Source organism: Ovis aries, chromosome 14 (assembly GCF_016772045.2).
Source record: "Ovis aries strain OAR_USU_Benz2616 breed Rambouillet chromosome 14, ARS-UI_Ramb_v3.0, whole genome shotgun sequence".
Taxonomy (NCBI): Eukaryota; Metazoa; Chordata; class Mammalia; order Artiodactyla; family Bovidae; genus Ovis; species Ovis aries.
The window spans coordinates 13,728,814-13,869,016 of NC_056067.1; the positions used below are offsets into that span (position 1 = coordinate 13,728,814).

The window sequence follows — 140,203 nt, forward strand, 5'->3', positions numbered from 1 at the left end:
CCTAAGGCCCTCCTCAGAATAACCTTTAAATTATTTTTTCAGTTTCTTCTTTGGTTGTGTTTATTGGCTTATTTGGATTTTCTACTTCTTTAGAACTCTTGCCTGGAGAATCCCATGGGCGGAGGAGCCTGGGGGGCTGCAGTTCTTGGGGTTGCTAAGAGTTGGACACGACTGAAGCGACTTCGCAGTAGCAGTAGGTCAGTTTTGATCCCATACATTTCTAGAAAATTATGTATTTCAGTAATACTTAGAATATATTGGTATAGAATTGTGCCTGTTCTCTTGTAACTTTTAAAGTTTTCTCATTGGTTATTATGCCCCCTTTCTTAGGCTTCACTCTGTGTTCCAGTTTCTTGTTTTCTGGATCAGATTAAGTTGAAGTTAAGATACTTTATTGTTTGCTTGCTTAATCAAGAAATATCTCTCAGTAAAAGTAAAAATATAAAAATTAAAAAAAAATCTCTCAGTTGAATCTATCAGTATGCATTTTTCTGTCTCCTAATCTATTTTTTTCTGCCTTATCTTTCTTTTATTGATACTTTCTTTGGGTTTATTTTTCTCTTTTCTAACTTTTGATCTGAATGCCTCATACCCCATGTGTAATAAGGAAAATATTTAATAATAATGAAACTATTTCAAGTGATGTGCCTTTCTTGCCTGGAGAATTCCCATGGGCAGAGGAGCCTCCCGGGCTACAGTTCATGGGGTTGCAAAGAGTCGGACTTGACTGACCAACTCAGCATATATGCCTTTAAGTTCAGCTTGAACTGTATCCCACAGGTTTAAAACTGTAAGAATTTCATTGTCATTTTCTAGATACGCTGTGATTATAGTTTTGCTTTTCTTTTTGTTAAAGTAGTCAATTAGGTTATGTTTTAAATTCTAATAGGGAATTGTAACAAACATTTAATTATCAATTTTAATGTGTTGTGGTCTCTGGATTCTGTCTGAATAGTATCTGGGTGTCCAGCCATACTGGTTTTCTTGGGACTGAGGGGCTTCCTTTGACGCCAAGCCAACCAGGGTGAGCTGGTTTCCCTAGCCACCACGGCTTTCTTTGTTGTCAAAAATGTGACTTGTATTAGTACTTGCTACAAAGGAACTTGTGAAGAACATGTTTCCGGATTGTAGGGTGCAAATTTTAAATTTAGATCTACTTAATTAACTTAATTAATAATATTTCTCAGTTCCTCAATATCTATTTTTTTGCTAATTTGATTAGTCAAAAATTAACAGAAGTGCATTAAAGTATATCACCACTGCTGTTGTATCTGTCAATTTTTTCAAACATACTTCACCTTATAGATTTCACTGCCATTATTTTTCACATAAAAGTTTATTATCACAAAATTGATAAACCCCTAGCAAGACTGATGAAACTAAAATGAAGAAGACTCAAATCACCAGTATCAGGAATGAACCAGGGGACTTCCCTGGTGGTCCAGTGGCTAGGAATCCACCTGCCAGTGCAGGGGACATGGGTTTAATCCCCGCTCCAGGAAGATTCCTCATGCCGCGTGACAACTAAGCTCGTGCACCACAACTGCTAAGTCTGTGCTCTAGAGCCTGCAAGCGGCAGCTGCTGAGGCCCGGGCACCTAGAGCCCATGCTCCGCAACAGGAGAACACCGCAGTGAGAAGCCGCACAGCACAGCTAGAGAACATCCACGCACAGCAACGAAGACACAGCACAGGCAAAAATAAATACACGATATGTTTTAAGAAAAGAAAATGGGAAAAAGACATGAAGAGACATTTCCCCAAAGAGGAGATGGCAAATAAGCACCTGAGAAGATACTCAAATCTTTAGTCTTAGGGAAATGAACCCTAGAATCACCACACGTGTACATATCCCGTATCTGTCAGAGTGATTAAAATAAGTAACGACCACACCAAACGCTGGTGAGGATGCAGAGAACGTGGACCTCTTCAACGCTGCTGCCCTGGGAGCGGGTGATGGTGCAGCCTCTCAGGAGGGCAGTGTGGCAGCCTCCCACGAAACAGTATGAGCAGCTTCCACATGACCTGGCAGCTGCACTCTCCAGCATTTACTGCAGAGAAATGAAGACTTACATTCACACTAAAACCTGTCCATGCGTATTCACAGCAGCTTTATTTGCAACAGCAGAAAACGGAGAACAACCCCGATGTCCACTGACCGGTGAATGGTTAAACCAAGTGAGGTACAGCCGCACCAGGGAACACCCCTCGGCAAAGGAAGGAACAAGCCATGTGTGCATGCAGCACCCCGGGTGGCTGCCAACAGTACCGAGAGGTTGCATACCGTGGGGTCCATTTGTGCCCCATCCCGGAAATGACTTGCCAGGAGTCACAGAGAAAGGGGGCGGGAGGGGGGCTACCAAGGGCAACAGGACGACTCCCCGCCAGGGTGGGGATGTTCTGGGTCCTGAGTGCACTGTGCCAGCACCCCAGTGGTGACGTTTTTATGTAGTCTTGCATGATGGGATAAAGGCCACACAGGGTCTCTGTGTTATCCCTTACAGCTGCATGTGACTCTCTAATTACCTAAAAATAATAATAATTTAGGCAAAAAAAATGACTTTAAGGACTAGAAAACCTTGGGAATAGGCCATCTGTGATGGTTTGAGGACTCTGCCATTAGGACTTAGACACAGGTATGTGGTCCGTACAACTCGTTTGTCCATTTGCTACGTATCAGTTAGCGCCTTTGAAAGGATTACTGCTGTGGTTTATACACTTCATCAATAAGAAGTGGGCTTAGCTGCCCCAGGGCATGTGAGATCTTAGGTCCCTGACCGGGGATCAAACTGAGTTCCCTGCACTGGAAGGCAGATTCTTAACCACTGGACCACCAGGGACATCCCAGCACTGAAACTTTTATCGCCTTTGCTCTGCACTTGCTGGCCCGTCCTGTCTCACGTAAATTTAACCTTTCTGATTTCCTTTCTTTCAGATATTGTCTTATAGAATTCAACCGTATATAATTTTTTAAAACCAAATCTAAGCTCCTTTGTTTCCCTGGTGTCTCAGACAGTAAAGAATCTGCCTGCAATGCAGGTTCGGTCGCTGGGTTGGGAAGATTCCCCGGAGGTGGGAATGGCAGCCCACTCCAGTATTCTTGCCAGAGAATTCCAAGGACAGAGGAGCCTGGTGGGCTACAGCCCATGGAGTTGCAAAGAGTCAGACACAACTGACAGACTAAAACACACACACACACACACACACACACACACACACACTCTCTCTCTCTCTCTCTCTCTCTCTCTCCTTTGTCTTTTTTAAGAAGCACCAGGTCTGTTTCTGGTTATTGATACACAAGCCAGTGGCATGTCCGTCACTTCTCCTTCACCCCACCTCGGGGTACTTGTTCTGGTGTTCTTGTCACCATGTGTGTGTGTGAATGCACGTGTTTGCAGATTGACTATATTTAATTTATTTTCAGTAGTTGCTTGGGAGTTATTCCTCCTGTTCTTAATGTTCTTGCAGTTACTGTATTTAAAAAAACACATTTGACCTCCTGTGTTTCTGTTCGCTGCATCGCTTATGAATCCTCTCTGGGTGGTTTGAGGAAATTCGCCCACATCGCTGCCCACTCCTGCCCCCTTGCACTAACCCCACCCTTCCTTGTTTTTACTGGCACATTAGGCAAAGGAGGCCGCGATGGCGGACAATATTTGTTTTACCGTGTTACGTTTTCTTTTTGAGTCATTTCTGGCAATTTTATCCTGTTTTTGTTTTTTAAGCCACATTGTAATGGTGACCTGGATTTGCCTCCAAGTGTAGGTGTCCGTTGCTCAGTCTTCCTTATTCTGATGGGTGTCCCACCTCACCTCTCACTGGACTCTGGTCACCTGGGGCATCATTTTGGAGCTTTTGCATGAGTGGAAATGTCTTTCTGCTGCCACCACAATGGGGAACACCTTGGTTTTACATAAAATCTTGGACTAGAATCATTTTCTCTGTGAGCTCTCACAGTGTACTGCCTATTCTCAGAATTTATTATTTTGAGGAAGTGATGAATTTAACATAATCTTTTTTCTGCCTAGAAGTTAATAGAATTATTCTTTACTCTCAAGACTTAATTTTTTTTTTTCTTTCTGAGAATCACCTAAGGCTTTTCCTTTCATTAGTTTCACCAGCTGCAAGACTTGGGGCTCCGCTTTGATGGGAGGTTACCCCATCACGTGACACACGCTCTTCTGCCCCCACTCTCGGCCCTTCCATGGATGGCAGCCCCCTGCCCACCCCCAGCATCCTCCGCCCCTCCCTCACTGTCCTCCTGGCGCCCCAGCTGCCTCTCCTTGCTGCCCAGGCACTGAAACCACTTTTTAAACAGCTTTATTGGGACATAATTGACCCAGGATGAACTGTACACATTTAAAAGGTACGATTTAAGTTTTGACATTTGCATCCAGTTGAGACCATCACCACAACCGAGATCATCACCCACCAAGCTTCCTGTGCACCTTGGGGACCCGGGAGCCAGGGAAGAGGAGGCTATGGAGGGGATGAGGAGAGGGTCCTGAGAGTCCAGGGCACAGAAAGTCCCAGAGGTGGGCACCACGGGGGTGCCGTGGACACAGCCAGGTGGGACCCTCAGGACAGAGGGTCCCCCTCCCCGTGTGTGGTCACTGGGGCCATGATGGCCAAGCAGCCCCAGAAGGTCCAGGATAGGTAGGTAGAGGAGGGGCCGGGGGGCTTCCTGGCACAAAGGCCGTAAGATGCTTTGCAGGAGTCCGTCTGTCCTTTGGTGTCACAGTGCTCCCGGCCGCTCTGACCTAAGGACAGACCCAGGACCCCTACCATAACGGTTAGCTCCCCACACCTGATGGGCCCCTTCTGGGCCAGCCCCCCTGGGTGGAGGAAGACCACCGGCCTAAGGGCTGGAGATGCTGGAGGCTATTGGGATGCAGGAGTAAAGCCCAGCCCGCCAAGGAGCACAACGCGGAACCCAGAGGCCCAGCCCCTGGCCCGGTGGTACCTTCTCTGTGGGTCACCAGTGCCCGCAATAAGGCCACCCCAGGCCCCACGCTGTTTGAGCTGGGTCATTGTTGGGCCGCTCACTGGCCGTGTGGCTGGAGGCCAGCACTGGGCCGATGAGGAGCACAGGGGTCTCTGAGGGAGCCTCACCTCACACCCCCTCCTTATGGGAGGAGGCTGCTGGCTCTTGGGCCTTGGGGTGCGGGGGCGTCCACAGGAGGAGGCACAGTGGGCAGGGCCGGAGCCCAGGTGTCCGACCAGGCCAGGCCAGAGGAAAGAGGAAGGCAGGCGGGCACGGGGAGTTTCCCAGCCACACAGCCAACCCCTTAGACGCTTCCGGGGACCCAGAAACACGGGCTGGCCTTCAGTCAAGCCGAGCTCGTGATCCACCCCCGCCGACCGGCCCTAGACCATGCGATGGCAGGACAGGCTGGGGCCACGTGTCACCTAGGGAAGGGAGGCCACCCCAAAGCCCTCATGTGGACGTGGGATGCCACAGTCTGCTCACCGAGGGACCTGGGGAAGGAAGGGACCGGGGGGCTCCCCTGAGACTCGGAGTCCAGTTGTTCATATCAGGCCCCAAAGTGGGCCCTGAGCAGGGCAGGGCCCAACTGGACAGGTGATGGTTGGAGTCCAAGACCTGCCGCTCACTGGCTGCACGTGTTCCTCTCTGAACTCCAGTCTCTTCGTCTGCTGGCTGGGAGTAGGGGTCCCTAACACAGCTGGCCCATCTGAGAGGACCCCCGTGCTAGTTCCTGTTCCTTCCCTGACCCGCACAGCCTTCATTTCAGGGCATGAGAAGCTGTCCTTTCTCACCCAAGAGTGAACTCCCTTTGGGGGGCCATGTGGTGATTCTGGAAGACACTTACCGAGTAAGTGTCTCCTGGGCCTGCTACCTGTGACCCTTGGAGCCTTACAAGCATTTGAGTGTCAGGGCTATGCAGTGTCGTGGGTGTTATTCCTAAGACACCCACGCAGAGGCCTTTTAGTGGCCTCCCCTTTGCCAAGACCCCTCTGGCCTCTGCAGGATCAGAGTCCCAAAGCCTGGGCGAGTTGACCGCTGGGTGGACACTCAGTTCTGAGGATCCTTGATCCTGTGGGAACAGCAGAAGCAAAGACTGGCTCCAGGGGGTCAACCGCTGCCCCCTGGGCCTCCAGGACTGATCAAGGCAGCCATCCCACAGGGAGTCAGGCCCCTGCTGCCCTCTGCCATCGTCCTGGCGACCTGGAGAGGTGAGTGTTTGTACTTGTCCCAGCAGGTGTGCGGCCACATCTGACTGGGACCAGGCTTGCCTGTCACATAAGAGTTTCCTTCCATCTGTCCCAGGAGGCCCTTCCAGCGGCCAGGAGGACACAGAGGCTGCAGGAATTACCCTGAAGAGCCCATGATAGCAAAGTCTTGTGGAAGGGCTCAGCTCTGGCCACACTGCTTGGCTGCTGCTTCTGGAAGTTTCCATGAACTGAGGCATGTTAAAATGAACCGTTTTCCTGTCTGATCACATACTGACCCTGCTGCAAGGAGGGTGTGCCAGGCCTAGGGCCTGGTTTGGAGGCCCCAGCCACCCCTCCCCCAGCACGGCCCTTCTGCAGCTGGTCCTGGCCCTGGGGAGTGACCATCTAATGCGGCTGCAGCCGCACAGACCTGTGGCAGTGGAGGGGCAATCCGGCCAGCCCACGTGCTGGCAGCCGTTCCATCAGGCGCCTTGGGCTCCGAGGCCCGCGCCCCAGCTGCACCTGCGCGGATGCGGGCGCTGCGTGGGCGCAGGGATGTTCCGCCCGCTGCGCCCCGCCCACCCGCACTGGGAAGTGAAATTGCTGGGTGGGCGGGCGAGGGGCCGGCGAGCGGCCAGCTAGGGATGGGAAGGTCCACAGGCGAGGCTGCCAAGGCGTCGTGGGAGGCTGGTCTTCTGCCCAGGCACAGGGGTGGACTCCGGTGTCCTCCGCATAGGATCTGCAGGCGATGGACCGCTAGGAGAGTGGGAAAGAGACCCCCGCCCTGCCGACATGCCTCTGACCACCGACCAGCCCAACACAGGGAGAAGAGGTGATTGTGCAGCCAGATCCACAGTGCCCATGCACATGGGTGGCCTGTGGGTCCCACGTCCCACGTGGCCGGTCTGGGGGAGACGGTCCACCTGGCCTCATCACCCATCACAGCGCGGAAGTGGCGTAGTTATCCACGTCCTCCCCTCGTGTAGATAAGTAGTCAGAACCAGACCCAGGGCTGGCTGCCTCCTCCGTGCAGCCCATGGAAAATGAAAATTCAGGCCCTTGTCTAAAAAGTATGAAGCATTTCAAGACGTTAACAGCTGAGTCTTAACCAAGTGCAGGCGCTCCTGACCCTTGCAGAGGGCCACGGGCTCGCTCCTGCACAGCCCCCAGCAGGCCAGTGCCACCTCCAGGAGCTCCCAGGCCAAGCTGGGGGTCTGAAGCAGCCTAGTCCAGGCACTCTCAAACTGGGTTCCCTAGGGAATCAGTTCCCATGGGCCTCCCAGAGGTTGCCCTAGGCGGTGGCCAAGCAAAACCTCTAACTTCCACCACTGGACCCCCAGGAACTCCAATTCTAGCTTAGGTATTTGTGGTCAGTATTGTTTTTTTGGAGGAAAGATGGTTCAAAGAGTTATATGTGTTAAAAATGTAAAACATGCAGAGAAGGCAATAGCACCCCACTCCAGTCCTCTTGTCTGGAAAATCCCATGGACGGAGAAGCCTGGTGGGCCGCAGTCCATGGGGTCACTAAGAGTTGGACACGACTGAGCGACTTCACTTTCCCTTTTCACTTTCATGCATTGGAGAAGGAAATGGTAACCCACTCCAGTGTTCTTGCCTGGAGAATCCCAGGGACAGAGGAGCCTAGTGAGCTGCCGTCTATGAGGTCACACAGAGTTGGACACGACTGAAGCGACTTAGCAGCAGCAGCAGCAGTATGGGCTACCAGGGCCCTGGTGCACTGTGTGTCCCCCAGCTGCAGGTCGAAGAGCCTGTTTTAATTTAAATCCGAGACTTTTTTTTCTTTTTCTGCTAAGCTTCTGCATTCTGTTCGTAGTTGGGTTTTAGTTCTGGGATGTTTTTTTTTCCCCCACAAGGAGTTCATGTTTTACAACTGTTAGGGTTTTCTTTGTTTCGATTTTCTTTTTCTTTGCAGTTAACACTCTGGTTCAAACCTGAGTTAACCCAAATATTTCTGCCGACTTTATAATTGTACAGTTTTGTATAAAACATTTATGAAGTTATTAATTTAAATAAAAATCATTTAGCTTATAGTTTATATTGTAGTTAATAATAAATGCTATTTTCATTAAGAGTTGCTTTTTCAACTATTTTACTCAAATTGCCTATTCAAGTTTCCAGCAATTATTTATTTTCAATAAATTCTGTGTTGTGATTAGAAGGAAATTCTTTCAAAGATGAGTTGGGTGTCAAAAATACAATTTGCTGTAATGTTTGATGTGAATGGTTTCAGTCAACGGGTGTATATTGACGTAATATTTTATTGTTGTAAAAGATTTAAAAGGTTTAAATAAAACATTTTTCAAAAAAAAAAAAGTGTAAAACATGGATTTCATCCAAGCCCTGATTTCAACATGAAGGAAACTGAGGCCCCAAGAGTTAGTGGGAGCTCCTGCAGGGCTGACCCAGGGTCCAGGTCCCCTGCCTAGTCACTCAGAGCTGCTTGGACAGGCTGGGAGCCAGTCCCCTGAGTCAGGTCTGGGGGTCTCCTTGCTGACTGGAGGGCTTCTCTTGTGGCTCAGCAAGTAAAGAATCTGCCTGCAATACAGGAGACCTAGGTTTGATCCCTGGGTTGGGAAGATCCCCTGGAGCAGGGAAAGGCTACCCACTCCAGTACTCTGCCTTGGAGAATTCCATGGACTGTATAGCCCATTCACAAAGAGTCAGACACAACTGAGCGACTTTCACTTTTACTTGCTGGCCGGAGGTGCTTCAGGACTCCCAATGCCATTTGCAGCACGTCTACATCCACACACGAGACTGTTGCTCAAGGTCCCTTCTTGTGGGACTGTGTCACTCTATCTTGAGATGCCTGCCCCCCTGTCGGGGAGCAGGACCCATGTGTGGAATTGCCTCAGTTGTGGAGGGGCAGGTAACAGGAGGCCAGCCCGTCCTCACAGCTGGCTGCGGGCCCCATCCCCACCAGCCCAGGAACAGGGGCAGCGACAGTAAAGGGAGGCCCAGCAGGTGCAGGCCAGAGGAGTCGGGGCAGGGGGAACAGGAGGGCACACCCTACCAAAGAGACCAAACTTTCCAGACGCCACTGTGTCCTGGCCAGGCAGCGAGTGTGGCCAGGTCTGTGGTTCAGGTCCCCGCCCCAAGCCTTGCAGGCCCTCCTTCCACTACGTGGGGATGTGGGCACACCCCACCCGCCTCATCGCTGCCAGCAGCAAGTACCAGCTGTGCAGCTGTGGGCCCCTGCCCTGGGGGTCAGAGCTGGGATCCCACTCTGCAAGGGGCCTGCTGTGTGGCCCTGGCAAGCTGGTGGGCCTCTCTGAGCTTCAGTGTCCCCACCTGTAAAATGGGCAGTATGCTCAGAGCGAATGAGTGGATCACACATGTGAAAGGCTGGCCCAGGGGAGGCTCATTCAAGAGGCATTTTGCTTGGGTTTTTTTTAAGAGTAAGTGTCTCCTGTGAGCCTCGCAGCTAAAGAAAGATAAGGGGTGGGCAGGGGATGGCCTCTGGGGGAAATGCAGGTGCTGACCAGGTCATGTCAATGGTGCCAAAGCAGTGCCCAGCCTCTGGACTCTAGCTGCCATGGAGGCTGGCTGTCATCTGGTGTGCACCTCCAGTGCCGGGGTCTGGTCTTGGGGCTATGGCAAGGGCCCTGTGTGCCCGGGCAGTCAGCCCTGCCCCATCACTGTGGCTCTTGTCTGAAGAGTGTGTTGCCCAGAGTGGCCAGGCCTCCCTGTGGCAGCCCTGCCCTGATCGTGATGCCCAGGGCTGCAGGCCAAGCTTTAGTGGGCAGCTGCAACCCTTACCTGTTCTGTCCTCTACTGGGGCTGCCAGGTCCCCTCCCATGCAGGAACTGCCTGCCACTTATGCAGCTCAGTGTGCTGACCAGTGAGGAGTGATCACCGAGTCCCAGGTGCCATGGGAGACCCGGGGGCAGGGGGTTGGCCCCGTCCCAACACTGAGCTTGTGCAGGGCTCTCACCTGGAGCACTTAAGTCCCACTGCCCAGGCTCAGCCAGACCAACCCATCAGAACCCCCATCAGCCAGTGCCTGGCATCACTGACATGCACTCAGAACTGAGACAGAGCGATGAAAAGACAGTTAGGAAGGGATGTGAACAGAGTCCAGTCCTGGCCAGTCCCAGGGTGGTCTTCCAGGTCCACCACCCACCAGCTCCAAGGCCTTAGCAGATCCCTGCCTTCCCTAGTCCTCAGTTTCCCCCTCTGTAAAACAGACGGGAGTACTTTCACCCTCCTGGGTTCTTGGGACAATCGGACGAGAAGTCAGCCACCTGATATGTACTGTGGTGTCATCTGCAGAGGCCAGAGGCTTTGATCCTCACAGCTACCTAAGAACAGAGGCATTGTTACTGCCACTTACAGGAAAGGGGACAGAGCAGCAGCTCAGCAGTTCACAGTTTATGAAGCCATGCAGCCAGGAGAGAAGGGAGCTAGAGATTCAACCAGGATGATGATGGTGACAGCGGTGACGATGGTAGTGGTCGTGGTCGTGATATGTAACACGTGCGTGTGTGCTAAGTCCTTCAGTCGTGTATGACTCTTTGTAACCCTATGCACTATAGCCCGCCAGGCAGGCTCCGCTGTCCATGGGATTCTCCAGGCAAGAATACTGGAGTGAGTTGCCATGCCATCCTGCAGGGGATCTTCCCGACCCAGGGATGGAACCTGCATCTCTTCTGTCTCCTGCATTGGCAAGCGGGTTCTTTACCACTAGCGCCACCTGGGAAGCCCCTGTAACACTTCCATAGCATTTACTCCACACCCGCCACTGTTCTTAGCAGTTTATACATGTTAACTCCTTTAATTCTCACAGCCAACCAATGATCATCTCCAGTTTACAGGTGAGGACAGGGAGGCATAAAGAGGGGAAGTAAATCACCTGCTTAAAGCTGCACAGCCAGGAAGTGACAGAGCAGGGATTCAGAGCAACAGGATTTGTAGTGTGTCAGGAGCTCCCCCGTGAAGCTCTCCTGCCTCCCACAAAGGCACCCAGTGAGAACAGCACGGGGCTGAGCCTGGAGCTGAGTGAGAACCCCGTGGGTGGGTGGGGGGCCAGGGTTGTGCAGGAGATAAGGTTTGAGCTGGGTTTTGAGGGATGCATATAGGGGCTAGGTGGGAGGGTCTGCTCGGTATGGGCGGGGCTCTCCCATGGACCCTCACAGAGGGAGTCCCTCTCCAGGGAGCCTCAGCCCCCGAGTCACTCACCCCGCTGACCAGGAGACTCCCCCCTGGGCTTGGGGCTTAGGGCCTCTCCGCCTCAACCCTCCCGCCCACCTGGAGTCTTGCCTTCAGACCTGATCCAGGCCACACCTGGTGCCAGATGCCCTGGAAGTTACTGGACTCAGGCAGGGACAGTGGGCTCCTGAGGGGGCACCACCAGCAGGCGCAGGCCTCGGAGCCCCTGCCTCCAGAGCCTTCGCTTCCCACCTCCTCCCCGCGTCTCACTGCTCCCTTGGCCACACCGCAGGACGCAGCCAGAAAACCCCAGACTTGGAAGAAACCTGGACTCCTCGCCCCCCACCTCAGTTCCTTTTCCCGGATATACACCCGCATTCGGCAAACACCACTGGCTGTCTCATTCTCCCTCAGCAACACGGCCCAGATCTGCCCCCTGGAGTGACCACCCTGGCTCAGGTGGCAGTGTGGCCGCCGGCCCACCTGGCTGTTGGCAGGACTGTTTGGCAGCAAGGCCTGGGGTGTCCACTGGGGGTTTCCATCTCTACTTCTGCCAGGGGGCCTTCTGGGGAGGTCAGCTGCTCTGGGTGAGGGGCAGAACAGGTTCCCAACTCTTGGCTCTTAGGCCGGTTAGTCAGGCTTTCGGCTGCTTGCACCCATGGCCACCCCATCACCTTCTTGTCCCAAAGATCAGTGGGATAGGGGTGGGACACCTGTGTTTGCTGGGAGGCGGGGCCCTTGGGCTCCTTCCTGAGTTCCTCTTTTCCAGTGGGACTCTACTCGAGAGACAGAAGGAGACAGAAGCGACGTCTGTCGGCCAAGCCTGCCTCTTCAATGTTCTCACTCAATCCCCCCCACCCCTCTGGAGGTCAGTGCCTCTGCTCAACCCATTTTACAGATGAGCACATTGAGGCTCAGGGAGGCTCGGTGGTAAGTGATGGAACCCGGACCCTCATGCCTGTGTCTCTCCTCTGCTGCCCCTCACAGTTCCTGAGGCTGCTTTCCCTTCTGCTGGGGCCCCAGCTGCAGCTATTTCTGCTCGGCATCCCCTTCCCTCACCCCATGGGGCCTGTCTGTGCTCGAACGCAGTGGTGTGTTTATCCATACCTCCATAAGGAGGACAGTCTCCGCTGCCTGTCACTCGCCACGTGTGGCCCCCCAACCCCTCTCTGCTTCCTGGGCTGATCTGCACTGGGCAGTTTTGTGGCCTATGCTGGCCCTGAGGAGAGCTTGGTGAGTTACTCGTGTCTCCACTTCCACCTCACCATCGAGACCACCCTGCCTTGTTTCTGCAGGGCCTTAAAGGCTCAGTCCATCGTGCTCTGGACCGTCAGATGATGGCCTCCTATGCCAAAAATCAGTCTGATCTGTGGCCTCTCCCGAGCCCAGGTACCCAGGGAGCAGCTCCCATCTGAGGAGACAGGACGGGGTCCTGCACAGGAACCATCTGGTCCAGCATCTGGCCCTCTGGGCGGGGAACAGAGGCATCAAGGGGCGGTGGCACAGCAGGCAAGGGAGTGAGGATAGGATGGCTGTGCTGCAGGCTGGCTCGCCCGGAGCCCACTCTGGGACGGCCTGGGGCGAGGGGCCCAGGGCACTCAGCTGTCATTCTGATTACATCAGACGCCCCTCCCATCGGTGCATGCGTGTCCTGGGAGCATTTAAATGAAAAGCACAAGGATCGAGAAGTGTTTCTAGGAACCGCGTGGGGCTTGGGGAGGGGCGAGCAGGCTGTGGGGTCTCCAATGCTCGCCCCTGGCCAATGGTCCTGGGCAGGGAGGTCCTCCCGCCTCTGCCCACTGCTTCCAGCCACTAGAACAGCCCATACCTGCTTGGCAGGAGCTGGGCAGGTGTTGAGCATGGGCCCGGGGCCACCTGGCTCCCCTAAAGCCGCCCAGGGCGATGCCTGGGTGGAGCATGGCCCACTTGTTCTGAAGCCTCTGCCCTGGGTCTGGAAATGGGGCGTTGAGCCCAAAGTGACCTGAATTCAATTATTCCGACAGAGAAGAGCAGAGGAGACCAGGAGCAGAGGCTAAGTCCAGGCCCCAGGATGGGGAACTTGAGGCCAGGCCCCAGCAGGTGCGGCATGTCGGCAGCCGCTCAGAGCCGGTGCTTGCTGAAGGATGGGGCGGGGCCAGGCCCGGTGGGAGGGGAGGGGCCTCGTGGGGGAGGGTCCTCATTGGAGGGGAGGGGCCTCGTGGGAGGTGTGGGGCCTGCTGGGCTAAGGCTATGGTCTGTACTCAGGGGACCTCCTGCTCCAGGCTCGTCCTGTCATACAATATGGACGTGAGCCGGGCAGGACCCCGGTCCAGAGCCACCTGCTGAGTCCAGACTATGGCAGAGCTGGGCCCTAGACTGGTCTGGAACCTTGTCAGAACGTGGTTTTCCCAACAATAAACTGCTCTAAGGAGCTGGGGTGACCCTAGAGCCCAAGGGACCACTCAGCCTCTCATCCCCATGGCTCTGCCCTGGGAAACCCAACATCTTGCTGGACCTGGGGACACTGTGAACGAATCCCTCAGCTGCTGGCTTCAGGGGTAGCTCTGAGCTTGTGCCTGATGTAGAAAGACCCATGGGGGAATCCAGGTGCATTGTCTGGTTCACTACTGCCCCTCCGCCTCACTCTTCCTCCCCTCTCCATCCTCCACAAACTCCTAGCACCGCTCACCTTGCTGACACCTGACACCTCCGTCCCTGCAGCTGCCCAGACTCCACCTTCTTACTCTTGAGTGAGAAGCTGAAACTCAGATTGACTTACTTGCTATCACTATAACTAGTGGAAGCAGGGTAGTGGCTTTCTGTTACTATGTTCAAATCATCCCACACTTAGCAGCCGCCATGGCACACACTAATCTCACCGTTTCTGTGGGTCCAGAGCCCAGAAGTGGCTTGGCCTTGAGTGAGGCTGTGTCTCACCTGGAGGCTCGATCAGGGCTGGAGGCCCGATTCCTGGGAAGCTCCTCCCTCGGCTGTGGGTGGGGTCTCAGTTCCTCCCACGTGGATTCTCCTCGAGCTGCCTGAGCACCCTCACTACGTGGCTCCTCGGGTAAGCAATCTGAGAGTTAGGAGGAAGTTCAGGGCCTGTTATGACTGTGCCCAGAGCCACTCACAGTCCTGCCCAGGTCAGCCATCTTCAGCTGAGACAGGCGGTACATGGCAGGGACACCAGGAGGTGGGTCCAGTGGGACTGGATCTCCCGTCTTGGAGGCTGGTGGCCACAGACAGGGTGGAAATCCAGGCCTTGCCTGACTCTAACCCCAGCTGCTGACCGGTCTGTCCTCTGTGTGTCCAGGGCCCTCTTGGCGCCCTCGAACCTGTTCCCCACATGACAGCCGTCCCTCTGCAGTGGGAGGCTCCATGCTCAAAATCTGCAAATGTTCCCCTCCCGAGAACGCTGCTGCCAGCACATCTGTGTTTTGCTTTAATCAAGTGAAAAGGTGTGACCCGACGCCCCCAGCAGTTTGGGCTCATTAAGCTGGAGGTGTGAACAGAACCGGTGGAGGAAAAGCCTGCTGCCTGGTCTCCTGGGGCCCGGGGTGCTCCAGCTGGAAGGGTTTCCCCAGGGGAAAGCTGAAGGTCAAGAATGGAGGGGGCCTCAGGGCAAGCTTCAGGTGGGGAGGCTCCAGTCTCAGTTGCCCTCTGTGGAAGCATCCCATTCATTCCACTCCCACTGACTGAGCACCTGCATGGGGTCTCTGTTGAGGGGCGGGCAATAGAGATGCTGGTGACGCCAGTAGTGGAAAGTGTCCACAGTTAGCACTGATGAACAGCTCTAAGTGTCCCGGCTCCTGGATCCTCCCAGCAGGATTGAACCAGGAAGGAAGGTGGGAGCTGCCACGATCTGTATTCATAGACCGTAGAGTGGGGATGCCAGCAGCACCACCACACGTCCTTGGGGCTCTCAGTTGGAGGCAGGTGCAGACTGAATGGCCAGTGCCCCACACCCCTGCTGAGGCTGCCCCCACCAATCCTTTCCCCGGGGCACTTCTCCCAGGGTCAGATCCAAGACCAGCTCAGGTCTGGAACAGCTGGACTCCTGCAGATGCCCCAGGAGCAGGGAGGCGCTCATCTTCTGTGGCCTCCCAGCTCCAAGGGGCTGCCATGCAAGGTGGCCCCCAGCCCTGCACACAAAGGGATGGCCCCCTCCTGACCACATCAGCGACCATGGGGAGATCATAGTGGCCAAGATCCCAGCAGCCTCTCTCTTCCTCTTTCCAGCCACCCCATCCTTCAGGGCGTGTCCACGTACTCAGCGAGACACCTAGTGCACATGGTTTTGTGTTCCAGTTTTTAAGTGTTAGTATCTAGCAGTTATTTTATGCTATTGGTATCCAGCCAGCTATGGCTGTGAGCAAGTCTAGCATTTCTCTGTGGCTTCACTGCTGTAGTTTGCATGGCCCTTCATCTTGCTGTTTTCCTCTCTCCTGACTCAGCATGCCCCAGGCAGTACTTAGCTTGTTTCCTGGTTGTGGAAGCAACACCTTTTGAGGACACAGCTGTGGAGACCACTCATTCTTGATGGAAGGAGCTGTCTTGCGCTGTGTGGGGAAGACTTTGATTTTAAGTACAGCAACACATGCCTGCTCATTCACTCAAGAATCTCACAGCCACTAAGAGACTAGAGGCCCAAGACAGGGGGCAGAGCTCTGTCACTTGGTCAGAGGGAGTGTGGACACTGGAAGCCTCAGTTTCCTCATTTGTAAACTAGGGACGACGCAGTCCTGGTGTCACGTGGCCCTCAGACCCCCCGCCTGGTAGTGTACCCCTCCCAGGGCCCTGGGACCTCTGTGTCTGCAAGCCCCCATGGCCTTGCCTGACTTGATTTTGGTCCAGGTCACTGTCTGTCTTGGCTCGGACGGCCTGTTTCTCACACTTCTGGAGGCTGGACATGTGAGACCCCGTGCCTGATGAGAACTCATTTCATGGCCTCTTCTCACTGTGTCCTCACTGGCTGGACAGCAGAGGAGCAGGCTCTCTCGTGACTAATCCCATCCTGGGGCTCCACCCTCATACCTCAAATAACCCCGTCTCCCAAAGACCCTGCTTCTTAGCACTGTCACACAAGGGATAGGGTTTCAACATGTGCATTGGGTGGAGGAGATTCACTCTATAACATTATCAATGGCGTATGACTTGTCTAACTATTCCCTTTTCTTCTCCCGGTGATCATGTTAAGTGACAGGAGGGCAAGGGCTCTGTTTACATCCTCAGTAGCCAGACCATACCTGGGGACACAGGGTCACCGGCACAACCACCCACTGGCCTGTCGTGAGCTGTGGGAGGCCGTGGGGTCCTGTGTTGCTTAGCTGAGGTGGTGGCGTGATGATAAGAATTTGCGATGGCTGCTGATCAGGCTCCTTTTCCCCTTGCGTGCCTGGTGGAAAGGAAACCCTGGCAATCCTAGAAGTGTTTTGAGAACTGGAGGTGAGAGTGCAGCCATGGAGATTCAATGATGGGCAGGGGCTGCCTGGAGATGGAGAGGGGCCACGTTCTCGTGGGCATTCTTAAAGCGTTTCCCTGTCCCCTCCCCATTTAAAAGTTACTTTTTAGTCTAGTTGAACTTTTATCTTTATCACAGGCATACGCAGCAATCCATCCACACAGTTTAAGAAACCACCCTTCCCTTCTCAGTCACCAGAGGCACGACTTTTGGCTGATTCCTTGATATTTACCACCACGAGTCCAAAGAGCCTCCAAGGTTACCCTGTTACAGTTTGCTTCTGCGATGGAAACCTGGCTTCAATCTGTCCCTCCATCCCACCCCCTTCCTGTGTCCCCATCACTCCAAGGCAGGCTGGGGGGGAACTGCCTAAACGCAGATAGATCAGTGTCAGTGTTTGCATTATTTGTTGTCATTCAGTTGCTCAGTCATGTCTGACTCTTTGCAACCCTGTGGACTGCAGCATGCCAGGCTTCCCTGTCCTTCACCATTTTCCGGAGACTGCTCAAACTCATCCACTGAGTTAATGATGCCATCCAACCATCTCATCCTCCATCGCACCTTCTCCTCCTGCCTTCAATCTTTCCCAGCATCACGGTCTTTTCCAATGAGTCAGCACTTCTCATCAGGTGGCCAAAGTGTTGGAGCTTCAGCTTCAGCATCAGTCCTTCCAGTGAATATTCAGGATTGACTTCCTTTAGGATTGACTGGTTTGATCTCCTTGCTGTCCAAGGGACTCTCAAGAATCTTCTCCAGAACCACAGTTTGAAAGCATCAATTCTTCAGTGCTCAGCCTTTATTGCAGTTCTGCAAATGCTGTCTGAACCAAGCCTCCTAGAGCCACAGGATACTCTGCCTTTACTGCTGTTTTCCCAGTATTTAATTATCACCTATTTCCTCTTGACCAGTTTTCTACGTATTTATCCTTCTTCTACCCCCAAACTCTCCCTCGATGCTTCAGATCTTCTCTCAGTAGAGCAAATGCACCCATTATTGCCCCAGCTTCACCTTCCTGAGGATGACTGGTCCTGTCTGTCTGGTGGGAGACCCAGAGTCCAGGATGCTAGGATCTGACTCAAGTGGTCACTGGACCACTCCAGTTGCTGTGCTGGGAACAGACTGAGGGGGTTGGGTGTGCAAGCAGGGAAGCCAGGAGGAGGCTATTTTAGTAAGTGGGGTATAGGACCAGGCTCCCCCCTCCTCTGTGGTTGCAGTGCTGGTGGTTGGAAGTGGCTGGACTCTGAAAGATGCTGAAGGAGAAACCAGCAGAACTGCATGTGAGGTGGGAAGGAAGGAGAGGAGAGGAGTGTGCCTGACCCCACGAATGATCGATGCAACAGGATCACTGATTAACATCCTCAGGCAGGGGCAAGTTCTAGTCCATCCACACTGTTATAACAGATGGCGCAGGCTGGGGGGTGGGGTGGGGAATGGGGATAGTTATTCCAGTTATGGATGGTAGAAGTCCAAGGTCAAGGTGCCAGCAGACTCTGTGTCTGGTGAGAGCCCCTTCCAGGTTCATGGAACAGGTCCTCTCACTGTGCCCTCACCTGGAGAAGAGGTGAGGGAGCCCTGTGGGGGTCTCTTTTCTAGGAATCCATTCATGGAACCCCTGCCCTAATGACCTAATCACGTCCCTGAAGGGCCCCCTTCCTGACACCATCACATTGAGGGGTCCGAGCTTCAACACACGAATTTGTTCAGGCACAGACATTCAGGTCATAGCAAGGAAGATGCCAAGTTCAGGTGGGGCCACGTCCACGTGGCTGTCAGGTCAAGTGGGCGGTTAGGATCGTCCCCACCCCCAGGCTCGGAAACAGCCCCGTTGTTCGCCCAAAGGCTGTGGGTCTACTGCCACTCACTCCCACCAGGAGGTTCTGCTGATTTTCTTGAATTTCGTCGGTGACTCCTCCCTTGTCTTGTCTGCGGTCCCTTCCTGAAACTATTACACTTTTCTTACTGGACCGCTCGGAGGCCCGGGGATCTTGTCATTTTTCCTCTCCATCGCAGTCGTTCTGCTGCTCCTGGGAGATTCCCAGCCTCTCTTCCCTCAGGCTCCTGTCTTCAGCCCCCCGGGGATTCACGACCCCGAGGGTGCAGCGGCCAGCCCTGGATCGGCCCGACCCGCGCCGCGGGGCCCGGGGAGGAGGGCGGGAATCACGCTGGCTCTAACCGTGTGTCTGCAGCCCCACAGAGTGCGTGTTTATTGATTTGTTACTTAGGAGAAGTCTCACGTTTCGGTCAAGTGGACTTCGTGCCCAGCTCCGCCCCACAGGGAGTTAGCACACCTGCGGCGCCTGATTCCCAGCCCGCTTTGAGTCCGGGAGTGGGCGCCGACCCCCTGAGGGGAACGTTCGCGCCCGGAACCCTCGCCGCCGTGCCCCGTCGCACCGGGGGAATGCGCTTGGGTGCGGGACGCGCGGTGCGCGAGTACCGCGGTTCCTGTTCCGGTTTTGACCCGGCTAGGAGGAGGTGCGCGATCCCGGCCTACGGAGGTAGAGCCCGCCCCCTCACCCCTCACCCTTCACCCCTCTCACCCCGCCCACCGCGTCCCGTCCCGTCCCACCGCTCCCCCTCCCACGCAAGGGCCGCGTCACGTGGGGACCCTGCCTGGCCTTCTCGGCTCTGAGGCGACGTCCAGGCCCTAGGGTGTGGGAGGGAGTCGACTTCAAGTTCAGCCAGGGTTGGAGGGGAATTTGCTCTGTTGTGACGGAAGTAGATCCATTTCCTTCCTCGTTGGCCGCTGGAATCCTCCTCGAAGCATCCCCATACAGTCATTTACACTAAAGAGGAGGTGGTAGTGAGGGGTACTCTGAAGGATGATTAGGAGTTTACCGAAAAGGGGAAGGATGACAACGCAGAGGTGGGAAGAGGAATCACGTGTTGGGAAGTCTAGGTTTCCAGCCCGGGGAGGGACGATGTTTGTCTGGAGGCCTAGGCAGGGACATTTAGGGGTAGGGGCCACCGGTGCTGAGCCCAGGAGCACACAGGTCCACAATGGGCTTCCGAGGGCCCCTGGCGGTTCCGATGTGAAACGTGACAGACCAGCAAGTCTAGCGACCTTTCCTCAGCCCCTGCTGGGGCTGGGCAGCATGCGGAAGATCCACTCTTCAAAGCAGACAAATTAAATCACGGGCTAGGGGTCATAAGCTTCTTCACTCCAGCTGGCATCTTTAAAATGGTATTTTATGTCCAAATATGGATATAGGTTTAAGCATTTGTTTTCTTCCTTTTTTTTTTAATACGGTGTGAATGTCTGTTACTTAAAAATGTAACTTTGAAAACAGCTCCCAAACCGCAGGTGGCGTGCTGAAACAAGTGTTCCACCCCAAAGGGAGAGTGTGGTCCCCTCTCCTGCCCCACACCTCCACCCAGGCCTCAAGACAGCAGGAAGGAGGATGGGGGGGAAGGTGGTGCTGACCCATCAGGTGCCATTTTACTCATTTCGAAACCAGCCGCCTTCATTTGAATGCAAGTATCATTCTTATCGAGTAATTTTTGTCACACGGCTCGGTGGTGAGCAAGGTGCTGAGCATGGCTGGTCCACTAGCCTCCCCCCTCTGTGGGTTCTCACAGGAACTGAAGGCTCAGACAGGTGAGGAAAACTCAGAAGAACCAGTGAATGTTTCAGTCTGGGTCTGTTTTGACTAAAATCTGTGCTGTCAACCAGCACCCTGGTTAGGACACGACAGATGTTATCATCTTCCAGGTGTCGGGCTTGTGTCCTGAGAGGGCCGTGCACCTCAGTGCTCTCACCCGAGCACTCTCTGATGGTTAGAGCACCGGGTGGCCTCTGCCGCGTCTCTGCTGGGCTCCAGCCGCCTGGCAGAATCTGAACACAGGGTGGCCTTCCCAGGAGCAGGTGTCTGGCTCACCACAGTTCAGGTTTCCGTGCTGTTGGCTGGGATCCTTTTCTGTTGCACACCGTGATGGTGGTCTCGTGATGTCGTTGACTGAGACGGAGTATTCCTGGCCATGTTGCACGGCAGCATCACTCCAGCCTGTACCACAGTGGGTAAGGGCAGCCCATGACCAAGCGCACCTGTGGTTAGGGCTCTTCCTGAGGCAGCTGCTCTGTCTGGACCTGGACCTGCTCAGGACACAGTCCTCTGGCCTGACCTGGTGCTTTTTGCTGCTCCCCATGACCTTGGACATGTCTGTGACCATGGATGGAAGAGCCTGGCTTGCTATATAGTCCATGGGGTCGCAAGAGTCGGGCACGGCTTAGCAACTAAACCACCACTATGACCTTGGAGGTTTTAGCTCTATTGAACGACTGGAAGATGAGTGGCTTCAGGAGCACATGAAGCTGTTCTGAAGGGGTGATCCCTGTCCCCACACATTTGGCCGGAGAATAAGTTAGTGCAGCCTCTCTGGAGGCCACTTGGGCCGTATTTACAGTAAAAGTCACTGTTGTTGTGAGGCTCAAGGGTGAGTAGGAGGGGTCCTTCTCAGCCTCTGCTTCACAAACACCCCTGGGTGAGCACAGCTAAATGTCCCCCAGCTTTCTTCCCTGCAGGCTGATGTGACAGGCTCCCTGTCTCCCCAGCTCCAGCCACCTGCCCCACTGTGCCACAGAACACCCATCTCCACACGGAGCCAGCTGATCTCGCCACCTCCGAGCCCTGGGACACTGGGGTCAGGTCACTGCTGCTGGATACTGCCTGGCGGTGCTCTGAGCGCCAGTGTAGCAGGCCTTCCAACTGACTTGATAACTGACTTCTTCATTCTCCATGTGAGACTTCCGTGAACTGCTAGCCTTAATTAAGAGAAGGCCGTGTCTCATTTTTATTTGGTTCTGTCATTTTGAGAAATTAAAGAGTTATTGACAATTACAAACACCCTGTAGATACACCATCCAGAACACATAATTTTAATATTTTCCTGTTTCTTTTATGTATCAAAATGTGCTGGGGTTGAAATAGCTCCATTTTAAAATATAAGCATCATTTACTAAATTTTTATTTTCTTGGGCTCCAAAATCACTGCAGCCATGAAATTAAAAGATGCTTGCTCCTTGGAAGAAAAGCTATGACCAACCTAGACAGTGTATTAAAAAGCAGAGACAGTACTTTGCCACCAAAGGTGTGTACAGTCAAAGCTATGGTTTTTCCAGTAGTCACGTATGAATGTGAGAGTTGGACCATAAAGAAGGCTGAGCGCTGAAGAATTGATGCTTTTGAACTGTGGCATTGGAGAAGACTCTTGAGAGTCCCTTGGACAGCAAGGAGATCCAACCAGTCTATCCTCAGGGAAATCAGTCCTGAATATTCACGGGAAGGACTGAAGCTCCAATACTTTGGCCACCTGGTGCGAAGAGCTGAAGCCCCTGATGCTGGGAAAGATTGAAGGCAGGAGGAGAAGGGGATGACAGAGGACAAGATGGCTGTATGGCATCACCAACTTGATGGACATGAGGTTGAGCAAGCTCCAGGAGATGGTGCAGGACAGAGAAGCCTGGAGTGTTGCAGTTCATGGGGTCACAAAGAGTTGGACACAACTGAGAGACTGAACAACAGGTAGACTTTTAAAATCTGATCACAAAAGTCATACATGCTCATTGCATAAAAACTGCAGAGAGTGGAGAATCACGAAGAAGAAAACAAAAGCCACCTGCCACCTGGAGGCTCACCTTCCCGTCCCTGGGTGGGATGTCCCTCCCCTGGGCCTCACTGAGGGGGCCTGTGTGGTCAGGCTGTGGCCCAGCCCCACACACACGTGTGTGCCCTGCTCCCCTCAGATCTTCCGGATCACCCAGGTCAGCCCTAGTTTTTCAGTATCAGAAATAATGCTGCAGTGAAGACCTATGGTGAACCTTCACATACATCGCTGATTATTTCCTTAGGACGCATTTGAAAAACAGCCGTAGGAACAGAGGGCTTGCATTTCCTATTTTTGTGCTTCATCTTGAAGGGACTATTGAATGTCCACTGGGATGGCTGAGCCGAGGCCCCAGGCCTCACTAGGCTGGGGGCGCCGGCCAGTTAATGTGCGGTATCTCTTGGGGCAGCTCACAGCGTGGTCTTGACCTTCCTCGCCCAAGGCCTTTCTCACCACTCACGGTGTCGCAGAGTGGTCAGGGCCTGCGGGCAGCCGGGCCTGGGTCTGGGAGCTGCTTTTTCTGCACCTCTCTGGCCCTGGGCAGGTGGCTTCACCTCTCTGTCTTCCTTGGAGGCAGTGCTCTGGCTGCTGGCTCACTGCATCCGTTTCCGCCTGCCCCATGTGCAGTCAGAGGTCAGCTAGCCCTCCTGCCCTGGCTGGGGTGGGGGGGTGGGCAGGGAAAGTGGGGTTCAGCCCTCTTTTTTCCAGGTCAAGTCCTAGAAGCCCAGCTTGTCGCTGGGGTGGTGCAGCCCGATTCCCCAGAAGAAGCAGGCAGATGGCTCGCCCCTCGGCCCCTTGTGGTGGTAGAGGAAGGCTGCTCCAGTGGTCTCGCTGGCAGCAGTGTGACACTGCCTGTGCCGCCCTGTGGGGCCTGGTAGGTAGATGGGTGGGAGCAGCAGCCACTCCTGGCCGTCCGTCTGCTCCTCTGCACCCCAGAAAATGCTGCCGCTTCAGTAGGCATCCCTGAATATCTCTCTTGCATTGTCACCAGCAAAAGTCAGGCCTCGGGCCATAACCCAGAAACAGGCGGTACGTTTTCTGTTTACGGTTTCCCTTTGTTTTCGTTTCTCTGCCCTTAAAGCAAATAGAGAAGGATTTGCTAGAAGTGAGAAGGGGAAGCACTGAACCCCTGCTTTGCTTTTCAGTGGCTCACTTTCTCTCTGAATCTGTCACATCCCACATGTTCGTCACATTTCTTGTTTTCTCTGGTCCAGCCGAGCTGTTTTCTTAGAACTTGTCATGTTTCTTTATGGTAACAAAAACCCAGAGGTGTGAACAGCTATGAGCCCACCTCTGAACCCTGCATAGAGGGTAAGCCATAAGACACTCCGGCTTTTGGTCGCTGCCTCTGAAAGGGGCGTGGGCCACGTGCCCTGGAGGGGCCATGGTGACGGAGGCCTGGAGCCTTCCGGAGCAGCTGCCGACTGGGCAGGCGTCTCCCCCGTTCCAGGCTTCTGCCTGCTGGGCCTGGAGGCTGGCAGACCTTGTGTCAGGAGCCCCTGCTGCGGGGAGCAGGTGGCCGGCAGGCTGCACAGGGAGGGGCTCAGGACAGGCCTTTACTGCTGGGGGCTGTGTTTGTTTTGTTAGGTAATTATAAAGTGCTGTGTGTAATCTTGTTTTAAATGAAAAACAGAGGGCAAAACTGTTTGGTACGTATACCAAACACAACACATTCTCTTTCTCCTGGAGCACGTTAGTGACAGAGAAAGTGAGGCTTGTCAGGAACGGGATGCCTGAATCCAGGGCAGGGTGTGGGGGCTGGGGTGGGGGGCAAGCCACCGAGCCGTGGGTGAGGGGCCACCTGCTCATTTTAGCCTCTGACATTCAGAAGAGCCCTCTGGGGTCCCTGCACCTGTCCTCTGTCCCTCAAACACAGAGAGATGCTTCCCCCGACAGTGCAGCCAGGATCAGGCCATTTCATTGTGCTCTCATGGACGAGGAGGACGTGGGGTCTGGCATGGTGGCTGATGGGGAACGATGGCTGGGGGTGAAAGGCTGTGGCTGGCTCTGGGCTCTGATTTAGGAACAGGCCGACTTGGAATTTTCTCATGGGTGAGATAGGGTTACCAAAGGTTGCCGTATTTCTTGAACAAGGCAGTTGAAGATGAAAACACATCATGATATATAAAGTGTAGTATTGCTGTCAAATAACACTTGTTAAAAATCCTCTAAGAGAACTTCCCTCGTGGTCCTGTGGCTAAGACTCCGCTCCCAGTGTAGGAGGCCTGGGTTCAACCCCTGATCAGGGAATTAGATCCTACATGCTACAACTAACACCCACTACAGCCAATTAAATATTTTTTAAAATCCTTTGGGAACAACTCAGAAAGCTGGTCTCCCCATCATCTCCTGGTCAGGGATGCTGCTCTGGCCAAGAGCATCGAGGTGGAAGAGGTGGGCCTTGAGACAGGGCAGGCAGTGGTCTGTGGACCTTGCAGGCCGCCCTATTGCTGGGAGGGAACCATCTTCAGTGGTACTGGGTGGCAGGCGGGTTCCTGACTGCTCCAGTTGTGGGGAGGTGTGGAGAGGGTGTGCCCAGTTCCCTGACCACCCAGGGTGGGTGGGGTCCTAGGGCAGGGCACAGAGTCGGGCTAGCCCTCCCCCAGGCTTTGTCCTCTGAAGCAGTCTGAAGAATTCCAGGTGCGTGTGGCGGGTCACGGTTCTCCTCCTGGCTGTGTTGGTCGTTGTTTTGTCATCAGGTTGTGGGGGAGAAGGAGGGAGTTCTGTTCTAGCTTAGAGAACAGATGCACAGACTGTTGAGTGTGCTGCCTTTGAGGGTCTGCTCTGCTTTAGACAAGTTCCTGGGTGACCTCAGCGGGGTGAGTGTCCGGAGCAGAAGTGAGCCCTGTGTCTGTATCCGGCTCGCTGGAGCCTCCAGGCCCCTGCTGAGGGCGAGGGAGCATAGTTTGGGGGCTGGGGTACGGGTTAAGGCACCAACCCCACACAGCTAGAAATCCAAGTAACCTCACAGTCAGCCCTCCTGTGCATCCTCAGTCTCCATGTTCATGTCGTGGAAGGACGTAAGTAGCTCTGTTTCTCCTTGACTTACCTAGTTTAGTTCATTGTTTTAGAATCTTGTATGTTTTTAAAATCCTTAACATAATGAGATTAAATTAAAAGCCATTTAATTTCCAAAGGCATGCATTGAGAGGGCGTTAGTGTTTCCTGTCTTGGGACGACCCCCGACTGGAGGTGAGGCCGCCTCTCCTGGCCACCATGGGAGTCAGGCCAGGGCAGGCTGTGACCTCAGTGCCCTCTTTTCCCTCCCAGGTACTGCCAGCTGGCGTCTGCTGCCGCGATGCCATCGCCACACGTGGGGATGGCCCTCCGGCGCCTGGCCTGGGCCATGGCTTCCCGCCGGCTGGCCCCCTGGACATGTAGAGCGAGTGGCCTCCTGCACACGGCCCCGGCAGCATGCTCGGACTGCAGTGCCCCGGTCTTCAGCCGCGCCCCAGCCTTCAGGGACAGGCTCGCCCTCGTCGACCAGCACGGCCACCACACGTACAAGGACCTCTATTCGCGCAGCCTCCACCTGTCCCGGGAGATCTGCCAGCTCCGCGCTCGTGCTGATGGGGACCTCCAGGAGGAGCGGGTCTCTCTCCTGTGCTCCAACGATGTCTCCTTCGTGGTGGCGCAGTGGGCCACGTGGATGAGCGGCGGCGTGGCCGTCCCCCTCTACAAGAAGCACCCCCGGGCCCAGCTGGAGTACTTCATCCAGGACTCGCGCAGCTCCGTGGTCCTTGCCAGCCCGGAGCACGTGGAGCTCCTAAGCCCAGTGGCCCAGAAGCTCGGAGTTCCGCTCCTGCCTCTCCCGCCCACAGTCTACCATGGGGTGGCCGAGGACCCTGAAGAGGGCCTGGTGCCGGAGCGGGACTGGAGAGACCGGGGCGCCATGATCATCTACACCAGTGGGACCACAGGGAGGCCCAAGGGCGTCCTGAGTACCCACGACAACATCAGGGCCGTGGTGAGTGACTGGGCCACCACCTTCAAGAGGGGTGAGCTGGGTCCCTGCAGTCAGTCCCTGCAACAGCCATGCCCAGACAAGTGCCTTCCTGGTGGCCTTCTCTTCACAGGCCCGTGACAGCTCTCACCATCACCCCCACCCTGCTGGAAGCACCCAGAGATGTAGGGCCAGGGCCGTGGGACCACCAGCCCCACTGGCCATGTAGGGGCGCTGTGCCAAGGTGCCAGGGTTATGGGCCCCCCAGGCTCCTCCAGCACAAGATGGGCCACTGTACATGGGGGAAGGTTTTCAAAGAAACCAGCTGCCAGTGAGTACCAGGATGGTGCCCTCAGCACCTTGAAGCGCGGCTTCTTTGGGAAGCAAGAGAGCAGGAGGTGCGTGCCACGGCTCAGGTATTACAAATCTGCATACTTAGTTACCGTCTTTGTAAAGCTCCGCAGCTGCTTTATTCATCTGTAGTTTATACTCTTCTTGCTTCCAAAAAGTATATGCGTGTACAGCAGGAGTGGGAAATAGAAGCTCAGATCCACCAGAGGGAGGCCAGAGATCTGGCTAATTCAGTCCGTAAGTCAGCGTGAACCGAGTTGGGCTGGCTGCAGGCCAAGCGAGATTACAGACTGTCCCTGTCTCCCAGAAGAGGCCATCTCTGGGCCAGTATTTCTGGGGGGGTCGCAGTCACCGCAGCATGCACGAGGATGGGCTCGGCAGTGACTTAGGAGTTTTTGGTGGAACTGGGGAGAAAGAGGTGCTGGAATCAGCAGGGTCAGACTGGCAGCTGGATTCAAGCCTGGGCTTGAATCTACAGGAAGCACTTGTAGATTCTCTGACCGCCTTGGGGGAGAGCTGCCCAGAGTCTGCAGAGGTCTTAGGACTCCAAATCTAAGGTCCTTTTAAACTGGCTGAAACCCCTGACTGCATGCAGCCCTGCTCTCCAACAGAAGGGTTGGTGGCTGGACAGACAGCCCCAGGTCAGACGCCAGGTCATTTCGTTATCAGCTCCCCGGGATGTGCCAAGGGCGGGCCAGTGGATCTCCCTCTCCCCACCTTGGCTAGGGAGGCCAGCCCTCCTGCCCTGAGGCTGTGCTGTCGTCCTGCAGGTGACGGGGCTGGTCCACAAGTGGGCCTGGACAAAGGACGACGTGATCCTCCACGTCCTCCCGCTGCACCACGTCCATGGCGTGGTCAACAAGCTGCTGTGCCCACTCTGGGTAGGGGCCACCTGTGTGATGCTGCCCGAGTTCAGTGCTCAGTTGGTAAGTTGGGGATGAGCTCTCAGTGTTGCCGGCTGCTATGGGCCCAGCACCTCCTGGGGGGGTGCAGGCACCCAACGGGGAGTTTCCTGTTGCTGCTGGAGCCAGGGATCCCGAGTCAGAGCTTCAGGCAGCACAAGTTATTCTGTCAGTTCTGGAAGTCCAAGTCCAGAAGGGTCTCACAGAGCTGGGGTCCAGGTGTCTCGGGCCTGATTCTGTCTAGAGGCCCCAGCAGGATCTGCTCCTGCTTCTCCCAGATCGTGGAGGTACCTGCATCACGCTAGCCTCTGCTTCTGTGTCCTCGTGGCCGCCGTCCCTTCTGTGGTCAGACCTCCCACTGCCTCCCTCCCATAAGAACCATGTGATTGTATCGGGCCCACCCAGCGTCTGGTCTGGTGGAGTACGTCCCCGTGGTGTCGTCTAGTGTGTCTCGCTGTCCCTTCTACTTCTAGAGATGTGATGCCAAACTGTTTCCCAGAGTGGCGGTAGTGTTCACGTTCTCACCAACAGTGCGTGAGGACTCCAGCTCCCCCCATTCTCACCAGCATTCGTTATCTCACTGTGGTTTAAGTTTGCATTTCCCTGATGACCGAGGATAGTGAGCATTTTTTTCATGGTCTTATTGGCATCTGTGTTTCTTTGGTGAACTGTCTATTCAGATGTTTTGCCCATTTTAAAGTCAGGTTGTTTGACTTCTTAAGTTTGTTTATTCTGGATGCTGGTTCCTCATCACATAGGTGGTTTTGCAGGTATTTTCTCCCATTTTGGCTTGTCTTCTCATTTTCTTAATGACATCTTTTGCAGCACACATGCTTTTAATTTTTTTGATGAAATCCATTTTATCCATTTTTTTCATTTCTTAGATCATGTTTTTGCTGCCATACCTAAGAAATCTTCGCCTAACCAAAAGTCATGAAGATTTTCTCCTACGTTTTTTCCTTGAAGTTTTATGGTTTTAGCTGATACGTTTAGGTCTCTGACCCACTTTGGGTTAATTCTTAGGTATGGTGAGAAATGGGTCTAGAATTCCTCTTTTTGGATGTGGATATTCAGTTGTCTCTGCACTGTTGGTCGGAAAGATTGTCCTGCTGGAGTGATCTGGTGCCCCTGTCACAGATCAGTTGGCCGTCATCGTATCGATTGTTTCTGGAATCTCGTCTGCTCCAATGGTCTGTGTATCTGACCTTAAACCAGCGTCACATGCTGTTGAATGTAGCGCTCTGGAGTCAGTTTGGGGGCATTCTTCACTTTCCTCCCTCGATTCCACATTTGTTTTGACTCCTCCGAGTCCTCTACCTTTCTCTGTAAATTGTAGGGTCAGCCTGTTGATTTCTGCAAATCAGAGTGCGCTGGGGTTTGGGGAGAACTGCTGTCTTAGCAACACTGGGTCTTCCCATCCGTGGATGTGGATGCATCTCTACTGACCGAGCACACTGTCTCTCCTGACGTGTCATGCTGTGTCATCTCGTCCTACATGTGGTGACACTCTTCTTTTTCCTCTTCTCTCCTGTATGTATTTCTGTTTGGATCGTTTCCATTGACTTGTGCCTGACTTCTGTCTTTTCTCTGCTGCGTCTAGTCTGTTAGTGTTTGCAGTGAATTCCTAGTTTCACATAATGTACTTTCCAGCTTATAATGGTTCTTTTGTATTTCTACTTCTCTGATGAAATCCTTGATCATCCCCCAATTCATTCCTCTTCTCCAAATTTCTTAACCTATTTAATAATTTCTACTCCTTGCCATAATTTCAACATGTGTATTCTGAGGGTCTGCTCCTGTTGACTTTTCTTCTTTTCATACAGGCTTTATAAAGGGACGAGGTTGTCTGTAAAAGAACGATACAGTTCTCTCCCTACAGAGGCACGCCTTTCCTGTGGAGTAGCTCGGGTGAGGAGCTAGCTACTAGCGTCTGATTAGGAGCCGGGCTAGGGGCTGCCTGTGGGAGCGGCTATCTGTGTGGGGTGTGCTGAACCCCTGCCCCACCCTGACCGGGTGCTGGCACAGTGGCTCCATGGGAATGAGGATGAGCACACGCGAGCACTTTGCCAGTGTGAGCTGAAAAACTGGAAGCATCTCTATATTAAAACAAGAAACATCTGTCAAAGAGAGTAAAATACAAAATTGACGTGACTTCTTCGGATACAACAGTACCACCCTCTGCCCCCATCGTGCATGGTCTGTGCTACACTCCAGCCTGCATGGCCCCTTGCCCAGCTGCGTCCACACTCGTCTGCATGGCTGGAAAAGTCTGAGGTGCCACCTCTCGCCTGATGGTAGATCTGAGGCCAGTCCCTGAGCCAGGACCCATCCCCTGCCAAACGCCGCCCCCCCCCCCCAATCCTCTTCCACCTCAGACCAGACGCCAGGGTCCCCTGCACAGTGACTCCACAAGGGCCAGGAGCTTCTGTCACCCTGTGAAAGTGAGACCCTCTGGCACTTGAGAAAAGGGGGTCCTCTGTTAAGAGCACTATTCCTGGAACTGAAGGCCCACACACCTGTCTGTGCAGGTGTGTCTTCTAGTCTTTTTGCTGTCTGCGTCCTTTTCTCTTCTTAGGTTTGGGAGAAGTTCTTAAGTTCTGAAGCTCCCCGGATTAATGTATTTATGGCAGTGCCTACCATCTACAGCAAGTTGATGGATTATTATGAAAAGCATTTTACCCAGCCTCATGTCCAGGATTTCATGCGTGCAGTTTGTGAAGAAAAAATCAGGTCAGTGAATATAGTCCACCTTCCCATCTGGAAAGTCCTAAAGATCAATAAATGTAACTCACTTTTAGTGAGTCAGTTCTACTAAGTTTTAGGAAGCACTGTGTTCTTTGTACTTTAAAATGTGTCTCTACGTCTCTCTCAACACACCTGTATTCCCAGCACAGCTGCCTGGGTTCTGCATCCGTGTCTTTGTTCTGTCTCTGGGTCCCTCTGTCCATCTATCTCTGTCTGCCCACCCGTCTTCCAGTGGAGCCTGAAGGATGAGGGTGAGAATGTCCTATCTGAGCCCACATCTGCAGGCTCTCAGCAGCCTCCCAACCGCCGCCCCCCCCCCCCCTCGCAGATACCCTTCCTAACAGACATGCTAGCTCTTCGGCCCCATCTGTGGCGCGTTTGGTCTCCATGTTGCCACGAGTCTGCAGACCACGGCTCCTCTCCGTTTGTAGTTGCTCGGTTCACCTGGGGGTGCAGGTACGGAAGTGACTAGTTTGGCAGGTCTTTACAGGTCTGATGACATGTGCACCGAGAGCCCGGACAGCCGTGAACTTCACACCCTCTGTGTATCTGATTCCTGGTTCTTACGAGGAGCTCAGGAAGGGTTTCCTGGAGAGAGTTCCCGACTGCCCGAGATGAATATCTGATCTGGGCCTTCTGCTCCCGTTTAACCGGTCTCTGCTCCTCTTCTGTAAGATGCTTGGTGGAACTGGTGCCCTCTGTGAGGGTGCCACCCTCCCACGAGGCACTGCTTTGGGGCCCCCAGGACAAGGATGGCATGCACTGTGCTGAAGCAGCCGTATGCTCCTGAGAGACTGAGATGCCTGTGGTTGTGCTGGGCAGGTTGATGGTCTCGGGCTCTGCTGCGCTGCCCCTGCCAGTGCTGGAGAAATGGAAGGGCATCACCGGCCACACTCTGCTGGAGAGGTACGGGATGACGGAGATTGGCATGGCCCTGTCCAACCCCCTGACCGCCGCTCGCCTGCCAGGTATGAGCAGCACCCGCCATCTGTGTCCTCCCTCTGCTCTGGGTCCTTGGGTGGACCAGTCTACAGGCGATGCTGCCCTGCTGGGTTAGGGGAGCCTTCCCAGGTGACCCTGGATTCCACGTGACCCGGAAGCCATGTGCTTGGTAGAGCACCCCCGGCTGAGTGCTGCATCCTCCAGACCAGGTCACCTGTGGCCCAGAGCCTCCCATCCAGGTTCCCTGAGCCACACAAGGGCAATGGCAACAGAGGAGATGGTGGGTGTGGGGGGCAAGGGAGGAAGGGCCCCCACCTGTGCTTGGTGACCTGCATGCCTCTGGATGGCCTGCTGCTCTGGGAGGCCTCCTGCCCTTTGGTCTTCCTGTCCCTCCTTCTCTAGGGCATTCCACACAAACAGCCTTCAGATCTCGGATCCCTGAGAGGGAACCTTAGGGCAGAGTCCGAAGCCTGAGACGTGAGCCTGTTCTGTTCTGGGCTCTTTTCCAGCCCTCTTGGCCTGTCTCCTCCAATTTGTCCAAAACACAGGAGGAGTCTCAGAAATAAATCTAAGGTGATTCTGTGCCTTTACTTCTGTCTGTCCATTCACTTGTCTTATATGGACAGTAAAAGGCACCCTTCTTGGGGGGTGGTCTGTGAGTTCTCAGTATGTCCACCATCACTGTCAGGTAGACGACTCTGAGTCACCTCAAGAGCCTCCCCACTTTGTGGTCAGCACCTCCCCCCTGGCCAGCGAGCAGGTCCCTGGTTGCACTCCCTGTAGCTGTGCATCTCCTGGACCGTCACACAGACTCAGCCTCTGGACCTGCCTTTGGGGTCTGTCTTCTCTCACGTGGTAGGACGAGTCTGAGACACATCCTGTGCCAAGCATCATCTATGGTGTTCATGGGCTGCCTTTTGCTAACCTGTCCACCACTGATGGATACTGGATTATGTCCAGTCTTGGACAGTTACTAGTCAGGCTGTTGTGAAGGTTTGTGTGCAGGCTGCTGTGTGAACATGTCCTTACATCTTATGGGCAGATGCCTCAGAATGCAACTGCTAGGTCACAAGGTGGGTGTGAACTGTGCACAGAACAGTCCCGAAGCAGAGTTGATCTTACCCCCGACAGATGAGGACCCTGAGGCTTGAGCAGGTGTTCATGCTCTGTTGCCACCAAAGACAGCCGGGTCTGGGGTAAGAGAGGGGCCAAGAGGTGGGCAGGGAATCTCCGGTCAAGACCAAGAGCAAGTTCAGGCTGGGAGCTGGGACCAGGGCCAGGATAGGATTCAGCAGCACAGGGCCACTCGGGCGTCTGCAGGAAGGTGTGGGGCACGCTTGGGGTAGAGGCAAAGACCAGGGACAGAGGGACCTACGCCAGCGCCCTCCTAGGGTGAGGCCCCGGGGGTGACCTGGACACGCACTGACGGGAGGCTGCCAGCACTTACTGGGCCCAGCCAAACAGGCACCCCAGGACCCAGTGCAGCACGGCCTCCAGCCCCAGAAGCCAGGAGGGGACATAAGGCAAAGTTACCCGGACACAGCTAACACCCATTTTAAAGGGAAACAGAAGGATGACGTGACCCTGACCACAGCCAGCATGCTCCTTGGTGGACACGACCATGCAGTGTGGGAGGGGCTACGTCACAAGGCAAAGAACAGGGCTACGCCTCCATGTTGTGGGAGGGGCCGCATCCCCGCTCTGTGGGAGGGGTCATGCCCCTCTCTGTGGGCGGGGCTGTGTCAGGCAGTGCGGGAGAGGTCACGTTCCATGTTGTGGGTGGGGCCGTGTGCAAACAGTGTGGGAGGAGTCACGTCCCATAGGATGAGAGGGGTTGTATCACGCACTGTGGGCGGGGCCACGTCCGTGCAGCGTGGGAGGGCTTTGTCACACGAAAGGGAAGGGGCTGCATCACACGCTGTGGGCAGGCCGGTCATGTTCATGGCATGTGGGAGGGGCTGCATCAACATCATGTGGGACAGCTTTCTTTCTGGGCTGACAGAAAGTTCTGGAACTAGATAGGGGTGCTGCTTGCACAACGTCGTGAATGTGCTAAGTGCCACTAGTTCTATGCCTTATACTAAATAACTGCATCATATATAGATTTTGCTTCCGTTTTAAAACCTTTGGGAGCAAAAGAGGAGGAGGCCCCTAAAACCTTAAAAGACAGGCGGAAATGAACAAGACGTCACCATCTAGCAAACTGAGACCCGGTCACAGACTCTCCCAAGAGTGTGGATCCCAGAATACTGAGCAGCTCGTGGACTTTGCCTACTGGGTTTCCTGGGGGTTTTTCAGTTCAGTTCACTCACTCAATCGTGTCCGACTATTTGCGACCCCATGGACTGCAGCACGCCAGGCCTCCCTGTCCATCACCAACTCCTGGAGTCCACCCAAACCCGTGTCCACTGAGTCAGTAATGCCATCCAACCTCATCCTCTATCGTCCCCTTCTCCTCCCGCCTTCAATCTTTCCCAGGATCAGGTCTTGGCATCAGGTGGCCAAAGTATTGGAGTTTCATCTTCAACATCAGTCCTTCCAATGAACACCCAGGACTGATCTCCTTTAGGATGGACTGGTTGGATCTCCTTGCAGTCCACGGGAGTCTCAAGAGTCTTCTCCAACACCACAGTTCAAAAGCATCAATTGTCCTGCGCTCAGCTTTCTTTATAGTCCAACTCTCACATGACTCCATACATGGTCATGACTCCATACATGACCACTGGAAAAACCATAGCCTTGACTAGATGGACCTTTGTTGACAAAGTAATGTCTCTGCTTTTCAATATGCTGTCTAGGTTGGTCATAACTTTCCTTCCAAGGAGTAAGCATCTTTTAATTTCATGACTGCAGTTACCATCTGCAATGATTTTGGAGCCCAGAAAAATAGTCTGACACTGTTTCCACTGATTCCCCATCTATTTGCCATGAAGTGGGTTTTTATCCTGTGACAAATGTTAAAATAAAGGGCCTGAAACCTTGAAATGAAGGCTCAGACACCAGGCCTCTGGCCCTGGAGGCTCTGTCCCACCTCAGTTGTTCATTACAGTGTCGTCGTGGCCACCACCTGCCCTCGCTTTTGCAAGTTCAAAAGTTGATTGTAACTATGTGGAGGAATGCACTGAGCAAACTACAGGGATCTAATAAGTGAGCCAGGATGCTAGCTGCATCACTCCTGCTGTGAGGATGCCCACTGCCCCCGCCCCACACCTATTCCACTCTTGCCCCTCACCAGAGACAAATTACAGTCACTTAGGCCCTGACTACCCAGACAGGTGCTCAGTGAGGCAGACGTACCCTGCATCCAGCTCTGGGTGCTGGGCGACCACCAAGGTGACCTGAAGACCTTCTGGGGCATTTGGAGCCCCAGCTGCTGCTCTGTGGTTCTACCTAAGGCTCTGCTCTTGGCTGCTGGTGCTTTGCCCCTCGGTATGCACCTGACCCTAGGTGGGATCCTCCTGTCTGTGCACGAGACGGTCCACGGGTCTCCCCCCACCCCACCCCAGTGTGCCCACATGACGTCAGGCAGCTCCCAGCACCTCCGCATGCGGGCACTCTCCAGAATCCTACTGACCACCTCTGTTACTTGTGCCTTCCCGCCCCTTGCAGGCTCTGTGGGGACCCCGCTGCCTGGCGTCGAGGTGCGCATTGTGTCAGAAAACCCACAGAAGGACGGCTCCCCCTACATTATCCATGCAGAGGGAAATGAGGAGGACACCAAGGTGAGTCTATTCGCACTGGTGGCACGTGGGCATTGCACGGCCATTACCACCCAGCAGGCCAGGGGCAGAGGCAAAGTCCCTGCTGCACGGGGCAGCCCCTAGACCACAGCAGTGCTGGTGGGCCTTGACTCCGGGCACTGCTGGTGTTTAGGGCGCTGCCCGCCATGCAGACAGTGCAGAGCAGAGTGAAGCCAGGTTTCTCCCCAGCTCCTTCCTCTGAGCCATGTTGAGGGGGGTCAGGAGGACCTCAGCTAGGACAGCCTGAGCTGATGGTGAGACTGGCCCCCCAGTCTAACAGTCACCCCTTTGGAAAAAATTCACTGGAAACGGAGATTCCTGCTTGGGAAGCCACTGTCTGCTGTCTGTGTTGTTCTAAGATCCGGAGGTGAAGGGAAGCAAGGACTGTGGTCTCGTTTCAGTGAGGACTGTCACAGCTACAGGCCTGCTGGTCACCAGTGATCAGGATCACAGAAGAGGTCGGGATTGATGGGAAGTGGAATTTTTAAGAGATTGTTTTATGTACAGCAGCTCTTTATACTGTGGACTGCTGTTAAAGCTGAAAGTACCAGGGGTTCCTCATTTCAGCATTTTTTTTCTTCCTGCCCATATTCTAGCGTCACTCCCCGTGCCCCCCACCCCACCCCTCACCTGTGCCTGGAGGGGCCCAGGCATCCCTGCCCTTGTGGACCTCAATCTCATCATGGGAGATGGCAGCATCCAGGAGATGGTTGTTGAATGTCTGAGATCGAGCACGTGGGGGGAACTTGGGTGGTTTTTACTGTGATTTTATGAAAAATGACATCAATGCTGTGGCCTGGGCATGGGTTGGAAAAAAATTTTCGGGCAAGAGGCAGAATGAGAGGAGAATGGAGTTTATTAGGATGGGAGACAGTGAGCTGAGACCTTTCGTGGGCTAGTAGCCAGTGTTTACAACCTCAAAACAAAGGTCCTGCTGAAAGAGTGGCATTAGGTGATTGGTTAGGGTGCTATAAGGTGGGTATTTTTAGCTAATGTGAGGTCAGGGAGCTGCTGGTTTAGATCCTGGGGGCTCATGGCAATGGTTGCTATGGGACTCGGTTGTTCTGGAGATGACCTTGGTATAGGACTCCACAGTCAAGAAGTATGTGTTCCTTTAACGCAAGAACCTCTCACCTGGGTTGCTTTTGCTGGGCTTGTGCCCTCTAGGCCTCTCCTCCCAGGCGTAACGGGCCTCTAGACCAGCCTTGTTCACGTCCACAGTGTGTGGGCAGCTTTCAGGGTGGCCTAGAGCTCCCCGGCCCTGGTCATCACTCCCTGACCATGCTCTGCCTGGGCTCTAGCATCAGCCCAGCTGGTTCAGGGCCGACAGCCACACTCACATCCCAGGATCCTTTTCTGGCTCTTGGCCTGTTCCCTGAGGTCCCATCTGCCTCCTCATGGACTCCTGCCCACACCCAAGTCACCTGCCCCAGCATCGAGCCCTCCCTGCAGTATCAGGGCAGCTTCCCCCCGCACCCTTCTCCCCGCACCCCGCCTCGGACGCTCAGCCCACCCCCCATTTTTGGTGTTTTTCCAGGGACCCCGCACTGGAGGAGGTCTCCCCAGCAGAGGAACTGTGTGGGTAGTTGGGCCCATAGGCACCAGCAGCACAGACAGCATGGGGGCCCTTGCACCACCCTCCTCCAGGTGCCTGAACACCTTTCTGCGAGATATCTCGAGACCTGCTGGAGAGAAGGCGGGGTGGGGAGCAGGTCCCTTCTCAGTCACAGCCAAGCCTAATGACTTTGTCCCTGTGGGGCGAGCAGCCCACCCCCTCCGCCAGCTCCTGCTCCAGCCTGTAGGGCCCTCCTCACTGAAACATGCTCAGAATAGGAGGCTCCAAAGTGGCAGCCCGGGCCCTGAGCACCTTGATAGTCAGAGAAGGAAGCGAGTGGTCCACAGAAGTGGGGGCTCCAGGGCCCTGGGGACAGCAGAGGTGAGGAAGCTTGGGACTTGGAGCTCTAAGTGGCGTGCTCTGGAGTGTTTCCAGTTCAGTTGAAGGGCCCGTGGGAATGCAGCTGTCTGGATGGCTCACCAACAGGTCTTTTGCCCCCTCTGCCACGCATCTCCCCCCTCATGCTTGTGCTCACGAGAGGGGTGGCAGCGCCCCCATTCCGAGGCTGGGTGGGACTTGGGGTACTTCTCACTGCCCTGCCCCTGTAGGGACCCTGTAGAGAGAATAAAGTGAGTCTCCACGCAGGGGCAAAACCTGCATGGAGCCTACGCCCAGCTTTCCACGCTTAGTGGGACAAAGCGGCCATGGTGAGGCCCAGAGGCATGGCACCCGGGCTCAGGCCTTGCTGGGGGGAGCTGGACGCAGGTACTGTGCACTGCTGATGGCGGTAGAGGAGGACACGGGCTCCTAGGTGCGCACCTGGTTTGAACACGTTGCTGAAAAGTACTGGTTATGTCCCTGACCCGGGACTCGCAGCAAAACCCTCCAGCTCTCATCTGATGGCTGCCCGCACTCCACACAGTCCAGACAGGAGGGACTGTAATGTTCGGAAGTCAGGGGGCCTACTGGTGTTGTGGTTCAGGGGTTTTGTTAATACCTAATTGAAAATCACTTCAAACTTATAGGAAAGTTGCAAAAATACTTGAGTCAGGAAAGCCCGCTGGCCTGTGCCCAGTGCACCTGTCCTTCCCCATGCATGCGGGCTCACCCTCCTGACGGTGGGCCCAGGCGGGCGTCCACTCCTGCCGGTCCTTGGCTCACTGCCTGCACACCCCACCACCCCACCTCCGTGCAGTGACACCATGTGACAACTTCCTCCCCTGCAGGCTCATCAGGGGTCTTATTTTTTCCATATGGAGATCTAGTTGTTCATATGCTATTTGCTGAGAAGACAACTCTTTCTTGTTTGTAAAGTATATACCTGTGGATCACAATAAACTGTGGAAAATTCTGAAAGAAATGGGAATACCAGACCACCTGCCTGCCTCTTGAGAAACCTATATGCAGGTCAGGAAGCAACAGTTAGAACTGGACATGGAACAACAGACTGGTTCCAAATAGGAAAAGGAGTACGTCAAGGCTGTGTATTGTCACCCTGCTTATTTAACTTATATGCAGAGTACATCATGAGAAACGCTGGGCTGGAAGAAGCACAAGCTGGAATCAAAATTGCCGGGAGAAATATCAATAACCTCAGATATGCAGATGACACCACCCTTATGGCAGAAAGTAAAGAGAAACTAAAAAGCCTCTTGATGAAAGTGAAAGAGGAGAGTGAAAAAGTTGGCTTAAAGCTCAACATTCAGGAAACAGAGATCATGGCATCTGGTCCCATCACTTCATAGGAAATAGATGGGGAAACACTGGAAACAGTGTTTATTTTTGGGGGGTCCAAAATCACTGCAGCCATGAAATTAAAAGATGCTTACTCCTTGGAAGAAAAGTTATGACCAACCTAGATAGAATATTTAAAAGCAGAGACGTTACTTTGCCAACAAAGGTCCATCTAGTCAAGGCTATCGTTTTCCTGTGGTCATGTATGGATGTGAATGTTGGACTGTGAAGAAAGCTGAGCGCAGGAGAATTGATGCTTTTGAACTGTGGTGTTGGAGAAGACTCTTGAAACTCCGTTGGACTGCAAGGAGATCCAACCAGTCCATTCTAAAGGAGATGAGTCCTGGGATTTCTTTGGAGGGAATGATGCTGAAGCTGAAACTCCAGTACTTTGGCTACCTCATGTGAAGAGTTGACTCATTGGAAAAGACCCTGATGCTTGGAGGGATTGGGGGCAGGAGGAGAAGGGGATGACAGAGGATGAGATGGCTGGATGGCATCACTGACTCGATGGACATGAGTCTGAATGAACTCCAGGAGTTGGTGATGGACAGGGAGGCCTGGCATGCTGCGATTCATGGGGTCGCAAAGAGTCAGACACGGCTGAGCGACTGAACTGAACTTATATACCTATTTGAATATATGTGTTGTTGTTTAGTTGCTCAGTCCTGTCTGATTCTTTTGCACCCCAAGGGTAGCCTGCCAGGCTCCTCTGTCCATCTCCTCTGGGATTTCCCAGGCAAGAATACTAGAGTGGGCTGCCATTTCCTTCTCTAGCGGATCTTCAACACCCAGGGACTGAACCCACGACTACTGCATTGCAGACGAATTCTTTACTGCTGAGACTCCAGATACATTTTCTTCCATTGATATGTGTATCTGTTCTTCTGCAGTACCACAGTCTTGACCACTGTGACTTTATAGTAAATCTCAAAATTGTAGTGTTAATCTAGCAACTTTATTCTTATTCAAAGTTTTTTTTTTTTTTTTTTTGCTGTTCTAGTTCTTTTGCTTGCCCATACCATTTTAGAAATAGTTTGCCTATATCTACAAAAAATTCTTTTGGGAGCTTGGTGAAAATTGCATTCAACTATATATCAGTTTGGGGAGAGTTGACATCTCTACTCTAAGGATTCTTTCAATCTGTAAATGTGGTACACCTCCCCATTTACTTAGTTCTGCTTTGGCAGGGGTTGTGTGAGTGAGATCTTCAGCATGCTGCTGCTGTACATGTTCTGTTAGATTCATACCTGAATATTTCCTCCTTTCTCCATCCCTTACTCCTTTTTCTCTCTTTCAGTGATTGTAAGTGCAGAATTTTTTTTGGTTTTTGTTTCTAATTATTTATCCCTAGTATATAGAAATAGGATTGATTCAAGGTATTCACTTTGTATCTTGGTAAATTCATTTTTTAACTTTCAGTTCAGTCGCTCAGTTGTGTCTGACTCTTTGCAACCCCATGGACTGCACCACGCCAGGCCTCCCTGTCCATCACCAACTCCTGGAGTTCATTCAAACTCATGTCCATTGAGTTGGTGATGCCATCCAACCATCTCATCCTCTGTCCTCCCCTTTTCCTCCCACCTTCAATCTTTCTCAGCATCAGGGTCTTTTTCAACTGAGTCAGTTCTTCGCATCAGGTGGCCAAAGTATTGGTGTTTCAGCTTCAGCATCAGTCCTTCCAATGAATATTCAGGACTGGTCTCCTTTAGGATGGACTGGTTGGATCTCCTTGCAGTCCAAGGGAGTCTCAGGAGTCTTCTCCAACACCACAGTTCAAAAGCATCAATTCTTTGGCACTCAGCTTTCTTTACGGTCTAACTCTCACATCCATACATGACCACTGGAAAAACCATAGCTTTGCCTAGACAGTCCTTTGTTGGCAAAGTAATGTCTCTACTTTTTAATATGCTGTCTTGGTTGGTCATAGCTTTTCTTCCAAGGAGCAAGTGTCTTTTAATTTCATGGCTACAGTCACCATCTGCAGTGATTTGGGAGCCCCCCAAAATAAAGTCTGTCACTGTTTCCATTGTTTCCCCATCTATTTGCCACGAAGTGATGGAACCAGATGCCATGATCTTAGTTTTCTGAATGCTGAGCTTTAAGACAACTTTTTCACTCTCTTCTTTCACTTTCATCAAGAGGCTCTTTGGTTCTTCTTCTCTTTCTGCCATAAGGGTGGTGTCATCTGCATATCTGAGGTTATTGATATTTCTCCCGGCAGTCTTGATTCCAGCTTGTGGTTCATCCAATCCAGTATTTCTCAGGATGTACTCTGCATATAAGTTAAATAAGCAGCGTGACAATATACAGCCTTTATGTACTCCTTTCCCGATTAGGAACCAGTCTGTTGTTCCATATCCAGTTCTAACTCTTGCCTCTTGACCTGCATACAGCTTTCTCAGGATACAGGTCAGGTGCTCTGGTATTCCCATCTCTTTAAGAATTTTCCACAATTTGTTGTGATCCACACAAGGCAAAGGCTTTGGCATAGTCAATAAAGCAGAAATAGATGTTTTTCTGGAAATCTCTTGCTTTTTTGATGATCCAACAGATGTTGGCAATTTAATCTCTGGTTCCTCTGCCTTTTCTAAATCCAGCTTGAACATCTGGAAGTTCATGGTTCATGTATTGTTGAAGCCTGGCTTGGAGAATTTTGAGGACTACTTTCCTAGTTGTGAGATGAGTGCAATTTTGCAGTAGTTTGAGCATTCTTTGTCATTGCCTTTCTTTGGGATTGGAATGAAAACAGACCTTTTCCAGTCCTGTGGCCACTGCTGAGTTTTCCAAATTTGCTGGCATATTGCGTGCAGCACTTTCACAGCATCGTCTTTCAGGATTTGAAATAGCTCCACTGGAATTCTATCACCTCCACTAGCTTTGTTCATAGTGATGCTTTCTAAGGCCCACTTGACTTCACATTCCAGGATGTCTGGCTCTAGGTGAGTGATCACACCATTGTGATTATCTGGGTCACAAAGATCTTTTTTGTATAGTTCTATGTATTCTTGCCACCTCTTCTTAATATCTTCTGCTTCTATTAGGTCCATACCATTTCTGTCCTTTATTGAGCCCATCCCTGCGTGAAATATTCCCTTAGTATCTCTAATTTTCTTGAAGAGATCTCTAGTCTTTCCCATTCTATTGTTTTCCTCTATTTCTTTGATTGATCACTTAGGAAGGCTTTCTTATCTCTCCTTGCTAGTCTTTGGAACTCTGCATTCAATTGGGTATATCTTTTCTTTTCTCCTTTGCCTTTTGCTTCTCTCCTCAGACAACCATTTTGCCTTTTTACATTTCTTTTTCTTGGGGATAGTCTTGATCACTGCCTCCTGTACAATGTCATGAACCTCCGTCCGTAGTTCATCAGGTACTCTGTCAGTCAGATCTAACCGCCTGAATCTATTTCTCACTTCCACTATATAATTGTAAGGAATTTGATTTAGGTCATACCTGAATGGTCTAGTGATTTTCCTACTTTCTTCAATTTAAGTCTGAATTTGGCAATAAGGAGTTCATGATCTGAGCCACAGTCAGATTATATTCTTTGGCTGCAAAGAATACAATCAGTCTGATTTTGGTGTTGCGGATCTGGTGATGTCCATGTGAACTCTTCTCTGGTGTTGTTGGAAGAGGGTATTTGCTATGACCACTGCGTTCTCTTGGCAAAACTCTATTAACCTTTGCCCTCCTTCATTCTGTACTCCAAGGCCAAAAATGCTTGTTACTCCAGGTATTTCTTGACTTCCTACTTTTTGGCTTTAGCACTTTTTAAAAATTATTTTTCCTTGAGATTTTCTACATACGCAGTTGCAAATAGAACAAATTTATTTCTTCTTTTCCAATCTGTATCCCTCAATTCTTTTTCTTGACTTATTGCCCTGACTAGGATTTCCTGTATGATGTCAAATAGGAGTAGTGAGAGTGAATGTCCTTTACCTATTTCTGATCTTATAGGGAAGGTATTTGCTCTTTCACTGGTAAGCATGACAGTAGCTAGACTTTTTGTAGATCCCATTCCGTTTTTTATATGCTGAGAGTTTTTTCTCATGAATGGATATTTTCAAATATCTTTTCTGTGTTAATTTCTTCTTCCTTATTTGGCCGCTAATATGATGGGTTATGGCCTACCCTAGTGGTTCAGACAGTAAAGAATCTGCCTGCAATGCAGAAAACCCGAGTTCAATCCCTGGGTTGGGAAGATCCCCTTGAGAAGCGAATGGCAGCCCATGCCAGTATTCTTGCCTGGAGAATCCCTTGGACAGAGGAACCTGGCAGGCTGCAGTCCATGGGGTCGGACACAACTGAGCAACTAACTCACATGGTGATTGCACTGAATGATTTTTCTTTTTTTAACATTTACTTATTCGTTTGGCTGTATTGGGTCTGAGTTGTGGCACTCGGAATCTTGGTTGCCCCATGCGACAGTCTCTCACTGTGCTGCGCGGGCTCTCTGGCTACAGCCCCATGAACTGTAGCCCACATGTGGCACCGTAGTTCCCCAACCAGGGATCAAACCCTTGTCCCTTGCATTGCACAGTGGATTCTTAACCACTGGACTACCAGAGAAGTCCCTGCATGATTTTTCTAATATTGAACCAGCCCTGCATTTCCAGGACACACCCCACTTAGTTATGGTATATCATTCTTTCTATATAGTATTGGATTTGCTTTACTGACATTTGTTGAGGATTTTGGCATCTGTATTCATGAGGGATTTTAGTCTGTAGTTTTCTTGTACTTTTTTCTGTGTTGCATATAAAGGTAATGCTAGCATCATAAAATTATTTGGGAGGTGTTCCCTCTTTTATTTTCTAGGGAGGATTGCATATAATTGGTGTTATGTATTTTATAGAATTTCTACCTATCCGTCAGGCCTAGTGGTTTCTATTTTTTATTTTTGGAAGGTTTTAACTATGAATTTAGCTTCTCTAATAGTTATAGACGACTCAGATCATCTCTTACATTTGGGGTGAGTTTTGGTAGATTGTGGTTTTTGAAAAATTGAATACTTTATGCATGAAGTTTTTCACAGTATTCCTTTATTGACCTTTTAATGTCTGCTTAGTATAAAGTGATATCCTTCTCACAACACATATTGATAATTTGTCTCTTCTATTAATTTTTTTCTTTGTTATTCTTGCTAGAATTTTATCCATTTTTAAAATGTTTTTTAAAAAAAATTCACTTCAGGATTCCTTGATTTTTCTCTATTTCTTTTCTCTTTGCAATTTTAATTGGTTTCAGTTTTTATCTATATTGTTTCTTCTGCTTGCTTTTGACTTACTTTTCTCTTTTTCTATTTTCTTAAGGTAAAACTTTAGGTTATCGATTTGAGACTCCTTTTTTTCTAATATATGCATTTAATGATATGAACTTCCCTCTAAACGTTGCTTTAGCTTTGATGGTCTAGTTGCTAAGTCAGGTTTCCTTCTCCAAGAGATCTTCCCAACCCAGGGATCGAACCCATGACTGCTGCATTGCAGTTGAATACCACTGAGCCACCAGGGAAGCCTTACTTCTGAAATTTTGATACATTGTATTTTAATTTTCATTATATTCAAAATATTTTCTAATTTCCCTTAAAACTTTTTCTTTGACTGATGGATAAGTTAGAAGTATGTTGTTTATTTTCCAAGTTTTAAAATTGTTTCTTTTATTGATTTCTAATTTAATTCCCCTGCAGTCAGAAATGGAGAAGGAAATGGCAACCCACTCCAGTACTCTTGCCTGGAAAATCCCATGGACAGAGGAGCCTGGTAGGCTACAGTCCCTGGAGTCATGAAGAGTCGGACACGACTGAGTGACTTCACTTTCACTTTTCACTTTCATGCATTGGAGAAGGAAGTGGCAACCCATTCCAGTGTTCTTGCCTGGAGAATCCCAGGGATGGAGGGGCCTGGTCGGCTGCCGTCTATGGGGTCGCACAGAGTCGGACACGACTGAAGCGACTTAGTGGCACCCGCAGCAGCAGTCAGAAAACATACTCAGTATTATTTCAGTTTTTATAAATTTGTTGAGATGTGTTTTATGACTCAGAATGTGGTCTTTCTTGGTGACTGTTCTGGTACACTTGAACAGTGTGTATTGTGCTGATTTTGGTTGGCGTGTAAATGTCCCTTAGATGAAAATGGTTGATGATGGTGTTCAGGTCTCTCTGATATCTGTGCTGGTGAAGAGGAACTAAAGAGCCTCTTGATGAGGGTGAAAGAGGGGAGTATAAAGGCTGGCTTAAAACTCAACATTCAAAAACTGAGGTCGTGGCATCTGATCCCATCACTTCATGGCAAGTATAAGGGGGAAAAGTGGAAGCAGTGACAGATTTTCTTTCCTTGGGCTCCAAAATCACTACAGATGGTGATTGCAGCCATGAAATTCAAAGACGCTTGCTCCTTGGAAGGAAAGCTGTGACAAACCTAGACAGGGTATTATAAAGCAGAGACATCACTTTGCTGACAAAGGTCCATTTAGTCAAAGCTATGGTTTTTCCAGCAGTCACGTGTGGATGTGAGAGGTGGGCCATAAAGAAGGCTGAGCACTGAAGAATTGATGCTTTCAAATTGTGGTGCTGGAGAAGACTCTTGAGAGTCCCTTGGACTGTAAGAAGATCAAACCAGTCAATCCTAAGGGAAATCAATCCTGAGGATTCACTGGAAGGACTAATGCTAAAGCTAAAGCTCCAATGCTTTGGCCACATGATGCAAAGAGTCGAATTATTGGAAAAGACCCTGATGCTGGGAAAGATTGAAGGCAAAAGGAGAAGGGGGCAGCAGAAGATGAGATGGTTAGATATTATCACTGACTTAATGGACATGAATTAGAGCAAACTCCAGGAGATAGTGGAGGACAGAGGAGCCTGGCCTTCTACAATCCATGGGGTTGCAAGAGTTGGACACAACTTGGTGACTGAACAACTGTGAAGCTGCTGGTAACATTCTGCTGTTAAATTTATTTTGTTTGTATTAATATAGACGCTTCCTGATCTATGGCTTGGTTTCTTCTGACTGGTGTTTGCATGGCATATATTGTTCTATCCCTTTGCTCCTAACCTGCCATGCAACTGTATTTGAAGTGAGTTTCCAATAGATGGCACATGTGTGTGTTAGTCGCTCAGTCATGTCCGACTCTTTGCGACCCCATAGACTGTAACCCGCCAGGCTCCTTTGTCCATGGAATTCTCTAGGCAAGAATACTGGAGTGGGTTGCCATGCCCTCTTCCAGGAGATCTTCCCGACCCAGGGACTGAACCAGATTCTCCTGCATTGCAGGCAGACTCTTTACCTTCTGAGCCACCAGGGAAGCCGTGTAGATAGCACATAGTTGGATCATGTATGTCTTTTAATCTAATTTGAAGTTTTTCTTCTAATTGTTATATTTAGACCACCATGTACATTTAATGTGACTGTTGATATGTTTGAATTTAAGCCTCTCATTTGTTATTTGCTTACTGTTCTGGCCCTCAGTTTCTCATTGCTTGGCTTTCCTGCAACTGCCCTGTTTGGGGTCAATTTTTTTAGTCTTCCATTTTAATTTGCCTGCTGAGTTTTTGAACATACATCTTACAGTTTTTAGTAATTGGTCTAAGGACTACAAAATACATGGTTCACTGCTTGAGACCTACTTAGACTCAACATTGTGACACTTCCAGCAGGACACAGAACTCCTACTACTGCCAAAGAAAAGGTAATCATTGCTCGTGTGAAGTGCTGAGGCTGACAAGGACCCAAATGATGGGCATAGGGACCCCTCGTGGGATAGGCAGAAGGCAGAGAGACTGGGCTCAGCCCTGAAAAGAGCATCAGCAAGAGGGGGTGACAGCCAAGGAGCCGTGGGGGTCACTGGATGGAAGTTTACCAAGATGAAACCTCATGGGTCAGGGGGATCCTGGCTAAACAGGATCCTAACAGGATTTGTACTGAAGGCCAGCTGGGTGGGTGGTCAGCCATCACCAGCGAGGTGGCAGGGGATGAGGCACTGGACAGATAGGAGGGTAAGCAGATATCCGAGTGGAGGGGCGTCTCACTAAACTGACTTAGCTGAGTTCTTGCTAAAACTGGCTTTCTTAGGAAGTACACTTTAGCTCAGTTGGTAAAGAATCTGCCTGCAATGCAGGAGACTGCGATTTGATTCCTGGGTCGGGAAGATCTACTGGAAAAGGGTGAGGCTACCCACTCCAGTATTCTTGGGCTTCCCTTGTGGTTCAGCTAGTAAAGAATCCACCTGCAATGCAGGAGACCTGGGTTTGATCCCTGGATTGGGAAGATCCCCTGGAGAAGGGAAAGGCTACCCACTCCAGTATTCTGCCCTGGAGAATTCCATGGACTGTATGGGGTCGCAAAGAGTCGGACACGACTGAGCGGCTTTCACTTTCACACTGATGGGCCTAGGAGAGGTTTAGGAGGCTGACCGCTGTTGAATGGAGCAGAGGGTCTTTGTCATTCGCTTGGGTCACTGTGTCTTCTCCCTTTTAGGTTGTCGTTGTCATACATAATGGCGCCGTGTATGGCAAGCTTCCTTAGTGGTGCAATTTTTGCTTTTAGTGGTCAAAAATTCACAAGGAAAAGAGTCAGTTTTGTTCAGCCAAATATTTACCAATTCTGTTGCTTTTCCTTTACTTCTGATCTTCCAGGTTCATTCTGACTGAGGAATTTTGTAGTAACTTTTTTAGGTCAGATCTGCTGATGAAAGATTCTTTTATTTCTTTCTTCATCTAAGACTATCTTTACTTTATCTTCATTCTTGAAAGTTAGTTTCACTGGATTTGGAATTCTGGGTTGTCAATTATTTCAATGCCTAAAACATGTTATTCTGTTTTTGTTTTGTTTTGTTTTTTCTGGTCTCCACTGTTTCCGCAGAGAAGTAATTAGTTGTTTGAATGCCTCAAAGTTATACCCTGATGTCAAGAGTTTTGTCTTTCTTTTTAGTTTTCAGTGACTGGATTATGATATGTCTTGGCTTGTATTTCTCTGGGCTTATTTGGGGCTCATGGAGCTTCTTGAGTCTTGAATCTTGAGCCTCTTGAATACATTTCTATATTTCACCAAACTTAAGGGATTTTAAGCTAAATTTTATCAAATATCTTTGTGTCCCTAGCTTTTCCTCTTCTGGGAATCCGATATCATGACTGTTAGCCATTGTGATACTGGTCTTGGCTTCTCATTACTGGTTTATTTTTTCCAGTAGTTTTTTCTCCTGTTCAGGTTCAGTAATATCTATTGCTGTTTCTTCAGGTTCTACGATTCTTTCAGTTTTGCTACTGAGCCCATTCAGTGTTAGTGTTAGTCACTTCAGTTCAGTCGCTCAGTCGTGTCCAACTCTTTGCGACCCCATGAATCACAGCACCCAGGCCTCCCTGTCCATCACCAACTCCCAGGGTTCACTCAGACTCATGTCCATCGAGTCGGTGATGCCATCCATCCAGCCATCTCATCCTCTGTCATCCCCTCCTCTTCCTGCCCCCAATCCCTCCCAGCATCAGGGTCTTTTCCAGTGAGTCAACTCTTCACATGAGGTGGCCAAAGTACTGGAGTTTCAGCTTTAGCATCAGTCCTTCCAATGGACACCCAGGACTGATCTCCTTTAGGATGGACTGGTTGGATCTCCTTGCAGTCCACGGGAGTCTCAAGAGTCTTCTCCAACACCACAGTTCAAAAGCATCAATTCTTCAGTGCTCAGCTTTCTTCACAGTCCAACTCTCACATCCATACATGACCACTGGAAAAACCATAGCCTTGACTAGATGGACATTTGTTGGCAAAGTAATATCTCTGCTTTTCAATATACTATCTAGGTTGGTCATAACTTTCCTTCTAAGGAGTAAGCATCTTTTAATTTCGTGGCTACAATCACCATCTGCAGTGATTTTGGAGCCCCAAAACAAAGTCTGATGCTGTTTCTGCTGTTTCCCCATCTATTTCCTATGAAGTGATGGGACCAGATGCCATGATCTTCGCTTCCTGAATGTTGAGCTTTAAGCCAACTTTTTCACTCCACTCTTTCACTTTCATCAAGAGGCTTTTTAGTTCCTCTTCACTTTCTGCCATAAGGGTGGTGTCATCTGCATATCTGAGGTTATTGATATTTCTCCCGGCAATCTTGATTCCAGCTTGTGCTTCTTCCAGCCCAGCGTTTCTCATGATGTACTCTGCATATAAGTTAAATAAGCAGGGTGATAATATACAGCCTTGATGTACTCCTTTTCCTACTTGGAACCAGTCTGTTGTTCCATGTCCAGTTCTAACTGTTGCTTCCTGACCTGCATATAGGTTTCTCAAGAGGCAGGTCAGGTGGTCTGATATTCCCATCTCTCTCAGAATTTTCTACAGTTTATTGTGATCCACATAGTCAGAGGCTTTGGCATAGTCCATAAAGCAGAAATAGATGTTTTTCTGGAACTCTCGTGCTTTTTCTATGATCTAGTGGATATTGGCAATTTGATCTCTGGTTCCTCTGCCTTTTGTAAAACGAGCTTGAACATCTGAAAGTTCATGGTTGATGTAGTGCTGAAGCCTGGCTTGGAGAATTTTGAGCATTACTTTGCTAGCGTGTGAGATGGGTGCAATTTTGTGGTAGTTTGAGCATTCTTTGTCATTGCCTTTCTTTGGGATTGGAATGAAAACAGACCTTTTCCAGTCCTGTGGCCACTGCTGAGTTTTCCAAATTTGCTGGCATATTGAGTGCATCACTTTCACAGCATCATCTTTCAGGATTTAAATAGCTCCACTGGAATTCTGTCACCTCCACTAGCTTTGTTTGTAGTAATGCTTTCTAAGGCCCACTTGACTTCACATTCCAGGATGTCTGGCTCTAGGTGAGTGATCACACCATCGTGATTTTCTGTGTCGTGAAGCTCTTTTTTATACAGTTCTTTTCTGTGTATTCTTGCCACCTCTTCTTATATCTTCTACTTCTGTTAGGTCCATACCATTTCTGTCCTTTATCAAGCCCATCTTTGCATGAAATGTTTCCTTAGTATCTCTAATTTTCTTGAAGAGATCTCTAGTCTTTCCCATTCTGTTGTTTGGCTCTATTTCTGTGCATTGATCACTGAGGAAGGCTTTCTTATCTCTCCTTGCTATTCTTTGGAACTCTGCATTCAGATGCTTATATCTTTCCTTTTCTCCTTTGCTTTTTGCTTCTCTTCTTTTCACAGCTATTTGTAAGGCCTCCTCAGACAGCCATTTTGCTTTTTTGCATTTCTCTTCCATGAGGATGGTCTTGATCCCTGTATCCTGTACAGTGTCATCAACCTCTGTCCATAGTTCATCAGGCACTCTGTCTATCAGATCTAGTCCCTTAAATCTGTTTCTCACTTCCACTGTATAATCATAAAGGATTTGATTTAGGTCATACCTGAATGGTCTAATGATTTTCCCCACTTTCTTCAATTTGAGTCTGAATTTGGTAATAAGGAGTTCATGATCTGAGCCACAGTCAGCTCCTGGTCTTGTTTTTGTTGACTGTATAGAGCTTCTCCATCTTTGGCTACAAAGAATATAATCAATCTGATTTCAGTGTTGACCATCTGGTGATGTCCATGTGTAGAGTCTTCTCTTGTGTTGTTGGAAGAGAGTATTTGTTATGACCAGTGCGTTCTCTTGGCAAAACTCTATTAGCCTTTGTCCTGCTTCATTCCGTACTCCAAGACCAAGTTTGCCTGTTACTCCAGGTGTTTCTTTACTTCCTACTTTCGCATTCCGGTCCCCTATAATGAAAAGGACATCTTTTGGTGTGTTAGTTCTAAAAGGTCTTGTAGGTCTTCATAGAACCATTCAACTTCAGCTTCTTCAACGTTACTGGTTGGGGCGTAGGTTTGATTACCGTGATATTGAATGGTTTGCCTTGGAAATGAACAGAGATCATTCTGTCGTTTTTGAGATTGCATCCAAGTACTGCATTTTGGACTCTTTTGTTGACCATGATGGCTACTCCATTTCTTCTATGGGATTCCTGCCCACAGTAGTAGATATAATGGTCATCTGAGTTAAATTCACCCATTCCAGTCCATTTTAGTTCGCTGATTCCTAGAATGTCAACGTTCACTCTTGCCATCTCCTGTTTGACCACTTCCAATTTGCTTTGATTCATGGACCTGACATTCCAGGTTCCTGTGCAATGTTGCTCTTTACAGCATCGGACGTTGCTTCTATCGCCAGTCACATCCGCAACTGGGTATTGTTTTTGCTTTTGCTCCATCCCTTCATTCTTTCTGGATTTATTTCTCCACTGACCTCCAGTAGCATATTGGGCACCTACCGACCCAGGGAGTTTCTCTTTCAGTATCCTGTCATTTTGCTTTTTCATACTGTTCATGGGTTCTCAAGGCAAGAATACTGAAGTGGTTTGCCATTCCCTTTTGCAGTGGACCACATTCTGTCAGACCTCTCCACCATGACCCTCCTGTCTTGGGTGGCCCCATACAGCATGGCTTAGTTTCATTGAGTTAGACAAGGCTGTGGTCCGTGTGATCAGATTGGCTAGTTTTCTGTGAGTGTGGTTTCAGTGTGTCTGCCCTGTGATGCCCTGTCGCAACACCTACCATCTTACTTGGGTTTCTCTTATCTTGGACGTGGGTAACTCTTCATGGCTGCTCCAGCAAAGCGCAGCTGCTGCTCCTTACCTTGGACGAAGGGTACCTCCTCACGGCCACTCCTCCTGACCTTGAACGTGGAATAGCTCCTCTCAGCCCTCCCACCTCTCCTTGGATGTGGGGTTGCTCCTCTCAGCCGCCTCCCCTGACCTCGGGCGTGTGGTAGCTCCTCTCGGCTGCCATTAGTCACTTAGTTGTGTCCAACTCTTTGTGATCCCATGACTGTAGCCCACCAGGCTTCTCTGTCTGTGGGATTTCCCAGGCAAGAATACTAGAGTGGGTTGCCATTTCCTTCTCCAAGGGATCTTCCCAACCCAGGGATTGAACCCCGGTCTCTGACACTGCAGGCAGCTTCTTTGCCATCTGAGCCACCAGGGAGCCCATTCAGTAAGTTTTCCTTGTTTCTGTTGTTGTAGTTTTAGTTCTAAAATTTCCATTTGGTTCTGCCCTGTGTCTTTTATTTCTCTGCTGAAACTGTGTATTCCCACGTATTTGCAGTGTTTGCCCTTACCTGTTGGAGCATGTTGATAACTTGTGCTTTAGTGTCTGTCTTAGGCGCACCCAGCACCTCTGCCATCTGGTGCTGTCCCATACTGATGCCCTTTTCTCATAAGAGTTGGTACTTTCTTGGCATTTCACGTGCTGAGTTAACTTTGTATTGTGTCCTAGACACTCTGAGTGTTGTGTCATGAGACTCTGGATCTTGTTCACGTCCAATGGAGGGGTCGGTATTTTTCTGTTTTTGTTATTTAGTTGGTCTAAGTCTGCAACCTGCCATCTCTAAGGTCAGTTTCCATGTCAGTTTCATTTTCACGGCCTCTGCTTTACTGTGCATACCTGCCCTGCAGACATGGCACCCCATGGTCAGGCTGACGTTAGCAGTGCAGCAGATGAAAGATGGCAGTGGGAAAAATGGTGAAATTCAAATAAAGTCTGTGGTGTAACTGAAAAAACAAACACCTCCTCTGAGCAGACGGGGTGGCAGAAGCCCTGCCGGCCTGGAACATGCAGCCCAGTCCCCCTGGGTGACATCACTCCTGCGTGGGAGCCAGGCGGTGGGGAGGGTCCCCTCGCTGTCCACCCACTGTGTCGGTCCCAGGGGCATTCAGCTTTCCATCCAGGCCTCAGACAACTCAGACTATTTTACAGCACATTTCCAAGGGTGTCTTTTCTTTAAAATAGGGGGATGTTCTCCCCACCGAAAAGTTCATCCCAGGTGGGAGCTGATGAGCTGAGCGGGGTTTTCCTGGGGCACTTGGTCTCATGGGTCATAGTTACATTGTTGTCAGCTGAGCCATGAGCGCAAAGCCAGCGAGGCTTTACTGAACGTGGTTCCACCTTTGCTCTGTCCTTTTCCGGCATCACAGACCCCAACTCCATGTCTTAGAACACTCAGCCCCCTTCCACCCTCACCCTGCCCACAGCAGGAAGACTCTAGGGTCCCTGCTTATGACCACCTGGCTCTCCCAGGCACCCAGCTTCTCCCCCTGTAACCCCCGTGGGCCCCCTTCCCGCCCTGCACAGCTGCCAACCCCAGGCTCTTCCTAGGAGCCATGGCAGATGTGGGCAGCTGCCCACATCTCCCATGTCTGAGGTCGGTCTAAGAGACACCCTGAAGACAGTTTCACAGGAGCATGGCCCTCAGAAGTGGACAGACAGGCCAATCATGCTGGGCTGTGAGCTCTAGGACAGGGTGGGCACAGAGGCCTCAGGCAGCGTTTCTGAGGGGGGCATGAAAGGTAGTCGGTGCTTCCCATCAAAGCATCTAATCTCAGGAGAGTGTGTGGGCCTTGGGAGGAGCTGGGGTGGTAGAGACCAGCCTGAAGGGGTGAACTCTGACACCTACCTTTCTCTCTTACCACAGGTGACCCCAGGGTTCGAGGAGAAGGAGGGTGAACTCCTGGTCAGGGGGCCCTCCGTGTTCCGAGAATACTGGGACAAGCCGGAGGAAACGAAAGCCGCCTTCACCTCAGACGGCTGGTTCAAAACAGGTAGGCGGGTGGGTCCAGAGGGGACGAAGGGAAGTCAGTACCGCTGCAGCAGGACACCCCCAGAATCCTCCCTGGAGAGGGGAAGAGGGCACTTTGCATCTCCTGTCTTTAAAGCTGCACCCCTGACACTGTACCCTAGTCCCCCGCAGCCTCTGGAAAGAAGATCCTAAGACTGTGGGCCTCGGGCCAGCTTCCCCCAGCCCTGAAGCCAGACTCTGGCCCTGTCCCTTGCCCGGCCGCCCTGCACGTGGTGATCTGTCTGTCCCTCAAGGTCAGGATTCCCCTCCCGAGGGACCGCTGCTCTCCACATCAGAGACCCTCCCTGCCTTCCCATCCCCACTCCCCCTGCTTCGTAACCCCTTCCCCACCCCCACAGAAGGAGTTTGCTTGCGGTTTGGTTTGGTCCCCTGAAGTCTGCTCCCTGTCACCTGCCTGCACAGTGTGTGTAGCCAGAGCCTGGGGCCCTGTGCAAGGGCAGGCAGGGGTCGCCCAACGTCCGCACACCCAGAGACTGCTCTGAGGTGCCTCACCCCTGCCGCTGTCCTCCATGCCCGTCTCCTTGGTCCCAGTGGTCCCGTTGAGTGCGAGGCCGATTCAGCAGATACTGGGAGTGTTTGAGTTTGTAGCTGCATGGGATTTACTGGTGTGTGCTCGCACAGGACACTCCCAGCAGTTCCTGACATCCAGGAGAGGTGCTCCGGGCATTTGCCCTTTGCTTGTTGCCTGTCTGAATTTCTAAAACTTGCATGCTGAGCACGCATTATGTCACAATTATCTTAATAATCTTAAAGCAATATTTTCCCAAAAGAAAGGCCTGCTCCTCTGTTATCGTGAGACAGCCTCCTAATTAGAAACACATCTCTTGGAAGCTCCTCTGTGGGCAGCAGAGCTGAGGAGAGAGTGATGCACAGCCGTGCGGGCACACGGGTGCGTCTAGGGGTGGGAGAGGCGGTGGGTGTGCCCTTGGCCTGGTGACCCCCTGGGAACCACTCCTGGCCGAGGCACACATGTGAGTCTTCATGGGCTCAGGCAGCGTGGGTTCTCAGGGTAGAATTCACTCTCCAGTCTGCCGCCATCATGGGCCTCAGGTCACCGGGTGACAGAGCAGGGCCATGTGCATACCCCCCAGCAGTCCTGGGGTGCTGGGGCCCCGTCAGGTGGGGCTCAAGGGAGAGGGGGCAGATGAGAGTTCCCTGGAGCAGAGCAGAGGCCTGCTCCGGGGGCCCTGGCTGGTGCCGGCAGAGGGCTCAGTGGTTGGGCCCCAGGGCCGGGACAGCTGTTCATGCATTCCAGCTTCCCTTTGTAAACGTTGAATTCATACAGGCCAGCCTGGTGGCAACAAGATTACTGCTGCCCTTGAAAGGCAGGGTTTAAGAAATACAACTTTAGGCTCATCCTGCTTTTGTGTGTCCCTCCTGGAGCCCTCTGAGCATCCTGACTTGGAAATCTGACTTCTTTGTGGCCATCTTCCTTTATTTTTAAACTCAGCTAAAGCTGCAGTCTTTTTCTTTAAAAGCACGGGAACCAAAGCCCTGTGGACTTTGCCAATAGCAGGGCTCGCGCACGCCGGGCCGGCAGCGTGCAGTGAGGGGCAGTCAGCATAACACGTCTCAGTCCCTGGTCGTGATGAATATTTCAGTTGAAAGGAATAGCATGCATTAATTATCGTAAAGAGATGTCTTTAGGAGAAAATGATTTTGAAATTCAGTTTAATTTCATTGTAATGCGCAGCAAACAGGAAGGGAGTCTGTGTGTTTAATTGGCTCTCGGGGGTGAGGCCTGGAAGCCGCGTGCCTTTGTCACAGGCCATTAGTGATACAGGCTGCATAATGTGCGCGGCAATCAGCTCACAGCTGCCGCTCCTGCGGGGCAAGCGAGTGGGATATTAAGTAGAAATCAGGATGAATTAAACTTAACCCTTTCCCCGACCAGCCCTCCTGCCACACACATTCTGGCCCAGGCTGCAGGGGGCTGCGTCCAGGACTTCTCAGAGGATGAGGGGAGAGAGGCCGCCCTCCCCAGCCTGCACAGAGCCCAGTTTCTATTGCCTGGAGCTCCCTGCCAGCCCCTGGGGTCCTGGCTGCTGCTCAGGCAGGAAATCAGAGCCCTCCCTCCTGGAGCGCCCCCAATGATGACCCTAAATGCGTCCCACCTTCCACACGTGCGTGTGCACGGGCTCAGTGCTGGCCCCGGGTTGGGAAACGGTGATGCTAGAACTCCCTCCTCAGGGCTTTACACTGACCCCACTGTCGAAAACGAGGATGTGGGACAGACGAATGTAAGGACACAGGATGAAGCTAAAGAGAGAGATGAGGACACAGACAGCCCGGAACAGATGATGACCGAGGCAGAGCCGAGGACACGGGACAGATGTGGGGACGCAGCACGCATGTGGGAACGCAGAACTGAGCCGAGCCAGTGCTGCGATCGTCCTGCCCTCTGGACTCAGTAGAGCAACTGGCCACTGAACAAGGAAACAGAAACGTCACCTTAGCCTTATTCTAGAGAAGGTCTTCTGGGGCTTCTCTGGTGGCCCGGGAGTAAAGAATCTGCCTGCCAGCAGAGACACGGGTCCATCCCTGACTCGGGAGGATCCCACGGGCCATGGAGGCACTGAGCCATGCACCACAACCACTGAGCCCGTGTGCCCGCCCTAGAGCCCAGGCTCTGCAGGAAGAGAGGCCACCACAGTGAGAGGTCCGCTCGCTTGCCACAGCTAGAGAAAAGCCTGCCCACTAGCCAAGACCCAGCACAGCCAAAGTTAAACATGAAAAAAGAGACAAAGTCTCTACCCTTTAAAGGTCTCCTCACACGGTGTGCTGTTAGTGACATAGGAGATTGAACATCCCTGATGATAAATCCACACATTTGTAGGAGAAGCTCAGGTAGCTGGGGAAGGGTGCGTAGGAAGCCCACCAGAATGTAACAGGGTACCTTGGCACTGAATTGATGATCCCTTTTTCTTCTGTTAACGAGCACACAATGATATTACCAGAGAAAAACCTTAAAGGGTATTTATCTAAAAAAGAAGAAGATTCACCAGCAGAAAACAGAAGGGAGCCATTCCGTGGCCCTGCGCATACTTGGCTGAGCGTGGAGTCCACTGAGAGGTTGGGGAGCCCAGGACATGAGGGCTGACCCAGGCCGAGAGCATGGCCCCCTGCGCCCAGAGCCCAGGAGGGAAATAAGGCCATAGGCAAGTGGAGGGGAAGTGCGGTCGGCCATAAAAATGCAGAAACTGTTTCACTTCCCAGTGGTGAAAGGCAAGTATGGAGACAGACTCCATCCACCAAACTGGCAGAGACTCTTCTGGAGCTGACGCTCAGTGCTGCAAGGTGGGTGCTTGGCTCCCACGGGCGGGGTGTGTGTCAGGAGGGCTCCTAGGAATCCATTCACAGAGGTGTAGGCTCTGATGTTTATAGACCCCTCATTTGCTGCTGGGTTCATGGACCCCTTGGGTGCGTCCAACCCGCAGAGGATCGCGAGCCTTCTGCATCCATAGCCCTAGTGACCCCGGCCTCAGGGAGCCCTGCTGGCATGTGCCACACACGCGTGTCCGCGGGCATGCGCGGCTGTCATAGACGGGTTTGCACACCATGCGCAGGACACTAACTGCTGTCTCTACATGATTCCCTCTAGTCCTTTGTTTCTCTCGGCAGAATTTCCTGGGTGAGCTCCACCGCCACACGTGAAGGTGAGATGCTCTCAGTTGTCTGAGACAAAGGCCCCCCTGCCTGGCGCTCACCCTGTGCCAGGCTCTCCTGCCCTGTGCTCACCTGCCCAGTGCTCACCCACTGCACACTGAGCTCTGACACATTTTTTCCATAACCTGTGCATCCATTGTGACCAACAACAGTCAGGAATCAGGCAGCGTATTGAAAAGAGGGGGTTTCTTGTTAGGGTGTGACAGCACGTGTAGCTGGAGGATGTCGAACCCTTCACATCTGCTGACCGTGAATGACTAGCACATGCCCGCCCCCCGGCAGGGCCCTCCAGACCCCCAGGACGTGCGGTGTGGGCAGGCTGCTGACCTACTGGCCCCGCCACCCCATGGGGCACAGCCTGTGCGGCGGACTGTGGTGCAGCCTGGCGGCGTCCCTTTATGTGGGCTTTACTTTGTGTCTTGCATGAAACCCTTTGTTCCCCAGTGGTTGCCGTGATCTGCTTCTCTGTGTTCTTCTGGCACACCCCACTTTGCTTCACCTGGCACGGCTCCTGTGCGGACAGTGGGTCTCATCCGGTCTCGCTCCTGCTGGGCCTCTGTGCTGCCCTTTGGCCTCCGTGTCTGCCCAGGCCGGCCCAGGCCTCTGGGCAGAAGGTCCTTGTTTTCATCAAGGTCCCATACGGGCAGCTGGGAGACTCCAGCCATCTGTCAGATTTGGGGAGGAGCCCTCATACCCCAGCTTTGTCCACGCTGGCAGCTGGAGGCCACCTAGGGACTGCCAGATACTCATGGACACACTGTTCGGGGCTTCCTGAGTTGGGGTGCTGGTCTGTCCAGCCCCCACAAGAGATCCCCCAGTGCTCCCCCTCCGCCACACCAGCATACAGCTCCCACCCACCTCCTCCTTCCTCCAGGATCACGTCTGTCCCTGCACCCCTGTGTCATCCTCCTCAACTTGGACCATGTTCCCAGGAGCCTCTGAAGCGGGCAGCAGCAGGTGCGCTCCAGAGAGCTGTGTCCACCGGCATACTCGTCTGGCTGGGCCGGGCCGGGCCAGAGCTTCTGGGGGTGCTGCTGGCTGCAGCCGTGTTGCTCCTGGTGCATCGTGACCTTTCCTCTCTCTCGAGTCCCTTTGCCCTGGGAGCCCTTTGGTCGACAAGCCCCCTGTCTCCGGGGCTCTGACTGTCCTCGTCTCACTAGTGCGCTTGATGGCTGAGTTCTCTCCGATGTCCAGCGGGGGTCGGGGGCTGAGAGCAGGAGGAGGGTTGGGGCTGGGCTCTGTGCTGCCGTCCACCCACTCTGTCCCCAGAGCACAGGCAGCAGCCGTGCACTGAGGGCCAGTGCCCCTGCGCCCTGCTCTCAGCTGCCCTCCATGCCTCCCCCAGGGCACCTGCCAGCCCGGCCATAAATGGCCCGCAGAGTCTGTCTCCCTGCCTCCCAGCTGCCTGTCTTCTCCTCAGCATGCCCTCTCCCGTCCCCTCTGCATAGCTTTGGTGCCTTAAAAAAGCCAGTTGCTGTTGACTTTATTCCAAGAGGGAGCGATCTGAGCTGTGTGTTGAGGCCCTGCTCAAGGGAGGTGTCGTGTGTCCACTTTCCTTCTGTTCTCCTTGGCCTCCTGCTGGGCCACACCGAGGGGCACAGACCCTCCGGCACCTTCTGCCTCCATCCTCATGTTCTGCGTCCATCTGTCTCAAATCTCTGTCTTCTTCCCTCTTATGAGGGTGTTGTGACCAATTTGAGGCCACTGGGTAATCGAGGACCTCCATGACTTGTATCCTTACTTCCTGCCTGACGGTGACCCCAGGGAGTAGCAGGGCCTCCTTCACTCAGCACACAGACCTGGGACCTCCCCCAGTCTGGCATCCCTGTGTCCTTCACCAGCCCTGCCATCTTGGGGCTGGCTTTGCTCAAAGACCCTAGTCTCACTGCTCTTCATGTGGCTGGAGGAGGTCAGTAAGTGAGTGGACCACTGGTGTGCAGGGTCGAGGGGGTGGCAGGCAGCTGGTGAGGCCACGGTGGTGATGTCTGAGCGGAGTGGCGGACAGGTGGAGAAGCAGATACTGCAGGTGGGCAGTGGGTGGTAGGTGTCAGCGCCCCCGGGCGAGGGGCATGGCTGGGGGTCTGCTGGAGGATGTGGGTGCGGCCGTTGGGAGCTTTCGCCCTGGGTTTAGTTGATATCAGAGCAAGGAGGGTGCAGGTGTTGTGGCTAGGAGCCCTGAGGCCACCTTAGCCTTGGTGTGGGCATTGGGGGTGTCCCTGGCAGGACCAAGTGTGGGACGCAGAGCCCAGGGCAGGGCAGTGACCCCCACATCCCAGGTCTCTGGCAGGTAGAGGCCAGTGGGAGCCAGGTCTGGAAGCCGCAGGAGGGACCACCCTGGGCTGGGGTTGATACTCAGGGATGGAGAAGCTGTCCAGTGTGGAGGGGACACGGCCAGAGCCAGAGCCGCATAGCCAGGGCCCTGGTGGGCCTCGGGGGATGGGGCACCCTGTGTCCTGTCCCTGCAACCTGCCTGTCACTCCTGTCACATGTGTCCTTCCCCGCCATCCATCACCCATCCGGGGACTGCGGTGGCTCCCAGGGCCTCCCCTTCATCCTGCTTCATGTTGGGCAGGAGGGCCCCCAACTCAGGAGCCCAGCTCCCGCCGCGGCCAGCCGGGCACAGCCATTCATCTTGTTTAATAGGCTGGAGCGCCCCGCGCGGCTGGGCTCCGGGAGAGCGAGCTGATGGATGGGCCTCCTGCGTTGGACGGCAGTGTATCATGAAATATTGATTTATTCCAGCTAATCACCCGCGTGAAGTGTGTGAGAGCAGACGGTGGTGCATCAGTGCGGCTCTCAGAGCACAGGCAGGCATTCCCACGTGCCCAGTCTCACACATGCATGCACACTTGTGTGAGCGCGTTCACCCTCAGCCCTGCTCCCCCTGTGCCCACGATGCCCCAGCGGGCATGTGTCCCAAACCCTTGCTGGGGTGGGAAGCACCCACACTGAGCGTGGCAGGGGGTCCCTTCCTCCTGCCAGATCCCCCACGTGACACCGCGTGTGGCCCACGCCCTGTCGGGAAGGGTCTACCCTGATGCCCACGCCAGGCCCTTCTGTGGCTGGAACCCAGGGAGGCCCTGTGGGTTGTATCTCCTGCCTCTGTGGTCCTGGGAAGCTGTGGGCTATTTCACGATGGTCCTTGTGGGATGTGGCCACAGAGGCGTCTGTGTGGGCATCACACAAGGTCCCCAGCTGTCCACATGGCACTGGCTGGCTTGTTCCAGAGAGATGTAGACACCCCGAGTCACAGGGCCACACCCAAGCAGCTGACCCAGGCCTCTCCCCAGGTGACACAGCAGTGTTCAAGGACGGCAGCTACTGGATCCGTGGCCGCACTTCTGTGGATATCATCAAGAGCGGCGGCTACAAGGTCAGCGCCCTGGAGGTGGAGCGGCTCCTGTTGGCCCACCCCAGCATCACCGGTGAGTGGCCCTGTGGCCCTGCCCTTCAGCTGGCGCAGCTGCCCTTGGCTTCCCGGGCTGTCTTGGGACCGGTCCACATGTGGCTTCCTGTGTGTGTCGGGGCACACCTTCAGGTCCTCTGCTCCCCTCCCCGCTCCCTGTCTCAGGTCCAGGCTGGCCAGTGCAGGCCGTGACCCCGTGGTCAGGAGTGGTGGTGTCCTGGGCTGTCCTGACACCCCAGGGTGCCCTGTGCCCCCGTTTCTGGCCACTCAGGCTTCTCTGGGTCCTTCCCGCGGCCTTCGGTGCTCGTCCTCTTGTGTCCTGAGATCCTTCCCTCTGCTTCCTCCACAGACGTGGCTGTGATTGGAGTTCCAGACATGACATGGGGCCAGCGGGTTACCGCAGTGGTGACCCTTCAAGAGGGCCACTCGCTGTCCCACCGGGAGCTCAAGGAGTGGGCCAGGTGAGGGCTGAGCTATGTGGTCCTTACGGGAGCTGCTCCTCGCCCTGCCATACACACAGACACTTGCGGTGTAAAGGACCCCAAGACAGCTGTGTAGTGATGGCTAGGGGGCACCGTGGTCCTTACAGGAGCTGCCCCCACATACATAGACATAAGGTGTGAAGCTAGTCCTTAAGGAGCTGCTCCCTCCCCCACAAAGACACATGTGAGGCGTGAAGGAACCCAAGAAGACTGAGTTGTGATGGCAGGAGCAGATGTAGGACCCTGACCCCTGACTCAGGTCTGAGCTTCAAGGCAGGTTCTGAGGCAGACGGGAGACCCATATGCGCCTGTGTCCTCTCCTGGGTGTAGGAGGGACCTCGTCAGGGAAGGTCCATTCGCAGAGCCCAGCTCAGAGGACGCTGGGGCAGGCTGAGCAGGCTGGGGGCACCGCTGAGCTCAGGGCATCGCAGGGGCCTGTGGGTGCTCGCTGCCGGCTGAGCTCAGAAAGAAGCTGTTAGTTCTGTCCCCAGGTTCTTTATCTTAGATGTAGGAGGCTCCTCCCTCTCCCCTCCCCACCTGCCCCTTCTGCTGCCTCCTCGACACCGAAGATACTTGTGGCTCTCCCAGCGGGATCTTGGGAGCAGTTGGAGTCCTTGTTTATCGGGCAGCACAGCTGGGCCATTAGATTCCCCTGGATTTGCAGAATCACAGCTGGAACATTATAGTTTTACAAAGGCGTGAGCAGGATTCTAGTTGGCTTTGCTGCTTTGGTTAAACAGTTGCTTTGTTAAAAGGCAGAGCTCACCATCCTGTGTTGAGAGCATGTCTCCCGGCATTAAAGCTGCCCCTTGTCGCCCCAGACTCCCGGCATCCCTCCACGGGGTCTGCTGCCTGCCGAGAGCTTGGGGTCCTGGGAGATGCTCCCCGCAGGGTGGACCTGGGGCAGCTGGGACCCTGGGCTTTGTGTCCTCACATGAGGCAGCCATGGATAGTGACCCCGCAACTGCCCACCCCGTGGAGGGAGGGCAAAGGTCCTCCTCTCAGAGGGCAGGACCAGCTCCAGGTTTGTCTACACCCCTGGTGGGGGAGTATGGAGGAGGGGCCTCACTCCAGTCCTTCTTGACACTGGCTCAGTGAAGCTGCTGTTTCTATGTCATGTCTGTTGCCATATAAGGGTCTTTTTTAAAGGTTATTTTAGAATAATGTTTTCCCTTCCACTGCTGTTTTTTCATTCCTGAAGATTCTTGCCTCACAGTCTGTCTGCCCCCCAGTAAAGGTCCATCCTGCCCCTTCCCCCAGACTGCTGTGCTCCTAGCGGAGTTGGGGGAAGCTGGCAGCCATCCCCTCCCAGCTCAGGCACTGTGACACTAGGGGTGCATGTGGCTTGGGGCTGGGCAGCAGCGCCACATTCCCGGGTCTGGACATGGCCTGCCCATCACACTGTCCAGTCACAGAAACCCATGTGGGGCTTACACCCTCTGGGCAGGGGCGGGGGGTTAGTTCAGGAATCCTGTGCCCAGATGGAGCTCTGCGGGATCAGGTATTGAGCAGGGACGGTGCTCCCAAGGGGCTGAACAGTGGGGATTTCCCCTCAGGGAAGCTCTGAACAAACAGCTCAGCTCTGCGGGGTTCCCACTCAGGCAGCACTTTGCCCTGACCGGTTCCTCCCAGACCACTTGCTGAGCTGATGCTCTCCAGAGGAGAATGGATCTGTTCTCAGAAATGGCGAGCTCACAGGCTTTTAGACTGCTCCTCTCCATGCCTGCGACTTCTGTTCCCGTTGTGGTGACTATGGGTTGGGGTTCAGGCTATGCGTCCTGCCTCTGTTGCCCCCCTGCCCCAGGCAGCACCTGTGCTTCTGCTGGTCTCTTACAAAGGGGCCCGAGTGCGGCCAGGGCGCAGGGAGCTCTGCTCAGGATAGCCGTGGTGCCTGTAGCCTCGGCGTGGGGTTCAGAGCTGACCGGGGCTGTTCACAGGAGGATACCTCATCAACTGGGCCCCTCCCACTTTGTGGGTGTCAGCTCTGGTGTGGGTGGGGCGGTGCTGGCCGGTGTGCATGCATGGTCAGGACACCCAAGGGTGTGCGAGGTGCCAACCACCCCCCTCCAGTAACCTCCCACTGGAGAAAGGTGCCAACCATCCCCACGGCCCCTGCACTCAGGCCCCTTGTCTCTGCAGAGGCGTCCTGGCCCCGTATGCTGTGCCCTCAGAGCTGCTGCTGGTGGAGGAGATTCCGCGGAACCAGATGGGGAAGGTCAACAAGCGAGACCTCGTCCGGCAGCTTTACCCGCCTGAGAAGGGCACCCCTGAGGCCGGGAACCAGTGAGCCAGCCTCCCACGCGGCCAGAATGAAACCACCGTAAACCCTGCAATGGCACTGTGGCTGCAGCCACATCCCACAGTTCAATATGCTCTGCACCCCTAACCCCCAGGTCCCTGTATGTCCAGGTTTCTCGGGGAAGCTGGTCTCCCTGGAAACTCATTAAAGGCCTCGCAGAGAAGCCAGTGCCTGTCCGGCAGTCCTGCCTGGGTCTGTGTGGTCCGTGCCCTCGCATGGGGAGGGCGTGGTCCGCACGTGTGTGCACACTGCGGGGCAGGGTGGATGGCGGCCCTGGGAGGGCGTTTCCTGCAAGAGTGGGTGGCTGTGGAGTGTCCAGCACCTGTGGCCCTGGCTGAGGCTCACTAGGCCTTCAGGGCCAGGGCTGTGGCTCAGGTGACCAGAGGGCAGGGAATGCCTGACTCTTGGCCCCTAGTGGCCACCTAGACCAGGTCGGGCTGGGGGCTTTTCTGGGGCTCTGGGGCCACTTGTTCCAAGTCGTGGCTGCAGCCTGGATCCCACCATCCTCAGGGTCCAGAGTGCTCAGTTGCCAGAGGTTGGCCACGAATGGCCCCACTACTGCACCCCTGACCCTTGACCCCTTCCTTCCCCTGTACTGTTCCTCTGCAACACCCTAAGCCCACTCCGGTCTTTGTCTGGATGTCTCTGTCCTTCCCAGACACCCACTGGCCCCTGCTGCCTGGCCCCAGGCCCCCCTGCCCTCCCAAGCCAAAGGCAGAGGTGCCTTGGGAGGCCCAAGGGTCATGGGGAGGCTGAGCGGGAACGAGGACCGAGCCGAGGCCCACATGGGGAGCATGTGGGGCCAGGGCCCCTGCCCCACCCTGTGTGTGCAGCCCGAGACTGCCCGAGGCCAGCCCCGGGCACATCCACCTCAGCACCCTCCTGCGAGAGGCCTGGCCATGCACAGCCACTGCCTATGCAGCAGGCTGGCCTCCCCGGCTGGGCGCTGGCTGGTGGCCAGTTCTCTTGGGCGGCACTGGACCTCTGGCTCCTGCTGTTCTCATGTCGCCGGCTCTTCACCTGATCCCACTGGCTGACTCTGGCTGAGGGGACTGCGGGGTAAGAGCTAGTTGCTCTTTAGTGCTTACTTCTTTTTTGTCCAGGAAAAGTATCAGCAGGTTGGACAAGGCATGGTGTCCACTCAGGAGAGTGTGAATCAGGAGTCAGTTTCGGCTGCCTAGTGATGCCACCCCTATAATTAGGTTCTTGTAAGGTTATAGGGGGAGAGAGCTGCCTTCACCATGCCAAACCTGCCACAGACACCTGGAGATGGGGTCCCCACGCACTGGCCAGGGGTCTCACTTAGGGCTCTGAGGGAGGGTGAGGCTGGCCCAAGACCCCCAGGGCCAGTGGTCTCCCCGGTCGGCCTGGGCTGTCTTTGGTGATGGATTTGGGCTCTTCAGGGGTTACGGGTTTATTCAGATATGTTACTTCCATTTAATGACCTGAATCTGCTATAAAGCTGTTTACTTAATCCAGGTTTCAGACCTACTGGCACGAAGTCCCTCTCCAGTCTTGCTGGTGCATCTGGTTGGCTCTCCTTTTTGTTGGCTCACCCTCCTCCTGGTTTCTTCTGTTTCTTTAGCGTCTCTTTTCCTGGTGGCTGACTGGACCTGCCCTCACTGTCTTCACCTGGCTGTTCTCCTAGCCCCTACCTGGGCGCCTCCCTCCCCACCCAGCTCCAAACTCTGGGTCACTTCTGCTTTGATTTTTTTTCCTTAATTTTTTAAAATTGGCTTTGTTTTTGGCTGCACCGGGTCTTCATTGCTGCGTGCAGGGTTTCTTTAGTTTCGGCGAGCCAGGGCAACTCTCTAGTTGTGGTGTGTGGGCTTCTCGTGGCGGCAGCTTCTCTCATTGCGATGCACGGGCTTGAGAGCACAGACTCAGTAGTTGGGGCTCCCAGGCTTAGCTACTCCACAGCCCGTGGAATCCTCCTTTAACCAGGGATCGAGCCGATTTTTAATCACTGGACCACCAGGGAAGTCTGCTGCTTTGATTTACTCTCTTAACCCACGAGTAATGAAAGCACATCCTGTGTCCACTGTTTCCCCACTGGTCTCTGCAGTGACCCTGAGAATGTGGGCCACGGGGCTCCATTCCTTTGGAGTTCCTGGTACTCCTGTGCCCCCTTAACAGCAGCAACTTCTGTCCCTTCAGGAGGCTGCTCTTCTGACTTGTTTCAGCAGTAGGTGCTTAGCCCCTGGTCATACCCCATTATTACATATCAGTTCAATTCAGTCGCTCAGTCATATGACTGACTCTGCGACCCCATGGACTGCAGCACGCCAGGCGCCTACTCCCGGAGCTTGCTCAAACTCATGTCCGTCAAGTCGGTGATGCCATCCAACCATCTCACCCTCTGTCGTCCCCTTTTCTTCCTGCCTTCAATCTTCCCCAGCATCAGGGTCTTTTCCAACGAGTCCGTTTTTTGCATCAGGTGGCCAAAGTATTGGAGCTTCAGTTTCAGCATCAGTCCTTTCAATGAATATTCAGGACTGATTTCCTTTAGGATTGACTGGTTTGATCTCCACAGTCCAAGGGACTCATAAGAGTCTTCTCCAACACCACATTTCAAATTACATATGGAGTCTCTCTTTATCTCTGTTTGAGATTCCCTGTTAAGTCACAAAAACTGTCTGAGTTCAGTACTGCTGTCCGGCTTCTGGGGTTGGTGTTTGTTCTGTCCCTGGGCTCCTTCGCACCCCACCCCCATGTAGCTGTGCTGTCTTGTGAGCAGCGCATCTAGGTCTGATGTTTTTCCTCCAGTGTCTTCTTTAGTGAAAAAGTCCAGTGCATTTATTGTTACTGTTGATGTCTTTGGATTTATCTCCACAATCCCTAGTTGTGTTCTCTGCCGCCACCTTAGGGGTGTGGGGTTGCTGTTTTGCCTTCTCTTTCATTGTAGTAATAAACTTCTCTACTTTTCTCTCTTTGTTTGGAAATTATAAACTAAAGTTCTGTTTTTTGAGTACCCTTAAGACATTTAAATCAGAGAAGGCAATGGCACCCCACTCTAGTACTCTTGCCTGGAAAATCCCATGGACAGAGGAGCCTGGTGGGCTGCCATCTATGGGGTCACACAGAGTCAGTCACGACTGAAGCAACTTAGCAGCAAGATGTTTAAATACTTGCTAACATTAAAAAGCAGAGACATTACTTTGCCAACAAAGGTCTGATAGTCAAAGCTATGGTTTTTCCAGTAGTCATGTATGGATGAGAGAGTTGGACTATAAAGAAAGCTGAGCACCAAAGAATTGATGCTTTTGAACTGTGGTGTTGGAGAAGACTACTGAGAGTCCCTTGGACAGCAAGGAGATCCAACCAGTCCATCCTAAAGGAAATCAGTCCTGAATATTCATTGGAAGGACTGATGCTGAAACTGAAGCTCCAATACTTTGGCCATCTGATGCGAAGTACTGACTCATTTGAAAAGACCCTGATGCTGGGAAAGATTGAAGGCAGGAGGAGAAGGGGATGACAGAGGGGAGATGGTTGGATGGTGTCACCGACTCTATGGACATGAGTTTGAACAAGTTCGGAGAGTTGGTGATGGACAGGGAAGCCTGGCGTGCTGCAGTCCATGGGGTTGCAGAGTCGGACACGACTGAGCAAGTGAACTGATAAAGTCTGAGTTCTTCACAGTTATGCAGCACAGGGCTTCCCCGTGGCCAGGATGATGTCTGCCAGTACCTGCCCCACTGCCATCTCAATAGGTTTCTATAACAGTTCAGTTTTGTTTTTGATACAGAAATCAATAGGCTTCAGGGCTTCCCTGGTTGTCCAGTGGTGAAGAGTCCACCTGCCAATGCAGGGGCATGGGTTTGATCCCTGGATCACTGGACTGAGAAGATCGCACAGGCCTAGAGGCAGCTAAGCCTGTGTGCCACAACTATTGAGCTTGAGCTCTGGATCCTGAGAGCTGCAACTACTGAGGCTGCACACCTTGAGAAGCCACAGCAATGAGAAGTCTGCACACCACAGCTGGAGAGTAGCCCCGCCCCCTGTGACTAGAGAAAAGTCAATGCAGCAGGGAAGACCAGCGCAGACAAAAGTAAATAAAAAATTTTAAATTACTATACTTTTCCATAGTCATTAAATTTACTGAAATTTTATCCACTCTTGGCTCAATGGGATTTCATTTTAACCCGAAACTCTCTGCAGTTGTTTCAGTAACGTGGCTGAGGGTGTATACAAGTCTCTACTTTTCCTCACTCGAATGATGGACGGGCTGTCTGCTCCTCTGGTGCCAAAAAGGTTTTCCTTGTCCTGGACACCAGTAAGTGTCTGCCTCACTCACGCCCAGGATGGAGCCCTGAGGGCCTGGGTGGGGGCAGGTCCAGAGGACTGGCAGGAGGGGAGCCACAGGGCACAACAGTCTGGGAAGTTCCGGTCCCCAGAACGTGTGGGGAAAGGGGCAGAGGTGGGGCTGGGATACCTGCCAGGTGCTCACAGGCTCCCAGCTTTTAGGAGCGAGCAGGACTTCAGGACCAAGGAGAGTGGCCGGAATGTACGACTCTTCTCCATTAGAGGCTACAAGGCTGCTAGCTGGGCGCTGCTCTGTAGGGCCCTGACCTGCAGCTCCAACCAGTGCAGGTCTGTCCCTGGACATCCTGCCAGGCTCCTGTGTCTGGTGGAGAAAGGCCAACAGGAAGGGCTAATGTCCCCAAGCCCACCCAGCCTGCATCTTCCTCCTCAGGCGGGTCCCAGGAGAGGGACACGAAGGGCCCCAGACCCGCCCAAGGGGGGGCCGCGCCTGCTGAGTGGGCGGGGCATGAGCTCCCGCGCTTGGGGAGTGGGCAGGGCGGTGCACTTCTCTGCCTTCAGTTTGGGCAGGGCGGAGTCCTCTTACAGTGGCTGATTTAATCTGAATGGCAGTTAATGTGGTTTATGTGGCAGTTTGGGATCCTTTGCTCCCAAGTTTGTCACTAGTCCTCTCTGTATTGATTGAGAAAAAGTGCCGCTGGTGCCCAGTTGGGCAGGCTGGGGATGGGGGAAGAGAGTCTGCCTAGGAAGACGGGAACCCCGCGTTCCTTCTGGAGGTCCCTCCTGGTGCACCGCATGTCCCCCTCCCATGCCAGCACCCCTCCATTCCTCCTGGCCCTCACCAGCTCTGACTGGGGAGGTACCAAGGAGCAGCTGCACTGGCGGCATCTCTGGAACACCTGGGAAGAGCTGAGAGGCAGATGAAAGGACTGGTACCCTACAGCCCAGGGAGCCTGTGGTGCCCGTGGCACCCAGGAACAGCCCCTGACCTCCCCTCCCCTCTCCCAAGGCCAGAAGGACCAGCCACTGAGCGGCCTCATTTGCCAGAGCCCATCACTGGATCATAGAGAAAGCGAGGGTATTCCAGAAAAACATCTGCTTCATTGACTACACAAAAAATCTTTGTGTGGATCACAACAAACTGTAGGAAATTCTTAAAGAGATGGGAATACCAGACCGCCTTACCTGCCTCCTGAAAAACCTGTATGCAGGTCAAGAAACAACAGTTAGAACCAGACATGGAACAATAGACTAGTTCAAAATTGGGAAAGGGGTATGACAAGACTATATATTGTCACCTTGCTTATTTAACTTATGTGCAGAGTACATCCTGCAAAATGCTGGGCTGGATGAGTCACAACCTAGAATCAAGATTGCCAGGAGAAATACCAACAACCCCAGATTTGTAGATGATACCACTCTTGTGGTAGAAATCGAAGAGGAACTAAAGAGCCTCTTGATGAGGGTGCAAGAAGAGACGCTTCTGCTATGGCCCCAGGAGCTCCACATTGGAACCAAGAGCCCCAGGCAGCACCACGGGTTTCTCCTGACATTTTCTTCATGCTCCACCAGGAGCACAAAAAGAAAGTGAAAAACCTGGCTTAAAACCCAACATTCAAAAAACTAAGGTCATGGCATCTGATCCTGTTATTTTGTGGCAAATAGAAGGGGGAAAGTGGATGCAGTGACAGATTTTCTTTTCTTGGGCTCCAAAATCACTGGGGACAGTGACTGCAGCCACGAAATCAAAAGGTGCTTGCTCGTTGGAAGAGAAACTGTGACAAACCTAGACCACATATTAAAAAGCAGAGACATCACTTGGCCAACAAATGTCCATGTAGTCAATGGTTTTCCCATATGGTTTTTCCAGTAGTCGTGTATGGATGTGACAGTGGACTGCAAAGAAGGCTGAGCACTGAAGAACTGATGCTGTCAAATGGTGGTGCTGGAGGAGACTCTTGAGAGTCCCTGGACTGCAAGGAGAGAAAACCAGTCAATCCTAAAGGAAATCAACCCTGAATATTCATTGTAAGGACTAATGCTGAAGCTCCAATACTTTGGTCACCTGATGCAAAGAGCCCACTTGTTGGAAATGACCCTGATGCTAGGAAGGATTGAATGCAAAAGAAGGGGGCGACAGAGGATGAGATGGTTAGATGGCATCACCAACTCAATGGACATGAATCTGAGCAAACTCCAGGAGATAGTGGAGGACAGGGAAGCCTGGCATGCTGCAGTCCATGGGACCCCACAGACTTGGACAGGACTTAAATTTGGAAAACTTAGCAGTGGCCACAGGACTGGAAAAGGTCAGTTTTCATTCCAATCCCAAAGAAAGGCAATGCCAAAGAATGCTCAAACTACCACACGATTGCACTCATCTCACATGCTAGTAAAGTAATGCTCAAAATTCTCCAAGCCAGGCTTCAGCAAATGAACCATGAACTTCCTGATGGTCAAGCTGATTTTAGAAAAGGCAGAGGAACCAGAGATCAAATTGCCAACATCCGCTGGTTCATGAAAAAAGCAAGAGAGTTCCAGAAAAACATCTATTTCTGCTTCATTGACTATGCCAAAGCCTTTACCTGTGTGGATCACAATAAACTGTGGAAAATTCTGAGAGAGATGGGAATACCAGAACACCTGCCTACCTCTTGAGAAATCTGTATGCAGGTCAGGAAACAACAGTTAGAACTGGACATAGAACAACAGACTGGTTCCAAATAGGAAAAGGAGTACGTCAAGGCTGTATATTGTCACCCTGCTTGTTTAACTTCTATGCAGAGTACATCATGAGAAACGCTGGACTGGAAGAAACACAAGCTGGAATCAAGATTGCCGGGAGAAATATCAATCACCTCAGATATGCAGATGACACCACCCTTATGGCAGAAAGTGAAGAGGAACTAAAAAGCCTCTTGATGAAAGTGAAAGAAGAGAGTGAAAAAGTTGGCTTAAGGCTCAACACGCAGAAGAGGAAGATCATGGCATCCAGTCCCATCACTTCATGGGAAATGGATGGGGAAACAGTGGAAACAGTGTCAGACTTTATTTTGGGGGGCTCCCAAATCACTGCAGATGGTGACTGCAGCCATGAAATTAAAAGATGCTTACTCCTTGGAAGAAAATTTATGACCAACCTAGATAGCATACTGAAAAGCAGAGACATTACTTTGCCGACTAAGGTCCGTCTAGTCAAGGCTATGGTTTTTCCAGTAGTCATGTATGGATGTGAGAGTTGGACTGTGAAGAAGGCTGAGTGCCAAAGAATTGATGCTTTTGAACTGTGGTGTTGGAGAAGACTCTTGAAACTCCCTTGGACGGCAAGGAGATCCAACCAGTCCATTCTGATCAGCCCTGGGATTTCTTTGGAAGGAATGATGCTAAAGCTGAAACTCCAGTACTTTGGCCACCTCATGTGAAGAGCTGACTCATTGGAAAAGACTCTGATGCTGGGAGGGATTGGGGGCAGGAGGAGAAGGGGACAACAGAGGATGAGATGGCTGGATGGCATCACCGACTCGATGGACGTGAGTCTGAATGAACTCCGGGAGTTGGTGATGGACAGGGAGGCCTGGCGTGCTGCGATTCATGGGGTCGCAAAGAGTCGGACACGACTGAGCAACTGAACTGAACTGAACTAGTGACTAAACAACAACATCCCCCCGGTTTCTTCCAGACGAGGACCCTCTCCAACCCAGGCTGGCCCCAGGTGCACATGACATGCACAGGACGTGGCTTGTGAGGGCTGTGACATGACGTGCGTGCAGGACACAGGCTCACTGAGGCCTCTGAGTGAGCAGGACAGAGGAGTGCACTCCTGCCCTGGAGTCTGAGGGTGCAGGGGTGCCCTGGCCCTGCCCACTTGGTCAAGGTTTTTACTGGAGTGGGTTTTTCCATGAGAGCCACCCTCTGGGGGTGCCAGTTATGTTTACGAATTGCTTTCAAGCTTGACCATTTGAGCCCAGAGACCTCTGTTCTCTGGCCTGTCCTGCACTGCGTCAGTGTGGCCGGGCCTGCTGCCCTGGACCTTGCAGGTCCTTGCTGTGGCCTGAGGCTCAGGCTGGCCTCAGGAGCTTGGGATTCTGGCGGGGCAGCCTGGCTCGGTCCTTGAAGATGCCACTTGGCAGAGGCCATGCCCCCCAGACTCAAGGCCGGCCCCTTCAGGGAGGACCAGACAACCGCCTCCACCTTACCTGGAGCCACACTGCCCTCTGCTGGTGTTTCTGGGCATAGCAGGGATAGATAGAGGAGGGATCCCTGCTCTCCTCGTGCTCTAGTACCTGCTGGGACCCTTCATCCCTTGTGTCAGGGCTGCTGGGCAGGAAGGACCCTGGTCCCAGAAGCTGGGGGGTGGGGGGTTGGGGCGGGGGTAATTTGAAACTCAGAGACAGCCCTGGAGATGGCTGGGACAGAGCCTGCTGCCCCAGGGCCTCTAGCCCGGCTCCCATTTTCTCAGGGCTGTAGGGCCAGTGGGAGCTGCCAGTACCCCCAGCTCCTGCTCTGTCTTCTGTCTCTGTCCAATTTGTTTGTCCAAAGTCTTCTATGGACCCAAGACTTTAGAAACAGTTTGAGAATGACCATTCAATGTGTGTTTGGGAACCGTGACTGGGCTCCAGAATAGGCAAGGCCCCCCCCCCCAAACATGCCTGCGGACACTCATACCTGTGTGGTCCTGGGAGGCCATGCCTGGCTGTGGTGTGGCCGCCAGGGGGTGCGCACAGTCTGGACGGCGTAGTGACACCCTGCGCTCCCCACGCTCCAGCCCACCCCGCTGTCATCTCTGACCCTGGGCCCCATTTAAGGGACAGGAAGCCCACTGCAGGGCCCCACTGCTGTATCCTGGCCGTGGCAGCGGTTCAGGGCCCTCCCAGATCTGCCCCACTGTTTGCCTGGCTCCACTGAAGACCGCCCCCCGCCTCCCGCAACACTCATGCTGCCTCACCACATTGGGATCTGTTGGTGCCTAACTTCCTAGGGAGGGCAGCCTTGTGACAGCTGATGCCCCAGAGCCTGGAAGGGGCCTGGCATGGGAAACTGCACAGTGGGAGGGTTGGGGTGGGGAGACAGGGAGGGAGGAAGAGCAGAGGGAGTGTCTGCCTCCACCCAGCCTCCAGACCAGGCTTGAACTTGAAAGGGGCGAGGACCTTGCAGCCTGTTGCCTGGGCTCCTTCCCAGACCCCACCAGGATTGGCTGTGTCACCTTGGCCTCTGGGTCCTTGCCTGGTAAAATGGGGCCCCAGAGGGGCCAGCCACGGTGGGGTGAGATCAGCGCCTGGCCCCCCCGGAGCAACACTGCCCTTGACGGTTGTTACCAACAGCTGCCCCTGGGCACCTCCACCTGGATGACCACAGGCACTCCGTTCATGTCCACAAGGAACCTGTCCTCTCCCAGGTCAGTGCCTGGTGTCCAGGTCACCTCCTTTCTGTCCAATTCTCTTGAACCCCCAGGCATTCTCCCTCCCCTCTGTGTCCCCATTCTGGACACAGAGACTGAACCCTGAGTGGGTGGGTGGGCACCGCTCTGTGCAGCCCCAGGAGCTAGTCACCTGGCCATCTGTCCCCTTGCCGCACGACCCTAGTTGACCCTCTCTTGCAGGATGGGCATGTGCACCATGGAGCCCTGGGCAGACTGGGCCGAGGGTGGGGGCATGAAGTTATCCCAGGGAGCCCAGCAAACAAATGCCCACTGAACACCAGCCGTGCGGCCCAGTTACACACCCGACTACATTGCCAGAAAGTTACTGTAAACTTAGCAGCTGAAACAACTCTATAACCTCACTGTTTTATTCTTTTACACGTAATAATAATCCTTGTTGCACTATCATTACATTATTATTGATATAACTACATAATTTTTGAAAGTTATAGGAGCTTCACTTCCCTGCTGAAAGCCTCATTGCCTCTGTTTTATCAAGAGAAAGCTGCAAATCCCTAAACAGGTGGATGAACCTCCCAAGGTTTGACCCCCCACCTCCCACACCCCCTCCCCCAAGGCTCCCCCTAGTGGAGCCTCTGCCCTCCTCCCAGTTCACAGGTGCCCAAGCCCCACCAGAATCAGGGGAGACCACCCAGGGAAGGGGGTCCCATGGGTGAGGACACCCATGCCTCAGGCCCCCCCGGCATTGACACAGGACCCCAGAGAGGGTCTGCTGGTGGTGAAGGGTTAAACCCTGGGGTTGGCAGCCTGGGGCCTGCAGAGTTGAGGAGAGGGGATGCCCAGAGGGTCAGTAGCCTTGAGTCCACTGGGAAAAAGGCCAGCTAGCCCTGGCACCCTGGGGTGGACCAGTGCTGGATAGGCCCTCGAGGCTCAGATACAAGCGGTCAGTGGAGAGAACTTCCTGTGCAAGGGCCAAAGTTGGACTGGGCCCCAGGCTCCTGCATCTCTTGGGCCACCCCCCAACCCCGGACCAGGTCCAGCTCATCCTCCCCCTGGAGCCCCCATCCCCAGAGGTTGTTGAAGAGACAGATGGCGCAGAGCAGGGATGGACTAGTGAGAGGAGAGGGTGCCTGAGGGTAATCAGGGGACTTGGGCACTCAGCGCCCCCCTTACCCCCTTCTACCTCACCTATGGGGGCAGAAACTCAAAAACATTCAGAGGGCTCCTCCATCCAGGTTTGGGGTCCCTGACCTCAGAGGCAGGATGGTGGCCTCCAGGAACTATTTAGCATCAGGGCCTCGGAGCCTGCAGATGGAAGGGACTCCCACCCTCCACCCCCACCTTGGAGCCCTGAGTGCCAGGGATACAGTCACTGCCGGAGCCCCCGCCGCACCCCGGCAGCCTGGCCTCCTTCCAAGCAGGCTACAGGCACAGATGGTGCTGCACCTGCTCAATCTAGAGAGGAGGGCAGAGGCCCCATGCCTGCTTCTGCCACGGAGACCAGCTCCCACACAGGACACTCCTCACTCCCCTGCTCGAGGTCCGCAGGGCACCCCCTACCTCCTTACCCCTTGCCCTCCCTGGTTCTGAGCGACACACCAGGAGGTAGGGGCTGGGAGGGGAGAGACAGCCTGCCCCTTCCACCCAGGCGTTTCCAACCGACGAGGAAGGAAAGGAGGCAGCAGGCAGGGCTGGGCTCTCTTTCCTGTATGCTATCCGTAGGGGGCAGCAAGGGTCAACCCGCCCTGAGGAGCTCCACCCACAGCGGGAACACTATATGAACACGGCAAAAGTGATCGGGCCCTCAAGGCGCCAAGCGCCTTGCCTTGGGACTGGAGCCTGACGGCAGTCTGGGTAAAGACATGGCCAGTGCAAAGGCCCTGAGGCAGGAGCACGAAGGTGCTCAGTGTGAGGGAGAATGTTCGCAGCCTTTCTGACAGGCATCCTCTCCACCGCCTGACCCAGAGCCCAGCTTTCGGCTCCGCCCTGGACACGTGCTGTCACTCAGCCGCAGGCCCCGCCCCGCCCCGCCCCCGCACACGTGCTGTCACTCCTTCGCCAGTACACTTGTGCTGTCACTCAGCCGGGTCCTGTCCCAGCAGAAGGCGCCGCTCCCGCTGCCCGACACTCTGCCCGCCGCCTGCTACCGGCCCATGGACGCCGCGCTCCTCCTCGCCCTCGGGCTGCTGGCCCAGGTAAGGCCGGGCGCCGCGCGGGGGTCGCTGGCCCCTGTGCTAAGCGCCGCGTCTCAGAGTGGGGCAGCCCGGCCTCCGGGACCGCTGGCTCTGGGCTCCCGTGGGCGGCTGTGAGCTGAGGGGCCCGGGGTAGGCTCTGGGTGGGGCAGCTCTGTCCAGGGCTCTGTGCCCCTGGGGGAGAGTAGTGTAACCGCCCCCAGTGGACAGGACGGGGAGCCAAGTTCAGGGACTGCCAGGAGAGAGGACCCAGAAGGCCACCCTCACGCTGGAGGTGCTGGCCTCAGCCCTAGAGTCGGGGGGTATTCAGTCTTATGGGGTGCATGGGGAGAGGGGGCATCAGGAGCACCCCTGGCTGGAAAGCCTGGAGGCCAGGTTCCGGCCATGTCGACCCCCCATGAGTTGGCAGCTGACCCGCCTAGCTGGATGGGGCAGCTCTGCCCTCCAGAAACCCATTCTCCCTGGGGAGCCCCATGCCCAGTAGAGACAGGTCCCAGCACACATAGCCTCTGCCTCCACACTTCCTGCCAGCCCCCCAACCCCCACACCCTGAGGTCTCTGCAGCCTGGGAGCCAGCAGGTGGGGGGAAGCACAGAGCCCCCACTCTGCACATGGGCACCCTTAGATTCGACCACATCCTCAAACCCCTTAGCTAATGGGCAGGCACTGGGCTGGGCCCAGGAGTGCCGTGTGTGAGCCAGTGCCATTGGTGAGGCCAGAGGGGATGGCCTCGGGCCTCTTAGACTGGACAGGTGATGATCACGGGGGCGATGAGCCATGCTTAGGACCCGTTGCTTGTTGTTACACTTCCACACCCACCAGGGCTTCCCCTCTCATCCCCACAGACCCTCCCACAGTTCCGGTGTGCCAGCTTGGGTTTCAGCCCCTGGCAGCTAAGTGCCTGTCATCTGGACCCTCCAGCGGCTGGCCCCTCAGGCCTCCAGCCCCACAGCTCCAGCCACCTCCACGCCTGCCTTTGGGCCCTTTCACTGACACCCCCACCCCCTGTAGACCATGCTCCCCACTCCCCACTGTTGTGTCTAGCTAGCTCAGAGAGGCCATGATCACCCTCTGCCCAGCACAGCCCAGCTGCCCACGACCTGCGCCCCTCAACCCCCTGCTAGGAGCTCATTGGGTGCAATGGGCTCTCTGCTCCTCCCAAGCGAGGCCCAGATGCCCCACACGCTCCAGAAGGCTCTACTCGCTCCAGAAACAGCGTTCCAGCCCCTGGTTCCCAGGGACCCACTCCTTCGAGACTGAGGGTATCATCCTCAGACCAGGTCCCAGGGGAGGGGAGGAGAGCTCAGATTCCTCTCCCCTCCCGCAGGGCTAGAATGCACCCCCTCCCAGACAGCTGGGACTGCAAGGATTCTCGGGGGGCGGGAGTGGGGGGTGGACCAGTCAGCGAGCCTGGCTGCTCACGTTCCTGCACTCAGCCCAGCTCAGATCAGCACCCAAACGAGGGGAGCGTCCCCTGGACCAGCCCTCCCCAACCCAGCTCAGCTTTCAGACTTTTGTCCCTTCCTATCCAGCCATAGGGGTCCTGTGGCCACTTCCTGGACACACCTTCCTTCCCCTCCAGGAGGCCCTGAGCAGGGCTGTCTGGGGTGGGCCCCTGGGGTAGGGCCTGTTGACCAGACTCTGTGTACCCATTGCCAGCTTGGTGGGCTTGACGGAGGCTCACCTTCCCCCTGCCTGTGTCCCCTGAAATCTCAGCCAGGGGGCTTCGCATGTGTCTCTTCAGAGCCGGCCTCTGTCAGTCCCTCCTCTGTGCCCATAGTGTCCCCAGTAACTGGGTCCATACTGGGACCCCACCCCGGGACCCTGCCCCGCCTGCGGGTAGGGAGCAGATAGTTCGGAGCCAACCCACACACTGCTGGAAGGGGCCCCCAGCTCCAGTGACCTTGCACTTGTGTGTGGGGACACCCCTCCAACATCACTTCCAAGCCTGGGTTCCTCAAATTCTAGGGACCAGGTGGAGGCCTGGAGCTTTGGGTCATGTGGGTGCGGTTTGCCTGGGCCAGGGAGAGGCCGTGGTACATTGTGGGCAAAACGTTCCCAGTCTGGTTTCCCCCGCAAGCTTCCCAGGCCTGAGCCCCTTCCCCCCACCTCCTCGGCTGGAATCCAGGCCACCCCGTTCCTGGACGGCCTGGCAGGCATCAGGCATGCCAGGAATGGAGCCAGCTGTCCGCCTGGCCCAGAGGCCCTGTGGTTCTCCCTTGAGCCTCCCTCCAGCTGTTGCAGGCCTCAGTGGAGGGACAGGATGGTGAGGCAGAGGACAGCTGTTCCCCCCACCCCCACTGGGGCAAGCACCATGCTCCCCGCTGTCCCGCCCACGGTGCTAGGGCGGCACCTCAGCTTCCCTCCCTGCAGCCCTGCTTACTGTCACGCTGATGTGGGGCTGATCCCCTGGCCTGTTCTGGAGGAGACCGTGTGTCTGCTGTGGGGCTGCCCTGTACCAGGACTTTCCTGTTGCCAGGGGGTCTTCAGAGTCTGCAGAGCCCCCGGGAGCATGGCTGAGGTTTCCTCCCAGAGGCCACGTGACTCAGCAGAGCCCCAGAACCCCTTCCACTGTCCGTGTCGGCCTCTGATTGCACCGGGCAGGGAGATTGAAAACACCTGTCTGTCAGCCAAGACACATGGGGGTCCCCTGCTCACCACTCACAGGGGCCTCTGGAGGCCACAGGGCCGGGAGCTGAAGCAGGCTCTCCCTGCTGTCCCACTGGCTGCCCTGGTCACCAGCGTCTCTACCCAGCACAGAAGAGTGTCCAACTCTTTTCCCCGGGCCCCTGGGAGACAGCCTGCCTCGTAATTCTTTGTTCTGAACCCGAGGGTTGGTGAAGACAGCAAAGAGCTCTATGGGCTGCCTCCAGGCCCCCGGGCAGGATGGACCCCAGCGGAGGTCAAGGGCAGCTGACTGCCCCTCTGGGGCTCTGGCACTGTTTTACTTCTGTACAGTCGATGGTAGGGATGGATCCACCAGGGACCCCAACGCCACCCCACACGCAGACCCTCTGAGAGGTGGGGTGGAGCCCGGTCCCAGTCTCCCAGTCCTACCTCTCAGCCCCGTGCCTGCCTGGATTCCCAGCTCAGTAGGTCTGGGGTGAACTGGTGGAATCTGTCCGTGATGTTTACCATCCTGGTTGGTTCTGATGACAAGTCAAGCTGAAGTAGCCCAGCCACACGGTGGCGGCCAGGTGGAGAAGGCACCCCACAGGTCCCAGGGGAAGAGCGGTCCTGAGCCAGAAAGGCCCCAACAAGGAAGTTTCGACCTCGGGGCCTGGCCCTTGGTAGCCTGCAGCTGGACAGTGTCACCTACTCCAGACCTTGCCTGGTCTGGGGTGGGTAAGACCGTTCTGCCCTTGTTGCTGGTTTGTGGGGTGCTCACCACACGGCTGGGCTCCATGAACTCCAAATGCGGTGGGGAGCTCTTTTACTCAGGAGCCTTGGGGTTGGGGGCCCAACAGCAGGGCAGGGGCCTGGCATCTCTAGGGGTTCCAGGTGTTGTCTTCAGCTCTTGGTTAAGGGTGGGGCTGAGGATAAGCTTTGGGGAGCTGCTGGACCCCCACTGGGGGAAGGAGGTCCCTGACACCCATTGCTTCTTAGTGGCACGGGGGCTTTGGTGAGCTTCTTCCGATCAATGTCCACAGTTCTGTCCACGTGGCTTCATCCTGGCCCCAATGTTTTGTGATGCCTAGGCAGCTCCTAGGCCTTCACTGACCACCAGTGTCTCTGGAAAGGGGATGCTGGGAGAACAAAGGACAAACCGAGACACATTCCCAGAGTGGGAAATGGGCTGCAGCGCAGCCCAGGCCCCCACCCCTAGCAGCCTCTCATCTGGGGGAGGGGCCCCTGCCAAGGCTCCACGGCTTCTGCTGACCTTGTCACCTTGGGCTGGGGAGAGTCTGGTGGCCAGGACTCCCCGAGCCCACCCAGGCCACTTGCCCTGTGCCAAGTTGGTGGGCATCACGGGGTGTCGCCAAGGCCGGGGGTGGGCAGGGGTCAGCCAGAGGCTCGATGGGGAGCTGCAGGGGGCTAAGGGCCAGTGCAGGTGTGGACAGGGCAAAGTGTGTCCCTCAGGGTCCCTCCAAGAGCCTGAGGTCAAGAAGTACCTGCAGACTGTCCCCCACACCTGCCCAGCCCAGCCCTCTATCACGCTGAGGTCAAGGCAGGGCCTCTGTGTCACTGGGCAGCTCAGAAACACTCCTCTTGACAGAGGTTCCAGCATTGGTGGTCCTGGGGCTCCCAGCTCTGCTGCTCCCTGAGGGCCATCAAGAGGGGCAGGCAGGGTGGAGTAGGGGGGCAAAGGAGCTGCTGCCTTGAGATGCCTGGGAAACAGACACCGTCCCCCGAGCCTGTGACAAAGGCCAGCAGGTCCTCGCCTGGCAGGAGTGCCACACTGGCTTGTGCTTGGTGAGAGGCCAGCAGCCAGGGAGCTTGGAAGCTTCGCAGCCATCTGTCAGGCCGTGGGGAGCTTGGGGGCCTGGTGAAACGCCTGGTCCTCTCCCCTAACCGAGTTTGCTACTTTCTGGACCGCAGGCTCCTGGCACTTCAGGTGAGAGGGGAGGATGGGCAATCAGAAGTGTGGAGGTGGCCTGGGGCCCCTGGGGAGGCTGGCCTTAGTCCAGGTGTTGCTGTGGTTCTGTAAGCAAAGTGTGTGAGGACCCAGCTGGGCAGAACAGGGAGGCTGTGCTGGGGAGCAGGGCATGGGCCAGAGGTTGCCCAGAACAGCAGCCTCCTGACTGAGGGGCTTCTCCTCCCTCTCAGCCCCCACCCCGAGACCCCGCACTCACCAGTCACTTCACCCTCCTTTCCTGAAGCCACCAGCCCAGGTGGGGGGCTCATAACAATGGCACATTGCTCACATTCTTCTATAGCCACGCCAAGCTGGGTCCCAGCAATGCCCCCATCCCACCCCATCTCGGGCCCTGACAGCCCTCATCCAAGTCCAGCCAGGCTCCGTGTCCCCCAAGACTGCACCAGCCTCAGCCCCACTCACCACTCGGGGAGTGTGGAGGACCCCTAATATCTCTATGCTCAGCCGGCCACAGTGCCTGAGCCCAGGCTCAGACCAGCCGCTGCCTGATCAAGGAGCGGACACAGAAACCGCATGCTTCAACCAGGCCTCAGGAAGCTCTGGGCATTAGCTGGGGCTGCTGTCAGCTCTACCTCAACCCCCAACCGGGTTCCTTCTCTGGGCCTCAGCTTCCTTGTCTGAGTGTGGCAGAGGAGTGAGCTCACGGTGGGTCTGGGAGCATTTTGGCTGGTGCTCTGTCTCCCACCAGGCTCCTTAGTGGTGCGGTTCTGAACCCAGAGCTCAGTAGGTGACAACCAGGCAGGGCCTGGGAGGTGGTGATGTGCCCACTCCTGCCTGTTGGGTAGACTTGGGGGAGCATGGTAGCCTTACACAGCAGCCCCACCCGCTGTCCTGCCTCCCCTGGCCTGATTCCTGGAGGAAGAGGCCTGTGCAGGGGGGACCCTGCACCCTCCCCAGTCTGGCAGAGGAGGCCTGTGGTGTGCACAGCTACCCTGGGTGTGGGACGGATGCCCCTGACCCCTCCTCTTAGGACAGAAGCGTTGGCCTGGTCAATCTCGATCAACCCTCAAGAACTCAAACCGTGGTGAGGCCTGGGATGGCCGTGTGTCACCCCCACTGTCCCCGGCCAGAAGCACCACAGTCACCTCTGGCAGATCAGCCATGTGGGGGGAGGCTGATCTCTTCCTGCCCCTCCACCCCGTTATCTGCACTATTTACCCACAAAGTAGGGGGAGGCATGGGAGGGCTGCCCAGCTTGGCCCAGCTGTCTTTTCTGGACAACCCACCTCCCCCACCCACTGTCTCCCCAGGATCCTGGGAGCCAGGCCACCTTCTGTCCTCCTGAGTTCCCCATGCCACCCAAGTCCTGGCATCATAGCCTCCCCTAGCCACACCAGGGAGGACCTGAAGTCCAGGGTCGGGACGTCCAGCCCTGGCGAGGGAACACTGGGCACTGCTGTGCTGGTGACCGCCGTTCTCCTTCGTTGCAGAGCTTATGCCCCTCAGCAGGGGTCCCCAGGCTGAGGCGGCCCCGCACCCTGTACCCCTGGCGCCGGGCACCCACGCTAGGTCGTGTTCGGAGAGCCTGGGTCATCCCTCCCATCAGCGTGTCCGAGAACCACAAGCGCCTCCCTTTCCCCCTGGTGCAGGTGAGGGGCCAAGTGGAGGGGGGCGCTGAGGGCATATGCTTTAGGAAGGGAAAACCCTGGGGCCACAGGCCGAGCGACTTCGTCCCAGCTGGGGGAGGGGCAGAGAACTAGGGGAGAGACCCCCTCCCCTGGGGGCACCTCCGCAGCCCGTTTCCTGGCCCGCAGATCAAGTCGGACAAGCAGCAGCTGGGTAGCGTCATCTACAGTATCCAGGGGCCTGGTGTGGACGAGGAGCCGCGAGGCGTCTTCTCCATAGACAAGTTCACGGGGAAAGTGTCCCTGAACGCGATGCTGGACCGGGAGAAGACCGACCGCTTCAGGGTGGGCCCCGCGCCGCCCCGCGCCGCCCCGCCCCGCCCATTCCCGCCGGGGCCCCGCCCATTCCCGCCGGGGCCCCGCCCACACCTCCACCTGCAAGACTAGCGTCCTTAGTTGGGGGGCGCGGGCAGGTGTTCAGGGTCGCTCGCCCATTGGACAGATGCGTGTGAGCAGGCTGCGTCCTGCCCGGGAGGAATGGGCAGCCGGCAGCAGGGTGGGCGTCAGCTTTCCCAGGTGTGGAGGGTTCTCCCCCCAGCCTGCTAAGTGTGGCGGGGACGGGACGCCGTTGGGGAATCCCACGGAACTGGCCACCCACAACGCAGCTGCCCCATAGTGACCGTCAGGGTCGGGTGGGTGGCATGGGACCTGCCCCTTGGAGGTGTTGGGATTGTGGAGCCTGAGAGGAAGGGCGCGGGGAAGGGAGTCAGGACTGGATGAGCCAGGTGTGGAAGAGGGGAACCTGGAACTCACCCGAGTCTCCTGTAAACAGAAGCTCAGCCCCCCAGCCTGGCCTAGGGAGGGAACTTCAGACTTTGTTTTCATGTGCCCTGAATCGTCGCCAGACTTTGCGAGGCTGGTTCCCTTACGCTGAGTCAGAGAGCGTATTTCCTTGGAAGTTGTATCAAGTCCATCCTCCAAAGGGACAGGAGGTGGCTTAATTTAAAATTTCACGTGTGGAGAGGAAACTTCAAAAGCAGCCAAAACCATTTACAGAAAAAGGGCCCCGAGACCAGGAGCACTTAGGAAGCGTTCCAGCCACACTTAACACAAGGCTGGCAGGCTTGGTGGCCGGCCGGCCTGCGGGGAGAACGCAGGCGCCCCCTGGTGAGGAAATCCCGCCTGCCCAGCACTGCCGGGCCGCGGGCCGCTTCTCACCTGTTTGCTGCAGGAAGCAAAATCGGCTCTCACTGTCCCTGTCGCCCTCGTGGGAGCTACTGGAAATTGGGGGCCACAGTGCCAGCCCTTGCTGTCTGCTTCACTAGCTCAGGGCCTTTGCTCTGGACCTGGGGGGGTCCACCCTGGAGGAGCCCACGGACCTGGAGATCGTGGTTGTGGACCAGAACGACAACCGGCCTGTCTTCAGGCAAGAAGTGTTCACTGGCCGGGTGCTGGAGGGTGCTGTCCCAGGTGAGCCGGGAGGGGTCCCGGTGGGGGAGGGGGCTTTGCCATGGGCACTGGTGGGTCAGAAGTCCAGGATTTCCCGTCAGTGAGAACTTGAGAGGTCCTTCAGAGAGTCTCCAAGATGGAGGGAATTTCCACGGGTCAACTCAAGTCACTTTCTGTTGCAATATAAATTTCAATGCCCCAGTCTTCCAAAATGCAGAGATGGCAGGTCCTGGATGGCAAACCTCTGGTGGTTTCTGTTGCACTCCCCTCCCGCTTCTGCCTCCTGCCCTTCCTCTCCCCCCAACCCCTCCTTCCTCTTCCCCATTTCTCCTTCTAAATAGAAGTGAATTCACATAACGTAAAAGTACACATTTTGAAGTGAACATTCAGTGGTGTTTACCACATTCACAGTCTTCTGAAACCAGCACCTCTGTTCCTTCCAAAACAGTCTCAGGCCCCAGAGGAGAACCCCTGATCATTATCATCACTGCCTTTACTGCTTATTAATTCTACACTTTGATTGCAGAACACTCCACCCTCTATCCCTCATGAGTCTATCCCCCTGATTCTGATCCAAGGAAGACAGACATTGCAGACAGCAGTCTACCCCTGCCGCTCCCACCCTGGTCCCAGGGGCTCCAGTCTGATCCCCAGCCAGTCGTGCTGCAGAGGTGGGAAGGCTCAGGGTCGCCACCGAGGCATGCCCCTTCTTTGCCACATGTGTGTGTGTGTGTGTGTTTTATCTGACTGTGCCTGGTCTTAGTTGCAGCATACAGGGTCTTCAGTTTCCGCACTGAACTCTTACTTGTGGCACATGGGATCTAGTTCCCCAACCAGGGATTGAACCCGGGGCCCCTGCTTTGTGAGCCGAGAGTCTTAGCCACTGGACCACCAGAGAAGTCCCCACGTGTGTTTATTTCATCCCATTTTGTGCTTTTCAAGACTTAAAATGACAACAATTTCTTTTTTTGTACTTCTAATTTCTCCTTCTGACATGGTTTCAAAGTTTGGGGAAAGTTGCCCCAAATCCCTCTATAGGCCTCAGAGAGGTGCACTGTGTATCATGTTTGCTTCAAGCACTATTTAATTGTTTCCCATCCTTCCTGTCTGGACCTGGTTACAGACATGAGGCCTTCAGAGCACACACTTCCTGACTTAGTGTCGCCATCATCAGGAGGGCGACACTGACACGGTAACATCTCGCCTACAGCCTCAGTGGGTGCATGGGGAAGGGCTCAGCCCCCTGCGTGGGCACCAGTGGCTGCGGCGACCTCGGCCCCTCTTCCTGCTTCCACGGGGCACTCCTCCTGCTGTACCAGGGGAGCCCCTGTGTGTTCACCTCCCTGGGGGCCACTCCCTGGGGAATGGTGTCCCACCGTCTGGCATGCTCACACAGGGGTGATCTTGAAGATTCCCCCTTGTTCTGGTTGTGGGGCAAGACTGATGCCCCCACCTGCTCATGCGCCCTTGTTGGGGACAGTTCCTGGGTCACTAGTCTTCACAACGCTGCCTTTTGTTTTGCAAACTTTTATTGTAGCAAAATGCATGTAAGAAAATTTACCCTCATAACCATTTCTAAGTGGCTTTAAGTCCATTCACATAGCTGTGCAACTACTACCACCATAGAATTTTCTCATTTTCCCAAACCAAAACTCTGTCTCCATTAAATACTAGCTCTCCATTTCCCCCTCTTCAGCCCCTGGCACCTACTGGCTACTTGTTCGTGCATGACTTGACTGTGTATGGGTGAAATCACACAGCATGTGTCCGTCCGTGTCTGGCCTATTTCACGGAGTGTCACGTCCTCAAGGTTCGTCAGTGTGGTGCCCAGGTCAGCATTACCTTCCTTTTCAAGCCTGAATAATACTCGCTGGATGTTTGTACTACATTTTGCTGATCTGCTTATTCTTCAGTGGACACTGGGGTTGCTTTCACTTTTTAGCTCTTGTGAGTAGTGCCGTACTGGACGTGGGTGTGCAAATATGTCTTTGAGACCCTGCTTTCAATTCCTTTGGGTACGTACCCAGGTGGGATTTCTGGATCATGTAGCAGTTCTATTTTTAACTTTTTGAGGATCTTCCATAGCGTTCTCCATCATGGCTGCACCATTTTTCATTCCCACCAACAGTGTAGGAGGGTCCCAGTTTCTGCACATCCTCACCAGCACCTGCTGTTTTCTGTTTTGTTGTTGTGTTGTTAGCAGCCATCCTGTGAGGCTGCTAACAAAGCAGGGGCCCCAAGTTCAACCCCTGGTTGTGTGGCTGGTGTGAGGGGGTATCTCATGTGGTTCTCATTTGCTTTTCCCCAGTGATTAGTCATGTTGAACATTTGTTAATGTGTTTATTGACCATTTGTACATCTTCCTTGGAGAAAGGACTGTTCAGTCTTTTGCCCATTTTTGAATAGGGTTGTTTGTTTTTTGTGTGGTTGAGTTTTACGGGTTCTCTACATATCCTGGATATCAGATCCCTTATCCCTGATCAGATAGATGATTTGAAAATGTTCTGTAGATCTCACAGGTTGTCCTCTCGCTCTGTCGATGTGTCTTTTGATGCGTTTCTGATGCATCATGAAGTCCAATTCATCTGTTTTTGTTGCTGTTGACTGTGCCTTTGTTGTCGTAAACAAGAAATCATCGCCAAATCCAGCGTTGTAAAGCTTTTGCCCTGTGTTTTCTTCTAGGAGTTTTATAGTTTGGGTTGTACATTTAGACTTGATCCACTTTGAGTTGTTTTTCGTATGTGGTGGTAAGTAATTCCAGGTCCAGCTCCATCCTTCTGCAGGGGGATATTCAACTTTCACAGCACCGTTTGCTGGGAGACAGCCTGCTCCCTATTGAGCAGTCCTGGCGTCTTGTGTAGCCTCACCTGCCCAGGGGGGTGAGGCTTATTCTTGGGGTCTCAGTTCTGTTCCACTGGTCTGTGTGTCTGTCTTGAGGGCAGATGTGCACGGATTACTGTACCTGTGGAGAAAGCTTTGAAATCAGGAAGTATGTCCTCTTAACTTTGTTCTTTTTTCAAGATTGTTTTGGCTGCTCAGGGTCCCTTGAGTTAGACAGGAACTTTAGAATGATTTTTTTTTTAATGTCAAGGAAACATCCTTGGGATTTTGAGAGGGCTTGCATTGAATCTGTAGGTCACTCTGGATGGTACTGACAACTTGGCAGCAAGTCTTCCAACCCATGATCATGGGCTGTGTGTCCATTTATTTATGTTTTCTCCAACTTCTCTCACCGACGTTTTGTAGTTTTCATTGTGGAAAGTCTCTCGCCTCATTAGTCACAACACTGACATCCTGAGGCATGTGTAGTCACTGTGAACCTTGTCTCTGAATGGGGCTGTGTGGCTGGACCCCCTCAGGAGACACATAGGTACTGTTCCCAGAGATGCCCGACTTTGGCCACTAGTGAGGAGGGTGTCTGCCAGGCGTCTCTGCTGTGATTGTTGTACTTTTCGTGGAGATCCTTTGAGATGGCGCAGGTGGCCCCTCACGCTGAAGCAGCAGCTTTGGTGTCCCTGAGGCTCCTGCCTGCCAGGTATTAACTGTCCTGATGGTTGGGAAGTGACGGGGTCCTAGTTCCATCTTTTCCTCTTTGTCATCACTTGGCTTTCTATTATGTGATAGAACTTTCAGTCCTCCCTTTATGAATGTATGTGTTTATGTGTCACCCACCAAGGTGCTTGGCCTCCTTAATCAATAGAAGTTATTCAAAGGCCAGGCAAGAAATCCAGGCAAGGCTTTACTGAGGCTCCTGCAGCTGCAGGAGGCGGGCAAATACAAGAAACAGGTTTCCTTGCTCACTCCCCAAGTGGGGCCAAGCTTGTTCCTTATATGGGGTGAGGGGAGGGGTATCCAGGGTTCAGGGGCCAGGCGGGAGGTTGTGGCTTAAATGGTTTGCCCACCCCTTAATGGGTGTTGAGTGCAGGGGGCATGTACAGTACCCTGCTTTTGCTTCCAACCCCTTTTTTGCTTTTCAGAAGTGGTAGTGGCGGTGGGGGGGGGGCGTTTGGTCTTTTAAAAATCTTGTCCATAATTTGACCCACTGCGCATGCACACAGGCATGCATCTACTTTCAGTCCCTTATAGCTTCTTTGTGTTTGTTGATCAAGGAGAAGTCTGTCCAGATGCAAGCACTGCAGCACTGGGTCCCAGGTCCCAGCCTGTCCCATATGTATTTTGTTTTTATATGTCGGTCTGCCTTTTTGGAGCCTCACTTCATTTAGTGAGTTATAATTCTTTGCACCATTATTTTGAAGCTGAAAGCTTCACTGATAGAAACTCATCGAAGCAGCCCAGGTCCTTTCAGCAGCCGGAGCTGCTCATGTATACAGAGTCTAGAGTGTGCGTTCTTGGATGTGTGTTTGTGCATATATGTGTGCTCACTCACAGCCATGTTTGTACATGTTTCTACCTTCACAATTACAAGTCACGAGTCCTCCCTGGCACTTCTTCTTCCAGTCCAACTCTGCGGGATCCCTTCTGGGTCCCCTTCTCTGATGGTGAGAAGCTGGGCTCCTTTTGCAAGTTTGCTCACTTGCTCGATCATAGAGAGCATGGCAAGTGCTTTAGGAAGCACTCACTTGCACCGCAGTGCCTGTTCTAAGCATTCTTTTTGGCTTCAGCCTGGGGTCCAACATTGTGCCTGGAGTTACCTGGTTGGTAGCCCCCCACCTCTAAGGCTAGGCCAGTGGTTGGGTCATTACTGCTCATCAGACACCAGAGTGACTCTCAGATGACCTGACAGGGCCCAGGAGGGTCTGCAGCGAGCCCAGTCACGGGTTGGCGGGCAGCTCCCCAGATGGCTGAAGGCCAGCCCACCTAACTGGGTTCACTTAGTACACCTGAGCTGGGGTGGGGGTCAGGCCTGAATTGCTGCAGAGGAAAAGCAAGGTGGGCACAGGTGCTGAGATGTCTCCAGGGCCTGGCGGACCGCCCCCCACCCCCCGAGATTGGGAACACAGGTGGACACAGGTGCCGAGTGCCTGGGGGGCCCATGTGCCCCTCTCTCCTGAGATGTGGGGCCATGTTTGCTCCAGAGTACAGGCACAACCTGGGCACTGCTTCACTCTGCATGTGGGGCTGAGGTCAGGGCCTGCTCAGTGGCGGGTGCACCGGCTACCTCCCCAGGGGCTGGTTCCCAGTGAGCTCGCCTGGTCCATCTTGGGACCCTATGGGAGACAGGTGTCAGCTGTGTGCACTGGACACCCCGCCTCCTCCCCCACAAGCATCACAAGCCAGGATGCTGGGATGTTCGTGTGTGCACAGGTTGACCGAGGGCCTGGAACTGGCACAGTTGCATGCCGCAGGGGAGCGGGCGACCCACCCTGGAGCTGGAGGCTGGCACCCCTGGGCATCACCCCTGCATGTCCCTGCCCTTCACAGGCACCTACGTGACCAGGGCTGAAGCCACGGATGCGGACGATCCGGAGACAGACAATGCAGCGCTGCGGTACTCCATCCTGGAACAGGGCGGCCCCCAGCTCTTCAGCATCGACCCACTCACGGGGGAGATCCGCACGGTGCAAGTGGGCCTGGACCGCGAGGTGAGGCCACATGGCTGTGCCTCGACAGCTGGACAGGGCGGTCCAGACTAGGGGCCTAACTGCCGCAGACACTCCCAGTTGCCCTGAGCTCCTGCAGACCTGCCCCGTGGGTGGTTGTGTAGTTGGATGCAGAGACAGTATGAGGGGCCCTCAGCTTGTTTCTGTTAAAAAATCTCCCTCACCCCACTGCCTGCAAAGCAGTTGGGCTCCCTGGCCTGAGTTAGGTCCACCAAAGGAGCCCTTCACCTCTTGGGCCCCACAGTGTCTGCTTATTCTCTGTGGGCCCCCTGCCGCCCCCTGCTGCCTGGCTTCTGTGTGGCTTTGGCACCTCCAGGAAATCCTCCTTGGTTTCCCCAGGGCCAGTCACTATGTTATCTGATCTCTGTCCTCTCTTGGCCATTGCTGCTGTCTCTCCAGGGTGGAGACCCACCCCCATATGCAGCACGTGTCCTCCAAGCGTTTATCCGATTCGACAGCTGACCTCTTGCCTACTCACAGGCTGGGGCAGGGTCTGGGATCAGCAGTGGTGCCGTCCAACCCTGAGAGGACAGGCAGCCTGTTTTGCTCCAGAGCTTGGGAGCAGGACAGGAGCTGGAGCCTTCTGGAGTATGCCTGCCCTTCCCCCCGGGCCCTAAGGTGGCCAACCAGCCTTGCCCTTCGCTCCACCTGGGTCTCCTGACCCTCTGTCACTGTGCCCCCAGGTGGTCGCCGTGTACAATCTGACTTTGCAGGTGGCGGACATGTCTGGAGACGGCCTTACCGCCACAGCCTTGGCCATCATCACACTGGAGGACATCAATGACAATGCCCCTGAGTTCACCGGGGACCAGGTGTCACCTCTACCTGCTGTTGCCCGGGGCTGCCCTCCCCCCATCCTGGTTGTCGGAGGACGGGGAGGCTGGGTGCTCAGAGGAGGCACCCTGAGTGGGTTGTGCAGGACCCCCGGCTAGAGGCCAGCATGGGGCCTGTGAGCATATCAGGAGCTGGAGGGCCCTAGAGGGAAGCCACCGAGACTCTGGGTTAGGATGTGTCCCCAGTTCCTCCTGGGTGGCGGTGGGGGCAGCTCTGCCCCCTGGGGAAGATGCGCCCAGGGCATGGCTGAGCCTGGAGGGGGCTCCCTGGGTCCTGGACTCCCAGAAAATAGGTAGCAGGAGGGTGAGCCCCCAGGGGACCATTACCCACCCCTGCCTGCCAGTGAATAATGGGGCTGGGTTCCCACAGTTCTTCATGGAGGCTGCAGAGGCTGTCAGCGGAGTGGACGTGGGGCGGCTTGAGGTGGAAGACCGGGACCTGCCCGGCTCCCCCAACTGGGCAGCCCGGTTCACCATCCTGGAGGGTGACCCCGACGGGCAGTTCACCATCCGCACCGACCCCAGGACCAACGAGGGTGTGCTGTCCGTGGTGAAGGTGAGCTGAGGAGGGTGCCTCTCGTCACACTCTGGAAGCCTGTTTGGACCCTCTATGCATCCTAAGAAGGGAGCCGAAGGGACTGGGAACACGGACTGTGGGCTGGGGCCATGCTGACCGCACAGGGCTGGGGCTGGAAGGAGTGGGAAGCCCCCAAGCCCGTGTGTTATTTCTGGTATTTTGCCTCTTAATGCAAGTGATCCATGTGCACAAGTACAGACCTCACGTGTCAGCCAACCAGAGACAAAACCGGCAGAAGGTACATGTGCACACATGCACATACACACCCGTGCCTACAAACATGTGCCTATACACATCTGCAGAGAGACACAGATGTAGTTGTCGACATGTGAAGACCTTTCTTGTAAGAGACTGACTCGAGCTGGCCAGCCAGGTTGTTGTGAGGGCAGCTGATGAGTCCAGAGTCTGCAGGGCTGCAAGAAGCTGCAGAGTCAGGAGCTGAGGCTGTGTCAGAGGCAGGATCCCACTTTCCCAGGGGAAACCTCAGGCTTGCTCTCAGAGATTTACCCACACATGAGACCCACCCAGGTTCTCCAGGATCATCTTTATTTACAGTCAGCTGGTCGTACAGGTCAGTTCAACCACATCCATCAAATACCTTCTTAGCAATAAGACCCAGATCACTGCTTGAGTCACTGAGGAGGAAGCCTGGCCAGGGGATGGAAACTGACCTCACAATACCTTACAGAGGCATTTGAGTGTCAAGAGTATTTTCCTGTTATTCTCTCTTTATAGTTTTTATCTTTCCAAAGCTACAAAGAAGAAGGAAAGAAGGTGCTCCGAGGACAGGCCAGGAGGGGTCGGCCTATAGCTGCCTATGGGTGCCCTGAATGTGGGGTCCAGAGTCCTGATGGGCTGCCACCCTGCTTCCCCCTACAGCCCCTGGATTACGAGAGTCGGGAGCGGTATGACCTCAAAGTGGCCGTGCAGAATGAGGCCCCCCTGCAGGCAGCTGCCCCCAAGGCCGAGCGGGGCCAGGCCAGGGTCAGCGTGCAGGTGCGGGATGTCAACGAAGCGCCTGTGTTCCAGGAGAACCCTCTGCGGACCAGTTTAGCTGAGGGGGCCGCCCCAGGAACGCCTGTGGCCACCTTCTCTGCCTGGGACCCTGACACACAACAGCCACAGAGGCTCAGGTAAGGGCCCACCCCTCTGCATCCTAGCCAGGCTAGGAGCACAGCTAAGGGTAGGCAGCCCTGTGTCCTGAGGATTCTCTTCCCATGAGAGACCCAGTCCCAGGGCGGAGGGCTTCTCTGTGTGGTCACTGAGGGCTCAGGGGCTCTCAAGGGCCTGTGTGCTTGTTCACACGACCTCGTCCTATAGGCAGGGCTGGGCTCCATATGGCACACACCTACACAGCCAGTCTGTGTTGGCCAGCCTCTGGGTGTCTGGCCCTGTCCATTCCAGGGAGCCCTTGCTCCCTGGGACTGGCTGTCACTGTGTTGGATTTCACCCCTTGCCCTGGCCCTGTTCATCTGTGTCTGTCTCCACTGTGCCCACCACTGTGTCTTGGCTGTCACCTGTGGCCATGGGGCCCTGGGAAGCTCCCTTGCCCTCCCCAAGCCTCAGTTTCTTCGTCTGTTGATTGGGACGGAAAACACCAGCTTAAGGCTGTGGGAGGACTATCCTTAAAGGGGTGTGTGTGTGTGTGTGAGTGTGTGTGTGTGTGTGAGTATGCGCCCATCTACACATGACCACTCACCTCTGGGAGTCGTGCTCAGGCTCTGGGCCATTCTGCACCCTCCTCCCCTCCTCGCCAACAGCTACTCCAAGGACTATGACCCCGAGGACTGGCTGCAGGTGGACGGGGCCACCGGCCGGGTCCAGACCCAGCGAGTGCTCAGCCCCTCATCCCCGTTCCTCAAGGATGGCTGGTACAGGGCCATCATCCTGGCCAGAGATGATGGTGAGTGGGGAGCCCAGCCTGGTTCCTGGGCTCCCTAATCCAAGTTGCCCAGGGGCTGAGAGTCGGGCGCTCCACTCAGCAGACTTACAGGGTGGGTGGGGGCTCCACAGGGGCCAGGGGCCCACTAGGCCTCTCCCACCCGCAGCCTCCCCACCCAGCACGGCCACTGGGACCCTCTCCATTGAGATCCTGGAGGTCAACGACCACGCCCCTGAGCTGTCTCCGCCGTGGGGCAGCCTGTGCAGCACACCAGACCGGGGTTCCGGCCTTCTCTTGGGGGCCACGGATGAGGACCTGCCCCCCCACGGGGCTCCTTTCCACTTCCAGCTGAGCCCCAGGGTCCCAGAGCTGGCCCGGAACTGGAGCCTCAGCCAGGTTAATGGTGAGCCCCCCACACACACCCCTGGGGTTCAGAGTCTGGGGGAGGTTCCCGCTGGTGCCACATCAGTGCACCCTCAGGCCCGGCAGGGATTGGTTATCAGACTCAGAAAACGGATGGGGAAACCGAGGCCTAGCATGCCAGGAGCGCCGTCCAGTCGGCTGCTGCCCAGTGCACGGACACAGAGAGGTACGGCCGCCCCCGGCCCCTGCTTGACCGCAAGCGCCCTCCGCAGTGAGCCACGCGCGCCTGCGGCCGAGGCTCCGGGTCCCGGAGGGGCTGCACCGCCTCAGCCTGCTGCTCCAGGACTCCGGACAGCCGCCCCAGCAGCGCGAGCAGCCCCTGAACGTGACCGTGTGCCGCTGCGGCCAGGACGGCGCCTGCCTGCCTGGAGCCGCTGCACTGCGGGCAGGTGGCGCGGGCATCAGCCTAGGTGCCCTGGTCATCATGCTGGCCAGCGTTATCCTGCTGCTCTGTGAGTGCCCGCAGGCCCTTGCCCTTGGACCCCAGCTTCTGGGCAGCCCCACCCGCCCTCAAGCCCCGCCTCCTGGCAGCCCCACCCACCCTCCGGCCCCGCCCTCCACCCTCGCGCTCCACCCCGACCCGACACCGACCTCCGCCCCGACCCCCACCCAGTGCTCGCCCTGCTGGTGGCCCTCCTGGCGCGGTTCCGGCAGCAGTCCTGGGACAAGAGGCTTCTGCACGGACTGCAGGACGACCTCCGGGACAACATCCTTAACTACGACGAGCAGGGGGGCGGGGAGGAGGACCAGGTGAGGGAGCCGGGGCGACTTACAAGTGCTGAGGGTAGGGCCAGGGGCCCCAGCTGGCCCGCAGCCTCCCGACCCGCGACGATTGCGGCTGACCCGAACGCGCTCCATCCGCCCTCAGGACGCCTACGACATGGACCAGCTGCGCCACCCAGCAGAACTGGTGGCCTTTGGCGCCCCCTCGGGACGGCCGCCGCTGCGCAGAGACGCACCATTCGGCCGAGCGCGCCCCCAGGCGACCCGTGCGCTGCCCACCAGCCCCGCAGACATCGCTGACTTCATCAACGACGTAGGTGCCCCGAGGGCGCCCCGTGCCCCCTCCTCCGAAGCCTGAGGCATCGCTCTGGAGCGGGACAGGGAGGTGGTGGCTACAGACTAAGGGAAGAGAAATGCCCAGAGGAAGCCTTGCCTCTAACCACCTTCTGGGGCAGGGGCAGCGCAGGGCTCAGAGCTGCTCCGAGTACCCTCGGCCTCCACTTAGGCCTTCTCTGCCCCCTCCCCTTCCCAGTTCCAGGCCTCGCCCCACCAGGTGGCGGAGGTCACCAAGCTGGCATGTGCTGGTCCTGAGACCCTGGCCTCTCCACAGGGTTTGGAGGCCGCAGACAGTGACCCCAGCGTCCCCCCCTATGACACGGCTCTCATCTATGATTATGAGGGGGACGGCTCCGTGGCGGGGACACTGAGCTCCATCCTGTCCAGCCTGGACGATGAGGACCAGGACTACAGCTGCCTCCGGGAATGGGGCCCCCGCTTCTCCCGCCTGGCTGACTTGTACGGGCCCCCATGAGGGCGCCAGAGAAGGGCTTTCTGATGGGGACCTACACTGCCCTGTGGAGGTCACAGCCTCCTGGACACAGAGGGCAGACCTCAGGGGCAAGAGCGGACACGCCTAACTGGGCTGTGTGCCTGGGAATTCCAGCGGACCTCCATCAAGGTGGAAGATGGCTCTGGGCCCGACCCTGGCTCCTTGGTCAGTCTGGTTTCCCCCAGGGGAGGTCAAGGTTCGGAGCTGGAGTGGAGTGGCCAGAAGGAGGCACCCCTTCTGCCCCCGTCAGTCACCTAGCATGGGGTCAGGCCCAGTTCCCAGCTGTGCCTCCCACCCACACTGACCTTATCTCTGTGTGAAAGGACGCAGCCCGGGGGCAAATGTGAATTAAAAGTGTGCTTCTCTCTTCCTTGTACAGTTGGCCTCCCCCACCTCAGTTCCACCAGAGCTGTGGCAGCTGGCTGGTCCCTGGCTGCTCCTGGGGTGGGGGGCTGTGGGAGGGGATGTGGATGCCAGAAGCCCCTTTCAGCCAAGAGTGGAAGCCAAGAGGGAAGAGCCAGAGAGGAAGCCAAGTTCCACGCACACCTTTATCTTTCCCACTTGGAGGGGGGCCAGGGACCCTGGAAATAGGCGGGCTCCCCACCACCCTCCCAAGACCCTTCCACCAGCACTGGTGGATGGCAGTGTCTCTACAGCCTGGTCACCCCTCCTAGACCAACTGTGTTCCTGCCCCAGGGAGGGAGGCTGGCAGCAGGGGCAGGAGGTCTTGGCGTGAGCAGCCCCGGAGGAGCGGGGAGCGGCACAGGCGGTCAGCATCCTGCAGTGATTGGGGCAGCGTGCGGCCGCGGCTCTCCGGCAGCAGCAGGACACACAGCAGGGCGAGGAGGGCAAAAGATGTGAAAAGCACGTGTTGCAGGAAGAAGCCATGCCGGCCGTGCATTTTGGTGAGCGGGGCGGCTGCCTGGCCCAGGAACCCAGCTGCCAGCACCAGGCCCAGCCCGGCCCCCCTGCAAGAGAGGGCGGTAGGACATGGCTCCACAGGGCGCCCAGTGCTCCCAGGGTGGGTACCCTTAGTGGGGGCCAAGGTGTGGGGGCCCCAGGAAAACACCTGAAAAGTCTGGGGGAAAGCTGCCCAGGAACCAAAGTTGTCCTTTCATTAGAAAATCCAGTCAATTTTCCCCTGGAATCCCACCCTCTCTGGCGGCTCTCATCTCTGACAGCCCTGTCCTCCACTCCCGAGCTGATGGGCAGACCATTCTGTGCCCAGCGTTCCCCTCACCACCCAGGAAGAGACAGCTGAACACCCCTCCCAATGGCATGAAGCTGGGGAGTGTGGAGGGCATTGGGGTGTGCTGGCAGGGCCTGCTTACCTGATCACTGTGGGGAAGACCTCAGCCGAAAAGAGGCTGCTAAGGGCGGACACGGTCTGGGAGGCCAAGAGCCCCAGGACAGCGAGGAACAGCACCGTCCAGCTGGGCAGGTCTGGGGAGGAGGAGAGTCTCCCATGCTGCCCACACGCCCTCCCTCCCCTCACTGTGTCTCAGGGCTCTGGGCCTCACCAGCCTTCCCTCTCTGCTCCTGCACTTGGAAGTTGGGGGTCATAGGCTGCCCTCGTTCCAAATTGTTAGTTGATCAATTGTGCCCAATTCTGCAACCCCATGGACCGTAACCTGCCAGGCTCCTCTGTCCATGGGATTCTCCAGGCAAGAATACTGGAGTGGGTTGCCATTCCCTTCTCCCAACGTAGGGATTGAACCAGGTCCCTTGCGTTGGAGGCAGATTCTTTACCATCTGAGCCACCAGGGAAGCCCTCGTTCAATCCAAACCCTTACATTAAACCCCTTCTACTGAATCATTTTGGCCCTCAACTCTTTCGGCCTCAGTTTCTCTGAGTGCACAGTGGGGAGATGATGGATGGGGTGAACAGCAACATCATCCTGCCTCCCCAGCTCTGGGAGGGGGCTCATCTCAGGACTGCCCCCCGACATACACATTGGGCAAACCCCTGGCCAAACATGACAGCCCTGCCAGCCTGCAGGGCCCCACACTCACACTGGGCCCCTGCAAGGAGCAGCAGGGATGCCAGGCCCAGGACCAAGGTGCTCAGCAGCAGGACTGAGCGGCGCCCCCAGAGATCCGCTGTCAGGAGCAGGAAGACGGTGGCTGCTGCCTCCAGGCCAGCTGCCAGGAAGTAGGGCCAATAAAAGCTGGGCTCACTCGGGACAAGGCTGTGCAGGAAGCTGGCTCTGATGCCCCCACTGATGAGCCTGGGAGGGATGCAAAGCTACAAGCCCAGCCAGAGCCAGGTATCTCACCCAGGGAGAAGGTGAAGACCCCTCCCTCCCTCCCTTAGCCCACCCACACCCCCCCTCCTCACGAACTGAAGCCCAGGATGAGTGCGTTCTTCCAGGTGACATGTGTATGCCGGAGCTCCAGGACTGAGTGGTGCCGGGGTTGGGGGTGTCCTGCGCACAGCACATCCAGCTCTGTGGACCAGGGGACATAATGGGGCACCAGTGAGGGGATGACAACCTTCCTTCTTCCTCTAGCACCCAGGTCTCTCTTCTCCCTGGCTAGTCCGTTACCCATAGCCAGGGAACTCTCCTCCTCTGTGCTGTCCTCGGGGTCCACACCGCTGGCTTTGGCAAAGTGCCACAAGATCGTCCTGGCTCGGGCTGGCTGCCCTGTGGCCAGCAGCCAGCAGGGAGACTCAGGGAACACGGCTGGAAACCTGCAGGGGTTGGGTGAGGATGCTGCAGGACCTCCCCGTAGGGCAGGACCCAGTGGGGATACATAGCATATGATTCTTCGTGTCCCTGTCCCGTGCCCACCTGCATGGTGCTGAATGGTCAGAGGGAAGCAATACACATGGCCTCCACAGCGGACACGACCCCAAGTCACTCACCCCCAAAAGAGCAGCAGCAGTCCCGTCGCCAGGGCGCTCAGTCCCTGCAAGAGTTGCCAGTCCTGGGCGAGCAGGGCCAGGCTGGGCAGCAGCAGTGTGCCCACCACTGAGAAGAGGCCAGCCCCCATGGAGAATGCCAGGCGGTTCGGGGGGTCACACAGCTCCAGGCCTGACCAGACAGGGAGAGCCTGAGGCCCAGGCCTCTCAGGAGGACTGCTTTGTCCAGGGAGGTGAGGGCCAGTGGCTGGAGGACCAGGACCTCGACATCTGAGGCCAATGTGTGGCCCGTTCTGTCACCCAGGCCTGGCCACAAAAAGCAGAGCCCACAGGGTAAACAGCGTCTCTCCTGCCTTCTGGAGAAGGGCCCTCAACTGGAGTGCCGGAAAGGCACCCTCTGAAGGGTCAGAAGCCTAGCCTGAGTGGGCGCCTCCCAGGGCCCCCCATGGTACTCACGAGCCACATAGAGGGCGAGGGAGGCCCCTGCCAAGGCCCCCCCTCGAAGCAGCCGCAGAGTCAGCAGGGCGGGAAAGCTGGCAACCAGGGCCTCACCGACCCCCAGGCCTGTGGCCAGCACCAGGGAGCCCACAAACACAGCCCGGCGGCCAAACCTGGTGGGCGGCAGGGGACAGCCATCAGTTCCGTCAGGAGAGCTCAGGGGAGGGCTGTCTGAGCAGGAGGGAAGGGGCAGCGCCTTACCAGTCACAGCCCAGGCCCAGGAGGACACAGCCCAGCAACCAGCCCAGGAGGTGGTCCACCTGCTCCAGGGGCACCTTCCAGCCATCCTCACACACAAGGTTCCTCTGTAGGGGACACCAGCTACCTGTGAGCTAGCCAAGACCCTCCTCTTCCTCTCCTGCCAGAGTTCCCTGAATGTCAGGGTGGAAAGGACACTAGAGGTCCTGCCCCAATGCCTCCCTGGGCAGGGCTGCACCTGCTTTCTCCAGCCATCACCCTCCCCCAGGCTGGCCCCAAGGCCTCTCCTGCACCTCCCCTGCCCTCTGCACTTCAAGAGCCACTTCCAGAACAGGCTGTGGGGCCTTGCTCACTGGCTTTTCCTGGCCAAGGGCCCTTGACCTCAGCTTTGCAGCTCTCTGCCTACCCTGTTCCTTCTCCCTAAGCTTATTATTTTGGGTCACACTACATCAGAGATTTTGTTTTAAAATCTGACTGCTTGTGAAAGCTGGTAGACAAGAATCTCTCACCACACCAAACAGGTGGGCAGGAAGAGGAGGCCCAGAGGGTTCAGGGCCCCAGAAGAGCCTGAGCAGGAATGTGGCAACCCTGTCCCAGTTTCCAGGCAGGTGCCCTTCCTCCCAAGGCTGGGGTGTGGCTGCGGAGCATAGGCTGCCAAGAGGGAGGCAGGGGCGGGCAGGCCTTAGCTGGGAGAAGGGTGAGGGGGTGGGAGTTGTGGGGTGTGTGAGTGGGGGTTGGGGGTGGGAGGTCCCAGTTACCCTCTCCCAGAGTCCTGGGATGTCTCCATGGCACCCCTACCTCTAGGCCAGCCTGCACACACCTCACAGTGGGGAGACCTGCTCTTCAAAACGGAACTGACCAAATCACTCCTTTGATTCAAAGTCTTGGTAACCCAGTCTGGACACCTACACAGCCCCAAAGTCACAGGCGGCTGGAATGTTCATGGCACTGCTGACCACTGTGAACTCACCGGCTCAGCTTCAGTTTACTGCCTCCACCTCCCCAGACCACCTGCCTACCTGGGCAGCCCCCAGCCTCAGACTCTGCCTTTAGGCCTGGCACCCTGCCTACTTAGACATCTGCTACACCATCAGACAGGAAGGGGCTGACCCCCCAATCAAAAGCCCCAGGATGACAGTCCCTGTCGACCGAAGGCAGAAGAGCGGGGAGAACCCGAGGAGGGGACAGAGGGCAGGGGGACGGAGGGTCGGGGAGACAGAGCAGGGAAGCAGAGGACGAGGGACAGAGGGGCAGAAGACCTGGGTGACCGGGCTGCGCAGCAGGTCGGCGGCGGGCTGCGCGTAGTACCAGCCGCGTGAGCAGGGCCGAGCGCCGTCGGAACCCGCGCGGGGCACGGACTCGGGGTAGCTTAGCGGCAGGCAGGTGCTCCGGGCGCGCGCAGGGTCTGAGCCGCAGTGGTGCGCCGGCAGCGCAGTGAGCAAGAGCTCCGAGCTCAGCGCCAACCCCAGCGCCACGCACGGCAACCACGAAGCGACGGCCAGGAGGCACCGGGCCCGGCCGAAGCCGCCAGCCAAGCGCAGAACCCGCACCTCGGGCTCCATCCGAGGCCTCTGCGCTCTGTGGCGGTGGCAGCGGGGCTTGAGAGGGACAGTGTGAGGGGCGGGGCCTTATAGGGGCGGTGTCGGCGGGGCGGGGTTTGAGAGGGACTGTGTCTGCGGAGCAGGGCCCGATGGGGCGGTGTCTGCGCTCTGGCCGTTAGCGGGGAGGGACCTGGGCGGGGCACGGAGAGAGGTGGGGCGGGGCCTTGGACTGCAAAGACGGTCTGGGCGGAACCTGTGGGGAAGGCCCGGGTGAAGGGCGGGGCGGATGGGGGTGTGGCCTGGAGTTGACTGGGGCGGGGCCCTCGAGGACTTGGCAGGTGAGGGGCTTGGGCCCGAGGTCGCGGGGGCGTGGTCAGCGAGACGTCCTGGCGCGGAGCGTGGTTTGGGGCGTGGCCAGAGGGGCACTCACGTGCGCGCGAGGTCGGACCGGTGTGAGGCAGCAGGCGACTCCCGAGGCGGCTTCTCCGTCGACCCCACGGACCCGGGGCGGACGCTCCCCCAGGAGGCTCCGAGCTTGGGCGACGTGCGGGGGTCGCGGGCCAGATACTTCCTGGACCCCATGCCGACATGAGACCAGGCCTGCAGAGCGCGGGCCACCACTGCTCCCCGGCGGCCGGCCGCGGCGCTGCAGCGTGCGAGCGAGTGGCTCCTGCCGTCCAGCGCGGACCGTCCAGCTCCTGTGGCTTGCTCTGACCTTCCTTCGTGGCCACCAGGCTGCGAGCCCGGGGGAGCGTGGTGTCCGGAAGGGAGGGACCCCGCTCGGTGCTGTGCGCCCTCAGAAGTTTGAAACTTACTGAAGGCTTATTGAGCAGATTTTCACGAGCGGAACGAGCTCGTTCGTCCGGTGCTGGGCTTCCCTTGAGATGGGCTGGTATTCGCTGCGCTTCGGCTTCTCCCGTCCCGGGAACAAGGTAAGTCGAGTTGGCTTTTCATTTTCCTTTTTTCACAGGGCGGAAAGTTAAAACAGGGTCTATAGATTAAGCTTAAATTTTTTTTTTTTCTCCTGAGGAGAAATTCACGTCACATAAAACTAACCATGTTTGGTACCGCCACCTTTCTCACCACAGAATAAAACCTGGTACCAATTAAGTAACGGCGGAGTAATCACCGCTATCCCAGCGCCTCCAGCCACCTGGCGACCGCCCGCCATCCCGCGCGTGGCCTTTGGGGTCTGGCTGCTTTCACTTAGAATAATGTTTTCCTGGTTCACCCACAGTGTCTCAGGTATCAGGACTTCATTCCCTTTTATGGCTGCATAATATTCCATTATGTAGATTCGTCACAGTGTGCATGTCCATTCATCCTTTGGCAGACATTCAGGCTGTTTCCACTATTTGTTGTGACTAGTATTGCTGTGTGTACAAGTGTTTGAGTCCCTATTTTCACTTCTTTCAGGTGTATATACCTTGGAGTGGAATGGCTGGGCCCTGTAGTGAGTCTGTATTTAATTTTTTGAGGAACCACCAGGCCATTTTCCACAGTGGTTGCATATTTTGCATTCCCACCTGCGATATATGAGGGTTCCAAGTTGTCCACCTCCTTGCCAACACCTGTTTGCTCTTAAAAAAAAAAAAAAATCTACATCCTGGTTGATGTGAGATATTTCAGTGCGGTGTGTGTTTTTATTTTTTGTTTTGGCCCTACCTCAAAGCTTGCGGGGGTCGTTTCCCCAACCAGCGATCAACCTTGGGCCCTGGCAGTGAAAGCTCACTGAGCTTTTTCACTTTTTAAAGTTTATTTATTTATTTTTGCTACGCTGGGTCTCTGTTGCTGCAGGCAGGCTTTCTCTAGCTGCAGCAAGTGGGGGTTACTCTCTAGTTCCGATGTACGGGCTTCTTATTTCGGTGACTTCTTAGCTGTGCGGCGCCGGCTCTAGGGCGCAGGCTCAGCAGTTGTGGTGCCCGGGCTTGGTTGCCCCGCGGCATGTGGAATCTTCTTGGGCCAGGGATCGAACCCGTTTCTCTGGCACTGACAGGCAGATTCTTAACCACTGGACCACCAGGAAAGTCCCTGTTCTTGTTTCTAAATATTTATTTATTTGGCTGTCCCCAGGCTTAGTTGTGGCATGTGGGATCTGGTTTCCTGACCAGGATGGAACCTGGGTGCACTCTGTTGGGAGCAGTCTTAGCCACTGAACCACCAGGGAAGTCCCTCAGGGAGGTTTTGATTTACATTTTCCTAATGGCTAGTGACGTTGAACAGATTTTCATACTCTTGTTGGATGTTTGTCTTTGGAGAAGTCACTGCTGAAATGTTTTGCCCATTTTTTACTTGGAGTGCCTGCCTTTTTGTTGTTGAGTTGTATGAGTTCTTTACATATTATCCTGAATCCTGGCATCACTAGATATATGATGTGCAAATATTTTCTCCCATTCTGTAGGTTATCTTTCCACTTTCTTTATTGTGTCTTTTGATGTACATATGTTTTTAATGCTGATGAGCTTCAATTATTTTTTTCTTTATGCTCATGCTTGTAGTGTCATATGTAAGAAACCATTACCAAATTCAAGACCATGAAGACTTATGACTTCTAACTGTTTTATAGTTTCTGCTGTTGATTTAGGGCTTTAATCTAAATTAACTTAATTTTATATATGTGATAAGGGTCCAACTTCATTATTTGGCATATGAATATCCAGACTTCCAGGCATCATTTGTTGAAAGATGTATTTTTTTCCCATTGCATCTTGTTGGCACCCTTGATTAAACCAGTCATGTGGTTAATATATGGACTCTGAATTTTATTCCATTGATCTATGTCTGACCTCATGTCAGAAACATAATGTTTTACAAACTGGAGCTTTGTGCTACAATTTTGAAATTGAGAAGTGTGGGCCCACCAATGCTTTTTTTTAAAGATGATTTTGACAGTTTGACTATTTATCACTAGCAACTCCATATGAATTTTATGATCACATTTTCTGCTTCTGCAAAAAAGAATGTTGGGGAATCTGTAGAATGCTTGGGGAATATTGCCCTCTTAACCATATGAAGTTTCACAAGATGTCTTTTCCTTCATTTAAGTTGTCTTTAGTTTCTTTCAGAAGGGTTTTATGGTTTTGGTATATAAATCTTGGGCATGATTAAATTTATTCCTATTTTTTTTTGTTTTTTATGCTATTGTAAGTGAGAGGTTATCTAATAAATTTCCTTTTCCGATTGCTTACTGCTTGTGTATGGGCTTCCCAGGTGGCGCTAGTGGTAAAGAATTCACTTGCTAATGCAGGAGGTGCAAAAGATGTGGCTTGGATCCCTGGGTCAGGAAGATGCCCTGGAGAAAGGAACGGCAACCCACTCCAGTATTCTTGCCTGGAGAATTCCGTGGACAGAGGAGCCTGGCCGGCTACAGTCCATAGGATCGCAGAGAGTCAGATACGACCAAGCACAAAGCACAACAAGTGTATAGAAATGCAAGTCATTAAAAAAAAAAACAAACCTCATCTGGTATCCAACAGATGAACTTCTTTATCAGGACTTTCTATTTATAAATGTGACACCAAGTCATCTGCCTGTCAGTTCAGTCGCTCAGTTGTGTCCTGCTCTTTGCGACCCCATGAATCGCAGCACACCAGGCCTCCCTGTCCATCACCAACTCCCGGAGTTCATTCAGACTCATGTCCATTGAGTCAGTGATGCCATGCAGCCATCTTATCCTCTCTTGTCCCCTTCTCCTCCTGCCCCCAATCCCTCCCAGCATCAGAGTCTTTTCCAATGAGTCAACTCTTCGCATGAGGTGGCCAAAGTACTGGAATTTCAGCTTTAGCATCATTCCTTCCAAAGAAATCCCAGGGCTGATCTCCTTCAGAATGGACTGGTTGGATCTCCTTGCAGTCCAAGGAACTCTCAAGAGTCTTCTCTAACACCACAGTTCAAAAGCATCAATTCTCCTGCGCTCAGCTTTCTTCACAGTCCAACTCTCACATCCATACATGACCACAGGAAAAACCATAGCCTTGACTAGACAGACCTTTGTTGGCAAAGTAATATCTCTACTTTTCAATATGCTATCTAGGTTGCTCAACTTTTCTTCCAAGGAGTAAGCGTCTCTTAATTTCATGGCTGCAGTCATCACCTGCAGTGATTTTGGAGCCCCCAAAATAAAGTCTGACACTGTTCCCAGTATTTCCCCATCTATTTCCCATGAAGTGATGGGACCAGATGCCATGATCTTCCTTTCCTGAATGTTGAGCCTTAAGCCAACTTTTTCACTCTCCTCTTTCACTTTCATCAAGAGGCTTTTTAGTTCCTCTTCACTTTCTGCCATAAGGGTGGTATCATCTGCATATCTGAGGTGATTGATATTTCTCCCGCAGTCTTGATTCCAGCTTGTGCTTCATCCAGTCCAGCGTTTCTCATGATGTACTCTGCATAGAAGTTAAACAAGCAGGGTGACAATATACAGCCTTGACGTACTCCTTTTCCTATTTGGAACCAGTCTGTTGTTCCATGTCCAGTTCTAACTGTTGCTTCCTGACCTGCATACAGATTTCTCAAGAGGCAGGTCAGGTGGTCTGGTATTCCCATCTCTCTCAGAATTTTCCACAGTTTATTGTGATCCACACAGTCAAAGGCTTTGGCATAGTCAATAAAGCAGAAATAGATGTTTTTCTGGAACTCTCTTGCTTTTTTCATGAACCAGCGGATGTTGGCAATTTGATCTCTGGTTCCTCTGCCTTTTCTAAAATCAGCTTGAGCATCTGGAAGTTCACGATTCACGTATTGCTGAAGCCTGGCTTGGAGAATTTTGAGCATTACTTTATAGAGTGTGAGATGAGTGCAATTTTGTGGTAATTTGAGCATTCTTTGGCATTGCCTTTCTTTGGGATTGGAATGAAAACTGACCTTTTCCAGTCCTGTGGCCACTGCTGAGTTTTCCAAATTTGCTGGCATATTGAGTGCAGCACGTCCACAGCATCATCTTTCAGGATTTGAAACAGCTCTACTGGAATTCCATCACCTCCACTAGCTTTGTTCGTAGTGATACTTTCTAAGGCCCACTTGACTTCACATTCCAGGATGTCTAGCTCTAGGTGAGTGATCCCACCATCATGATTACCTGGGTCGTGAAAATCTTTTTTGTACAGTTCTTCCGTGTATTCTTGCCACCTCTTCTTAATATCTTCTGCTTCTGTTAGATCCATACCATACCATTTCTGTCCTTTGTCTGCCTATAGAGACAGTTTTACTTCTTCCTATCTAATTTGGATGCCTTTTATTTCTTTCTCTGACTAGAATTTCTGTTACAGTGTTGAATGTGTGTGTGTTAGTTGTTCAGTTGTATTTGACTGTTTGTGACCACAGGGCCTGTAGCCTGCCAGGCCCCTCTGTCCATGGAATTATCCAGGCAAGAATACTGGAGTGGGTTGCCATTCTCTTCTCCAGAGGATCTTCCCCACCCAGGGATCGAACCCAGGTCTCCTGTATTATAGGCAGATCCTTTACCGTCTGAGCCACCAGGAAATAGAAGTGGTGAAAGCAGTCCTCCTTGTCTTGCACCAGATCTCAGAGGGAAAGTTTTCCATCTCTCATCACTAATTATTATATTAGCTTTGGGTATTTGGGATGTTAGCTTGGGGACATGTTGAGGTGCTCTCCTTCTATTCCTGCTTTGAAAAGTGTTTTATCATGAAATGATGCTGGATTTTATTGAATGTCTTTTCTGTATTAATTGAGGTGATCATGTGGTTTTTTCTTCCGTCTATTCATGCGATGTATTACGTTGACTGATTTTTGCGTGTGGAACCACTCTTCTATTCCTTGGCTAAGTCCCTCGTGATCATAGTGTGTAATCATTTTCATGCTCTAGTGAATTCAACTAGTATTTTCTTTCTTTTTTAAAAGAATTTTATTTACAGATGAGTTACAGTGTTGTGTTAGTTTCAGTGTACAGCAAAGTGTTTCAGTTATACATATATCCATTTTTCAGATTATTTTCTCATAGAGGTTGTCACAGAATATTGAGTAGAGCTCTCTCTGCTATACAGTAGGTCCTTGTTGATTATTTATGTTATACATGGTAATTTTTGTATCTTAATCCCAAGACCCTGAGTTATCCCCACCCCCTGTCTCCCCTTATTTCACTGATAATGAAATGAAATGAAATATGGTAATCTCTAGTTGCATCCATGTTGTAGCAAATGGTATTATCTCACTATTTTTGTGGCTGAGCGATATTCTGTTGTGTATATTTGCACCTCATCTTCTTTATCCACTCGTCTGTCAGTGGACTTGAAGGTGTCTCCATGTCTGGCGGTTGTGAGTAGCGCCGTATGGACATAAGGGGCACGCGTCTTTCTGTGTGATCGTTCTCTCTGGGTGTGCGGCAGCAGTGGGATTGGGTCACATGGAGACTGATTTTGCTTTGTTTTAAGGGACCTTCATCCTGTTTTCTGTAGTAGCTGCACCAGCTTACATTCCCACCAACAGGGCACAAGGGCTCTCTTTCCTCCACACCTTCTCCAGCATTTGTTACTTGTAGACGTTTTCATGATGGCCATTCTGATTGATTTGAGGTTGTATCTCATTGTAGTTTTGATTTGCATTTCTCTCATCACTAGTAATGTTGAGCATCTTTTCATGTGCCTATTGGCCATCTGTATTTCTTCTTTGGAGAAATGTCTACTTAGGTCTTCAGCCATTTTTCAACTGGGTTGTTTGTTTGTTTTGTTATTGAGTTGTATGGATTGTCTGTATATTTTGGAATTAAGCTCTTGTGGGTTGCATCATCTACAGATATTTTCTCCCATTCTGTAGTTGTCTTTTCGTTTTGTTTATGGTTTCCTTTGCAGTGCAGAAGCTTGTTAAGTTTGATTAAGTCTCATTTGTTTATTTTTGTTTTTATTTCTATTGCTTTAGGAGACTGACCAAAGAAACCATTGGTACAATTTATGTCAGAGAGTGTTTTGCCTGTGTTCTCTCCTTGAAGTTTCATGGTGTCATGTCTTCTATTTAAGTCTAAGTCATTTTGAGTTTTATTTTGGGTAGGGCATGAGGGAGTGTTCTAACTGCGTTGACTTACATTTAGCTGTCCGACTTTCTCTCATGCTGCTTTCAGTATTGTCTTTGTCTTGCCACAATTTGATTATAATGTGTGGTGGGCTGACTGAGTTTACCCTGCTTGCAGTTCATTGCGTTTCTTGGACACATGTACTCATTTGTTTACTCAAAGTTGGGAATTGGGGGCCATTTCTGTAATATTTTTTCTTCTTGCTCCTCTTTCAGGAATTCCTGTACTGCATGTGTTGGTATGCTTCATGGTGTCTACGTGACACCAAGGCTGTTGTGTTCATTTTCTTTCCTTCTTTCTTTCTTTCTTTCTTTCTTTCTTTCTTTCCGGCTGTCCTAAACAGCATGTGGGAGCTTAGTTCCCCGACTAGGGATTGAGCCTGTGCCCCCTGCAGTGGAAGCACTGGGTGGCCAGGGAAGTGCCACCAAGACTCTTCACGTTAACTCATGCTTTTTTCTTTCTGCTCCTCAGACTGAATAATTTCGGTCAACTCCAAGATTGCTGAGTCTTCTGTCTCCCCAAATTTGCTGGTGAGCCACTTAGGTGAGTTACTCTTTTAGTTATTTGATTGTACTGTTTGGTTTCAGAGTTTGGTTCCATTTGTAGTTTCTGTATTTTTATTCATGTTTTGATTTTATTACTATGTTGTGTTCCTGCTTTACTGTAGTTCTTTGTGATTTTCTTCAGTTCATCAAACATTTAACACAATATATTTAATATCTATGACCAATAATTCCAGTGTCTGGGCTTCCTCAGGGATGGCTTCTGTCAAAAATTTTCCCCTTTGAATTTGACATATTTTCCTGTTTCTGTGTTTTATACTTTTTTCTTGAGAATGGGTTTTTTTGGGTAATATGTTGTGGCAACTTCGAAAATCATTCTTATTCCTCAGGGATTACTGAATTTTTCAGGGCTGGTTTTATTAATTGTGACTTTTCCAAACTATTTCTGTACATTTCTTGTAGTGTACAGCCACTAGAATCTCTGTTCCATGATCTCTGTAGTCAGCCAATGACCTGACAAAGATCCCCTTAAATGTTTGCCTCTCAAAAGGGGGGAACACCAGCAAAAATACACACTGTCCCTTGACCTCTCCAAGAATCCACCTCAGCCCATGGAAGTAAACAGTGTCCAGTGTCCTCTATTCTGGCCCCTTAGTCATCAAAAGCAGCGGTTAGCAACCAGAACCTAGAACCCCTGTATGCAGAGAAAAGGTTTTTCTTGCTCTTTCTGGCTCTGACAGGCTCCTCCAGAAACATGGGCTGCTGCCTGCATGGCAGGGGTGGGAGATAGCAGCTGCTTTCACGCCACAGGCTGGAATTTACCTAAATATACCCACTTTTTCATCCAGCTCTGCTGCACACGCACACACAGAACAGTCACAGTGCCAGACAGTTTCTGCCAGCTAATACTTAGGTGGAGGGCAGTTCCTGGAGCTTTCTGCTCTTCTGTGCTGTTACCAGAGTTTAGCAGCTTATTTCTGCATTAAGCATCCCCAGGTATTGAAAATTTTCAGTTACTTTCCAGAGATCTGTAAAGGTTAAGTCTGACATTATTTTTATCCTCTTAATTGTTGCTTTTAACAGAGGGATGGGATTTTGGACTTCCTGCTCCACCAGTTTTAGTGATCTCACGCCTGTGTTATCTTTTTAAGAAACTGTTTTGCAAGTAGTTGTGCCGTTTTGCATCTTCATCATAAGTATACCAGAATGCTGGTTCTGCCATGTCCTCGCCAGTTTGTAGTATGTTCAGGGAGTGTGTGGGCCTTAAATTGGAAAGACATCGCATCATTCTAGTTTGCACGTCCAGTTGTATGCTGGTGGTGGTGGTTCGGTTGCTCAGTCATGTCTGACTCTCTGTGACCCCATGGACTGCAGCACACCAGGCTCCTTTGTCCTTCACTGTCTCCTGGAGTTTGCTCAAATTCATGGCTGTCGACTCGGTGATGCTATTTACCCATCTCATCCTTTGCTGCACCCTTCTCCTTTTGCCTTCAATCTTTCCCAGCGTCAGAGTCTTTTCCAGAGCTGTCTCTTCACATCAGGTGGCCAAAGTATTGGAGCTTAAGCTTTGGCATCAGTCCTGCCAATGAACATTCAAGGTTGATCTCTTTTAGGATTGACTGGTTTGATCTCCTTGCAGTCCAGGGACTCTTGAAGAGTCTTCTCCAGCACTACAATTCGAAAGCATCAGTTCTTTGGCACTCAGCCTTCTTTATGGTCCACCTGTCACATCTGAACATGACTATTGGAAAAACTATAGCTTTGACTATGTGGACCTTTGTCAGCAAAGTGATGTCTCTGCTTTTTAATATGCTGTGTAGGTTTGTCATATTTTTTCTTCCAAGGAGCAGGCGTCTTTTAGTTTCATGGCTGCAGTCCCTATTCACTGTGATTTTGGAGCCCAAGAAAATAAAGTCTGTCACTGTTCCCCGTCTATTTGCCATGAAATAGCAAATAGATGGGCCTGGATGCCATGATCTTAGTTTTTTCAATGTTGAGGATTAAGCCAGCTTTTTCACTCTCCTTTTTCACCTTCATCAAGAGTGTCTTTAGTTCGTCTTCACTTTCTGCCATTAGAGTGATATCATCTGTATATCTGAGGTTGTTGATATTTCTCCCAGCAACCTTAATTCTAACTTGTGATTCATCCAGCCCAGCATTTCACATGATGTACTTCATGTAAGTTAAATAAACAAGGTGACAATATACAGCCTTAATGTACTCCTTTCCCAATATTGAACCAGTCCATTGTTCCATGTCTTGTTCTGTTTCTTCTTGACCTGCATACAGGTTTCTCAGGAGACAAGTAAGGTGGTCTAGTATTCCTGTCTCTTTAAGAATTCTCCAGTTTGTTGTGATCCACACAATCAAAGGCTTTAGAATAGTCAGTGAAGCAGAAGTAGATGTTTTTTTAAATTCTCTTGTTTTTTTTCTGTGATCCAAGAGATGTTGGCAGTTTGATCTCTGGTTCCTCTGCCTTTTCTAAATCCAGCTTGAACATCTGGAAGTCCTCAGTTCACAAACTGTTGAAGCCTAACTTGAAGGATTTTGAGCATTACCTCCCTAGCATGTGAAATGAGCACAATTGTGAAGTAGTTTGAACATTCTTTGGCATTGCCCCTCTTCAGATTGGAATGAAAACTGAACCTTTTCCATTCCTGTGGCCACTGCTGAATTTTTCAAATTTGCTGGCATACTGAGTGCATCACTTTAACAGCATCATTTTTAGGATTTGAAATAGCTCAGCTTTAATTCCATCACCTCAACTTTGTAATAATGCTTCCTAAGGCCCACTTGACTTCACATTCTAGGATGTCTGGCTCTAGGTGAGTGACCACACCATCGCTATTATCAGGGTCATTAAGACCTTTTTTGTATAGTTCTGTGTATTCTTGCCACTTCTTAATCTCTTCTGCTTCTGTTAGATCCTTGCTGTTTCTGTCTTGTATTGTGCCCTTCTTTGCATGAAATGTTCCCTTGGTATCTCTAATTTTCTTAAAGACATCTCTTTATCTTTTCCATTCTATTGTTTTCCTCTATTTCTTTGCATTGTTCACTTAAGGCTTTCTTATTTCTCCTTGCTATTCTCTGGAACTCTGCTTTCAGTTGGATTTATCTTTCCCTTTATCCTTTGCCTTTTGCTTCTCTTTTCTCAGCTATTTGTAAGGCGGCCTCAGACAACCGCTTTTCCTTCTTTTGTTTCTTTTTCTTGGGGATGGTTTTGGTCACCACTTCCTGTACAGTGTTATAAACCTCTGTCCATAGTTCTTCAGGTACTCTGTCTACCAGGTCTGATCCCTTGAATCTCTTTATCATCTCCACTGTGTAATCATAAGGGATTTGATCTGAATGGTTTAGTGGTTTTCTCTACTTTATTCAATTTAAGCCTGAATTTTGCAATAAGGAGCTCATGATCTGAGCCACAGTCAGCTCCAGGTCTTGTTTTTGCTGACTGTATAAGAGCTTCTCCATTTTTGAGTGCAAAGAATATAATCAGTTTGATTTCAGTATTGACCATTTGTTGACATCCATGTGTAGAGTCGTCTCTTGTGTTGTTGGAAGAGGGTATTTGCTATGACCAGTGTGTTCTCTTGACAAAACTCTGTTAGCCTTTGCCCTGCTTCATTTTGTACTTCCAAGGCCAAACTTGTCTGTTACTCCAGGTATCTCTTGACTTCCTACTTTTGCGTTCCAGTCTCCTATGATAAAAAGAACATCTTTTGGGGGTGTTAATTCTAGAAGGTCTTATTAGGTCTTCATAGAATCATTCAACTTCAGCTTCTTCAGCATTAGTGATTGGGGCATAGACTTGGATTACTGTGATGATGAACGGTTTGCCTTGGAAATGAACAAAGATCATTCTGTTGTATTTGAGACTGCACCCAGGTACTGTATTTTGGACTCTTGTTGACTATGAGGGGTACTCCATTTCTTCTAAGGGATTCTTGCCCACTGTAGTAGATATAATATTCATCTGAATTAATTTCTCTTATTCCTATCCATTTTAGTTACTGGTTCCTAAAATGTCAGTGTTGGCTCTTGTCATCTCCTGTTTGACCATGTCCAATTTACCTTATTTCACGGACCTAACGTTCCAGGTTCCCATGAAATTTTGTTCTTTACAGCATCAGACTTTTACTGTGTTCACCACCAGGCACGTCCACAACTGAGCGTTTTTCCACTTTGACCCAGATGCTTCATTCCTTCTCTACTCTTAATAGTTACTCTCCACTCTTCCGCAGTAGCATATTGGACACCTTCCAACCTGGGAGGGCTCCTCTTCCCATGTCATCCCTTTTAGCTTTTTCATACTGTTCATGGGGTTCTTGAGGAAAGAATGCTGACGTGGTTTGCCATTCCCTCCTCCAGTGGACCACGTCTTGTCAGAACTCTCCACCATGACCCGTCCGTCTTGGGTGGCCTTGCACAGCGTGGCTCATACACTCATTGAGTTATGCAAGACTGTGATCCGTTTGATCATTTTGGTTAGCTTTCGGTGATTGTGGTTTTTGTTCTGGAGGCTGTGAGATTATAGTTCTTACTTTTTCTTTCTGCCATCTGATGGATGAGAAAAGCTTGTGCAGGCTTCCTGATGGAAGGGACTGACCGTGGGAAAAACTGGGTCTTGCTCTGGTGGGCAAGGCAGTGCTCAGTAAATCTTTAATCCAATTGTCTGCTGATGGGTGGGGCTACGCCTCCTCCCTGTTAGTTGTTTGGCCTGAATGGCAACCCAGTCCAGTATTCTTGTCTGGAGAATCCCATGGACAAAGGAGCCTCTTGGGCTATGGTCCTTAGGATTATAGAATCAGACACAACTGAATCGACTTAGCACGACCCAGGCCTGGAATCTACAGGCTGTATGGTAGGGCTACTGAAGGCCTCCAAGAGGACGTATGCCAACATGCCACGACTCCCTAGGCCTGCTGAAGCCAGCACCCCTGTCCCTGCAGCAGGACCCTTCCAACCCACGCCTCCACAGGAGACCCTCAGTCACAGGCAGGTCTGGCTCAGTCTTGCAGGGTCAGCAGTGTTCCTTTCTCCTGGGTCCTGGTGTGCACAAGATTTTGTTTGTGCTCTCCAAGAATCTGTTTCCCCCAGATCTGTGGGAGTTCTGTAGTCAAATCCCACTGTCCTTCAAAGTCAGATTCCCTGGGGCTTCCAGTCCCTTTGCCAGACCCCCAGTTTGGAAAGTCTGATGTGGGGCCTAGAACCTTTGCAGTAGTGTGAGAATTTATTTGGTATTATTGTTCTCCAATTTGTGGATTGCCCACCCAGCTGGTGTGGGATTTGATTTTACTGTGATTGAGCCCCTCCTACCAGCCTATTGGAGCTTCTCCTTTGTCCTTCGCTGTGGGGTATCTTCTTGATGGTTCCAACTTCCTCCTGTCAGTGGTTGTTCAACAGCTAGTTGCAGTTTGGGTGTTCTTGCAGAATTTGAGCATACATCCTTTTACTCTGACATCTTGATAACAGCTATTGACTTCTCAAATACTTAGAGATTTTGAAAGAATCTTTCTGTTGCTGGTTTCTCATGTCCATTACAAGTGAGAACACACAGTTGACCCTTGAACAACTTGGATCTGAACTGTTCAGGTTCACTGCTGTGCAGGATTTTTAATCGGAGATCCCATAGAACTACACGATCCACAGTTGGTCGGATTCATGCGTGTGGAGCTGCCCATCCAGCGGAGCCTGATACGGGGCTGGGCTGTAAGTCACACGTGGACTTACTAAGGCTGGTGTGTCGGCATCCTTCACGCCTGTGTTGTGCAGGGTCAGCTGTATTTTGTATGACTTGAATCCTTTCTATTTTTTGATACTTGTTTTGTGATCAAAGTAGAGTATACCTTTGATGAATGCCCATTGTAGTTCAGAATTATCTGTATTCTGCTTTTGTTGTGTAGTGTTCTGTAAATGTTAATGTAATGCAATATAAAAATGTCAGTGTTAATGGTTTTGTTCAAATTTACTGTGTCCTTGCTGATTTTCTGCCTAGTTACTCTGTTATTGAGAGAGGTATTCATATCTTTGACTAAAATTATGGATTTGTTTATTTCTTCTTGCAGGTTAATCAGTCTTTGCTAAATGTATTTTAAAAATTGCCATTAGGTACGTAGACACCAACAACTGTTACTGACTGCTTTATTATTATGAAGTGATCTGCCTTATTCCTACTAATAATCTTTCCTGAAATCTACCTTGTCTCATAGGAGAATAGCCTAGATTCTAACTTACTTCCCTTTTTTGTAAACAAACTGTATTTCATGATTTGCACAGGTGAGAAATGTGGTATATGTTCATGTAAAAGTAATTGTGGTTTTGGATCATGAACTGTAAATCATTATTACTAGGCTCAAACACATCTTTATTAATCAAAATAGGAACTATTACAGTCAACACACTTTTGCCAAAAAAAATGTTGGCTTATTCCTGTAGCATAAAAATCCGTGTTTCGGTATTTGATGAACTCTTAGAAAGCATTTTCTGTATCCTGCTGGTTGTGGAAGTTTTTCCCAGCAAACAGTTGTCGAGATGCTTGAAAAAGTGGTTGTTGGGTCGGGTGAATATGGCGGAGGAGACAAAGCTTTGTAGCCCAATTTGTTCAGTTTTTGAAGCGTTGGTCATGCAACATTGTGGTCGGGCGTTGTCGTGGAGAATAAGTGGGCCCTTTCTGCCGTGGCCAGCACAAGCAAGAGTCGCACCTGCACAGGGAGAGAACGGAGCGTCCCCGCTAAGAAAAATGAGAGAGAGACAAAAGATGGGGTTGAGAGGATCAGCCCAAAATGGCTGATACCTTGCTTTATTGTGCTGCAGTATATATAGGGTAAAGTACGTGACTTATGACATTCACAAGGTTGTTTTTAATCTGAAGATACAATCACCAGACCCTTACCATTGTATACATAATAAGATAATCTATCTTCTAGGACATGTTGCAGGAACTGGACGTCTTGAAGCCTTAAGGGCTATAAAAATTCTTGAGGGTGGCGGGACAGGGAGCTTAGGAACATGTCCTAGGGCTCGGCATACCTGCCGAGGAGCTCCCAAGACTTAACCCTTCACGGGTCGTCCCCCGCAACTCCCCTCTCTTTATTTTTTAAAAGCTCCATAAGATGCCGGTGCTGCAACATGTTTTTATGTATTAAGACTCTCATATGTAAAAATTCTTTAACAATGCTACGAATAAGACAAGGAGCTAGACAAATTATGATAAGTACAACAGTCAGAACCGCGCCCACAGCAATTATGCTTCGCCACAGTGAATGAAGGCTAGGGAAGTTAGAAAATAAATTTTGTAAAAAATTATCGACAGTATCAGCTATATTCAGAGTAGCTTTTGGAGAATTTTCAATATTAAAAATTTCATTATGCAATTGCAAAAGATCTAGAGAAACATTAGTATTAAACCAAATTCCTTGCAGATGTTTTTTTCACCTTATCCCACGGAAAGTCAGATGCATTGTAAGCCTTTTTCGTAACACAAATCCACTTACAATCAGCATGGCATTGAATTTTCATGCGAAATGTTTTACTATTATAACTTGTTCTCCTTTGGCAACGCCTCTAATGCAATTAGTAAGTATGCAATTAGAACAATTTAAATAATAAATATTCAATGACAATGTTATTTCTGCATGGCCTTGTAACAACATGAATGGGTAAGGAACACAAGCTCGGGGATATAAAAACCCCGTAACTCCTACATTACCATATTTACTCCAACTAATGTTGGGTTGTAAATATAGACTATTGCCATGACCAAAAGCAGCCAAAAGTTTCCACAGTTCTGTTTGATATATATGAGCAGTGTTTACAGAGAGAATGGGTGGATGCTGTCCTCGATATTCGGGGAAATCAGGCGTTCCCCCAGGTGCCCAGTCCCATAAAAGGGTGGCATTGGCATTGTTGATGTTGTACACCGATGCGACCCGTGCTCGACATAAAGTCCAAGGAGTGTCTATTCCTATGCCGATGCTTAAATGTTTGTCGCAAAACGGAATGTCGAGAGGTCCGGTTCCGTCACGGTACGATCTTTTTCCGGTTTTTTCATCAATGCCAGAAATAGTCACTCGAGGGTAGGATATATCAGCTGACACCTGTATACAGTGAGGATGCTGTGATTGATAAGAAAAGCATATAGGATATTGCGTAGTAAGACCATAAAAGGAGATATTGGCTTGCTGAGGAGAAATATGAATATCTGATTTTCCTCCTAAAAGACTTGTATCATTGACATATACAGGTACTATTTCTTTATCCCATCCTAAGGATTGAATCATAGGCGGATCGGGAATGTATGCCCAAAAAGCCGCAGCCGCCCCGTTTTATATCCACTGTAACAATAATAATAACATGATCAGTATATTTGTAGGCATCACTGGAGGTTGTACATGAGCCTCATTCCAAGCATATCGCATCAACACCTCAATCTGCCTCTGGGTAGGCAGCTCACTCGTGGGCTCGCTCAGTGTCATGCGATGCATTTGATATGTCAGGGAGTTCCTCCGCCGCGCGTACCAGCCTTTCCGGAATCCAGCGCGGCGCTTCGGCATCCTGTGGAAAAACACAAACATGCCCCCGTCCCCATATTAATACAGGATCTGGCCCATACCACAGATTGGTAAGTGGATCCTTCCATCGTACAAGTGGTTTTTTGCATGAGGACCGTTCTCCCCAAAAACGCTGGGCTGCTGAATTGCCTTCTGTGTCTAAAGTTAAAAAGTTTAGAACATAAAGAGCATGATTTAAGGCGTTATGCGGTGAGGGGCTATACAGTTCATTCCCCTTTTTTAGTTTTAATAATTGATGTTTAAGGCGTTGATGGGCTCGTTCCACAATACCTTGTCCCTGTGGATTGTATGGAATTCCTGTTTTATGATGAATTTGGAAAGAAAGACAAAAACGTTGAAAAGAACGGCTAGTATAACCAGGTCCATTATCTGTTTTAAGGGTTTGTGGGATTCCTGAAATAGAAAAGCAAAACAGCAAATGTTGAATACAGTGACGAGTTGATTCTCCGGTGTGAAGGGAGGCCATGAGAAAATTGGAAAAAGTGTCAATAGAGACATGAACATATTTAAGACGCCCAAATTGAGGAATGTGAGTGACATCTGTTTGCCAGAGATGATTAGGGCGTAGACCTCGAGGGTTGACACCATATTGAGGGAGAACAAAGAATTGAGGACAGGTAGAACAAGATTTAACAATTTGCCGTGCAGCTTCACGGGAAATTTTAAATTGCAACCGTAAAGAATGACTATTCTGGTGATGTAAGTCATGGGATTTTCGGGCTGCATCGATAGCTGATTGAAAAAACACTTGTTTAGTAAGAACGTCCGCAGTGTGATTGCCTTGTACCAGGGCACCAGGAAGGGTGGAATGTGCGCGAATATGCCCAAAGAAACACGGGTGTTGGCGACAGTGGAGAACCTGTTGAATCAATGTAAATAAGTTAAGAACTTCAGGAGAGGTTGTGCCGATAATTGGAACAGTTTCAATCATCTGTAAAGCACCGACCACATAGGAGCTGTCTGTAAATAAATTGAAGGAAGTGGGTACAGTCAGCAATGCTTGATGGACTGCAAATAATTCCACGACCTGAGCAGAAGAGAAATTGGTATGTGCATAGTAGGTTTGATGGTTAATAATTAAAGCTGCAGTTCCATTAGAAGATCCATCTGTAAATATAAGTGTTGCTTCGGGAATAGGTTGTCGGCGAACTATTTTTGGAAAAATAAAGGCATGAAAGCTAGAAAATTGTAACAATTTATCAGAAGGGTAATGATGAGTAATCCGTCCCGGGTAATTTGCGAAAGCTATAGACCAATTATCTGAAAATTGAAAAAGCCAATCTTGTTGTTCTAAAGCATAAGGAACACAAATGAAGGGGGGTTCCATACCAAAATATTGGATGGCCTCATGACGTCCTTTTGCTACAGTTTTTGCAACAAGCTCATAGTAAGGGAGCAGATTTTTAGTTGGAGTAGCAGATAGATATATCCATCGCAAAGGTTTATCTTGATAGAGAACCCCTGTGGGTGCTCGAGGGGTAGGAAGTATATACAAACCCCATGATCGTTGGTAATCACAATAAGTAATCTGTTGTTGTCTAATAGCTTCTTCTATTGATTGTAAGGCTGATCGTCCTTCTAAAGAAAGTGTTCGGGGTGACGCAGGGTCAGAGTCACCTTTAAGGATGTCAAATAAAGGCTGTAAGGTATAAGTGGGTAATTTTAAATAAGGGCGTATCCAATTAATGTCTCCTAGAAGTTTTTGAAAGTCATTTAGAGTTTTTAAATGATCAGTCTGTAATTTTACTAATTGGGTATTATAAACACGAGGATATAAGGAGAAACCCAAATAATTATAAGGAAAATGAGTTTGAATTTTTTCATCAGCAATAACAAGACCATTAAGGCTTAAATGTTTCTTTAGAATAGAAAAAGCTTGATACAATAGATGTTCGTCAGCATGAGCTAGTAATATATCGTCCATATAATGAACTAAATATAACTGAGGAAAACGTTGACGAACAGGAGCTAATGCTGTAGCAACAAATTTTTGACACAGAGTAGGGCTATTAGTCATCCCTTGTGGGAGGACTCTCCATTGATAACGTTGCATAGGCTCTTTAAAATTAACAGAGGGTAAACTAAAGGCAAATCTTTTACAATCTTGAGGTGCAAGAGGAATAGTGTAAAAACAATCTTTTAAATCTATAATAATGATATAGGATTTATCAGGTATAGCGGAAGGAGTGGGCAACCCAGGTTGTAGGGCTCCCATATGCATCATTGTTTCATTTACCTTGCGAAGATCTTGTAACAATCTCCATTTTCCAGACTTCTTTTTAATAACAAAAATTGGAGAATTCCACGCAGAGGTAGAGGGTTCAATATGCCCAAGTCTCAGCTGTTCCTGCACCAGCTGTTGTGCGGCAAAAAGTTTCTCTTGTGTTAGGGGCCACTGATCGACCCATACCGGTTCCTCAGATTTCCAATCAATAGGATCGGCATGTGTCACAGGAGAATCAGAGGTCCCTAGGGAAAACACCCCAAACCTTTTCAATCTTGATTAGATTTTAAATCAAGGGGTAAAACGATGCCTTGATGTTGTTTACCTAAACCTTGGTTTGGAAGTAAGCCCTGATCTAACATCAAATCTGTTACGGTGGGTGAAGGACTATATAAATAAACACCCATTTTGCTTAATATATCACGCCCCCACAGATTAACTGGAAGATGGGGCAGAATATAAGGTTTAAATTGGCCTGTATGACCGTCTTTATCCGTCCAAGTAAGAAGGGACGAGCTTTGTTCTGGATTGGTAGTTTGGCCAATACCCTGAAGAGTGGAAATAGCCATCTGTTTAGGCCATGTAGTAGGCCAGTATTTATCAGAAATAACGCTAATATCGGCCCCTGTATCAAGCACTCCGCGGAAAAGCTTACCATTAATGCGTAGCTCAAGTTCTGGTCATGCCTCGGTAACATTTTGCACCCAATAGGCGTCAGAGGACCCAAAACCTTTATCTTGACGGTCTCTATTAATTGTTCTTCCCTGTATAACTAATGGAACTAAAAGGAGTTGAGCTATACGTTGTCCTGCATTAATTACAATAATTTTGTTAGGAGCGGAGGCTAGTATTTTTATCTCTCCTATATAATCAGAGTCAATCACACCAGGATGAATAAGTATTCCCTTTAAAGACGCGCTGCTGCGCCCCAAAAGCAGTCCAGGGGTTCCCGGAGGTAAAGGCCCAAACACTCCTGTGGCAAGGGTTTGAACCCCCATCTCGGGTGTTAATACTGTGTAGGAGGTGGCACAGAGGTCCAATCCCGCACTGCCTCTTGTGGCTCGACAGAGGTCTGCAATGGTTCTTTTGGAACCTGCAGTGTTGCCCCATAACATTGTTTCGGGGCCAGGGGCTGGCCCCTCACCCAGTTTCCCGAAACCGAGGGCAAAGGATTACCTTGAACATCCGTTTTAGAACGACAATCTCGGGCCCAATGCTTCCCTTTTTTACATTGTGGGCATAAATTAGGAGTGTTAACAGAGGTTTGTTGCTTTTGGGGGCACACTGCAGCCCGATGGCCAGGTTGACCACAAACAAAGCAACCCGAATTACCTGACTTTTGAAGTCCTTTCTTGTTCCGGGCTTGCTGCTGAAAAAGTACCTCTTTAATGCTTTTTCCTTGTAATGCTGCTGCCATAGCAATACCTTGCATATAGGAGGGTCCAATGTCAGCGCAAATGCGAATAAAATCAGATAAATCTCCCTTTTTTCGATAAGGTCTTAAAGCAGCTTGACAGGCAGAGTTAGCGTTTTCAAAAGCCAATTGTTTTGCTAATACCATCCCAGCCTTTTCATCTGACATTATCTTACCTATAGTATCTAAAAGTCGTGCCACGAAGTCCTGATAAGGCTCATCAGGTCCCTGTCGGACTTTTGAAAGATCTTCTGTCTTAGTGCTGGAGCTAGGAAGTTTTTTCCATGCCTGCCGAGCCGCATTTGATATTTGTGCATACGCACCAGGTAAGAAGTTAAGTTGAGTATCGGTAGCCTGGTAAGGGCCTTCACCAATCAACATTTCATAGGAGGTCTGTATACCTTGCTGTCGGTTAACATCAGCTATACGAGCACATTGTTCAAAATATTCAGATTTCCATAGTAAATAATCTCCCCCCGAAAGACAGGCCCTAGCTATTTGTTTCCAATCATTTGGGGGTAGATTTTGAGTACCCAAACTTTCTATCATAGCAATAGTGAATGGAGCGGTAGGACCGTATTGCGAGCAAGCAATTTTTAACTCTTTCAGTTGTTTAAAAGGCAGTGATTCATAAAAACGCTGGTTGTTATGTTCAAAGACAGGGAAAGCAAAAGAAAAATCAGAGACAACCTCGCCAAGTCGCTGTGCCTGTCTCAATGCCCTCTGCAGCGGAGACATGATCTCAGACGGTGGAGGAGGCCCCGGAGGGGGATCGAGACCAGCCACAACGGAAGGAGCATAGGCAGGGGGAAGAGGCGGAGCAGAAGGAGATTTAGAGTTATTACTAGGAAGCTTGATTCCTGAGTTCTGTAAAGCAATAGTGAGGTTTTTTAAACATTCAACCAATTCGTCTTTAGATGTCGACGCCCCCTTTTCTTGTGCTAAAAAACCCCAATCTTCTTGATGGTATTTAGCAGCTTCTTCGTCTAATTCCGCCTCATCTGTGGATGAAAGTGAATCATCATTATCCGAAGGACGCGATAATTTAGAAAACGGAGGGTCGCCTTTAACTCCCCCGGGAACAGCATACCTGGGTTCCGAATCAGGAACATGGAGAGGATCTTCTTCCTGTTTTAATAAATTTCCTAAACGTTTTAATTCATCATTACCAAAGTCCAGGCAATCACGAATTAGTGTCCAAAAGGATAAAGTTTCGACAGGGATTTTTTCAGGGCCATGTAAAGTATAATGAGTCCGAATTTGTTCCCCTACCTTCTTCCATGTTTCTAAATTTACTGTACCTTCTCTGGGGAACCAAGGGCAAACTTCCTCAATAAATGAAAGAAAATTGATTAATTTAGGTTTGGAAACAGTAATTCCCCGATGTTTTAACATCACAGATAACATATGTACAAACAATTGACGACTATGCGTCTGTCCCATATTTATACTCTCAACTATATACCTTACTACTCCTCCTCAATTTAATTCACTTGTATACTCATATACTCACTCTTTTCAATTAATAAGAGTAGTGGCGAGGAAAACTGTCGAACTCGAGCCCCACGTTGGGCGCCACCTGCCGCGGCCAGCACAAGCAAGAGTCGCACCTGCACAGGGAGAGAACGGAGCGTCCCCGCTAAGAAAAATAAGAGAGAGACAAAAGATGGGGTTGAGAGGATCAGCCCAAAATGGCTGATACCTTGCTTTATTGTGCTGCAGTATATATAGGGTAAAGTACGTGACTTATGACATTCACAAGGTTGTTTTTAATCTGAAGATACAATCACCAGACCCTTACCATTGTATACATAATAAGATAATCTATCTTCTAGGACATGTTGCAGGAACTGGACATCTTGAAGCCTTAAGGGCTATAAAAATTCTTGAGGGTGGCGGGACAGGGAGCTTAGGAACATGTCCTAGGGCTCGGCATACCTGCCGAGGAGCTCCCAAGACTTAACCCTTCACGGGTCGTCCCCCGCACCTTTCTGTTGACCAGTGCCGGCTGCAGGCTGTGCGGTTTTCAGTACGTCTCATCGATTTGCTGAGCGTACTTCTCAGCTGTAATGGTTTCACTGGGATTCAGAAAGCTGTAGTGGATCAGATGGACAACAGACCACCGAACTGTGACCGTGACCCTTTTTTGGCTAGTTTGGCTTTGGGAAGTGCTTTGGAGCTGATTCTTGGTCTAGCCGCTGAGCTAGTCATTGCCAGTTTTTGTATAAAATCCACTTTTCATCTCATGTCACAATCCAATTGAGAAATGGTTCATTGTTGTTGTGTAGGATAAGAGAAGGTGACACTTCAAAATGAGAATTTTTTTTTTTGGAGTCAGCTCATGAGGCACCCACTTATCAAGCTTTTTCACCTTTTCAGTTTGCTTCAAATGTCAAATGACTGTAGCGTGGTTGGCATTGAGCTCCTCGGCAACTTCTCGTGCAGTTGTAAGAGGATCGGCCTCAGTGATTGCTCTCAGTTAGTCATTGTCAACTTCTGATGACCAGCCACTACTCTCCTTATCTAAAGGCTCTCGTCTCCTTTGCAAAACTTCTTGAACCACCACTGCACTGTACATTCATTGGCAGTTCCCGGGCCAGAGGTGTTGTTGATGTTGTGAGTTGTCTCCCCTGTTTACTATCCATTTTGAACTTGGATAAGAAAATCACTCAAATTTGGTTTTTGTCTTACATCATTTCCGTAGTCTAAAATAAATATAAACAGCAAATATTGTTACATAAAATGAGAAATGTGCAATAAAATGATATATAACATAACCACATTTATTAAGAATGAGTCCAGTATCAAACGGCAAATTTCAACAATGTGAAAACTGCAATTATGTTTGCACCAACCTAACACAATTTGGGTTCATAAAAAAGAAAATTTGAATTTTTAAACTTTATTCTTTTGACATTGAAAACTAGATCTGTTAGCTCCATACCACAGTCTCTAGCTTTGTAAATGTGAATATGGTACAGTTCTCAGATCTCTCCACTTTTGACCTGTTAATGTTGTTATAGTTAAAGTTTATTTCTCGTTGTTGCTGTCGTTGTTTAGTCACTAAGTCGTGTTCTACTCTTTGTGCCCTCATGGACTGTAGCCCTCCAGGCTCCTCCGTCCATGGGATTTTCCAGGCAAGAGTACTAGAGTGGGTTGCCATTTTCTTCCTCCAAGGGATCTTCCCAGCCCAGGGATTGAACCCATGTCCCCTGCATTGGCAGGTGGATTCCTTACCACTGAGCCACTCAGGAAGCCCGTGTGTTACTTATAGGCGGCATATAGTGGGGTCTCTGCCTGCTGTACAGTGTTCAGGACATTGACACGTTCACACTTGGTGTGACCATTGCCCTGCTCTTTGTTTCTACTGGTCCCATCTCGTCTTTATTCTTTTATTTCTGCTTTTGAATCTTTTTAATGATGTAATGATTTCATCTTATTTCTATTGTTTTATTAGTCATAACTTTTTGTTTTGTTATTCTGTTCTTTGCGTCAGGGTTTTTAATATATGTGTCACTAACAATCTGTCTTCAAGTGATGGGGTGCCGTTTTGTGCCCTGGAAGACCACGGTTCTTGGTCCTCCCCAAGCAGTGGATCAGAGGCCAGATGAGAAACGGAGAGAAGGCTCCACTGGGGCCCCTACTGCAGCGGGAGGAGCGAGCGCAAGGAGCAGGCCCCGTGCTCACTCCCCAGGAAGGGGCGAGCTGGTTTCTTCCGTGGGGGGCTCGGGCCACAGGATGGCTGGGCTGGTTTGCCTGCCCCTTTGGTGGTGCTGCCACGCAGGGCATGCTCAGTACCCTGCTCTTGTGCCCGGCTCTTCAGAAACGGCAGTTGGGTTTTCTGGTCTCTTTGTATCTTTTGCCCATAACTTGCCACACTGCACCTGCAGGCACTATTTTTAGTCCCTTATAGTTTCTTTGTATTTGCTGATCAAGGCGACATCTGTCCAGGTGCGAGCATTGCAGCACCGCCGCGAAGGGTGTCAAGTCCCAGGCTGCCCGATGCCCCGGAGAGGCTCTACACCCTCATTCCTAAGGTCTCTTCTCCTAGACTTGCCCCTGCTTGACAGGGGCCGCACACCCCAGCCTGCCCTGGAGGTGTGAAGCTCCTCACTGAGTATTCCAGGAACCTGGAGGGCCCCACGCCACTCTCGCCTGGAATGGGCTGGATTCCTTGCGTCATCATGAGCCTCACTTCAAATTGTTGGAGCCTAAAAGACACAAACTCAACCAGAAGGTTAAACAAACAAGGCCAGAAAAGGGAGAAAACAACAATATCCATTAAAGGGCCCAGAAAAAGGAAGAACCAGGGTGACTGTGAGAGGGCCGCCTTAAACTGTTGACCAGACAGGGTAGGCGGCACTGTCCTTGCTTGGCTTGTTAGCCTCAGGGTTAGAGTTTAACATGTCTGTCTACTTTTAGAATGAAAGATCTGGACCCTTGTGGGACCAAAAGATCTCCTTGTGGGACCAAAAAGTCTTAGTCACAGAGTCACAATAGCAGGGAATACAACAAAACGCTATCAACCAGATGCAGCATAAACAGCGTGGCTGAAAAGAGGGGGCCATGAGAAATGGAAACCTCCTGCCAGCAGGCTCTTTTTTACATTTATTTTTGATTGCTTTACAATATTGGTTTAATTTCTGCCATATATCAGCATGAATTAGCCATAGATGTATATATGTCTCCCCTTTTTTGAACCTCCCTCCCACCTCCCACCCTTTCCCACCCTCTAGGTTGTTACAGAGCCCCACTTTGAGTTCCCTGAGTCATATAGTAAATTTCCATTGGCTATCTATTTACATATGGCAGAAAGTTTTTTATACCTTATGGGATCCATAAGAATAAGCTAGAGAACCAGTTTTCAGTGTCCTCGCCCATATTGAATAGCAAGGATTGTTGCCTAATTGTGTTTGTGTTGGTTTTTGTTTTTAAAATTTTTATTGGAGTATAGTTGATTTAAATTGTTGTGATTTAAAAAAAAATTTATTGGACTATTGTGTTTGGTTTTGAACCACTTCTGCGAGATGTAAAAATCTCAGCCCCATATTTTACACGGGAATTTTTTGCATTTAAGAGTCCTCTTTTCTTACCATATAGCTGCACGGGCATATAAGACAAGGAAGACATATTTTGATTCTGTGTATAATTTTTCCTTCCCCTCAGGTTAAGGCTCAAGTCAGGCCTATTAGCACAGCCCTCTGGGCTCAAGTGTTGGATGCAGAGGTTTTGGTTCCGTAGCACTGTGGGTGCTGCCCAGAGCATGCCATGCCCTCTTGACTCCATCTGTAAGGAAGCTGCAGCCGCATCAGTAAATCAGGCTCCTCGAGGTCTTCTGTGGCCTAAGATCGGGCCTGTAGGCATAGACCTGGTCAGGGTTCCAGAGCAGCAGTGCGTTACATCTGGGCTTTCCGTGGGTATTCGGATAGCCGAGTCAGGGTGTGGCAGGTTAGAGGATTAGCTCTGGGCAGTCAAGGAGCAAAGCCTGGTCCTTAGTAAAGTGGCCTCCTGTTAGCCAGGGGTGGCCCTTAATCTTTAGGAGCCCCTGTACTTGATGATGGGTCTGGACTTCCAGAGACTGGGCAAAGGTAAGCTTGTTAGCTTCTTCCACCAATAAAGTGGGGGAGCTGCCGCCTGGAGGCATCCCGGCCAACCTTGGGGCATAGACTCTAGTTGTTTGGAAGAATAAACAGCCTGGAGGCGGAGGAACTTCTCTTAGCTTTTGTACGGGAACTCCCAGAATGTCCCCTGTGTTCAGCTGTGTATGGACAAATTGTTTTTTCGGTTAGGGAGATGCAGAGCAGGGGCTTGGATGGTATTATTAGAAGCTTTTCTGTGTTCCCCAGGCCAAAGTCACGGTTCTGCATCTGGGTCTGCAGTGGCTTCATCAGTAGGGACTTAGCCCTTCAGCCAAATCCTGGAAATCAAACTCTGCAAAATCCTGCCCTGCCTAAAAAAGCACAAAGATGTTTCTTTGTCTTTGGAGCACTTAGGCCTAACAGCTTGTTTTCTCTATCGAGATAGCTGTCTACCTCCAGGGCTTATAATATATCCCAGATATTTAACTTGATTGTGCTTTTTCTCTGAGATACCCTACAGCCCTGGGCTCCAAGGAAATGAAGGATTTCAGTGGGTTCTGATCTGAGGGCTCCATGATGGGACTACTTGTCAGTGTGTCATCTACATACTGTTGAATAACTCCTCCACGGTGGGCCTACATGTTAGAGTGTTATCTACATACCGTAGGTTAACTCCCCCATGGTTAGTATATCATCTACTGTAGAATAACTCCTCTGTTTAGCTGTATTTTCCTTAGTCCTTTCCTCTGGTCTGGGCGAACGTATGTGGGCTGTCCCGAAACCTTTGAGGCAGTACTGTCCAGGTATATTGTTGCATCTGTCCCAGGTGGAGGTTAGGCCACTTGAAGGCAAACAGATACTGAGATGACGCATGAACTGGGATGCAAAAGAAGGCATCCTTGAGGTCAAGCACAGAGAACCGTTTGGCATCTCCAGGATTCTAGACTGATATATATAACAAGGATTGGCCACAGGGGGATGTGTAGGGACCCCTGCCTCATTTCCTGCCCCTAGGTCCTGTGCCATCCTATATTCCCCGTTTGACAACTGGCAGAATAGGGGTTTGACAGGGAGACTGATGGGGCACCAAGAGGCCGTGTTTTAAGGATTTATCTACAAGGGATTGCAAACCTTTTCTGCTTCCAGCTTTATGAGGTCTTATCTCTAGTTAGGATAAGTGGCTTCTGGTTTAAGGCTAACTTTTCCAGGTTGGGCACTTATAGCCCTCCCATCTGGAGAAGGCAATGGCACCCCACTCCAGTACCCTTGCCTGGAAAATCCCATGGACGGAGGAGCCTGGTGGGCTGCAATCCATGAGGTTGCAAAGAGTCAGACACGACTGAGCGACTTCACTTTCACTTTTCACTTTCATGCATTGGAGAAGGAAATGGCAACCCACTCCAGTGTTCTTGCCTGGAGAATCCCAGGGACGGGGGAGCCTGGTGGGCTGCCTTCTATGGGGTCGCACAGAGTCGGACATGACTGACGCAACTTAGCAGCAGCAGCAGGGATCCCTTTGTTCCAAACTGTCTGGTTTTGTTATTCATTCGCTCAGTTGTGTCCGACTTTTTTTGACCCCGTGGACTGCAGCACGCCAGGCTTCCCTGTCCTTCACCATCTCCCCGAGCTTGCTCAAACTCATGTCCATTGAGTCGGTGATGCCATCCAACCGTCTCGTCCTCTGTCATCCCCTTCTCCTGCCTTCAGTCTTCCCCACCATCAGTTTTTTTTCTAATGAGTCGACTTTTCACATCAGGTGGCCAAATTATTGGAACTTCAGCATCAGTCTTTCCAATGAATATTCAGGATTGATTTCCTTTAGAATTGACTAGTTTGATCTCCTTACAGTTCAAGGGACTCTGAATAATCTTCTCCAACACCACAGTTCAAAAGCATCAATTCTTCAGCACTCAGCTTTCTTGATAGTCCAACTCTCATGTCCATATATGACTACTGGAAAAACCATAGCTTCGACTAGACAGACCTTTGTGGGCAAAATAATGTCTCTGCTTTTTAATACACCATCTAGATTTGTCATAGCTTTTCTTCCAAGTTCAGCTCAGTCACGTCCGACTCTTTGCAACCCCATAATTTCTTCCAAGGAGCAATTAAGTGTCTTTTCATTTCATGGTTGCAGTCACTATCTGCAGTGATTTTGGAGCCCAAGAAAATAAAGTCTGTCACTGTTCCCATTGTTTCCCCATCTATTTGCCCTGAAATGATGGGACCGGGTGTGGTGCGATGATCTTCGTTTTTTTGAATATTGAGTTTTAAGCCAGCTTTTTCACTCTCCTCTTTCACCTTCATCAAGAGGCTCTTTAGCTCCTCTTTGCTTTCTGTCATCTGCATATCTGAGGTTATTGATATTTCTCCCAGCAATCTTGATTCCAGGTTGTGCTTCATCCAGTGTGGCATTTCTCATGATGTAGTCTACATGTAAATTAAATAAGCAGAGTGATAAAATGCAGCCTTGACGTACTCCTTTCCCAGTTTGGAACCAGTCCGTTGTTCCGTGTCTGATTCTAACTGCTTCTTGACCTGCATACAGGTTTCTCAGAAGGAAGTGTTTATTGCGTGTAGAATACAGCTGGGAACAGGCCGTTGCTCTTTCAGTTGATCTGTCTAGAGTCAAGAAAAGGGGCTGCTCGGGGTCTCCTAACAGTGTGACTCTGAGGGAGCCCAGAGTGGGGTAAAAGCCATGTGAGATCAGATGCTGTTCAGATTGGCCAGTTAGAGGCCCAGCGAAGAAACGGGTGTGAGGTTTTCTGTCCACACGGGTCACAGTACAGCTTTTGGAGGCCCAGCATGAGAGGTCAGGACAGAGTGGTAAATGGTTCCCATGTCAGTTAAAAAACTGGCTGTCTTACGTGCCACGTCAAGGATACCTGGTGCTTCCGACGAGACATACATCTCGTTGCAGGGAGCTGCCAGAATCCCTGGGCCGCCTCAGTTGTCCAGCACGGCTGTCTGGGGAGCGGGAGCCCCCCTTCCCTTTCAGGACTGGGGTAGTCCCATTTCCAGTCACCTGTTTGTTTGCAGGCTGGGCATGGTCCAAGGGGTGGTTTTTGGCACTTTGGGGCCCAGTGGCCGGCTGACTTACATTTGAAGCATTCCCCTTGCAGTTTTATTTCCAGGTGGATGGTTAAACTTCCTTGATCCTTGGTTGTCCTGAGGTCGAAAGATGGGGCTGACAGCTCAGTTTAGCTTGAACCCTGGCCTTCCTGTTTTCACACTTGGTTCTCTCTTCCTCCTCAGCTTGATCTGGGTTATTAAATAGCCCAAAGATCATCTCTAGAAGTTGGGGCATTGGAGTTTGTGGGCCTAATTGTAGCTTTTGGAGTTTCTGCCTAATATGAGGGGGATACTGGCTGAGAAAATGTTGTACCAGCAGGATTAACCCTCGGGGAGATGGATCAACATTAGTCAGTTTTCTGAAAGCCTCTACAAGCTGTGCCTAAAAGAGGGCCCGGTTTCTTTTCCTTCCTGGTCACTCCTTTAGCCCTTTCATAGTTAACCAGCTTTTTGATACACTTTCTCTTCCCTCCTAGCACAGTAGGTTGTGTGCTTCCTGGCTTCTGTTCCCTCCTGGGAATTATAATTCCTCATTTGGGACCACACCCATAGCAAAATGTTTGGATTGGTCCCTGGGAAGCTGGTCAGCCTGTCCCTGGGCTGCTGCCCAAAGTCTCTGTGTGTCCTCAGGAGCACAGCAAGTAGGCAGGACCATTTGGACACCCTTCCAAATTAAATCAAAGGCTGAAACCCTTCCACAAATTCACCAGCGTCTTTAGAAACCCTCCCAGACTCTGTCTGCATTGGGCTGAGTGGGTTAGAGAGGGGCGTGTCCTCTGCTTGTCCCTTCGCCGTTTGCCACTTCCTGAGAGGGTACACTTTTCCCCATCCTGGGTTACCTCGGAGGTTCTGGTCTCTTTCCTGAAGTAACGGAGGATGTGAGGGACACAGGGAGGTGGAGTGTGGGATGGTCAGAGGAGTCTGGAGAGGTGGGTGGGGCTCAGCTCCCCCTGAGAGTTGGGGAGGCTTAGAAGAGATTGTCTAGAATATCGGGAGTACTGTGTGACTCCCCAAGCACAGAAGCTGCACAGAGCAGTGTTTGGTAAAGTGCTGGGAAGGCTTGGACACAGGGAACCTCAGTCCATTTTCCCATCTTGTGACAATAAAGAGCCAGTTGGAAGATAGTGTTGTAATTTAGAACCCATTTTCAGGCCATTTTTCTCCACCCCACCTCCCCAACTCATATAAAGGTCAGGCAGTGTTACAGTACAGGTTAAGTTTTTCCCTTTTCAACTCTTCTTTTTTAAAGAAATGTTTATTTATTTGGCCGCTCCACGTCTTAGTTGCAGCATGTGGGATCTAGTTTCCCAACCAGTGATTGAACCTTGGCCTCCTGCATTGGGAGCACTGAGTCTTAGCCACTGGACCATCAGGGAAGTCCCAACCCATCTCTTTTTAAATATATTAATTCTTAAAAATGTACTTGGCTGTGCTGGGTCTTGGTCACGGCATGCAGGCTCTTTACTTGCACCATGCACCCTTAGTTTCAGCGTGTGGGATCTACTTCCCTAACCAGGGATAGAACTTGGGCCCCCTGCAGTAGGATTGCGAAGTCTAGCCACTGGACCACCAGGTAAGTTCCAGGATTTTTAATTTCCAAGGATATACTCCAGAGGTGTCTCTTCTGGCTTAGAAGAGGATCCTGCCGCGTTGAGTAACCTGCACCTGAGTGCTCCTAGAAATGAAGTCCTGCGTTCTGGAGGCGTTGTACCAGGAGGCTGGGTGGAAAGGCAGTCGGGGCATCCTCCAGGTTCCCTCCTCACCTAATGGGGTTGGAGCACCCTCTCCTCTCCCGGCACCTGACCAGACGTCTCTGGCTAACCTAAGCCCCCCATGAGAGTAGTCCCTGAGAGGGGGCGTTTGAACCAGCCCCAGTGCATTCCCAGGGCTCCCCAAGGGGGTCTGTTGTCTATAAAGCTCATGTCCAGGGCTTCCCTGGTGGTCCCGTGGTTAAGACTCCACACTTCCAGCGCCGAGATTCGATTCCTGGCTGGGGAGCTAGACCCCACGTGCCGAGTGGCATGGCCAGCAAAGCATGCTTGTATCCTCTAGTTAGTGCCCCTGTGTTGGGGTGTGTTGAGCCTGAGCATCTGTAGAGGTTACAGTGCAGGCTTCTGGGCAGCCCCAGCCCAGTAGGTTGTCTATAGCCTTGGATGTGCTGCCACAGCCTGTAGTGAAGCGGTCCTGCAGGTGCAGAAAGGACCTCCTGGAGGAACTGGAGCTGGGCACAGTGGAAAATGCCGTGAGCTCGGGACCTGACGGCCTGGAGGTGGGAGTATTCACACAGGGGATTTGGGACATAAAGTGAAAAGACTAGATAGAAGAAGAAGCTGAAACCCTTTTCCCTGTTTGGTGGCTGTGATAAAACTGGGGAGAGGCTGATGATTCCATCTGACACAAGCAACAGCGTATCCGAGGAGCCCAGCTAGTTTAGGGTCTCTTTGGGATGCTCCAGGGGCCCTTTGAAGAAGTCCAGAGTTAGCTAGAGATCAAAAGCACTTTAGTTAGAATTTGATGTTTGAAAAGTATGTCAAAAGCTTTGAAATACCTAGTCAGATAGAATGATAGGTTGCTGTGAAACAGTTGTTCTAATGTGAAAAAAGGATTTCAAAATAAATACAGATCACTTAAAGACACAGAAACTCACACAATTTGATATCAAGAGCAGCAAGAAAGCTTTGTTCTCTTATGAGAGAGAAAAACCAAATCCAATCTTGCATAGCCTACTCTTAATAGAATCCATTTACCTAATTAAATTTAATCCAGCCTTAGAATTCCTGACCACATACAAAAATATATTCTCAGTGTTCGTTTTCTGCAAACGTTCTGAAACTTTCTGTAAGCATATTTTCTCCCATTCAGAAACAGCCAGCTTTTTAAAAAAAATCCTCTTTTTTTCCTATCAATTAAATAGTTTTCCATTTCTCATACCTTCCTTTCTGATAGCACACATCCTACTTTCCGTAAGCAACCAGGAACTATCTTTTACGTTATATCCTATAGATTGATAGAGAACATCTCAAGTGGCACCAGACAGCTTTAGTTTCTCCCTCAAAGTGAAAGTGAAGTCACTCATTCGTGTCTGACTCTTTGCGACCCAGTGGACTGTAGGAGCCCACCAGGCTCCTCAGTCCATGGGATTCTCCAGGCAAGAATACTGGAGTGGGTTGCCATTTCCTTCTCCAGGGGATCTTCCCGACCCAGGGATCAAACCCAGGTCTCCCGCATTGCAGGCAGACGCTTTAACCTCTGAGCCACCAGGGAAGCCCTCATAAGAAGACAGATGTAGGTAAATCTAGACCTCCTTAGCAGTTAAATTTCCAATAGTTCATCTTATTTGAAGTGGCCTAGATATTCAGTGAACTCCTATTTTTTAATTTAGTTTCAAGTTTCCAACATTTGGTGATGGACATTTCTGCAACATAGTCATTCCCATAGAATTGACCAAAAAGCTCTTATGTCAGTTACATTTATCTAAAAATGTAATCATATCAGGTTATTCTCCTTGATGACAGACCTTATGACAGGAACGGTATGCACACACTGCTTTTCAGTGCCCTCGGTGCCGTAGACGGCAGGAAGACTGGAGTGGGCTGCCGTTTCCTACTCCAGGGCATCTTCTGGACCCGGGGACTGAACCCGCATCTCTTGCCCCTCCTGCATTGCAGGCGGATTCTTTACCACTGCGCCACCTGGGAAACCCGACAATAAAAGTATTATGCTCAAGGTCTATGGACTGTATAGTCCGCGGGGTCGCAGAGAGTCAGACGCAGCTGAGCGACTTTCACTTTAATGTCGATGACTCTAAAGACAGGTCTGTGTCAACTAAATCCACAAGCTTCAGCTAGCTCTAGTACCAGGTATTAATTCAGTATTGAATATTTCCCAAATCACAGGAACCTGAAATGTATTCTGTTGAGTCTTTCACCTTTCTGATAATGTATATACGCACGCACTTTCCTTTATCTAGTTAAATACAGCTCACTTGCAAGTTAGTTGTTACATAAAGACAGAACCAGAGACCTCATAGTTTTGTTGTTTGAGTTTTGAAAGGCCTCTTTCACCCCTTGTCTGGGAACTACAGGTGGATCAGGAGGTCCCTGAGAGCCCAGGGGGAAGAGTTACATGTGAAAACAGGAGAGATGGCGCTCCTGCTCCCGGAAGGGACCCGAAGCTGGAGCCTCAGGCCATGTGGGGCCCGCTTGTATTTCAAGATTGAAATGCTCCCTCGTGCCTGCAGTGTCGACAGACAAAACGACATAAAACCAAGATACTAATGATGAAAACCTAAAGACACAATCGAGATATTTGGGGATAAAGGGTATGGGAGTGTAGGTGTAAGGATCAAGAGGGAGGGACAGAAGAAGCTGAAAAAGAGAACAAGATGGCAGGGAAATAAAGGCGAGAACACTGGGACGATGGACTTCCAGCCACTACATGACCTAGGGTCTGAACCGCTGTCACTCTCCTCTCTGGTCAGGGGGATCCTGCCGGACCAGGGTCTGCACGGGGCGAGGCCAGCCCCTCCTCCTCCACCTGTCACAGGCGGAGAGGAGTGAGACTGTAGCTGCCCGACATCCACTCTCTGAGAGGAGAGAGACGGACAGATTTCAGGGAGGGAAAGCACTGCCCAAATGAGGGTTTGAGGCCCCAGGGGCCAGGAAGGCAGACTTAAAACACGGTGACGCTGAAGTAAGAAATTCAGGCAGCCACTTGTCACCCATGGGGAAGCTCTGTTCAGTGGGCCCGGAGGTGCCCAGACCCTCTCCTCAGAAGGGGACAGCTGCTTCAAGTTGGGTGCCACTAAGTCTGATGCGGACCAGGGTTCCCAGCCTCTTCCTTATCAAGAGAAATTGATTGGAGGTCAGACGTGAAGTTCAGGCAAGGCTTTATTGGGGCCCCTGCTTGCTTGCTTCCTGAGGGTGGGGGAGCTGGTTCCTTCTGGGACCAGGGGGGAAAGGTGTGTCCAGGACTCAGGCCATGGCGGGGCCGGGTGGTCTGCCCAGCCCTTAGCTGGTGGTGTGTGTGCAGCACTGAGCCCTTCAGAAGGGGCAGCTGGGACTCGTTTTGGTCTTGGTGTGTCTCGCTGCCCATCATTTGCCCCAGCTGCTTGGAGAAGAGGGCTGCCCAGGCGCCAGCACCACAGCCAGGGCGCCCCGGCCCCACCCGGCCTGCCTCAGTTCCACATTCCCATCTCTCCCATACTTTTCTTGAGCTGTTGTTAACATTTATTTTCATGTTTATTCCATAAGTGCGCTGTTATTTCTTAAACAGGCAATTATGTTTTGAAGAAATACGTAAGATATACCTTACCAGTTTAGCCATGTAATGGACAGTTCTAAAGATCTCTGTGTCCTTAGGCAGATGCAGGATTCTCTGATGTTACTTTCCTTTTGTCTGGACTTCTTTTAACACTTCTTGCAGGATGGGTCTATTTGAGATTAATTGTTTTTACTTTGTATTACATTGTAGATATCTTTATTTCACTCAAGGTTTAACCACTGTTTAGGGTACAGTTACAGTTCAGTTAAATACTTCCACATTATTGTGTAGCCCTCACTACCCTCCATCCACATAACTCTTTTCGTCTTGTAAAACTGAAACTCTATACCTATTAAATAACTCCTGTTTCTCCCCTCCCCCTGGTGACCACCATTGTATATTATGTGTCTCTGATTTTGACTAATTACAGTATTAATCTCATATAAGTGGAATCGTCCAGTATTTGTCTTATTTCATTTAGCATAATGCCCTTAAGTTTCCTCCATGCTGTCAGCGTCTATCAGTACTGCATTTCTTGTAAATGCTGAAAAAATGACAGTGTGTGTATACACCACCTTTTCCTTATCGTTCAGCTGTCAGTGGATCATGGCTTTGCTCCATGTTTTAGCTGTTGTGAATAGTGCTGCAAAGAACATGGGTGTACACATGTGTCTTTGAGACCTTGGTTTCAGTTACTTTGGGGTATGTACCCAGAAATCAGATCACATGGTAATTATATTTCTAACTCTTTGAAGAACCTCCAGAGTGTTTCCCTGTGGCTGCACTGGTTTACATTCCTACCAGTAGTGCACAAACATTCTAAATTCTCCACATCTTCACCGGTGCCTGCTGTTTTCCGTTTGTGTTGTTGTGTTGTTAGCAGCCATCCTGATGGGTATGAGGGGGTGTCTCATCGAGGTTCTCTTTTGCTTTTCTGCAGTGATTAGTTATGTTGAGCATTTGTTCATCGAGCATTTGTTCATCGAGCATTTGTTCATCTTCTTTGGAGAAAGGACTGTTCAGGTCTTTCGCCCGTTTTTGAAAAGTTTGGTTTTTTGTGTGGTTGAGTTTTACGGATTGTCCACATATCCTGGATATCAGATCCCTTATCCCTGATCAGATAGATGATTTGAAAATGTTCTGTAGATCTCACAGGTTGTCTTCTCGCTCTGTTGATGTGTCTTTTGATGTATTTCTGATGCATCATGAAGTCCAGTTCATCTGTTTTTGTTGCTGTTGCCTGGGCCTTTATTGTCGTAAACAAGAAATCATCGCCAAATCCAGCGTTGTAAAGCTTTTGCCCTGTGTTTTCTTCTAGGAGGTTTATAGTTTGGGTTGTACATTTAGACTTGATCCACTTTGAGTTGTTTTTTTTATGCGATGGTAAGTAATTCCAGGTCCAGATCCATCCTTCTGCAGGGGGATACTCAGCTTTCACAGCACCGTTTGCTGGGAGACAGCCTGCTCCCTGTTGAGCAGTCCTGGTGTCCTGTGTAGCCTCACCTGCCCAGGGAGGTGAGGCTTATTCTTGGGGTTTCAGTTCCACTGGTCTGTGTGTCTGTCTTGAGGGCGGATGTGCACAGATTACTATACCTGTGGAGAAAGCTTTGAAATCAGGAAATATATTCTCTAGCTTTGTTCTTTTTCAAAATCATTTTGGCTGTTCAGGGTCCCTTGAGACTGGATAGGAATTTTAGAATGTTTTTTTTAAATGTGAAGAAAATATCCTTGGGATTTTGAGAGGACTTGCGTTGAATCTGTAGATCACTCTGGCTGGTACTGACATCTTGGCAACATGAAATCTTCCAACCCATGATCACGGGCTGTGTGTCCATTTATTTATGTTTTCTTTAAGTTCTTTTATAGTTTTCACTGTGTAATTCTTTCACTCCCTTCATTAAGTTAATTCCTAAAAATTTTGGTTTTTTTATGAAGTTTTTGTAAAAGAATTTTTCTTAGTCATTTCTTTTTCAGATTGTTCTTTTCTTTTTCTTTAGCTTTCCCCAGTTTGATTATGATTTACGTAGGTATGGCTTCCTTTGGGTTTACCTTCTTTAGGATTTTCTTAGCTTTTTGAATCTTGGGTTTATATCTTTTGCCCAGCTGGAATGTGTTTTTTCCGTTTTTTATTTCCTCAGCCTTTTGAGCACTGTCTTTCTTCTCTCCTCCTTCTGCGGCTCCAGTGTCACATGAATGTTAGACCTACTGCTTACGTCCCCCGAGGTACCTATGGATCTGTTCATTTCTTAAAAGTGTTTTTTCACTTTATAATTAAAAGTGAACAATTTCTATTGATTTCTTGTCAAGTTCACTGACTCTTTCCATTCTGCTATTAAGTGCGTACAATGAGTTTATTGTGCTTACTTTATTTTTCAATTTCAAAATTTCAACTTGGGTTTTCTTTATATCTTCTGTTTCTTTTATGAGATATTCTATTTTTTAACATTTGTTTGAAGAACATTAGTGATTGCAGTTTGTATGTTTGCACAGTCAGTACTTTATCATATTTGTGAGAGAATTCCCACATCCTTGCCATTTTTGCATTGGTATCTGTTGATTGTTTTCCTGTGTGAATTGAAATTCTTCTGGTTTTCATATGTTGAAGAGTCTTTTAAATTGTATCCCTTCCCCGACTGTGGGATGCTGGATCGTGTTTAAAAATTATGAAGATAGGTATATTAGTTTTACTGGGCAGCCCACCTGGGTAGAGTCAAGCTCTAAGTTCCAGCCTGTGTCTGTGGGCTCCAGCTCAGAGCCTTCCCGGCTTCTCATCTGTCCCAGATGTGCATCACACCAGGCAGCCTGTGGTCTGGGTGTGCATGGTCCCTGCTCCAGACTTTGTCTTGTGCTGATTAGAGACAAGCCCATGTACGCATGGGTGGGGCTGAGCCCTGGAGTGAAAAGATCACCTGGGGACTCAGTGTTTCCAAGCTCCTCTCTACGCACAATCTCCTGGTGCTCCCTTCACCCCTTTGATCCTCAGGCAGATACTTGGGCATCTAGTTAGTTACCCAGCTCTGCTGTGAACTTGGGTTTGGGTCCATATCCAGGGCCACCTACTGGGAGAATTGTTGTTTGGTCGCTAAGTCGTGTCTGACTCTTTTGTGACCCTGTGGACAGCAGCCTGCCAAGCTTCTCTGGCTGTGGGATTTCCGAGGCAAGAATACTGGAGCAGGTTGCCATTTCCTTCTCCAGGGGATCTTCCCAACCCAGGGATCAATCCCCGCATCTCCTGCATTGCAGTGGTGAGGGCTACCGCTGAGCCACCAGGGAAGCCTAGTGGGAGGATAGAGAGAGAGGCCATGGGAGTTGGCCCCCTTCTTGGTCTCAGAGCTGCTCTCAGCAGAAAAAGTTTCCATTCCTCAGGATTGGCCCTCCCGGGCCCCACCTCACCACCCAGCTCCTTTACCAGCTTCTGCCAGTCCCACCACAGAGTTGCCTGGACTGGGACATCAGAAGTTGGAAGAGAAGGAACAGAGGCTTTCCATGCTCTGTCTGAGCATTAGGATAGGAATCCCCGCTTTCCCTCCTCCAGCCAGCAGTGTCTTGTCCTGGATCTCAGATCACGTGAAGTTCAAGCTGGGTGACACTGCAGGCAAAGACAGCTGTAGACACGGGGCTGGGTCGGCAGTCCTTGGGGCCTGTGTCTGCCAGCTCTGTCCACTAGCTGTGCCCCCTTGCTGCTCAAATCCAGCGCTGTGTCAGCAGAGGAGGAGGGTGGAGTGTGTCGGCTCCGCCTCACCTGGGGGTCGTGCCTCTTACCCTCTGGTCGTGCTGCTGGCCTCAGGGGTGTCCTCGGGCATCCCTGCTCTGGTGGCTCAGCTCAAGGGCTCAGCGGGCACCCTTCCCACATGCTTCTGTTGCTAATTCTGTGGTGCATTAGCTCCATTTTTTCCTGTTAAGTTCCTCAGAGTATGTTCTGATTTTTCTTGTAACCTCTTCTGTGACTGTTTATGAGTGTGGTATCTAATTTCCACATAATTTTTGTATTTTCCAAATTCTTACCTGTTACTGATTTCTGATTTTACTCCATCGTGGTTGGAATGGAATAAAATGGAATCGTTTACTTTATCTCCGTACTGAGCCTTGATTTATGGCCTAACCGATGGTCTTTCTTGGAAAATATTCCTTGTGCTCTTGAGAAGAATGAGTGTTCTATAGAAGTCTCGTTGGTTTACAGTGTCAAGTGTTCTGTTTCCTCATTGATGTTCTGCCTGCCTACTCCATTCATACGAGAAATGGGAGTGACATCTCCAGCTATGAGTGTTGTCTGTCTAGTTCTCCTTTCTAAAGTGCCAGTTTTTGCTGAGTCTCTTGTAGGTAGCATGTATGTATGTGTGTGTGTGTGTGCACGCATGTGCACATGTTCAGTCCCTCACTCGTGTCTGACTGCGACTTTGTGGACTGTAGCCCGCTGGGCTCCTCTGTCCATGGTGTTTTCCAGGCAAGAATACTGGAGTGGATTGCTATTTCCTTCTCCAGAGGAACTTCCTGACCCAGGGATCAAAGGCCAGGGGGTAACAAATAGTTGAGTCATAATCTTTTAAAAATTAATTCTGCCAGTCTCTACCTTTTAACTGGAGAATTTTAACTCACGTACATTTAAAGTAATCACTAATAAGGCTTCTGACATTTTGCTTTTTTTTTGTGTTGTTAAATCTGTTTTCTTTGTCAGTTCCTCCATCACTGCCTTATTTTGTTCGATATTTTCTAGTATTCCATGTAAATTCCTATTTCTTAAACTGGATATTTAAAAAAAAAAATTGGTGTGGGGCTTACAATCAACATCTTCACTAAAACACTGTAGCTTAAGTGTCCTGAGAATTCCATGGACTGTATAGTCCACGGGGTCGCAAAGAGTCAAGACACAGCTGATCAACAGTAAGGGATTTCCATAGTATCCAAAAGCTTTGCTCCAACATAGCTGTCTCCTTCCTGCCTTTGTGCTGCAGATTACACACAAATCACGTCTTTATACCTTATAAATGCATGAACAGTTTTATAGTTACTGCTGTGTGTAGTTGTCTTCTAAATAAAGCAGAAGTTTAAAATAGAAATGCATTCACACTGTCTTTTATGTTTGTCCATATAGTTGCTTTAGCAGTGTCTTTATATTTATTCCTGTAAATTCAAGTTGTTTTTCATTTGAGCCAGAGGGGCTCTTTTTTTGGTATTACTTGAAGGGCAGATATGCTAGCAATACGTTTTCTGTTTTTGTCTATCTGGAAATGGCCTGCTGTCACCTTCATTTTTTGGATAGTTCTACCCGGTGTAGAAGTCTTAGTTGGCAGCCTTTTAGTGCCTTGAATATATCATCCCACTGCCTTCTGGCCTCCGTGGTCTCTGATAAGAGATCAGCTGTAAATCCTCCTGGAGGTCTATCCTGAGGGCTGAAATGACTTCTCTTGCTACTTTCAAGGTTCTTTGTTTTTTAGCTTTTGACAATAAGATCTTGATGCATCCAGGTATGGATCTCTTATCCTCCTTGTAGTTCATTGAACTACTTGAAGACAGTTTTTTCCAATACATTCAGGTACGTTGTGGCCGGTGTTTCTTCAGATAGCCTTTCTGCCCTGTTGTCTCTGTCTCGGTCCCGCTGTGAACAAGTTGCTACACCCGATGGCAGCCACTAGTCTCTGAGGCTCTTCTTATTCAGTCTCTTTCTTTCTTTCCCTCAAACAGACCATCTTAATTGACTTAACTCCAAATTTTCTGACTCTTCTACCAACTCAAATTCAGCTTTTGTACTTTTCAATTACAGAATTTCCCCTTGGGTCTTTTTTTAAAAGTATGTATTTATTTGGCAGTGTTGGGTCTTGGTTGCAGTGTGCAGGCTCTTTGTTGTGGCATGTGAGACCTTTTAATTGTCGCATGTGGAATATTTAACTGCAGCATGTGTGATCTAGTTCCCTGACTAGGGACTGAACCCAGCCCCGCTGTGCTGGGACTGGCAGTCTTAGCCACTGGACCACCAGGCAAGTCCCTCCCCTTGGGGCTTTAAACATTTTGATTCTGTTTATTGGTATCCTCTATTTGTTAAGATAGCCATTCTCTTAACTGTCATATTATTTAGACATGATTTACTTTAGTATTTGTATATAACTTATAAAAACTGGTTCTTTACTTTGATGTATTAGGGTTCTCCAAGGAAACAGAATCATTAGAAGATATTATATATAGATGGGTGGACAGGTAGGGTTTAGGTCTTGGTTTGTATGATTGTGGAGTCTGGCAGGCTAAAGACCCAGGGATGAATGGATGCTGCATTTGAGTCTTAAAGAAGTCTGGAGCTGGTTCCCCTCCTCTCTATGGGATTCAGTCATTTTCTGTTAAGGCCTTGAGGCGACTGGGTGGCAACTTGCTGTGAGCCCCATAATATCTGCTTTACTCAGCCTCTAGTGATTTACAGTAGATGTTAACCTCATCTAAAATATCCTCGCAGAAGCATCTAGAGGGAGATCTGGCTGAATTTCTGGGTACTGTGGCCTAGCCACAGACATAAAATTAACCATCTTCCCCTTTGTCTCTTTCTTTCTGGCCCTCCCTTTCAGCATTATTGATACCCTTGGTCACATCCTGAGGGTCTCTGGAACTGTTCATTTTCCTTCATGCTTTTTTTCTGATCCTCACATTATGATAATCTCAGTTGATGTGTCTTCAGCTTTGCTGGTTCTTCCCCTCACTCAAGGGCTTCCCCTTATGGCTCAACTGGTAAAGAATCTGCCTGCTGTGCAGGAGACCTGGGTTCGATCCCTGGGTTGGGAAGATCCACTGGAGAAGGGAAAGGCTACCCACTCCAGCATTTTGGCCTGGAGAATTCCATGGACTGTATAGTCCACGGGGTCGCAAAGAGTCAGACACAACTGATCAACTTTTACTTTCACTTTCTTTCTGCCCACTCAAATTCTGTTAATGTACTTCCAACTGCAGAATTTGTTTTCTTTTTAAAATTATTTTTCTCTTTACTAGTATTCTCTTGGTGAGACTCATTCTGTCATATTAATTCCTTAGACATAGTTTCATTTAGTTCTTTGAACCTGATTTTTGAAAGCTGACTTTGTCTTACCTAGTATGTTTAACATTTGAGCATACTCAGAGATAGTATCTATTAGTTTCTTTTTGAAAACTTTCCTAGTTTATGGCCCATACTTTGTTCCTTTGTATAACTAAGTTTCTGTTCAAAAGTATTCATTTTAAATAACATCAGTATAATGTGACTCAAGAAATCAGTTTCCTGCTCCCCAGACTTTTTGTCTCCCTTCTGTGTTCAGTGACTTTCCTGAAAGGATTCTGTAAAGTCTGAGACACTGCTGTGTGTGGGTCAGGAGGTCTCTGTGCTCTTAGCTTGTTGCTCACCTGATGACTAGACAGAGACGTCTGTGATCCAGTAAGTCATCTCCCATTTACCCAAAGGCTCTTAAATTCCCTCAGGTTGGCGTTCACTTTCTGCCTCATGCGATCTCAGGGTTCTGTTATTTCCTACATGTGCACACAGAGTTGCACGTGTGCATGGCCTTCTGTGTTCCCAGGGGGATGTCAGAGCATTTGAGAGTATTTGGGGGCATTTTATTCCCCGGGTCTTCCTCCCCCCCAACTTTGTATGTATGTATGTATGTATGTATGTATGTACGTACGTACATACATATATACACGTATATGTATGTATGTGTCTGTGTGCACACATATAGGTATGTGTGTGTACTGTATGCAATTATGTGTGTGTACATATGTGTGCTGTGTGTACGTCTGCATGTGTGCATACATGTGTTCATGTATGGGTTGTGTGTGCACACATGCATGTGCATGTGTTGTGTGTGTGGGTGCATGTGTATGTGTGTGCATGTGTGTGGATATGTTTTGTGTACGTGTGGGTGTATTGTGTGTGTGCATGTGTGTGGATATGTATTGTGTATGTGTGGGTGTATTGTGTGTGTGCATGTGTGTGTGTGCATGTGTTATGTATGTGTGTATACGCACATACGTGTGTTATGTGTGTAGATGCATGCATGTGTGTGCGTACATACATGTGTGTGTATGTGTGTCTGTGTGTTTTTCTTGAAGTATAGTTGACTTTCAATGCTGTATTAGTAACTGCTGTCAGCAAAATGTTTCAGTCGTATACAAACAGATGTGCGTTCTTTTTATTGTATTCTTTTCCATTATGGTTTATCATAGGCCATTGGATATAGTTCTCTGCGCTATACAGTGGGACCGTATTTATCCATCCCACATATAATAGTTCGCATCTGCTAACTCAGCCTCCCGCTCCATCCCTCCTCCAGCCCGCATCCCCTTGGCAAACACCAGTCTGTGCTCTGTATCTGTGATTGATTGTTTCGCAGATAGGTTCGTGTTGTCATGTTTCACATTACACACATTAAGTGATATCATATGGTACTTGGTTTTTTGTTA

At 51.5% G+C, this 140,203-nt stretch overlaps 3 protein-coding genes across 15 annotated transcripts; 2 read left to right on the forward strand and 1 right to left on the reverse strand.

The window, feature by feature from the left end:
- The first annotated feature begins 19,224 nt into the window (after positions 1-19,224).
- On the forward strand, positions 19,225-62,929 carry ACSF3 (acyl-CoA synthetase family member 3). Of its 7 annotated transcripts, none has more exons than XR_006055905.2 (10): positions 19,225-19,277; positions 25,654-26,350; positions 27,448-27,603; positions 30,155-30,309; positions 31,147-31,292; positions 34,876-34,988; positions 52,749-52,875; positions 56,130-56,210; positions 59,322-59,386; positions 59,870-59,886. XR_006055905.2 is itself a non-coding variant. In XM_027977749.2 (10 exons), the coding sequence occupies exons 2-10, from the start codon at positions 25,682-25,684 to the stop codon at positions 62,752-62,754; spliced, it is 1,761 nt and encodes a 586-aa protein (XP_027833550.2). In that variant the 5' UTR covers positions 19,225-19,277; positions 25,654-25,681; the 3' UTR covers positions 62,755-62,929. The 7 variants fall into 7 exon arrangements, 6 of the variants coding, with proteins under 6 accessions (XP_027833550.2, XP_042086715.1, XP_042086718.1 ...); XM_027977749.2 differs by lacking the exons at positions 56,130-56,210; positions 59,322-59,386 and adding exons at positions 60,335-60,446; positions 62,607-62,929 and having other exon boundaries at positions 59,870-60,004; XM_042230781.1 differs by lacking the exon at positions 56,130-56,210 and adding an exon at positions 60,335-60,444 and having other exon boundaries at positions 59,870-60,004.
- Positions 62,930-74,486: 11,557 nt separating this feature from the next.
- On the forward strand, positions 74,487-93,416 carry CDH15 (cadherin 15). 3 transcript variants are annotated; one of them, XM_027977753.2, is made up of 14 exons: positions 74,487-74,604; positions 80,629-80,787; positions 80,953-81,108; positions 82,089-82,233; positions 87,595-87,755; positions 88,457-88,585; positions 88,977-89,162; positions 90,063-90,316; positions 90,944-91,086; positions 91,232-91,468; positions 91,701-91,940; positions 92,102-92,238; positions 92,357-92,524; positions 92,822-93,416. In XM_027977753.2, exons 1-14 carry the CDS (start codon positions 74,563-74,565, stop codon positions 93,020-93,022), a joined length of 2,358 nt encoding a protein of 785 aa, XP_027833554.2. In that variant the 5' UTR covers positions 74,487-74,562; the 3' UTR covers positions 93,023-93,416. The 3 variants fall into 3 exon arrangements, with proteins under 3 accessions (XP_027833554.2, XP_060254268.1, XP_060254269.1); XM_060398285.1 differs by having other exon boundaries at positions 91,701-92,238; XM_060398286.1 differs by lacking the exon at positions 80,629-80,787 and having other exon boundaries at positions 91,701-92,238.
- On the reverse strand, positions 93,382-98,209 carry SLC22A31 (solute carrier family 22 member 31). Of its 5 annotated transcripts, XM_027977754.3 has the most exons (9): positions 97,859-98,209; positions 96,603-96,706; positions 96,360-96,514; positions 95,907-96,075; positions 95,587-95,732; positions 95,379-95,487; positions 95,054-95,268; positions 94,372-94,483; positions 93,571-94,008 (listed from the first exon to the last, which is right to left on the reverse strand). In XM_027977754.3, the coding sequence occupies exons 1-9, from the start codon at positions 98,159-98,161 to the stop codon at positions 93,711-93,713; spliced, it is 1,611 nt and encodes a 536-aa protein (XP_027833555.1). In that variant the 5' UTR covers positions 98,162-98,209; the 3' UTR covers positions 93,571-93,710. The 5 variants fall into 5 exon arrangements, with proteins under 5 accessions (XP_042086721.1, XP_027833555.1, XP_042086722.1 ...); XM_042230787.2 differs by lacking the exon at positions 93,571-94,008 and adding an exon at positions 93,382-93,492 and having other exon boundaries at positions 95,379-95,732; XM_042230788.2 differs by lacking the exon at positions 95,587-95,732 and having other exon boundaries at positions 95,383-95,487.
- Positions 98,210-140,203: the final 41,994 nt, after the last annotated feature.

What these genes read in the sequence shown, in the direction of transcription:
- ACSF3 (XM_027977749.2), top strand. Translation starts at nt 25,682, where the DNA reads ATGCCATCGCCACACGTGGGGATGGCCCTCCGGCGCCTGGCCTGGGCC. An exon ending in ACGACAACATCAGGGCCGTG is followed by an intron (nt 26,351 to 27,447) that starts GTGAGTGACTGG and finishes GTCGTCCTGCAG; the next exon opens with GTGACGGGGCTGGTCCACAA. An exon ending in GAAATGAGGAGGACACCAAG is followed by an intron (nt 34,989 to 52,748) that starts GTGAGTCTATTC and finishes CTCTTACCACAG; the next exon opens with GTGACCCCAGGGTTCGAGGA.
- SLC22A31 (XM_042230786.2), bottom strand. Translation starts at nt 98,161, where the DNA reads ATGGAGCCCGAGGTGCGGGTTCTGCGCTTGGCTGGCGGCTTCGGCCGG. An exon ending in CCTCGCCCTCTATGTGGCTC is followed by an intron (nt 96,076 to 96,359) that starts GTGAGTACCATG and finishes CTGTCTGGTCAG; the next exon opens with GCCTGGAGCTGTGTGACCCC. An exon ending in GCTCCTTGCAGGGGCCCAGT is followed by an intron (nt 94,484 to 95,053) that starts GTGAGTGTGGGG and finishes CCTCCTCCCCAG; the next exon opens with ACCTGCCCAGCTGGACGGTG.
- CDH15 (XM_060398285.1), top strand. Translation starts at nt 74,563, where the DNA reads ATGGACGCCGCGCTCCTCCTCGCCCTCGGGCTGCTGGCCCAG. An exon ending in GGGGCGGGGAGGAGGACCAG is followed by an intron (nt 92,239 to 92,356) that starts GTGAGGGAGCCG and finishes ATCCGCCCTCAG; the next exon opens with GACGCCTACGACATGGACCA. An exon ending in TCGCTGACTTCATCAACGAC is followed by an intron (nt 92,525 to 92,821) that starts GTAGGTGCCCCG and finishes GCCTCTCCACAG; the next exon opens with GGTTTGGAGGCCGCAGACAG.